General features: G+C 39.8%; 2 protein-coding genes, 1 non-coding gene and 1 pseudogene across 3 annotated transcripts; 2 read left to right on the forward strand and 2 right to left on the reverse strand.

Moving 5' to 3' along the window:
• Window positions 1–5,643: 5,643 nt before the first annotated feature.
• On the forward strand, window positions 5,644–20,511 carry ADH5 (alcohol dehydrogenase 5 (class III), chi polypeptide). The gene is made up of 9 exons (NM_001034249.2): window positions 5,644–5,720; window positions 8,490–8,591; window positions 10,158–10,299; window positions 10,795–10,882; window positions 16,654–16,873; window positions 17,024–17,284; window positions 17,850–17,985; window positions 19,932–20,070; window positions 20,211–20,511. Exons 1-9 carry the CDS (start codon window positions 5,709–5,711, stop codon window positions 20,233–20,235), a joined length of 1,125 nt encoding a protein of 374 aa, NP_001029421.1. The 5' UTR covers window positions 5,644–5,708; the 3' UTR covers window positions 20,236–20,511.
• Window positions 20,512–29,641: 9,130 nt separating this feature from the next.
• On the reverse strand, window positions 29,642–80,664 carry METAP1 (methionyl aminopeptidase 1). Its single transcript, NM_001102037.1, is given in 11 exon segments — window positions 29,642–31,316; window positions 33,997–34,062; window positions 39,110–39,253; window positions 42,043–42,174; window positions 43,679–43,817; window positions 47,221–47,304; window positions 48,039–48,130; window positions 53,840–53,900; window positions 54,844–54,956; window positions 60,490–60,541; window positions 80,537–80,664. Coding segments are annotated over 11 exon segments (1,161 nt in total). The 5' UTR covers window positions 80,651–80,664; the 3' UTR covers window positions 29,642–31,152.
• An 840-nt stretch (window positions 80,665–81,504) lies between these two features.
• TRNAC-ACA (transfer RNA cysteine (anticodon ACA)) lies at window positions 81,505–81,576 on the forward strand. The gene has a single exon. It is a non-coding gene; the product is annotated as a tRNA-Cys (tRNA).
• A 34,973-nt stretch (window positions 81,577–116,549) lies between these two features.
• Window positions 116,550–116,826, reverse strand: LOC100295881 (ribosomal protein S27-like pseudogene; annotated as a pseudogene).
• Window positions 116,827–143,757: the final 26,931 nt, after the last annotated feature.

Below are 143,757 nucleotides of genomic sequence, written 5' to 3' on the forward strand. Positions count from 1 at the left end.
TTTATCAAGTTGAGAATGTTCCCCTCTACTCCTAGAGTTGTCATCATGAATAGGTGTTGGATTTTGTCAAATGCTTTTCTGCATCTATTACTATGATCACAGGAGTTTTCTTCTTTAGCCTGTTAATGACTGTGGATCACAATAAACTGTGGAAAATTCTTCAAGAGATGGGAATACCAGACCACCTGACCTGCCTCTTGAGAAACCTGTATGCAGGTCAGGAAGCAACAGTTAGAACTGGACATGGAACAACAGACTGGTTCCAAATAGGAAAAGGAGTACGTCAAGGCTGTATATTGTCACCCTGCTCATTTAACTTATATGCAGAGTGCATCATGAGAAACGCTGGACTGGAAGAAGCACAAGCTGGAATTGAGATTGCCGGGAGAAATATCAATAACCTCAGATATGCAGATGATACCACCGTTATGGCAGAAAGTGAAGAACTAAAGAGCCTCTTGATGAAAGTGAAAGAGGAGAGTGAAAAAGTTGGCTTAAAGCTCAACATTCAGAAAACGAAGATCATGGCATCCAGTCCCATCACTTCATGGCAAACAGACGGGGAAACAGTGGCTGACTATTTTTTGGGGCTCCAAAATCACTGCAGATGGTGACTTGCAGCCATGATATTAAAAGACGCTTACTCCTTGGAAGGAAAGTTATGACCAACCTAGACAGCCTATTACGGAGAAGGCAATGGCACCCCACTCCAGGACTCTTGCCTGGAAAATCCATGGACGGAGGAGCCTGGTAGGCTGCAGTCCATGGGGTCGCTAGGAGTCGGACACGACTGAGTGACTTCACTTTCACTTTTCATTTTCATGCATTGGAGAAGGAAATGGCAACCCACTCCAGTGTTCTTGCCTGGAGAATCCCAGGGATGGGGAAGCCTGGTGGGCTGCCATCTATGCGGTCGCACAGAGTCGAACACAACTTAAGTGACTTAGCAGCAGACAGCCTATTAAAAAGCAGAGACATTACTTTGTCAACAAAGGTCCATCTAGTCAAGGCTACAGTTTTTCCAGTAGGCATGTATGAATGTGAGAGTTGGACTGTGAAGAAAGCTGAGTGCCAAAGAATTGATGCTTTTGAACTGTGGTGTTGGAGAAGACTCTTGAGAGTCCCTTGGACTGCAAGGAGATCCAGCCAGTCCATCCCAAAGGAAATCAGTCCTGGGTGTTCACTGGAAGGTCTGATGTTGAAGCTGAAACTCCAACACTTTGGCCACCTGATGCAAAGAGCTAACTCATTTGAAAAGACCCTGATGCTGGGAAAGATTGAGGGCAGGAGGAGAAGGGGATGACAGAGGATGAGATGGTTGGATGGCATTACCGACTCAATTGACATGAGTTTGGGTAAACTCCGGGAGTTGGTGATGGACAGGGAGGGCTGGTGTGCTGCAGTTCATGGGGTCGCAAAGAGTCGGACACGACTGAGTGACTGAACTAACTGTTAATGAAATGAATTACATTAGTTGATTCTCAAATGTTGAACAAAGCTGCATACCTGACATAAATCCCACTTGGTTGTGCCATTTAAGGTTTTTATTAATTACTGGATTCAATATGATAATATTTTGCTAAGGATTTTTACATGTAGGTTCATGAGTGATATTGGTGTCTAGTTTTCTTTTCTTGTAATGACTATGTCTGGTTTGGGTATTAAGGTAACGTCGGCTTCACAGAATGAATTAGTAAGTATCTATCTTCCTTTGTGTGTCCCTCTCTGGAAAAGACTATAGACAATTGGTATACTTTCTTTCTTAAATAGTTGGTAGAATTCACCAGTGAACCCCTCTGATCCTGGTGCTGTTTGGGAAGGTTATTAATTATTGATTTGATTTAAGATATAGGCCTATCCAAATGTTCTATTTCTTCTTGTGTGAGTTTTGGACAGATTGCCTTTCAAGGAATTGCACATTTAATCTAGGTTATAAAATTTGTGGGCGTAGAGTTATTCATAGTATTATTTATTATCTTTTGCATGTCCATAGAGATTTATCATGATGTCCCTTTTTCGTTTCCGAAATTGGTAATTTGTGTGCCTCCGTTTCATTCTTTTTATAAATTTAATGTTTTGACTGTGCCATGCAGCCTGCAGGATCTTAGTTCTTCAACCAGGGATTGAACCTGGAATCACGGCAGTGAAAAGTACTGAGTTGTAACCACTGGACTGCCAGGGAACTCCCCTCTACTCTAAATTTTACTATTTCTTTTCTTCTGCTTACTTTGGATTTAAAGTGATCTTTTTACTTTCCTAAGATAGAAGGTTAAATGATTAATTTTAGATCTTTTTTCTTTTCCAGTACCTGCATTCAATGTCATACATTTTTCCATAAGCACTGCTTTCATTACATTCCACAAATTTTAAGTTGTGTTTTCACTTTCATTAAGTTCAAAATATTTAATTCCTCTTAAGAGTTCTTTGACCCACGTGTTATTTAGAAATATATGGTTTAATCTCATGTATTTGTAGATTTTCTAGCTATCTTTAATTCCATTGCAGTCAGAGACAATACTTTGCAAGATTTTTACTCTTTTAAACTTAGTAAGATGTGTTTTATGGCCCAGAAGGTAGTTTATCTCAGTGAATGTCCCATGTGATAGTGAGAAGAAAATGTAGTCTGCTGTTGTTGAATGAAATAGTCTACTGATGTCAATTATGTCCAGGTGATTGATGGTGCTGTTGAGTTCAACCATGTCCTTACTGATTTTCTGCCTGCTGGGTCTATCCATTTCTGATAGAGGGGTGTTGAAGCTTCCAACTGTACAAGTGGATTTATGTATTTCTCCTTAAAGTTCTATCAGTTTTTGCCTCATGTATTATGAAGCTCTGTTGTTAGACACATACACATTAAGGATTGTTATGCCTTCTCGGATAACTGACTTCTTGATCATGCAACATTTCTCTTTATACCTCATACTTACTGCTTTGAATCTGCCATCTGAAATTAATATAGCTATTCTAAATTTATTTCGAGTAGTATTAGCTTATCTTTCTCCATTCTTTTACTTTTAATTTATATGTATCTCTCTATTTAAAGTGGGTTTTTTGGGGAATTCTCTGGCAGTCCAATGGTTAAGACTCCATGCTTTCACTGCTGAGGGCCTAGGTTCAATTCTTACTCAGGGAACTAAGATACCACACTTTGTGCAGCATGGCCAAAACAAATTTTTTTAATTTAAAAAACTAAAGCAGATTTTTAAAAATAAAACATATATTTGATACTTGTTTTTAGATTCACACTAACAATTTATTTTAATTGGTGCATTTAGACCATGGACATTTTAAATGATTATTGATACAGTCAGATTACTATCTATTGTATTTGTTACTGTTTTCCATTAACATTGGTTGCCCTTCTTTGTTACTATTTTAGTCTTCTCTTCCTTTTTGGTGTCAACCCAATACATGATTCCATTTTCCCTTCTTTCTAAGTATATCAATTGTACTTTTAAAAAAAAATTAGTGTTTGCCCTAGAATTTTCAATATATATTTATTACAACCAATCCAAGTTCACTTTCAAATAGCACTATACTGCTTCACTGGCAGTACTAACATCTTACAAAATCAATATAATCCTAATTCCTCTCTCTAATCCCTTGTGTCATTGCTGTCATCCATTTCAATTATGCATACTTCATAATCATGAAGTAGTTTTTCTATTATTTTTGAATAATACTGTTTTGAATATTTTTACTTTGAATAAAACTTTGTTATATGCTACGTTCTCTGCTAAATCAATAAAGAAAAATAAAAGTTTTTATTTTACTGTCACTTATTCATTCCCTATTGCGCTTCTTTTATTTGGATGAGTTTCTGACCTGACTCACTTTCCTTCTCTCTGAAGAATTTCTTTTAACATTTCTTCCAAGGCATGTCTTCTGGCAACAAATTTCATCAATATTTATGTAAGAAAGTCTTTATCTCTCATTCACTTCTAAAGGATAAAGTTACAGAACACAGAATTCTAGATTGGAAGGTTTTTTTCTCCTCAACACATATGTTTCATTCCACTATATTTTTGCTTAGATGATTTCTGAGGGGAAACTGGATGTAATTTTTACCTTTGCTCCTCTTTTCATAAGATGTTTTCTTTCCTTCTGGCTTCTTTCAAGATTTTTTTCCTTTGATCTTCTGTAGTTTGAATATATTATGTCTAAGTGTATTTTTGTTTGGTTGGTTTTGTTTTGTGTTTTGGCATTAGGCTCCCTGGTGTTCCCTGAGCTTCTTTAATCTGTGGTTCAGTATTTAATATTGACTTGAGGAACTTCTCAAGTCTTGAGTTTACCAGAAGCCATCCTGATTCACAATCTAGAAGTTGTCTCTATATAAATAAAAGTTAACGTCACGGTAAAGATAAGTGGGTGACGTGAAACATTTTGGATATACTTGTGAGAGCACCAACCCTTAAGGTATATACTGAGGAGCCATTAAAATGCCGTTTAAAAAAAAATGAGCAGCGAGAAGAGAGTGGTCTGTCCAATAAAGCCATTTTAATAAAATCCAGCATCCCTAACAGAGTTTAAGAGTAAACTAGCAAATAATCCATCCTCTCTCTCTCTACACTCTGCTCCACTCTAAAAACACATCAACTGCATCCATGTCCCAGGGATTTTTCACTGCCCCCTTCTCCTCCTTGCATAGTTCTCTCCCCATGTTCTATGAACCACCACCATAAATCCTACTCACCCTTCAGCAGCAGCTGGAATAGGAGCCTGGCTTAAACTGAAGAATGTTGCCCATCACCCAGTTCTACAAGGCCTGAGTTATTAGCCACAGCAATCACTGACCCGCAGTACACACTTAGAGGAATTCCGGGAAAAGATCAAGAAAGAGGCACTCTGTGCTCTGGCAAAATAGGCCGTTAGATAGTTAGAAATATTTCAAGAGAAACATTTTTAGAACCTAGATTCTCACATCCTCCCATATTTAGAAAAAACACAAAAATCATTTAGATATCTGTTCCTCAGGACTAGCAATAATCCTCCAGGAGATGAATGCTTGATTACAACCCTGCACCCCAAAATCACACGTATACTAGCCTTCCCCCACCTTTTCAGAATAGTTCTTCAGGGATATCTGAGAGGCTGTCTCCAGGCCACAGTCCTCAGTAAGACGCTGAAGAAACTCAACTCACAGGTCTTCCTTTGTGCTTTTTTTTTTTTTCCCAAGTTGACACTGGGACTTTCCCCAATAAGCCCTTTATCCTCCTTCTCAAAGCTCAGCTGATGGAGACTCTCCTGCGGAGCTGTCTTTCACTCATCTTGAGCCCTCAAGACGTGCCCACAAGCTGTATAGAAGGTGCGGTCCTCTTACGGTTTCTCACGTACTTCCAGTGAAAGTCCTGGTTCCTCGCCCTCCACATACCTCCTTTATAAGCTTTATCTACGCTGCCTGGGCTACAGTTACACGGGGAAACCCTCATCTATCTGACAGATACTTTACAGACTGTGTTGCGTTGCTCACTGAGCGGCCTCCGCCCCTGCTTTCCAGCCTACTGCCAACTCCAACTTCTCGCGAGACCACCTGGTATCAACTAGAGCTCCGGCCTTGCCAGGGCTCAAGCCCCACCCGCCAAGCTCCAGCCCCCGCACCCCCGCCTCCACGCTCGCCCCGGCGCAGGCGGACGCATGCCCCGCCTACATCCCCGACCCTGCACGGCTGTTTCCAGTTATCTGCTTCACGCTGACTGCGGTCTGAGGAAATGGCGAACCAGGTATAATCAGCTGTTACGCTGGCTGAGTCCAAGAAAGGGAGGGAGAGGGGGAAAGCATGGAGCGGAACCTGGCCGCTGGCTTGAGAGGAGTCGGGGGCGCGTGGGGCTTGGCCTGGAGCCTGACTCTGGCTGGTGGAGCTGAAACGCGGCCGTGGGGAGCTAGCAGCTCAGCAGGGAGGGAGTGAGGAAGCTTTGATTCGACTCCTTTCGTGGCTGGATTCTGCTGCTTCGCGGGCAGCCGAAGCGGGATGGGGGTGGGGAGAACCGTAGAGTGGGGGCGGGGTGGGATCGGTATCCTGGTATTTGGGAGGTGGTTTAAGAGTCCCCACGTTTTGCGTACATAAAGTTACATCACTTGCTGTGGATCATACTTTCAGGTAGCAAAGCTGCAGCTAGAGCCCGTGCTCCTAACCCCTAGGTTGTGTTTCACCATAGTAGTTCATAATTGAGCTATCTTTCTGCCTCCAAGGACTGTACTTTGGAAGGCTTCGTAAAGTTTTGGAGCACCTGGGCACCAGAGCTTTCTACACACCCTACTTGAATCCTTTTGTAACACCTATGCAAAATAGTACCCCATTTTAGATTAAAAAAACTTGAGAGTTACAGGTTAGTCGCGATTAGTGGTCACACTAAGGATGGTGAGCCGGGGTTGCACCCTGTGCAACATACTATTAAAAGTTCCTGAAATACACATTAGCCAGTAAAGGCAGAAATATGCGAGTAACAGGATTAATCTAACGTCGCTGTTTGTTTTAATGCTTTACAAAGTTAACAAATTTTCTTGAAAGATTTGAACTTGAATAGAAATGGTAAAGTCTAAACGACCTTTGAGATTTAACAAGTTGGCAGCTGTTTTTCCTGTGATAGTTCAGATGTTGAAGTAGGGCAGTTGCCTGCGGATTTAGTGAGGCTTTGTTTTGTTTAGAATTGTTATTGAAAGGAAAACGTTAAACTTTCAGATATGCTTTAAAAGGGGGGAGGAGGGATTTAAAGCTTAGATTGTGAATGAATTATTTATTCTTGTTGCTTTAGATCTTTAGAATATGTGATTTCATTGTTAGTATTTTGAATTTTACCTTTGGAGTTTGGGATTTATGGTACATTGAGGTGAAAAAAGTTTCTAATGCAGTGTATAAATTTTTTATCAGCACTTAATATCTACATTTTAATTTTAAAAGTGATTATTTCCAGCCTCATAAGTTTATGCAAGCCACTCATCCCTCTGCATAGGTCAGCTCTTCTTTTCCTCCACTCTTTTGTTCTCTTGCTACTAATGGCTACTAACTTACTTCTGCGAAGCTACAATGGCAACCCACTCCAGTACTCTTGCCTGGAAAAACCCATGGGCGGAGGAGCCTGGTAGGCTGTAGTCCAAGGGGTCGAGAAGAGTCAGACACCACTTGAGCGACTTCACTTTCACTTTTCACTTTCATGCATTGGAGAAGGAAATGGCAACCCACTCCAATGTTCTTGCCTGGAGAATCCCAGGGACAGGGGAGCCTGATGGGCTGCCCTCTATGGGGTCGCACAGAGTCAGACATGACTGAAGCGACTTAGCAGCAGCAGCAGCAGCAGCACCTTGTCAAGGACTGTATTAGGGGCTTCATTTTCATATCCACAGCTCACAATCATTCTATATGTAGATATTTTATCTCTATGTAACTGTTCCTCATCTTTCATCCTAGTTAAAAGTGACACTTCCCCAAACCCACCAACCAAAGTTACAGTTACACTCTTTCTCCACATTTTGCATTCTGTAGCACTTTGTGCCTCTCCCTTTAAATCACACGTTTTGTAATTATTGGCTTTTAAGTCTACTATAATCTCAGCAGGACCTTTATTCCATAAACATGTTTCATAATCATTCTGTGAACTAATCAAAACCTTCCTCATGCACTGTACTATAGAAATACAATATGAGTCATGTATATAATTTTAACTTTTCTAGTAGCCACATTAAAATGGCATTGTTGGATTAAAATTTAACCCAATATATTCAAAATACCATCTCAACATGTAATCAGCATTTTTTAAATAGTGAGTCTTCAAAACCTGGGATTATTTTACAGGTACAGCTTATCTCAGTTCAAACTGGCCATTTTTCAAGTGCTCAAAAGCTACATGTGGCAGGTGGCTACTGTATTGCATAGCACAATTGAAAGGGATAGGTACAGTTTGTTTGTTTTTTTTAGATCCCCCATTCTGCTTCTCTTCCTTATACCACTTCCCGCTGTGCAGTTTTACAGTAAACCAGTGTTACTTACACCAGCCTGAGCAAAAAAATTTCAAAGGACACATCTTAAGCATTCAGAGCCCTTGGGCCCTATGCCAGACTACTGAATCAGATTCTCTTGGAGCCTGTATTCTTAACCTTCTCCTGCTTATGCGTTGTAGAGGGTCATTAAATATTTGATGAATGAAGCTTTTTTTTGGTCATGTAGCTTGCAGGGATCTGAGTTTTCCCCTCCCTCACTCCCCCAACAGGGACCCAGGCCCCAGCAGTGAAAGTGCTGAGTCCTAACCACTGACTGCCAGGGAATTCCTGAATGAAACTTCCACATGTGATCATCTCAATGAAAATTTTTTAATGAGTACTATTTATATAAAGTATAAACACATGCCAGGAGATTCTCAATATCACTTGGAGTTGTGTCATTGTGAATCGGTGATGTACTGGCTAAGATTAGCATTCATCATCATCTAAATTAACTAAGTAGTTGTGATTAGTTCAGGAGGATAAGCATCTTGGTCTGTTTTCCCCCATTGCAGGTTATCAAGTGCAAGGCTGCAGTTGCCTGGGAGGCTGGGAAGCCTCTTTCTATAGAGGAGGTAGAGGTGGCACCCCCAAAGGCTCATGAAGTTCGAATTAAGGTAATGAAACATCTAAGGCACTGGAAGGGAAGGCCTACAATTAGGTCTCTAGATAGATGAGTCCTCTGAGGTCTACAGAGGAGAAATCCCCAAGGACAGTGTCAAGGAGAAGGGACCGAGAGTCATCCAGCCTTGGAATCCCGGCTCTCAGCCCATCGCTCTCACTTTTGCAGTGCTCCTCTCCTCTTTTTAGCTTTGGTGTTGCACTGAACAGCCTTCTCCATGGATCAGTGGATGAGTGCAGTTGATCTTCTGTAGCCTGGGTTTAGGGTGACTTTATAGGATGTTCCCCTTTCTGCTGATCCCATAACTTAAGATGTATTCTGAAGATTCTTTGGATTATCGGAAGAAACTTCAAATAAGATTTGGGAACAGGTTCCTAACTGACTGGATCAACAAGCAAGTGAAGCAGGCTTGCTTAGAGAACTTTAAAATGTACTGACCTTTGCAGACAAGTCCAAGGTTCAGGGGATTCATTATTCCAACACCTCTTAATCTCTGCTGTGGCAAAGAAAGTGAAGTTACCCCTGGAGAGAGGCATATCGCACAAGGCAGCCAGCTGGATACTCTGGCATTCTACTCTGTACTTGTGATGTAAAATCAGTGCTTTAAAGTAATGACCATTGAGTAAAATGAACCTTCTAGCAAAAAATAACCATTTTTTGCTGTGAATTGGAGTATACTTCCCCCATCCCACCTCCAGTTCTCATGCTTCCAGGGATCACATTTAACAAGTCGAGAAGCCAGGGCCAAATAATTTTTTCAGGTTCTTTTAACCCAGGCTCAGGAATCTGAAATCTTTACAGAAATCAACCTGATTGTGATTTTTCTGCTAAAGAAAAAGTTGATCCTGGATGTGCTAATATGAGCTGTACAGGGCTACCAGTCTTCCCTGGGAAACTGCTAACAAACAGCTAAGAATGTTACATTGTAATCAGGTTTAAATGTGAGAAGCAGAAAAACGGATACTCCCAAGACTTTTCCTTTCTGTGCTTTTGGCAGTGTGAAAAGAAAAGAGATACTTGAAAGCCAGAAAAATTGGGATAAAGGGCTTATTTAAGCAGAAATTCTGTGTGGCTGCTCAAGAGGGAGTTGGTTCCAATAAAAGCTCTTGAATTTTGCCACAGACCAAGTAAGCTGGCATATGTCTTTTTAGAAATCTCATTCCCCAACAGTCAGGAGGAGGCCAGCAGTGAGATGGGCTCTCCCTGCTTTTGCACACAGGTGGTGTTCCTCTCCACACCCGCAGAAAGCACCGTGCCCATAACATGCCCTGGTTTACCTTCTTCTGCTAACATGTATCAAAAAGGAAAATAGATACACTATGTTTCATTGCCTATAAAGGTACCATTAATTTTATGTACCACTAAGAAAATGCTGCCAATTCCAATTGTTAAGATGCCATCGGTGATGAGCACATGCTGATTTTAGAGAGGTTAAAATATGAAAGAAGTGTATCTTCTAACCAATAAAATATGCTGTTAAGTAAAAATGTCTCTCCTTTGACCTGTGTGTCACTCTGAATTGCATGTGCATACACTCAGACGCTATTTAATATCCTGTTAGATTATTGCCACTGCAGTTTGCCACACTGACGCCTATACACTGAGTGGGGCTGATCCTGAAGGGAATTATCCAGTGATCTTGGGACACGAAGGTGCTGGAATTGTGGAGAGTGTTGGTGAAGGAGTTACTAAGCTGAAGGCAGGTAAGGAGGATATTTGAACCACTTATTTTACAATTTTGGCTTATTTTTATACGAAATTATATTTCTGATACACTATTCATTGTTTATTTTTGAATAAGTTACCGCCTAAGTAAGTTGTCAAGATTGATTTTATTCCTCATCTGGAAAACACAAATATTTGAGAGCTGTTTCCTTTCTGATTATGAGACTGCTACTTATCTGACATGGTTTTTGCCCAATTAAGCAAGAATTTTTGAAGATGCATCAAGTCAGTATAGTAAAGCACATGACTTCCTTGTTCTCCACTTACTGTTTTGAAAGTTTCATTTAGATAAAAATTTGAAGCTTGTTTTTTTTTTTTTTTTTGCATAGTCAGGCAGTGTCTGATGTTATGTAGGTAAAGTTCTAGGCCTTAAAGTTGTTAACCTGCAAAGCTGTGTGAGTTGACAAGAATGGGAATTTGTTTAGAATCAGGTGCTACCAATTCAGGACAGTGTCCTTGCGTTCGTTTTCTAGGTGATACTGTCATCCCACTTTACATCCCCCAGTGTGGAGAATGCAAGTTTTGTCTGAATCCTAAAACAAACCTTTGCCAGAAGATAAGGTTAGTGTCTTTTTATTTTATTCTTAAAACAAGAGGTAATATTAATCATGATAAGTAATTATGTGGCAATTTATACAGAGCATTCTACGTGCATTATTTCATTCTGTCTTCTTGGCAACCTGTCATTATCACTGGTATTACTGTATTTTCATAGATGAGAAAATTTAGACTTGGAAATTAAGTGGTATGCTCAGCATCATCAGCTGTTGGGAGAGATAATGCAATTTTCTGAACCCATTCTCTTTCCATAATACTAGGGTAAATTTGCCAAAATAGGTAGTAAGGAGGGACATGGTTATGAAATTGAATGAAGGCATTTTTATGAGCCATTTTATTGTCCATGAAACCAAAGTAATAAAACTTAGCTCATACAGTTTTGGGAAGCCTCCAAGAGATAACATAACCCTTTGACAAAGAAAAGGTGGTTATTTTATTGTAGCAAGGTAACACACTTAACTTCTTTGAGGCATTTAAGATCTTGTGTCTGTTTTCCCCCTTTTGCCTCTTTTTTGTCACTGAAGTAGAACATACACATAATGAAGTAATTAAAGTGTACAAATACTAAGTGTACAGTTCAATGAATTTTTATGCTTATACACACCTAATAGTTATAACCTTCACTCAGATCAAGATAGAAAACCCTTCCAGCTGCCCACACAGTGCTTCATGTCCCTTACAGGTCAACACCTACCTCCCTCAAGGGTAACCACTATTGTTATTTTTCACTGTAAAATTTCATAGAAACAGAATTATGCAGAATGTGCTCTTTTGCCTGGTTTATTTCATTCATAATGTCTGTTGAAGTGGCCGTGCTGCTATATGCCTCTGATTCTCTTTTGTTTCATTCCAAATATCTCTGTTTACCCTTTCTCCCATGGACATTCACATTGCCCCCCACTTTGACCCTGCTATGGTTAGTGCCTCTCGGAGCGTCCATGTGTGTCTCTTGATGGATATCTTGATGGACATCTATGCAACTTTCTCTTGGGTATTTCCCTAGGATTGAAGTTGCTGAGTCATGGCATATACTCCCACCCAGCACTATTTGGGAGATCTGTTAGTTTTTGCATTGTTTTCTAACGCCATTGACAAAATTAGTTTCTTTTTTTGGAAGACGAAATTGTATTTATTTTATCACATGAACACAGTTACAAAACTAGAACCAAAAAAATATAACTATAGTCATTTTGAAAGGGAATTCCAAACACTATCTGAAAGACTTCTGACATACCAAGTAGGATAATGGTTGTAGGCTTTTTTGTGGCTGTCTGTAAGCTTTTAGAAGGACAAGTTCTTTCAAAGCTTAAAATATATCCCATATCACCTTTTGTTCATGAGCCTCTTCTGAAAGCAGAGCAGTTTCTGACATTGAGAGCTAAGCAAATTTAACTTGCTCTCATAAAGATATAAAGGTTATTGGGGTAGAGCTTTGTCATCTGTTTGTTTCTGGTCGTATTTATGTTTCTCTCAAAGGAAATGTTCTTGAATCCACAGGCAGTTGACTTTTTCTTCATCTGTATATATTTTATTCATATATATTCCAAAGGTTTATCCAAGAGTGTACATCAAGTTCTAGGGTTTATTTTTATTAAAAGTAACCTTTTTATTAAGCACTCTGTGCCAGGCACAGTGCTAATGCTTACATAACCTCTCATTTGATTTTTTAGTAATCTCTAAGAAAGATGGTTTCTCTGATTTTCTAATGACAGAATGAAGGCACAGGGGTTAATTCACTTGACAAGGGCCACCTGGGATTTGAACACAAGTGTGTGTGACCTTCTCGAACTAACACCAAAAAAAGATATCCTTTTCATTATAGGGGACTGGAATGCAAAAGTAGGGAGTCAATAAATACCTGGATTAACAGGCAAATTTGGCCTTGGAGTACAGAATGAAACAGTCAGCAAAAATAAGACCGGGAGCTGACTGTGGCACAGACCATGAATTCCTTATTGCCAAATTCAGGCTTAAATTGAAGAAAGTATGGAAAACCACTAGACCATTCAGATATGACCTAAATCAAATCCCTAACGATTATACAGGGGAAGTGAGAAATAGATTTAAGGGATTAGATCTGATAGGGTGCCTGAAGAACTATAGACGGAGGTTCCTGACGCTGTACAGGAGACAGGGATCAAGACCATCCCCAAGGAAAAGAAATGCAAAAAGGCAAAATGTTGTCTGAGGAGGCCTTACAAATAGCTATGAATAAAAGAGAAGTGAAAGGCAAAGAGAAAAGGACAGATATACCCATTCGAATGCAGAGTTCCAAGGAATAGCAAGGAGAGATAAGAAAGCCTTCCTTAGTGATTGGTGCAAAGAAATACAGGAAAACAATAGAATGGGAAAGACTACTGAGCGACTTCACTTTCACTTTTCACTTTCATGCATTGGAGAAGGAAATGGCAACCCACTCCAGTGTTCTTGCCGGGAGAATCCCAGGGACGGGGGAGCCTGGTGGGCTGCCATCTATGGGGTTGCACAGAGTCGGACACGACTGAAGCAACTTAGCAGCAGCAGCAGAGATTTCTTCAAGAAAATAGGAGATACCAAGGAAACATTTCATGCAAAGATGGGCTCAGTAAAGGACAGAAATGGTAAGGACCTAACAGAAGCAGAAGATATTAAAAAGAGGTGTCAAGAATACACAGAAGAACTATACAAAACAGATCTTCACGACTCAGATAATCATGATGGTGTGATCACTCACCTAGAGCCAGACATCCTAGAATGCAAAGTCAAGTGGGCCTTAGGAAGCATCACTACGAACAAAGCTAGTGGAGATGATGGAATTCCAGTTGAGCTGTTTCAAATCCTAAAAGATGATGGTGTGAAAGTGCTACGCTGAATATGCCAGCAAATTTTGGAAACTCAGCAGTGACCACAGGACTAGAAAAGGTGAGTTTTCATTCCAATCCCAAAGAAAGGCAATGCCAAAGAATGCTCAAATGACCGCACAATTGCACTCATCTTACGCGCTAGTAAAGTAATGCTTAAATCCTCCAAGCCAGGCTTCAGCAGTCTGTGAACCATGAACTTCCAGATGTTCAAGCTGGATTTAGAAAAGGCAGAGGAACCAGAGATCAAATTGCCAACATCCATTGAATCATTGATAAAGCAAGAGAGTTCCAGAAAAACATCTATTTCTGCTTTATTGACTATGCCAAAGCCTTTGACTGTGTGGACCACAACAAACTGTGGAAAATTCTGAAAGAGATGGGAATACCAGACCACCTGACCTGCCTCTTGAGAAACCTATATGCAGATGAGGAAGCAACAATTAGAACTGGACATGGAACAACAGACTGGTTCCAAATAGGAAAAGGAGTATGTCAAGGCTGTATATTGTGACCCTGCTTATTTAACTTATATGCAAGTACATCATGAGAAATGCTGGGCTGGAGGAAGCACAGCTGGAATCAAGATTGCCGGGAAAAATATCAATAACCTCAGATATGCAGATGATACCACCCTTATGGCAGAAAGTGAAGAGGAACTTAAAGAGCCTATTGATGAAAGTGAAAGAGGAGAGTGAAAAAGTTGGCTTAAAACTCAACGTTCAGAAAACGAAGATCATGGCATCTGGTCCCATCACTTCATGGGAAATAGATGGGGAAACAGAGACTATTTTGGGGGGTTCCAAAATCACTGCAGATGGTGACTGTAGCCATGAGATTAAAAGACGCTTGCTCCTTGGAAGAAAAGTTATGACCAACCTAGACAGCATATTAAGAAGCAGAGACATTACTTTGCCAATAAAGGTCCAACTAGTCAAGGCTATGGTTTTTCCAGTAATAATGTATGGGTGTGAGAGTTGGGCTATAAGGAAAGGTGAGCACCGAAGAATTGATGCTTTTGAACTGTGGTGTTGGAGAAGACTCTTGAGAGTCCCTTGGACTGCAAGGAGATCCAACCAGTCCATCCTAAAGGAGATCAGTCCTGAGTGTTCATTGGAAGTACGGATGTTGAAGCGGAAACTCCAATACTTTGGCCACCTGATGCAAAGAACTGACTCATTTGAAAAGACCCTGATGCTGGGAAAGATTGAAAGCAGAAGGAGAAGGGGACGACAGAGGATGAGATGGTTGGATGGCATCACCGACTCAGTGGACATGAGTTTGAGTAATCTCTGTGAGTTGTCGATGGCCAGGGAGGCCTGGCATGTTGCAGTCCGTGGAGTCTCAAAGAGTTGGACATGACTGAGCCACTGAACTGATTGACTGTGTCTGTCTTTAGGGCCCATATTCCTAAGCAAGATGTTACATCAACCATTTAGAATATCAAAAATAATTTTGAAACCATTGCAAGAGAGAAGATAACTTGAATCCATGGGGACTATTACACTTTTGAAATAGGCCTCCTAAGAAATCTGAATTAACCAGTTTGGACATCTGCTTTTATGTGCTGATCTGGATCAGTTCAGTTCAGTCAGTCAGTCAGTCCTGTCTGATTCTTTGCGACCCCATGATCCGCAGCATGCCAGGCCTCCCTGTCCTTCACCAACTCCCTGAGTTGACCCAAACCCATGTCCATTGTGTTGGTGATGTAATCCAACCATCTCATCCTCTATCATTCCGTTCTCCTCCTGCCCTCAATCTTTCCCAGCATCAGGGTCTTTTCCAATGAGTCAGCTCCTCACATCAGGTGATCAAAGTATTGGAGCTTCAGCGTCAACATCCGTCCTTCCAATGAACACCCAAGACTGATTTCCTTTAGGATGGACTGGTTGGATCTCCTTGCAGTCCAAGGGACTCTCAAGAGTCTTCTCCAACACCACAGTTCAAAAGCATCAATTCTTCTGTGCTCAGCTTTCTTTATAGTCCAACTCTCACATCCATACATGACCACTGGAAAAACCATAGCCTTGACTAGACGGACCTTTGTTGGCAAAGTAGCGTCTCTGCTTTTTAATATGCTGTCTAGGTTGGTCATAACTTTCCTTCCAAGGAGTAAGTGTCTTTTTAATTTCATAGCTGCAGTCACCATCTGCAGTGATTTTGGAGCCCAGAAAAATAAAGTCAGCCACTTTTTCTACTGTTTCCCCATCTTTTTAGTTGCTTGTAATCTCTGCTGTGTGGATGCTGTTTTGGCTTAATGCTTTTTGAAGTTATATTTGCTCACAGTTTCATGATGGAATTTTTTTTTTCTTTTTTAAAAAATTAATTAAAAAAATTAATGTATTTTAATTGGAGACTAATTACTTTACAGTACTGTAGTGGTTTTTGCCATACATCGACATGAATCAGCCTCGGGCGCACAAGTGTTCCCCATTCAGAACCTCTCTTCCACCTCCCTCCCCATCCCATCCCCCAGGGTCATCCCAGGGCACCAGCCCTGAGCACAATGTCTCATGCATAGAACCTGGACTAGCGATCCACTTCACATGTTATAATATACACGTTTCAGCACTACCCTCTCAAATCATCCCACCCTCACCTTCTCTCACAGAGTCCAAAAGACTGTTCTTTACATCTGTGTGTCTTTTGCTGTCTCGCATATAGGGTCACAGGATGGAATTTTAAAATCATTTTATGTGATCCATAAGTTGTACCTGTTAAAATTATTTCAGTACTCTTGACAGGTAATCTAGAGGGATATTGAATGTTGGAAAAGATTCGTAAGATTATAGTTCTTTTAAAAGTTTTCCTAATCAGGCATTGGTGAAAGGTGCTAAATTGATTAATGAATACATTAGAAATTAGAGTTTTGGTCTTAGCACAGTCTTCTAACTACTGGTCATCATTTTAAAAAATTGATTTCTTTTTCTTTAGAGTCACTCAAGGAAAAGGATTAATGCCAGATGGCACTAGCAGATTTACTTGTAAAGGAAAGACAATTTTACATTACATGGGAACCAGCACATTTTCTGAATACACAGTTGTGGCTGACATTTCTGTTGCTAAAATTGATCCTTTAGCACCTTTGGATAAAGTTTGCCTTCTGGGTTGTGGCATTTCAACTGGCTATGGTGCTGCTTTGAATGCTGCCAAGGTAAGTGTTGGCCTGGGTTTTAGATTCCACCTTCTAACTTCATACAGCAAAGCTTTGCTGAAGTAGTGAACTTGGCCCAACCTGTAAGAAAACTAATGATTTCGCTGACTCTTACAGAATGAGTACCTTATAGGCTGTCTTTAATGTTAGGTGGAGCCTGGCTCTACTTGTGCTGTCTTTGGCCTGGGAGGAGTTGGATTGGCAGTTATCATGGGCTGTAAGATGGCTGGTGCAGCCCGGATCATTGGTGTGGACATCAATAAGGATAAATTCGCAAGAGCCAAGGAGTTCGGGGCCTCTGAGTGTATTAACCCCCAGGACTTCAGTAAACCGATCCAGGAAGTGCTCATTGAGATGACTGACGGGGGAGTCGACTACTCCTTTGAGTGTATTGGTAATGTGAAAGTCATGGTGAGTATGCCTGGCTTCATTCCATGTGCTTGTGTGTGTGTGTAACTGCCTTTTTAAATGTAATTTCCTTTATTAAGATAAAATATTGTTTTGTTTTGCAAAGGAGAAATCTTAAATTCTCGGATAAGAATGGTTGCTGAAAGAAGGGAAAAATAACTATTGAACTAGACAAGGGAAAGATGAAGGAAAATGTTATTTTGCCTTTCAGTCTCTGCTGTATCTTAAAGTGCGTTTCATTAAATGAAAAGGCAAAACGATGCAGTTATAGAGAACATGGGCTATGGAATTAGATACATATCCACATAGTGACTCAGTAACCTTAGTAGACAACAAATAAAAGCTTTAAATCCTTTCAATTTGTGTTAATATTTAGCCAAATTAGCAAATTCTTTTAAAAGTACCTGTTAAAATTGTTCAATAAAATTAAACAACTTAATAAATACTTGGATCATTTTGTTGCCACTTTTCTAAAAAAGTTCTCTGTACCACTACCCTGTCCCCCAGAAGTTTCTGGAGAAGTAGATATTCTTAGCAAAATGCACTGACTTCTGTGGTTTGTCTGCAGAGAGCAGCGCTGGAGGCCTGCCACAAAGGCTGGGGCATCAGCGTGGTAGTGGGAGTAGCTGCCTCTGGTGAAGAAATCGCCACTCGTCCGTTCCAGCTAGTCACGGGCCGCACGTGGAAAGGCACTGCCTTTGGAGGTAATTTGATGGATGAGGACATTTTCTTCTGTTATTTCCTTCAGCAGAATTGTAATCCCAATGAGTACTAACCCTGGGGACTGGGGAGGTGCTCAGCTTCTTCTGAAACACAAGGCTACTTTTTATACCCTGAAAAAAAATACTAATATTCCATTAATGAAATAGCTGGGGCTAGGTCAGAAGCTGGATACAGGATAAACCAGGCCAGCCACCTTGTGTCATCTGGTAGACTTATATAGGTTATTGGCATTTTTTTACTCATTTTCCCAGAGAGTGCAGTGATCCCTGGATGTGATCATGCTTCTCTCTAAACAGTACTGATTTCAGCAGTAACCAGTCTGAGTAAAACTTTAAGTTAGACAGAGCCTTAAAACAAAATGGAAAAGCTGCCAGACTGATCGTTTTTCCCTTGAGTGTCCTAAAAGTATGTGGTTACCTGGGGTTGCCAACTACCAGGAGAATGCTAAGAAACAGTTTCTCTTTCTTAGGGTCGCTCAGCTAGGGAAGAGAAAAGACATCAAAACATGTTTATATATCCCAACTATTGTGAATGAAGGAAACCTTAAGTTTTTAATAGATTTTTAAAAAATACATCCTTACAATTCTCCTAAGGAAAAAGTATTACATAGCGTAAGTTTCAAATGAAATGACCTGCGTCTAACAAAGTGTCTCATTCCCTGCCTCACATCATGCCACATTTTTTTTTCCAAGGCCAGAAAATTGGGAAAGTATGAAAAATGAGGGATTTGGCCTAAGTTTTCCTTCTTTATACTACACAATTTGTCAAGGAAAATGTCAAGCTGACTAAACCCTCTTTTCCAAGCCTTAGACACTAGTATGCCCCACTTGAGTGTATTAGAACAGACTTGTAGAACCACACATGCAGCTCAGGGACATCAGCTGAGGTTCCAGAGCTATATTTGAGAATGTTCTAAAAATGTCTGGGAGACTGAGCCAGGGGGGTTGGAAGTCACTTCTAACTGAAGCCTCACGGAAACACATGTTTGTTGAGAAATAAGCTGCCTTGGGGCCCCATGGGTGCTGCTAACACATGACTCACAATGTAAATAGAAGTTTTGGTGTAGGGAATAGCAGTAGCTGTACTTGTCTGTTACCAGGAGATTTAAATGAGGGGGAAAGAAAAGGTACCAGTTTGGAATGAAAAGGTAATCTGTCGAGGATGTAAGGAGGGAGATTTGGAAAAGGGTCAGAAAGATCCCCTGGAGAAGGAAATGGCAACCCACTCCAGTATTCTTGCCTGGAGAACCCCATGAACAGAGAAGGCTGGTGGGCGGCAGTCCATGGGTTCACAGAGTTGGATACAACTGAAGCGACTTAGCACACACACAAAAGCTTGAAATATAGTCCAAAGAAACCCTAGTTTAAAAAGGGGGAAAGCTTATTTGTACATTTACTGCTTCTTTTAATAATACAAGTGAAAAATTGAAGGATCTGACTTTGTTTAAAATCTTAACATATAAGTAAAGGTCTTCTACTTTGCTTTTCAGTTCACAGTTTTTTATTCTGAGATGTTATCTTTATGTTGAAATTAAAAGCACAGAAATAAAGTCATGTATCACATCAATTTTGTTCTTCCTTGAATTTCATGATTATAGAAATTTTGCTGTTGTGGATTTAAATAATCTTGTTCTGAGACTTCTAGAGTTCTGTCCTGTATAGTTTTAAAATCTCCGTTAAGGTTTAATGAGATTTTAGTAAATCTTAACACAGAAAAAAGAAAAGTGCTCAAAAGGCATCTGTTTTTTTCTTAACTAAAGATGTATATTAAATTCATCCTCCTCTCTAGGCTGATTTTGAAGTTTTTCATTCCTCTTTAATTCATGAAAAAATTCATTCTCTTAGATGTCTTTGTCACCTACTAAATAATAAGCATACTATAGAGATTTGTTGGAAAAAGTAATGAATAGATGTATGATTTCCTTTAGGATGGAAGAGTGTAGAAAGTGTCCCAAAGTTGGTGTCTGAATATATGTCCAAAAAGATAAAAGTTGATGAGTTTGTGACTCACAGTCTGCCTTTTGACCAAATTAATGAAGCCTTTGATCTGATGCATGCCGGAAAGAGGTAAGCTTTCTCTTTAGCTGTGTAGTATAGACTGCGGTAATGATTTGGGGCTTACGGAGGAAGAAGTATTTTTTTTAAAAAAGTGTTTTAGTGGTATGAAAGGATTCTGAACCTTTGTTTATTGTTTTCTTCTCTTACAGCATCCGAACGGTTGTAAAGCTTTAAGTTCAAAAGAGGAGAATTCTTCCATCCTTGTAACTAAGTCTTAGGGTCTGGTTGGAGCAGCCACATAAGCAGAAAGGAGCTCTTTCAAGTTCACAGATTGTTAGATCTTCATTAACCTACGCTAAGCAATAATGTTTTGTGTGTAAATTCCTACATATGTCTAACCAAGGATAAGGCTAATACTGTCATAAATCTGTTTTCTGGTCTCTTCTTCACATAAATAATTGCTAGCTCATTAAAGAATATTTCTAACATAATAAAAGGAATGCCTGTGTATGTGTGGGAGTTGTCATCTGTTTTATGCTGAATTCATTCTCATGATTTCTCTCCCTGTCATCTTCATTCTTTAAAGGAAAGACGGAGAAGGCAAGGCAGTGGTGAGTGTATGCCGTTGTCTTCACTGTCATTGGTAACTTTCTTGTAACTTTTAAGGATCTCAGACCCATTATTAAAGAACAGATTTCTCCAGTCAACCGAAATCTGCTTCGGTGAGATTATCCTTTTTTTTTTTTGGCTGCACTGGGTCTTCGTTACTGCACCAGCTTTCTCTAGTTGAGGTGCATGGCCTTCTCATTGTGGTGGCTTCTCTTGTTGCAGAGCACAGGCTCTAGGGTGCTTGGGCTCAGGAGTTGCAACACGTGGGCTCTATATAGCGTGCGAGCTTAGTTGCCCCAAGGCATGTGGAATCTTCCCGGACCAGGGATAGAACCCATGTGCCCTGCATTGGCAGGTGGATCCTTAACCACGGGACCACCAGGGGCATTGAAGATTATCTTCTTGAGGGCAGGTACCGTGCATTGATCAAACTTAAGATTCACAGTTCCTGGTATGGCATCTGGCCCATATGGAGCACTAGAATTCGTCACTGAAACTACCTTTTAAGTAGGTAGTTTTGTGTTGTTGATCCCGCTGTGAACTTATTTCAAGTATATGGAAAACATTTACTTACTGAATATCCAAACTGAAGCACTTATTTTGTCAAATCCTAACATTTTACTCTTCCAGACCACATTACCTTTCCTCTCCTGTGGTATAGTCAGCACCCAGAATCATGTTTATCACTCTCACCCAGGTTGCCATACTTTTACTATACATATCTGTACACCCGCCAGTCTTCATGTTGTCATACATGTTAAACCGGATGCTATCTTATTCTGCAGCTTTTCCACTCATTACTGTGTGGTTAATCCCTGTTGTGTATGATGCTTCCGTTCACTGAGTACTGTGCAGTAGTAGTCACCTATATGAACTACCATCATTTACTGTCTCCAACTGTGGCATATAATTGTTTCCCAAATTGTTTCTCTGCTGCTGACAGCACTGGTGGAACATCCTTGCACATCATGCTCAGTGTCAGTCATGTAAGATGTGTGTCACAGGATAACATTTTAAACCTTACTAGAAATTGTCAAATTGCTCTTCAAGTTCAGTTCAGTTCAGTCACTCAGTCGTGTCCGACTCTTTGCAACCCCATGAATCACAGCATGCCAGGCCTCCCTGTCCATCACCAACTCCCAGAGTTCACTCAAACTCACGTCCATCGAGTCGGTGGTGCCATCCAGCCATCTCATCCTCTGTCGTCCCCTTGTCCTCTTGCCCCCAATCCTTCCCAGCATGAGAGTCTTTTCCAATGAGTCAACTCTTCACATGAGGTGGAGTATTGGAGTTTCAGCTTTAGCATCAGTCCTTCCAAAGAACACCCAGGATTGATCTCCTTTAGAATGGACTGGCTGGATCTCCTTGCAGTCCAAGGGACTCTCAAGAGTCTTCTCCAACACCGCAGTTCAAAAGCATCAATTCTTCAGCGCTCAGCTTTCTTCACAGTCCAACTCTCACATCCATACATGACCACTGAAAAACCATAGCCTTGACTAGATGGACCTTTGTTGGCAAAGTAATATCTCTGCTTTTGAATATGCTGTCTAGGTTGGTCATAACTTTCCTTCCAAGGAGTAAGCGTCTTTTAATTTCATGGCTGCAATCACCATCTACAGTGATTTTGGAGCCCCCAAAAATAAAGTCTGACACTGTTTCCACTGTTTCCCCATCTATTTGCCATGAAGTGATGGGACCAGATGCCATGATCTTCATTTTCTGAATGTTGAGCTTTAAGCCAACTTTTTCACTCTCCTCTTTCATCAAGAGGCTCTTTAGTTCCTCTTCAATGATGTACTCTGCATATAAGTTAAATGAGCAGGGTCACAATATACAACCTTGACGTACTCCTTTTCCTATTTGGAACCAGTCTGTTGTTCCATGTCCAGTTCTAACTGTTGCTTCCTGACCTGCATACAGGTTTCTTAAGAGGCAGGTCAGGTGGTCTGGTATTCCCATCTCTTTCAGAATTTTCCACAGTTAATTGTGATCCACACAGTCAAAGGCTTTGGCATAGTCAATAAAGCAGAAATAGATGTTTTTCTGGAACTCTCGCTTTTTCGATGTTGGCAATTTGATCTCTGGCTCCTCTGTCTTTTCTAAAACCTGCTTGAAATCTGGAAGTTCACGTTCATGTATTGTTGAAGCCTGGCTTGGAGAGTTTTGAGCTTTACTAGCATCTGAGATGAGTGTAATTGTGCTCTTCAAAGTGGTTGTCAGTTTTTGCAAATCACATGGGTATGAAATGACTAATTTGCATTTCCCTTAATTACCGAAGTCTTTCATTCTTTTGGTCATTTGTATTTTTTTTCTTCTGAGCTTCATTAGGTCCTGAAACCAGGTACCGTGGGTTTTTACTGGGTTTGAGTCCCAGCCAGGTAGGTTCAAGTCCCAAGTGAGGTTTTGGTGGGGTTCGAGTCCCAAGCAGGGTTTTGGTTGGGTTCGAGTCCCAGCACATGGGTTCAAGTCCCAATCTGAGGTAAATGGTTTCAGTACCTTTATTCATCAACTCTCAGAAAAGACAAGATTATGTGGTCAAAGTGAAAAAAGAAATCTAAGTGTACTGACAACATTCTTCTCCCCTCCCCTCTAACCAGAAGATTCTCTGCTCCTTGCCTGCCAGGCTTGGGCATACAGAGCGGAGGTGCCAGACTGAAGAAACCCAGGCAGAGGATGGATCCATTTCTGTAGAAGGCACACAGAGGAAAAGTCCAGGAGAGGAGGGGGCTGGAAGGAAGTAAAGGCGTCAAGCATGAGAAGATATTTGCCTTTCTCTGACTTAGATTACATTCCACTAAAAGTTATTACAAGACAATGGCTGTATTTCCCTGTGCTGTACAAAATATCTGAAATCGTGCAACTCTCACTGGGACTTGACTCCACAGTCATTTAGGTGAGATCACACACCCACCTGGTCTCAGGACTTAACGTAGCTCAGGTTCTTTTTAAGACTTCTTTATTCTAGATGCCAATCCTTTGCAAGTTTTATATTTTTAATATATTCTATATTTTAAAATTTTTATTTTAGTATGGTCAAACCTATCAGTGTTTTCCTGGTGCTGTTGTTAAGTAGCATTTAGGCTTCTTTACCCTGAGCAGAATAAAGCAGCAAACAAAAATGGTGCATAGTCTTAACATCCCAGTAATCCATTAACACAAAAATAAATGCATGAGGGCAATACATGCACGAGTTAGAACATTCAAATAGAGAAAATTACATGGGAAAGAAGAGTTAAACTTCCCCCTCTCCCCCAAAATTAGTAACCACTGATAAGTTTATGTATCTTCCCAGAAGTTTCTATGAATGAAATAACATGTATACATATAATTTATACAAATGAATACTAATTAACACTATTCTGTGCCTTTTTATTTTTTCCACATATATCTTAAGACTGTTTTCATATCAGGACATTGATATACATATCTTTGGTTGAATTGAAAGCATGTGCTTTTTGTTTTAATTATTCTTCTGATTGATGTGGCTTAATTGCTCCCAAAATGAAAATAGAAAATGGCAGTTATGTTCAGGACTTCTTTTTGGATCTTTGGTGCATTTGAAGGACAAAGCAGTATAGCTTCTCTCATTTTATCTAGAGGGCTAGAGACTCAGTAGGGGCCCAAAGGGCTCTAACCTATTGTCCTACATAAACTGGAAGAAGAGGAAATTGAAACTAGCGTCTACCCCAGCTCTAAGAAATGTACTTTCATCTGGTTTGTTTTAGCTCAGCCTTCCAGGAATAAAGTATATTTTACTGCCTTAAGCAATTGCCGTAACAAAGAACATATGAGGGTAATAATGGAGAAGAGCTAATAATTCTTTTAAAAGATTCTTCCACTCATTCATGTATAACTCATGAGTTATACATGAATGAGAATGGCAGACATTTTACGTTCACCAATATGAGAAAGTAAAGCAATTTTAAGATAGTAAAATAATGGAACCCCAATTCTTGTAGCTGGTCAATTAGGAAGTTTACTTTTCATTTCTGTCACAGTGAAGTGTACATAGTCTTGAGCCAGCTAATTCAGTTTAACAGGTATGAGCATTTCCTGGATGAAAGCACAGTTGCCTCTTTGAAGGAACCAGTATAACCATGAAGGCTCTTGGATCATGGGACTATAGGTTTAAAGTATTTCTTGTTAAGATCCTTTCAATACATCCTCTTGGATGGCATCTAGGCTGTTATGTATATTGTGGAACCAAATAGTTTTTGGAAGAACACAGACAACACAGGGCTGAAAAACATTCACTAACCCTGGCTGTTCAAAATCAGAACTCTGCCAGCTTAAAAGTATTCTTGGGAATTTTTTTTTTAAACTGCTTTATTGGATAAATGGTATATAAGTTTACCACAAATGGCTAATCTCTCCACTGTATATTTTATGAAAGCTAGTGAAAAACAATTTTTAAGGATCTAAAATTTTACAATACTACCAACTTTTAACAGCTTTTTGTTTCTCACTGAAAATGCTCATATACTTGGCATTTTTCAAATGTTACCAGCTTTTCCATTTTCAGCATGTTGGGCTATGTTGCTTTCTATTTAACCCACCTAGGGATGTTCACTGTGAAAAACAGGGTGTAAAATACATAGGCATGTCTGACTTGAACAAGGTCTTTATTACACGCACAGGGGACTAATATAAAGTAGAATGTGTGGAATGATGAGGTTTTTGAGGTGAGGGGACAAGTTGCATTATATCCAAACTTTGTTACATGGAGCTAGTTAATGTGTGTACAACTTAAAAACGGCTACACATAATGCTACTTCCATTTCTTTCATTTCAAAGCAAAAGTAAATGTAGCTGGTGATTCTCAAAGGTTTTGCTGACCTGGGGAAAAGAGAGCATATTTTACATGTGCAGAATGCTTTACAACATCTTCTGCTTGGCTGCCAGTCTCCCAAGTAGGCTGATGATCAAAGCCTTCGAGTAACTAACAGTTCTTTGGCCCTAGAGATACTGTGTGACCCAGGAAAAACGACCTACTCAACCAATTTTGTTTCAATTAATGTGCAAGATCAGACTCTTTGTCAGCAAATACCCTTTAGAAAAAATACACCACAAACCATATTTGGAAAACATTTAAGTATATTTAAACAGTTACTCAGATAATAAGTGCATAGAACTATAACAAGAAAATCATATCTTTAAAGAAACAATTTATGAAGTGAACTGGCACAGTGAACCAGTACATACAAAGTCCTCCATTATACAGATTTCTTTTGGTGGAACTTTATAAGAACAAAGCAGATGGGATGGGCTTTTTACTTGGGGGTGGGGAGATGGGCTTTTTACTGATTTTTACTGCACACAGATTTTTATCAAGCCAGACATCATAACAGAATTCACTGAGATGAGCTAATAGGCACATGCTCCCTTCAGGAAAGGAGTGCTGATTCACCACAGAACTACCCTGACTCTAGACAGGGGCTGAAATAGTCCTGATGACCAAGAATCAGATCTAGATGAAACAGTGGAAATTTGCTTTCAAATACCTGTTGCTTTTTTTTTTTTGCAAATCTACATCTTAATACTAACAGTTCTTATCCTTGTCTATTTTGTTTCCTCAGAACCACCCAGGGCTCAGATGTACTGGTAAAGTTTGAAAAAATTCTACTCTAAATTTTCTGTTGACCTCTGACCCAAGTACTAAAATAAAGTGAATTTGATTTAGTCACGTTATATATAGAATAAAACAGTTGCTAAGCTCTGTGTCATTGCACAAATAGGATACCTCCTTAAAGAGATGGAAATTTGTCCAAGCCATGCAACTAGTTTAAAAAATTAGAGATCTCAGCCCTGGTGTCCTGCTTGTTGATCTTGGGAGTTTGTGACACCACGATGCAAATGTGCCTACACGCGTGTGGGAGTAAACCCTGCCATGTGTCTGTTGTTGGAAGTGGGGTGAGGAGTCTGGAGTACTAGTAAAAGGAAGGGCCAAGCACCCAGGAGTCACAACAGTTATAAAAGCTCTGCAACAGTAAAAAGGCTGGACATGCACAAGAGAGATTATTTAAAATACTTTGAACTCTTAACATAAGTGGTAAGTGAAAATCTTTCCAGGAAGGCCTTCTGAGTGCTCCACATAAACTGGTTTTTAGCACATTTTTTTGGCAATATTGACACATATTTTAATATAATAGAATTACCATATACAGACAGCTCTGCTGTTGCTCACTTAAGTCCCCAGAATGAAAAGCAGCAGGTAACAGGTCGCCAAGGCCACCTTACCCCCGCCTTTCCTTTGTAAGATAACCAAATGCAAGACATTTTTTTTTTTAACACTTGGCACCAAAAGGAGTAAGAAGGCTGCCTACACTTCTGAGTTGAGACTAAGTGGGGCCACAGAATTTCAGTAAATGGAGCCTGTGCTGCTTCTCTTTAGATGTTCATTTTTCTAAATCAAGCAAAACATGTTAATAACTTCTAGAATATCAGCATAATGCAGCCTGTATTGTAAAACCATATCCTTAAACCATGTCCAGATGTTTTTTCCCAGTCTATTAGAAAATGGGCTAAATATCCACATTACAAGCGGTACAATTTGCTCCTCTGGTAGCTAGAGAACACACACCATCAGATGTAGACAAAATCGTAGATCACACTATCTCAATCAATTCCAGTGTTTCCAACTCTGAGACCACTAAAATATCTCCACCATCTCTATAGCATGTTGCCCTCAAGATTCACTGCATTTATTATTAAAAAATAGCTCATGGGTTTATGGGCTTCCCAGGTGACTCAGTGGTAAAGAATCTGTCTGCCAAGCAGGAGATGCAGGTTCGATCCCTGGATCAGGAAGATCCCTGGAGAAGGAAATGGCTACCCATTCCAGTATCTTGCCTGGGAAAGCCCATGGGCAGAGGAGCCTGAGGAGCCTGGCGAGCTGCAGTCCATGGGGTTGCAAAAGAGTTAGACACAACTTAGCAACAAGCAGCACACACATGATTTATGAAATTTAGAATACAGCAGAATCAAAACGAATGACTTCAATTAACTTTTAAACCAGTACCCTCCTAGTGAGATATGTTCCAAGAATAGGAGCAACCACAAATTTTGCACTTAGGTTGATTGTTGGTAGTGATTTTGGTGTTGTAATTCTGAAATTATTTTACATGTCATGTAGAATCAAGCAAATAAATATTAGTGTTGTTCAGAACCAAAATTCTCACTATGGGAGAAGGAAAATACAAATATGAAACAGGGAAGGGTGAGGAAGACTAGTGTTAAATTTGAAATCAAAGTATCAGAATGAATTCATGATTTATTTTTTAATTAATTTTTTAATTGGAGGATAATTACTTTACAATATTGTGATGGGTTTTGCCATACATCAACATGAATTTATAAAAAATGCAGTTCCTGGCTCTGTTCCCTGAAAGGGCCAAGGAGCAATTAACACCCCAGCAGTACCCAGACCTTGATTTCCAAATGCCATTCCTCATGAAGAGAAACCAGGGCTCCTTGGAGAAGCAGCCAGTTCCCAGTCTGGGGCAGGAAAAGTATAAGACAAACTGAGAACATATGGCGAAAAGCAAGGACATGCCCAAAGACTGATAGGCATAGAGCAAAATGACCCACAAATAAGCTTAAAGGTGCTTCCACTGGCCAAACATGGAACATTTAGAGTGACCAACACTTTTAGAAACAATCAGTAAGCTAATGCTGATACTCAAAAAGAAGTGGGCAGAGTTGGGGGGAGCCTACTTCTTCAAGTGTCAGTTTCATAAGAGATCAAAAAATGGTGGAAAAGGTTCTACAGTTTAAAAAAAAAAAAAACAACCTACAGATGACAACTGAATGCCATGGGTTTGGACTCTGCATTTAAAAAAAGAACACTCTGGAGAAAGCTGACTCAGGTGTGAATGTGTACTATACAGACAACTCTGAATATTCAGTTCCTTGGGTGTGACAATGATCGTGTAGGAAATGTCCTTACGTTTTAAAAGAGATGCTGCGACAGTAACAGATAAAGTACGATGCCATTCCTCTCCAAAGAAAAATGCTTCTTATATCAAGAGACGAGGCACAGCAACAACTGCTGAATGCACGAAAGGGTATATGGGTATTTCGCTGCACTATCAACTTTCTGTAAATTCGAAAAATCTTCAAAATTAAAAGCTGGAAGTTAGAAAAACGTGGGCTGGGGGAAGGGGGCAGAAATAGCTTACAGACACAATTTGGGGGCTTCAGCAAAGTGGAACATCCGTCTCAAATTTAATCAAACTCCGTGAAAAGCCAGAGCGAAGACAGGACAAACTGAGAAGTCAAGCTAAGATGGCAAATTCCTAAACATCTTCTTCCTATCAATTTAGACATGAGGGTGACAAGTAATATAAGACTGCTGGTGAATGGGTTCTAATTCACCTTTACACATTTTGTCACCAAAAGCCAGAAACTGAAGATGAAATGCAAACATGTTTCCCTTCTAAATTATAATTAAAAGGGGGCTGAACAAATGGTAGGGGAAAAAAAATATTTTAAAAGATAATACAGAAAAGAAAAAGTTAACACACTGACATTTTGAGAAGTTGGCAGAATGATAAAACTACCCTAGATGTTAATTCATCTAAATCTAGTAAACATTTGTAATTAGACATATACAATTAGACTACAGTCCCATGCTGTTTTTACATCTCCCAAACCGAGAAAGCATCATCACCAGTGTGGTGTTTTAACAACAACAAAAAACCATCCCACCAAGATTTTTTTCCTTGAGCTTGTTTTCTCAAAGTAGACACTGACTAAGCCCACACCACAAACTCCATGATCAGTACATAAAATGCTGCACTACCAGTGTGGCAATCTTTGTCTTAAACAACTCTCAGACACATGGTTACATGTCAAATACTACTGGTAGACTGCTGAACTAAACACAGGACTGGAATTTTTATACAGTCATTCAACATTAAAAAGTATTTTTACTAAAATCGTCATGAGTTTTTTAAATGGTGAAATCAGCCACTCCATTCCCACCACTTCTTTCTAAAATTCCAAACAAAATGCAGCAAAGTTAACGACCACGTGGCAGAATAATCAAACTTTTTAATCTCCCTTTACATATTATATTAACATTTATATTGCAAGGCATTCCATTCACAAATATTACAGTTTGATAAAAAACTTCACACACATACCCCCAAAAGTCTATACCAGATTCAGCCACATTACTAAATCATCAAAATAATAAAAAGTAATGAAAACATTATCGTGATTCCTTTAAAGCAAAAAAGGTCTGAGGCACTCTGGGAAAGATGTTCTCTTACAAGTGTGACATGTCAGTGTAATCCAATTATCTTCGCATACAGTTTCCAGATACCCGGTAATCAAGTATTCTCCAATGACAATGACTTTGATCTGTCTTCATGGATACTCTCCCATTTGGGACTGAACTACTGAAAGGAGCACAGATGCTGGGCAGCGGAGGTCATTTCTAACGAGGTTCCCAACTGTGTAAAGGAGAAGTGTGACTTCAGCACACCTAGGACAGCGCATCCCTACTCCAAGGGAACTGTCCAACCTCCAGAGACGTCCTTCCGCCCCACCACCAGCTTTACCAGACGTTAGCACTTCCAGACTCTGCTCCCTGCTGGAGAGGCTTCAGAACTGTCTCTTCCCCAACTTCCACAGGGCAGCCTCCAGCCTTCTCTGAGTATCTCTCCAAGGTTATGCCCTTGAAGTAGGACAGAGAGGGGAAGGGAGCATTTTTCCTCCCATCATGACCAAACAGAGGTCTGAAATAGCAATGTATTACAAAAACGTCATTCTCTGCAACAGCCAGCTTCTGTTTGGAACACAGCTGTTTCTGCCATAAACTCGACTTTTAAAAACCTGATAACCTTTGTCCAAAGTGGATTTTGCCCCATACATTCACTCACACAGAGCCCACACTGGAGGGTCTCACTGACCGAGTGCTTTCTTATGCACAATTATAAGCGTCAATAATTAGCAGGGCAAGGAGGGAAGCCAATTTCCAGCTGGGAATTAAATCACTGCAAACGATGGGTCCCTTTATCACAGCACAGAACTCCATCAGGGAAGAATCAGTACAAACTCCAGGTCACATAGTATTCAGTAATTACATACATGGAATTTAAAATGTATACGTATATACTTCCACACATACATAATAATAAAAAAAATCGGGAGCAACGTATGTCGCAGAAGTCTCAAGGATTCTCTTCTCCAGCACTCACCTGGAAAGCAGCTGGCGGTGCTGGCCCAGCGGTGGCAGTGACAGAAGCAACTAGAAGCAGGTTTAAGTAAAAGTGCTCAAAGGGCAAGGAAGAAAAACGGGTGCAGAGATCTGTGTGTGGGGCGGGGGGGAGGGGAGTTGAGAAATGCTTCCTTTATTCTTCTTGACCTTTTCAGACCCAAGACAAGTTCTTGAGGACACATGTCAGATGTTGTAGTCCTTCCTTATCGATAGTCAAAACAAAACAAGTAATAAAAAAATTTCCTCTTCCATTCTGTACTCTCAATAAAATGCGGAGTACAGCCAGAAAGTATAACTGAGATGTGCCGTCTTGGGGGAAATTAAAACTGGGACATGAAGTGAGGCTGCGCACTATCAAGCCGCCGGGTTAGGATCTCACAGCCAGTGTCCGTGACCAGCAGAGTGTGCTCGAACTGGGCAGACCGCTTCCCGTCTCTTGTCACCGCCGTCCAGCCATCCGGCCAGGTTTCATCCTGCCATCCGCCTTAAACGAACAAACACCATCTCTTAATTCTACCACTCAGTCCTTTTTCTAAGTACACTCTAGGGAAGTGTACTTGCCCGTGCCCCTCTATCCTTGGGTAGCTCAGAAAACTAATCTTACAATTCATTATTAAGATTCCTGTGTACACATCATCTGTTTAAGCTAAAGCCTTCCCAACTTCATTTTGGTCTTTAGTTCAATGAAGCAATAATATGTTTAAATTTTACAACTTCACGTTTTGTATACTTCTCAACTACTGAATGAAGATGCTGTTTCCAAAATAAAGGCACTCAGCTTCCTTTTTGTAAATGTACTGATTACCACTCATCCCAGGATTGCATTAAAGAATTTAGCTCTCTCCTGATATAACTTTGGCATCTGACTAAACCATAGCCAGTGTATATTGTGAAGGAAATAAGATAACTTTTTATACTTTTATGATAACATTTAATTCCTGTGTAACTTTTAAATGGCAGGAACATAAATGGTGAGAACAGATTATACTGTGAAATTTTTGTAGGCCACACCCCTGTAACCAGAAAGAGGGCAAAGAGAAAGAAACAGGAGTTTAACAAGAGAATTTAAAAATTATGATGAGGCAGAATGGGTTAGAAAGGAAATAACAGTGAAAGAAGCTGGGAGACGAAGGAAAATGAGAGGAGAAAATGGGCGTGAGATGTAAGGCAGGGAAGACAGCAGCAGAATTACAAGGTTCTACAATTCCAGACACTACTAAAAAAGCATACAGAGATGTTCCTGTCTCCAAATTAGATGTTAAAAAATAATAGTAATATTCTTTATTTTGAATACTCTTTACCAAACATTAGATCTTACTGCCTCAGACAAATCCCAGAGTATAAAGTAGTGAGATAACCTACTTCTGCAACATTAAATCCCGGTCTAAGAAGAAAATATGAGGCAGCATAAAGAAAGTTAACTCATGCTTTGTCAACCATCTAACGATGAGTGAATAGATAGTTTTCAATGTAATGAATGATCTTTTCACAAATGGATTTAAGACATTAATACTTCTTTAATTTTACTGTTATCTACTAAAACAGATTCTTTACTAAATGTCAAGTCAAATATATCTGACTACCGTTCTGAGAAAATTCCTCTTCGAATTAAGACACTTTCCACTATGGAGCTGAGACTTAGCCCAGCTTAGTTACACTGAAGTATATCTGGTATAATTTGATGATTACCTGAACCAGCTCAACACAATGTTATTTGCTTACTCCAGGAAACACCACTTGGAAGTGAAGAAGTGAAGTCGCTCAGTCATGTCTGACTGTTTGCAACCCCCATGGACTGTACCCTACCAGGTTCCTCCGTCCATGGGATTTTCCAGGCAAGAATACTGGAGTGGATTGCCATTTCCTTCTCCAGGAGACTTTCCTGACCCAGGAACTGAACCTGGGTCTCCCAAACTGTAGGCAGACGATTCCAAAATACACTTTCCTCTCCTTGTCCTTGCCTTTCTCTGCCATCATACTTACTTATCTTGCAACTGCTTATGCGGGGTCATCATTCTTCTGGGGAGTGACAAAAACAGTATCTTACACTTGTACAGCCCTTTAAAGGTACTCTGCGTTCATACAAACCATCTCACTTAATTCTTACCACAGCCCCGGGCATTCAGATAAAAGATAAAGGTTGTAACTTGCATCTTACAGAAAAGGGAACTAAGGATCAGGTTAAGAAGGCAGCCTCTAAAACAACCTCCAATGCTTCCCTTCAGTGTGGACTGGGTTTAGTGACTCACTTCTAAGGAAGAAAACCTGGTAGAAGTGATGGGGTATCTATCACTCTCAAGATTAGGTTATAAAAGACTGGAAGGATCCTGAGGGGACTCCATTAACACAGGGGACAGGACGCAAGAGCCCTACGACTGCCGCATCCCTCTGCATCCCCTAATCTCAACAGACAACTGGTGAAGGAGGCCCCGGTTATTACTCCGACAGCCTCAGTGAGAGCGCGAATCGTGACACAGATCACGGCTGTCATGCGCCTGTCACAGCGACCAACGACTGCAGGGACATAAAACTGCCAGTGCAAAGCATGTCTGGGCTGGGCTTTCTCCACAGCAGTTGTCTGATGGCAGCACCTGATGACCAAAGTGCAGACCCTGAAGAGGCAGGACAGCTCATGACTTCAGAGTCCCACAAGTTCTGCTACGTAACTAGCTAAGGGACTCTGGGCAAGTTACTGAACACTTAACCTCTTCAAAAATCAGTTTGTTCTCATGGATAATGGGGACAGCACCTCTACCTCATAGGTTGTGGAGAATTAAATAACTGTGTTTGCCTCAAAAAAAAAGGCTCTAATTTCCTTTTCTCCCCTCTTTCTCACCCACACCAAGACACGCAACAGTTTCCACACGGCCTTGATTGATGGAGGCAACTAATTATTACAATACACCCTTTGACAGAAGCTTTATGAAAAGGGACCAGGACTCAAGTACTTCAGCATCTACTCACAGCAGACGAATTACCATGGAGAAAGTACCGCTTTCTTGCCAACCATTACAATTTTCGGTTCTCTACATGATACTGAATCGAGTTCGAGAGGGGGGGAGTGGAAATGAAGCAAAATCGAGCAGACTACTAATCTGATCATGAGTAACCAAACGTAAATAAAAATTCAATTACAGAATGTTACGGCATCCCTTTTTCCTCACCTTCACAAATCATTGGCTCAATTGTAAATACATGACCAGCCTTCATCACTCCAACTGCTTTATTTTCTGAAATTAAAAAAAAAAAAAAAATCTCAGAACACAGCAAAAAACCTACAGCATATTGTTAAACACTTCCCTGGAAAAAGTACACAGCTTACATTCCCATGAGTGATTCTTATATTAATGAATTTCTCCTCTCCTGACTCCCCTTTCTTAAAGCAGATCATTCAGCAAACAGGGGGGCTCTGAAAACCTCCTACTCTGGGGCAGATATTGTCCTAGGCATACTTCATTTTGCTTGTTTTCTCTAGGAAAATACAGAGATGCCCTAGACTGGATTTCAGATGTAGTTAGCACTCTGTGAAAGCAAAAGTACCTCCATTTATGTTATAGCAGGGTTAGAATAGCAATTATATAACCAACGAAGTTCCATACTTATCCAAGTACCACACTATAAAGGAGAACAAGATATTTCAGACTATGCCAGAAGTTGCGCATCTCCTGGCTGGGACAGGAGTGGGTATGGATATGGGGGTGGAGGTAGGGCACAGCCCACGGAAACAACTGTACCATTTTTAGAAAGTTTTGTAAACTGTCTTATCTTGGAAAGGGAAAAAAAGCCCCTGCGCACTAACCTACTTTTTTTTTTTTTAATGCTGGCAGGATTATTCCTTTTTTTTACTGGAAACAAAATTTCCATTTCTCCCTCATATTTTGTCCAAATTTGCCAATATATATTTTTAAGGATCATCATGAGAAACTCAACTGTTAGTGTCCAGATTTGCCATCTCCCCAAAAAGGCCAAAAATTTGAAAGAGGTATAGGTCTTTTTAGACAATCTCAAAAATGGAGAACAGGTTAACTTTCAGAATAAAAATCAAGAGCTGGTAAGAGCATCAGTGAACGGATGGCTGCACTTTCTCTGCCTGACCACCAGGTGGCGAGAGCTCAGCTTTCAGGCTTTCTTGATAAGACCGCTGTGCTTCCAGATGGTGACCCATGTATCCACTGGATAGATTCAACAAGCTGATTCTATTTAACACCTCTGCCTAGGTTTGTTCTAACTTCACCCTCTTGTTTACATTCCTGCACATCTTTCCTCGTGAACAGCAATCATGCTGCTTTCCACTATCTTAGGTATTGCCAAAATAAACAACCTACAGATTCCAAATCAGGAGTTTCTAAAATATTATAAAAATCTGAGGGGCAAAAATAATTTTGACTTTTTATCTCTAATTTCATGAACTTTCCCTCCAAATGGCATGCAACTTATTACATATATAGACTTGGTCATATGCCCTTGGGGATATCAAAAGAGTCAGTGCAGTATCACAGAAATAAAAATGGCTAAAGGAATCGAGAACTGTACTGGCGGATACAGCAGCACCTGGGTGCATGAGGCTAAACACTTGGAAAGTGGCAAGTCAGAATGTACATGTAAAACATATGCCGATTTCAAAGATAAAAAAAGCATGGACTATATCTCAATGATAGTTTTACACTGATTAAATGTTGAAATGCTAATATTTTTAATGTAACAGATTAAATAAAATGTAAAATTAACTGTTTCTTACTTTTGAATATGACAACTAGAAGTTTTAGTATTACATGAAAGTGAAAAAGAAAATGAAGTCGCTCAGTTGTGTCCAACTCTCCGACCCCAGGGACTGTAGCCCACCAGGCTCCTCCGTCCGCACTGTAGGCAGACACTTTACCGTCTGGGCTACCACAGAAGTCCTTAGTATTACATATGTGCCTCACATAATTCCACTGGTCAGTGCTGATGAAGAGAATCCAAGTTCCACTCCTGTTCCTGCCACTGATTCACTGTTCAAGAAGTTACAATTCCCAGCTCACTTTGGCTCATGGTTTCAGTTTCTCATCACAGCTCATTCAACAAAAACACACCCTCCGAGTATCTACACCATAGCAGATAATACGGCTGAGTACTTCTACAAAAACATGCACCTACTCTACTGTCTGCCTCACAGCATTACCGTGATCTAAATTCTCAAGGTAGGGCAGTATCACCTTTACTTCCAAACCATGATGATAAGGAAGCACATAAGCGCTCATCTTAACAAAGACCTCTTTTATACAGGACGTGGAGGGAAGTTACACAATTTCCTGGTTTCACACTCAGTTGCTTAGGAATACAGAGTTATAAGTTAAAGAAGGGATCATTTACATTCAAAAGCCTCTGCTGTACAAAGACTCCAATAGCTTCCTTTAATGCTTCCCTAAAGAGACCACAACATATTTTATTTTAACCCATTTAACACTTGACTTTTCATAAATACAGCAAAGTGGATAAAATGAAGTATACATGGGTCCTTGTCTCTTTTTTCAGAATTGTTTATTTCTAATTAAGCAGCTTAACATGAAACTCAAGAGGCATATCTTGTATACCAGCGGGGCCGTACCGTGCTGACACTATCATCACCGTAGCGCCTTCTCCCATAAATTTTATTTCCTTCAAAAAATCTCTCTTCATGACACATACCCACTGCTACACCTAAAACAGACAACTAGTAAGAATCTACCACACAGCACAGGGAACTCTACTCAACACTCTGTAATGACCTGCATGGGAAAAGAATCTTAAAAATGAGTGGATATGTGTGTATGTATAACTGATTCACTTTACTGTTTTTTGGGGGGCTCAACAGTAAAGAATCTGCCTGCCAAGCAGGAGATGCCAGTTTGATCTCCTGGAGAAGGAGATGGCAACCCACCCCAGTATTCTTGCCTAGGAAATCCCATGGACAGAGGAGCCTGGCAGGCTACAGTCCATGGGGTTGCAAAAGAGTCAGACACAACTTAGCGACTAAGCAACATTAACTGAGTCACTTTGCTGTACACCTGGAACTAGCACAACACTATAAATCTACTATATTCCAATAAAAATTAATATAAATAAATAAAGCCTCTCTTTATACAATCCATACCTAAATGTGAGTGCTATCTCTGCAAGTAAGGGTGCTTTTCTCATTCTCTCCCTTGCCCACACTTTTTCCACACGCAAAACACATGCATGCACACGTGTGGCACACAGCAGTGTCATCAGAATAGCTACTTCCACTCTGTTAAAGGGAACGCACAATAGGTGACCAAGGGCTGAGCAGGAAGGAACAAAGTCGGCTACTTATTATCTATTGCTAGCTTTTACTTTGTGCACAATTCCAGCTGAAATAAAAAGGACCCTGTGGTCTGCTAATAAATGCTTATTGATTTATGTCAAATGCTGTGCTTAATTGACTTCTCTAGCTTCTCCTGTTGAGAGGTTTCTCACTCATTTCCCCTTCTTGTGGCAACTACTGATATCTTGGATTTTACCAGCTCACATCTGGATTTATGAAAACAACTGTGCATTAGGCTGACAAGCCCGCTGGCTCATACCTGCAATACATCCCAGACACCACTGGTAAATTTATCTTCTCAAAATAACAATTTCACCTTGCCATTCTCCTGCCAAAAAATCTTCTGCAATTCCTTAAAAATGAAGTCAGATATCTTCCATCTGGCACTGCCCACTTCTAGCTCACACATAACTCTCAGACTAAGCTTATCTTGTCTCTGTTCAGTCTGTCTCAACCTGAAGCATCTATTCATGTTTCCCCACCGTTGCCTGGAAAATCCCATGGACAGAGGAGCCTGGTGGGCTGCAGTCCATGGGGTTGCTAAGAGTCAGGCACGACTGAGAGACTTCTCTTTCACTTTTCACTTTCATGCATTGGAGAAGGAAATGGCAACCCACTCCAGTGTTCTTGCCTGGAGAATCCGAGGGACGGGGGAGCCTGGTGAGCTGCCGTCTATGGGGTCGCACAGAGTCGGACACGACTGAAGCAACTTAGCAGCAGCAGCACCATGTGGAATGCTCTTTCTCATCTTCCCCAGCAAACCAAAATCTCATTCTTTATTTCTCCCACAAGATTCAGCGCCAAACTGCTTACATCCTTACTAGGCAGCAAGGGAAAGGCTGACTCTAGAAAGGCAGACAGAACCCAGGTACCAATCCTACCCCTGACATTTATTCACTAGTTTGTGTGGACTTAAGTAAATCAGTTCCCTAAGCACAGACTCTGCTTGTTAAAAAGAGAGCTAAGAAATTATTCATAGAGTTGTGATGCACAAACGAGATAACATAAATCATCACCATCTTCATTCTAAGAGTTAACTTTAAGTGCTTTCCAAGCAAGATCTCATTTAATTCTAGTAACAGTTCTAGAGTAGGTACCATTCCCTGATATTGTATGTATGAGCAAACCTAAGCCCAAGAAGGTACATCAAAGTCTCTACATAGCAGTGACTCCTCTTTATTTATTAAATTCCTTATGTTACCTAATGTGGATAGCTTTCATTTCCAGCACTAAATAACAAACTTACTCCCGTGTGTCTTATCTCTTCAAGAGAAAAGGTTCTGTAAGACTAATTATCCAACACTTCCTTGTTAATCTATCAGACAGCACTCAATTTCAGGAAAGGATACTTTGTCTATTCTCCTCTATTTATACCAACAAAGAACACAGTATCTGACATATATTAAGAACTCAAATCAAACTCAGCAGAATCAGTTTCATCTAAGGAGTCAGAATATATGTGGCAGGCAGTGTTGGCCGTTCACCAAAATTACTCTTTTCCTTTTCTTCCAAAGTACTCAGCAGGATCACATTTCCCTACCTCCCTTGCAGTTAGTGTAGCCATATGACTGAATTCCTGCCAATGAAAAGTAAATGTAAGTGACTTGTGCCAAGTCCATGTTGGCCCACTAAAACCTCCCAAGCATACCCCTCCATGCTTCTCCCCTCCCCCCCAGTATCTTTAAGATCAGAAAGGGAACCCCCAAAGTGACCCTGAAAGCTATGTGTTGAAAGTGACAAGCGCCTGCATCAAAGAATAACTGTTCCACGCACCCCCAACAGTAACCACACACTCAGGATCTGCACTACTGTGAGCAAGGTATGTGCAGAGTATACACATTTTGGGGAGCTATTTATAACAGCTAATAGATTATTCTAATAGATACAAAACTGTGGGTCCTGTTAAATGTTTGGGGAAAAAATATCTGCTAAATAAACAGTTAGCCAATACAAACTCTTTGGACAGTACTTACTGGAGTAGTGGGGTACATTGGGGGCTGTATGAAAAAGCTTGTGAATTCCATGCCCACAGTAACTTCGAACAACTGAAAATCCATTTGCTTGTGCATGCTTCTGGATAATGTTTCCCAATTCTCTGTATCGAACACCAGGCTTTACTGAAAGGAAAAGAGAAGACTCGTGGCAAAGGGAAAGAGTAACTGATAATTACTAAGCAATCACTATCTATGCCAGGAACCATTCTGAAGGTTTTACACGCCTACACGTAAGACTTTCAAGATGAGGAAATCGAAGCTCAGAGAGGTTAGACTGCCAGGAAACGATGAAGCTGAGAGTCAAGCTAGCAGCACCTGGTTCCTCCTTTGCTGCAGAAGAGGAGGGGCTGTGCAGCAGTCAGGGGCTGGGAGCAGCACCACTTGCTCTCTGAACAAACAAAGAGACTGGAAAACACACTTCTCTTCCTCACCTTCTCTAAGGTCAGTGGGCTTTCCATTAAAGCGAGCAGGAGAGATAAGAGAATAAAGAGCATCAGGAGAAAAAGGAACATTCATAAGGAAACTGACTTGTCTTTGGTTTCAGTCTGGTCGACTTTTCAAAGAATTGCTTCCCCTGGGCATCTTTATCCCCATATAAGTGGTTCTCAAATTGTTCATTTGCCTCTCAAGAAAATCTTGGGAGTAGGATGTAGAAAGGTACTTCTCACTATATACTTCCTGCCCTGTTTATTTTTTATGACTTTTACCATTGTTTAAACAAAAACCAGAAGAAGTGGTTCTTATTGCTGCTACGGCTCTCCTAGCACTGGGACCCCAGGATTTGGGCTCTGCTGGATTCGTGGGGGGTCCAGCCACAGTACTGGGGGTCCCCCCCTCCCTACAGTCTCTTTCTCTGCCAGCTTATTTCCAACCTGAGGTTCAGACACACCACATCCTCTCCAGCCAATCACATTTCTGGGCAAATGGCTTAAGGAATCATTTTCATAACATTTACTTGCTCTTAACCGTATGGACCAGCTTGGCTGTTTTTTTATTGGGAGGTAGGGCAGGGGAGATTAATGATTTCTGAGGAACATGCTGACTTGCATAATGATTTTCTTGCATTCCCACCCAAGCCTTCTTACCAGCCCCAGTCAGCAGGGAGGAAAGCAAAATTTTAACCCATGCTGCACATACAATAAAGGAAATACCTGTTCAACAATAATGATGCAGTGTGAGAATGGAGACTTCTCCCTAATTCTCAAGCCAGAGGCAATTCTGGTCCCAGGGGTACACTTCATAGAATCTGGAGACATTTTTTTGGCTGTCACAACCTGGAGAGGTGGTGCAACCGGCCTCCAGTGAATAGAGACCAGGCATGCTACTAAGCATCCTGTGGTACACAGGACAGGCCCCCACGACACAGCATCATCAGACTCAAAATGCCGCAAATGTGCAGGCTGAGGAGCCCTATTCTGGAAAGCTAATTTCACAGTTGGTCCAACTCTCCACAGCTCTGAACCAGGATGGGCAGTCAAATTATCAGAAAACAACAGGCAGGAATGATCCATACATAGGAGTTAATAGCACTTTCCAGAGATTAGGCAACTTCTACTCTTGGTTGTCTACTGTTCTAAAGATTTTAGTTCCTTAGCAAGTTTCATTCCTATGACTTTGTAAAACAACATTCCAGCCATCTGGTTATTTTGATCAACTCATAGAGAAGCAAAAGAGATATAAATATTAAACTCTAAAAATTATTTAAACCTAAAGCTTCCAAAATAAGATACTAAATATTAAAGTTCTCATCTCACAATACCACCGTGAATATCAAAGTTTTCAAGTATAATCAACAGTGAATTAAAAGGAAAGGAAAATCTCACATACTGATATATAAAAATAATCGCATGCTTTCACTTTTCATTCCTCTGATTTTATTAAATTAGTAAAAATTATACCATCTCCTTTATTTGCCTAAGAACGCTGTCCTGTCCTATACAGTGTAGATGATACATCAGATCTATTTAATGGTGGGGCAGGGCTGGATAATACACTGACCAGTAATGCTCAAACGCTGTGAATTCCACCTCAAGAGTTGTTGGCCCTCAAACTGTCCTTCTAATAGTCTGTTTACATTTGCAACAAGCCTTTCTTTCTCTTTCCTCACAAGATATTGCATAAATTTTTAAAAACCATGGATAAACTGTTTGTACGAACAAAGACAGACACAGTCTGAGAAAAGTCCCACAGAAATACACCTCACCAAAGACATTATTCACTGTAATAGCAAGACACCTGGAAAATACCAAAATCCAGGAGGGGAAAAGTTGTAGACGTTTTTATACTGTGGAATAAAACATAAAGCGATGAAAAGGATAGGTAGATCTATGCATGCAGGCATGTACATGTTCTAATATGGAAAGATCTCTAAGCTATTATTAGTTGAAAAAGTACTAAATTACATAATACTACAATATTATGATTCCATTTAACCTAACTAAACACATACATGTGTAATAATGTACTATGGAGAAAAAAAAACCTAAATGTTAAAAATGGACACCTCTAGAAAAGAGACATTTAAAAAAAGGAAAGGCAAGTATAAAGGAAAATCACTCATGTTTTCCTCTCATAATCTGATGCAGTCTTATAGTTTTTTATAATAAGAGAACAGAACACTTATGAAAGAATTAAAAAGTAGGAGAAAAGTTACAGTCTGGAACTATCAATACATTCTTCCCCATTTATCAGTAAATGAAAAGGAAGATAAATCATAGAAGAGACAAAGGAATAAGCAATAATTCAGTCCATCTTCATCAAGGGATTCTCAAGTCATCTTGAGATGACCCAAAGCTAACTCAGGTCGGGCAGAAGCACAGCTGGAAGGGACCAGGCATGCATGGTGCAATGACAGGTCACTCGAGCCCCACACTACTCAGCAGCTTCAGCGGGTGCCCAGCCCTGAGGCTCACCTGCGTCAATGGCTTGCATCAGGCACTCATACGTGGTCTGAACCAGTTTCCGAGCTCCCTCATCCACGTCTCCAACAAAAAATGTTTCATTCAGGTCCCCATGATAACCATTCCGATAAAGAGTGATGTCCACTGCAAAAGAATGTGCAAACATAAAGACCACATTTGTTTTTATCTCAAAATTCAAATTCTGCTGACACGACAGAATCAAGCAGGTTAATGAAAAAAATAACTTCTAAGCAACACCAATGAATAAATAACTTAACACCCAATAGATATTTCTTGTCTATAATGCACCTAAACTCACTGTAGAGGACAGGTCTGTGGTCACATAGCACAAGCCAGATGGGCTTCAAAGCTCTTAGAACAGCGATTAAATCGTTTATGGCAAAAGAATAATGTATCCCCCCGGATACATTCCAGCAAGATCAATAACCCAAGTTAATAACATTAAACAAAGGACTCTGCCACACTGTGACATCAAACAGAAAATACTGCTTTCTCTCATTATCTTTAACAAGTTTTTCCTCATCCTAGTCAATCAATAAACAGAAACATTTACACTATTCTACAGTTATTTTTCAAAAACTCATTTGCCTTTCACTTATTTGTGACTATTCATACTTCTCTTTGTCTTCATGTTTAAAAATACAGATTACCACTACACAACTAAGCCACACTAAGCTAAATGTATCCTCGAGAGCACACTGAATTAGTATTTTTAAACCATAAATCTTCAATCAAGTTATAATATCACAGTATAGATGTACTGGCTCTAGCACAACACACACATTCCTGAAAAACCTCATAATATATGCATGCAAAAAAAAAAAAATAGAGCTTATATGTAAATTAGCATTGGGCAGACCTCTCAAAACCTAGGGAGTTTTATAAACTGATACTCCAAATGTAGCAAAAACAATTCATATAAAAACAGTGTCAGTCAAGTCTCCACTACCATTCACAGCCAGCATCACAGTTTGTCCATTCTCTGTAGCCTTTAACACTTGGGCTCATGCTTCCTTGTTTAATACATAGATTCTTAAAGGTATCTGATTATTAAAGAAACCAAGTTCATCACTATTAAAAATATCATCGAGGGGAGTCTAACTCATCAATTTATTTTTTAATTACAGAGGGAACCGTCTTGGCAGCTTCTTTCTCTGCACCCGCAGTTTCCCAAAATAGCTGAACACAGTGGTCCCTAAAGCCACTTTTGAAACTTAACATCAAGGACAGTACTTCTGCAGAATTTTGAGCCTTTTTTCTTAAGGTCTTCGCATATTACTATCCTCTTCACATATTACATATTCTCTTTATCTGTAATAGTGGACTAAAAGGAGTAAGAAAACAATCCCACTTGAATCAATTATTAGTTCCACATTTCACTGACACTCTTCATTTACCAGTCACATATTAAAGCTCTGCATTAAAGAACTTGTAACAAACACATTATACTAGAAGTGTCTTGAAAGCAGTTAACTGAAAACCACAAAAGAGGTTTCCAGAGATTTTAAATTTAAGTTTTAAATATGAAAAAAATAAGTTAAAGACAAGTGAAGAAGATGCAAGTCACTATCAGACTCCCAAAATCTTGTTTCTTAGTTCACAGCAACAAAAGCCACACATTTCTTACCATTAACAATATCACCTTCTTGCAAAGGCCGTCTGTCTGGAATTCCATGGCAAATCACTTCATTCACTGAAGTACAACAAGACTTCGGGAAATTATAATAATTCAGGGGTGAAGGATAGCAATTTCTTGCAATGCATGCCTATAATAAATTAAAAATAAAGTAATTTGGAATGTGCAAAAGAAAAAGCTAGTATGCATGCAATTAATCAGATTTTAAAATCTGAAAAATGTGGAAAAACCTATTGTACAGATGTTCCTAATGAAAAACCTATTTAATATTTTACTTTAGAAATAATAGTAGATACTACTTTTAGTATCAAACAGTAGGGTTTCTAACAGTCAGCAAACCAGTTTACCAATAATTGCAAAAGAAAAGCAAATTCACGCATTACAAATATTTACAAACATATACAAATGTCACTATATGAAGATTTATTTTAGAATTACCAACTCCTTATGAAAAATATATTAAATATTAATGTGCACAGTTAATTTTAATGCTTATATAAATGCCTCTATCCCTATGACCAAAAAAATAAATACTACTCCAGTACTCTTGCCTGGAAAATCCCATGGATGGAGGAGCCTGGTGGGCTGCAGTCCATGGGGTCGCTAAGAGTCGGACACTACTGAGCGACTTCCCTTTCACTTTTCACTTTCATGCATTGGAGAAGGAAATGGCAACCCACTCCAGTGTTCTTGCCTGGAGAATCCCAGGGACGGAGGGGCCAGGTGGCTGCTGTCTATGGGGTCGAACAGAGTCGGACACTGCTGAAGTGACTTAGCAGCAGCAGTAATAATTAAGAACCTGCCAATCTGCCTGCAACATGGGAGACCAGGGTTCAATTCCTGATTCAGGAAGATCCCATGGACAAGGGAATGGCTACCTACTCCAGGATTCTTGCCTGGAAAATTCCATGGATAGAGAATTCCATGTGTACTGGAATTCCTGGTGTACTACAGTCCATGGGGTCGCAAAGAGTCAGACATGACAGAGCAACAATACTTTCACTTTCAAAGTATTTCCAGAAACGTTCATATAGAACATTCATACGAACATTCATGTAGGAACAACAAAGCAATCACTAAGAAAATGATCTAGTTCTCCATAAACAAGTCTTATGTTACTTGGATGTTTTTATACAGTGGTAGTCACAGCGTACATGATTTCTCTTTCCATACTGCCAGTCTTCAGACTAGTAATTTTTAAACAGCTGCCTAAAATACAGTTTGTGAAATGTACTATGATTTTATTGGTAATTCTACTATTACTTAAAATTTAGTTTTCTCAACTACAAATATTATAACCAATAACTATTATGCCTATCATTTTTCCTTTAACAATCTGCTTCTGTAATTCTCACAGCAGTCCACATAGTAGTTAAGAACACACAGAAGCAGACTGCATTGACTAAAAATGCCAGCTCTGTTACTTTTCAGTTGAATAACCCTGGGCAACTTCACCTCTCTCTGCCTCAGTTTCCTAATCTATAAAATAGAGATGAGAGTAGTGCCTACTCTCCCAACAGAGTTGTTGGGAGATGAGATGAGTTGGTAAAATAAGCACATAAGAGTCCCTGGCCTACAGGAAGCATTCAAACTGCTACTGGTGCATAACCATATACAACCCTGGGCCATGGTGGGTGGGGGGGCGGGGGCAGTGAGTGGGCACAATGATCCCCTTCCTGCCTAGTCCAAAATCCACATAAAACTTGACTGCCCCCCCACCTATTTTACTAATACACTATGGCTGATCTTACCAAAAACAGAAATTAACACATACTTTGTATGTTACATGTATTATGTACTGTATTCTTACAATAAAGTAAGCTAGAGAAAATATTATTTTAAAAATCATAAGAGAAAATATATTTACAGTACATATATATATTTACTGAAAAAAATTCACATATAAGAAGACCCATGCAGCTCAAACCCATGTTGTTCAAGGGTCAACTATATTTTATAATATATTGAATAACCCCAAATTAGGATTTATAATGTCAAATTAAAAAAAATGTTATAGACATTTTTATAGCTCAAGACACATTGTCAAATATCTTTCCAAAAGGATAGTCCCAATTTAAATGCCATCACCATGAAAAAGAGTACCAGTTTCACCATCTTCAGAGAGGTAATGGACATAAATATCTTTAAAATACTTCCTAATTTAGAAGGTTTTATGACTTGCATTTGCTTGATTACGAGAGCAGGTTTAATTAGCCTTCCATGTGATTTAGTAACTAGTTACTGCTCTTCTGTTATGAACAACCTAACCATATCATGTGTGCACTCATCTACTACAGGGTTTTAAGGTCTCTCCTTGGTGGATAAGCAATCTTTTTTATAAAGTATACCTGGACTTCCCTGGTGGTTTAGCGGTTAGGAATCTACCTGCCGATGCAGGGGACATGAGTTCGATCACTGGTCCAGGAGGATCCCACATGCCATGAGACAACTGCACCCATGTGCCGCCACCACTGAGCCCACATGCCTAGAGTCTGAGCTCTACAACAAGAGAAGCCACCACAGCGCGAAGCCCGTGCACTGCAACAGAGTAGCCTCTTGCTTGCCAGAACTAGAGAAGGCCTGTGCTAAGCACCAAAGACCCAGCACAGTCAAAAAAACTAAATTAAAAAAAAATTTTTTTTTAATATCCCTATACTATATTTCCAGTGGTCATGTATGGATGTGAGAGTTGGACTGTGAAGAAAGCTGAGCACCAAAGAATTGATGCTTTTGAACTGTGGTGTTGGAGAAGACTCTTGAGAGTCCCTTGGACTGCAAGGAGGCCCAACCAGTCCATTGCAAAGGAGATCAGCCCTGGGTGTTCACTGGAAGGACTGATGCTAAAGCTGAAACTCCAATACTTTGGCCACCTCATGCAGAGTTGACTCATTGGAAAAGACCCTGATGCTGGGAGGGATTGGGGGCAGGAGGAGAAGGGGACAACAGAGGATGAGATGGCTGGATGGCATCACCGACTCGATGGACACGAATCTGAGTAGACTCTGGGAGTTGGTGATGGACAGGAAGGCCTGGCGTGCTGCAATTCATGGGGTCGCAAAGAGTCCGACACGCCTGAGAGATTGAAGTGAACTGATACTATATTTACTACAAACATGTATCTGGTCTCTTTGTAGCCTTGTTATTGTAAATAGATTAAAAAAGGAAACATTTTTTACCACTAGTTTCAGAAGTTATATTTTTTGACTTCAGAATATTTGACACACATGGTAGCATGATTTACCTAAAGCACTAATAAAATTAATCATCTTGTAAAAGCTAAACTAAAATGTTATGAAATGTGACATTTCAGAAACAAGGTACTTCGGGCTTACCTCAGACCCCAATATCAGATACTTACAGATGGGATAATGTCTGTTGAATACTTTTTATATTTGAAACAAAGTGAAAAATTTGCTTTCAAATTAGTTTTTAGCCAAGTGTAGATATTCAGAACTTAGGTTTACTTTATTTATAAGTCTAAGACAGCTAACAGTACAGAAAAATTTCTCAAAGCATAAAAGTACAATTCTTACTAAGTGTACAGCATGATCTATTTCTTCAGTAGTTACACCTGGTTTAATCAGCCCAGCGGCAATGTCCAATACTTCTCTAGCAAGCTGTAAAAGAGAAACACTTCATACATTAGAGAAGAAATGAAGTAGCATTAGAAATCTGTATCCTCTGTACTAACTTAGATTTTATGGGATACTGACAAAATGAATCTCACCTTGAATATAATAATCCTGAATTTTTATAACTATTTACATGTATTTGTAACATATTTTTAATACTCATTAATAAATGTGTATGTCTGTCTGTGTAAACATATAAATAAAATTGGGCTAGCTAGCAAATGGTTTAATTAGTACACTTGACTGATTTCTATGCAAAAATGTACATCTTAAGTACTCTAAACAATAATCAAGTGATGAAGTTTGAGGCTTCTCACAGTTCTACAATGGAGAAGGAAAGGGAGGGAAATAAAAGAATAGATAAATGATTTTCATCAAAGAACCATAGGAAATAACTATTACATAAAGAATGGACAGACAACAGGGTCCTACTGCATAGTACAGAAAACCATATTCAATATCCTGGAATAAACATAATGGTAAAGAATATAAAAAAGAATGTATACATAACTGAATCACTTAGATGTACAGCAGAAATTAATACAACATTGTAAATCAACTATACTTTAATGAAAATTTTTTTTCAAAAAAAAAAAAAAACGGCCAGTCACAGTCTTACTAGGTAACATTTGCCACCTTTGTACATGTGCAAATCATTGACTTCATTTGTTCTAACTACTTAAACAAGTCCTATCCTAGGAGGAGGGGAAAACTCTTACCCTACATACGAGCCGCATCCCTTCTATATCTTCAGATGAGAGTAACTTAATTTGAGAAGTACCTTTAAGAGCTTGCTCAGATTCAGACATTCCTGGAAAAGAAAATCACTAAGTAAAACCAAAATGAACAAAAAGATGTAGTATATAAAAGCATAATTACTCCCCAATGATAAAATAATAGTCAGTCTAATTCACACAATGGTATTTCATAATATGGGAGGGTCCAGGTCAGGGTTTCCGAAAAAATACTTTCAACATGAAATTTGCTAAACAAACTGAAGGAAGAATTCTAAAGAACAAATTTTCAGATTTATTAGAAATCAGTCAAGATGGCATATTTATTATTTGACAGGCAGTGTGTAATAAGGTCAATAAATGATTTTTTGAACAGCACCATATAATTAATTTATATCTGTTTTCATGATCATCTCCTGTGTAGCAAGCATATATCAACAACTGATGAATTAATTACACTCATTTATTTTCTAAAACTGGAACCTAAGTCAGTGTTTTTCAAACTACAACTTATGATCATTTAGTGGCTATTAGAGGGCTATGACTTAACATTTGTTTAAAGTAAATAAACTGAATAGAAAATAGACTATATACAGGCTGTTGTGAAATCTTTGGCTGTTAATTTATACACACACATATATACAGATTATGTTATAAAATACAGTTCTCACTCCAGTTCACAATCAAAAAAACTTTGAAAAATACTGCCCTAAGAATTTTCACTAATAAAATCAGCTTAATTTATTCATATACTGAGAAGCATTACAGCTAGTATAATAATAATTTCAAAATCTGACAAAAAGACTATAACCATAAACTACTCTTTATAAATGCTGATATAAAAATCCCAAATAAAATATTATCTAGCAAAATCCAAAAAACACATAGTACACTATGAATTGAGTGAAATTCATATTGGAAAGACAAGTATAATTCAATATTAACTATCAATATAACTCATCATAGTCATAGATTAAAGATTGGAAAATAAATGATCATCTAGAAAGATAGCTCTGATAACACAACCAGCTACCACCATTACATGATAAATACAAATCTCAAGCCAAGAACCAACATCGTGGAATGCCCACTATCAGCACTAGTATTGTTAGCACTGTTCTGACAATACCGCAGACATATTTAACTAGAGAAAGAAATAAGACATATAAACTTAGAAAAGGAACAAAATCTTTATTAATTTCAGATATGATTATATATCCCTAGAACAAGAGAATACGTGGAAAATAACTAGAAATAAGAATTCAGCAAGTTGGCAGATTATAATATATAAAAATCAATAACTCTGCCATACACAAAGTGAAAGTGAAAGTTGCTCGGTCGTGGACACTCTTTGCAACCCCATGGACTGGAGAGTCCCTGGAATTCTCCAGGCCACAATACTGGAGTGGGTAGCCATTCCCTTCTCCAGGGGATCTTCCCAACGCAGGGATCAAACCCAGGTATTCCCCACCGCAGGCAGATTCTTTACCAGCTGAGCCACAGGGAAGCCCAAGAATACTGGACTGGGTAGCCTATCCCTTCTCCAGGGGATCTTCCCAACCCAGGAATCGAACCAGGGTCTCCTGCATTGCAGGCGGATTCTTTACCAACTGAGCTATGAAAAAAACAAATCAAAAAATACAGAAGATACTATATTCACAAGAATAACTTAAAGAGATAAAGTATCCAGGAATAACTTAATGTTAAAAGACCTAATGAAGAAAATTTTAAAATACCACTGAAAGACATACAGGAGACTTAAATAAAATAGAAAAGCATACCCTGTTCTTGGATAGGAAGACTCAATATTGTAAAGGTGTCAATTCTTCCAAAGTTAGTCTATAAATTTAATACTATCCCTATAAAAAATGGTAATGGGACATTTTTAGAAACCAGACAAGCTGATCCTAAATTTCACATGGAAAAACAAACATGCAAGAAGAGTCAGGAAAATTCTGAAAAAGAGAGCAACAAGGCCTACCAAATATTAAAACACTCCATGCTGCTGCTGCTGCTGCTGCTAAGTCGCCTCAGTCGTGTCCGACTCTGTGCGACCCCATAGACGGCAGCCCACCAGGCTCCCCCGTCCCTGGGATTCTCCAGGCAAGAACACTGGAGCAGGTAAAACACTCAATAGCTATAATAATTAAGAGTTTGGTGATGGCATATGATTAGACAAATGGGTTAATGAAACAGAACAGAATCCAAAAATAGACCCAAAGATATATGAAAATATAATACAGTGATATAGGTTACATTTTAAATCAGTAAGAAAAAGACTGATTGTTAAAAACAACCAGTGACGTGACAATCAGATATTCTTCTGGGAAAAAATTAAGTTGCAGCCCTACTTCACTCCTAATAATAAGTAAGTTTCACATGGGCCCAAAATTTTATCACACACACAAAAAGAGTAAAATCACAGAAATAGTAGAAGAAATCATAGGAAAATATTCTTATTATCACTGAACCAAAAAGGTCCTCCTAGGTCATAAAGCCATAAACACCTTAAAAGAAAACACTGACAAATTTTGCTACAAAATAATGTTGAAAGTTTGTCATAAATGTAAAGTTATAAACAAAGACAAAAATGTAACTATCTGCTTAGGAGAAAACATTTTATAGTACATCAAGAGAGATTATTTTCCTCAATATAGAAAGAACGTTTATAAGTCAGAAGGAAAAAACTAAGTAATCTGAGAGGGAGAAAAAAGGCTAAGGATATCAATAGACAGTTCAAAAAGAAAAATACAAATGATTTTTAAAAGTAAAGAGATGGGGACTTCCCTGCTGGTCCAGTGGCTAAGACTTTGAATTCCCAATACAGGGGGCCCAGGTTCAATTCGTCAGGGAACTAGATCCCACATACTGCAACTAAGACCTGGCACGGCCCAATAAATAAATTAAATAAATAAATAATAATAAAAGTAAAGAGATGCTCAACCTTACTCATAACTTAAAAAATGCAAATTAAAATAAATGCAAAGTATCATTTTTCATCTTTCAGATCAGCAGAGATCATAAAACTTGATAACATACTAAGCTGAGGAAGACAGAAGAAAATAGACTCTCACATGTTTTTAACTGAAGAATCGCTGAGATTTGTAATTATCTCTCAAATTTTTTTAAATGCACGTATCCTGCGATCTAGCTGTTTTACTTTAGACAATTCGCTTATAGAAATGCTCTCGACATGTGCACAAAGATGCACGTGAACAGTGTGCACAAGAGCAGTTCCTGTGGTCAAACTGGAAGAAATAAAACCTGGAAATAATCTAGAAATAAACTGGGAAAAACCTAGAAATAAATTCATAGGAGTCTGGTTTAATAAATTATAACATGTACACACAGTGGAATACTTCACTCATTAAAAACATGGTGGTTAAATATTAAAAGCAAGCTTTTAAAGACAAGAAAACTTGATTGCCATCATTTCTACTTCCAAACATTTCACTTAAATATAAAGCCTATACAATGAAACACCAAAATTAATGGGGTTATATGAAAAATTTAATAAAATTCCATTAATTATAGTCATATGGATAATAGCATAACAATTCTCAGAGAACATATGAGGCAGTTAATTTTATGTGTCAACTTGGCTAGGCCACAGTAACTAGATACTTGGTCAAATAATATTCTAGATGTTTCTTTTTCATAAGGTTAAAAAAAAAAAAAAAACAAATGGTTTTATGTGACCTTATATGGAATATTTACAACATAAAATACAGTACCACAAGGTGAAAAGGCGTATATGCTTGTTCGTTTTTTGTATAACTGGATGGAGAGGGTGCTAACACGTGTATGCACAACAAAGACTGCTGAAAAGTTCTCCAAGAAATCATTAACAGTGATTACTTCTGGGGAAACGTACTCACTTTTCCCTTCATAACATTTTATGCTACCAGAATTTACCTTATCTATGTACTTTTTTCTGAATACCAGACCACCTGACCTGCCTGCCTCTTGGGAAACCTATATGCAGGTCAGGAAGCAATAGTTAGAACTGGACATGGAACAACAGACTGGTTCCAAATAGGAAAGGAGTATGTCAAGGCTGTATATTGTCACCCTGCTTATTTAACTTCTATGCAGAGTACATCATGAGAAACGCTGGGCTGGAAGAAGCACAAGCTGGAATCAAGATTGCCAGGAGAAATATCAATCACCTCAGATATGCAGATGACACCACCCTTATGGCAGAAAGTGAAGAGGAACTCAAAAGCCTCTTGATGAAAGTGAAAGTGGAGAGTGAAAAAGTTGGCTTAAAGCTCAACATTCAGAAAACGAAGATCATGGCATCCGGTCCCATCACTTCATAGGAAACAGATGGAGAAACAGTGGAAACAGTGTCAGACTTTATTTTTGGGGGCTCCAAAATCAGTGCAGATGGTGACTGCAGCCATGAAATTAAAAGACGCTTACTCCTTGGAAGGAAAGTTATGACCAACCTAGATAGCATATTCAAAAGCAGAGACATTACTTTGCCAACAAAGGTCCGGCTAGTCAAGGCTATGGTTTTTCCTGTGGTCGTGTGTGGATGTGAGAGTTGGACTGTGAAGAAGGCTGAGTGCCGAAGAATTGATGCTTTTGAACTGTGGTGTTGGAGAAGACTCTTGAGAGACCCTTGGACTCTGCAAGGAGATCCAACCAGTCCATTCTGAAGGAGATCAGCCCTGGGATTTCTTTGGAAGGAATGATGCTAAAGCTGAAGTCCAGTACTTTGGCCACCTCATGCGAAGAGTTGACTCATTGGAAAAGACTCTGATGCTGGGAGGGATTGGGGGCAGGAGGAGAAGGGGACGACAGAGGATGAGATGCCTGGATGGCATCAATGACTTGATGGACGTGAGTCTGGGTGAACTCCGGGAGTTGGTGATGGACAGGGAGGCCTGGTGTGCTGCGATTTATGGGGTCGCAAAGAGTCGGAGACAACTGAGTGACTGAACTGAACTGAACTGATGCTGCCAATTGGGCATCCCTGGTGGCTCAGTGTTAAGAATCTGCCTACAATGCAGGAGACTGATGTTCAATCCTTGGGGAGGGAAGATCCCCTGGAGTAGGAAATGGCAAACCATTCCAGTATTCTCACCTGGGGAAGTTTCATGGACAGAGGAGCCTGGTAGGCTACAGTCCATGGGGCTGCAAGAGATGGACACGACTTCTCAACTAAACCACCACCATGCTGCAAATTACCTATCTTCTCTGTGTCTCACTATAATTAATATAAAATGGAGAAGACAATAGAACCCACCACAGGAGTGCTCAAAGTATAAAATGGAGTAATACACGTAAAGAAGTTGACACAATGTTTGACACACAGTTATGAAAAAATAAGTATCAATTATAGAATCATCAGCATCACTATTACTATTATTATCATCCCATTACTACTATTTCTATTACTGCTACAATACAGAATCTTTAGTTAGGCATGCACGCAGGACCTCCACCATCTGCTTTTATGTAAACAGATATTATTTAATTAAGGCAGGAGAACATGTTAAAATAACTTTTTTTTAAAAGCTAGAATTTGATATAACAACACAAAATACAGTATTATGTTGGATGTAGCCTTTAACAGCTATATAAACAATGTCTTCAGAACTGATTAGATTTCTAGTGTGAGGAAAGAATTTTTAATTCAAATATTCTAGTTTATCTTGGAAAAAAAATATTAGAAATGCAGCAATGAAAATTTTCTACTAAAAAAGTACTCTTTTCCTTTGCAGTAGTCATCAAGCTCATAAACTGAAAATATGAAGAAACAGCAGAGCAGAATTTACCTAAAGGGTGATCAGCATAATCTGGTCTTTGAATATAACTTGGCACTGGCCTTGTTGGCATCTGAAAACAACAAAGAAGTTAGCTGGATCCGATTCAAATGTGAAAGTAACTTTCATTATTAAAATCTACTAACAATGCAAATAAAAGTGGGGGGATCAATACCAAATAAAAAAGTTCATTCATCTCATTTAAATAAAAAAAAAAAAGGTTTTACAGGACATCTTAAATATCACAACATGTCTATTTCGTGAGGACTGAGCTTTACTTTCCTGGTGCTACTGTCATGCCCCTTCCCAGAACATGTAAGTGACAGAGAGAGTGCCAGAGGGCACTGAAGATTTATGATTACACACAGACAGGGGAGGCGCCTGTGTTGTTCCAAACAAATCCGTGAACCAAAGCAATAACGAAATGTTGTCTCGAAGTAAATGTGCACCGTTATGTTCCTGGTCATTATCTCTGGAAACTACGATTAAAGAGACTTTCTTACATTTTTCCAAATTTTAAAAATTAAAGATGTACTTCTTTAATAAAAAGACAACAGTAAAAAGAATTTAAATATTTCAGAATGACAAATTTCAACTTAAATCAATTCCGAGGTTAAGACTCTGAAGTCAGTCCGCCAAAAACACAGGAAGGAGCAAGAGGGGCAGAAAAGTCTTATCTACATTAAAGTAGAACTATATCACAGTAAAAAAATTTTAGAATAGTAGTAATATATACTCCCATTATCCTGACCTAAAAATATCTATTCTACCTCATTTTTTTTTAATTAAAGAAGTCTTGATCCTTAATCTAAAATTTCTTCTGCTTCATGACTGGCAATTATCCCTACTAACTTGTAAACAACATACCATGAAAGCTAAAAAGCTAGAATGTAACCTTAATCCTAAGCACATGATTCAGAATCGGAATACAAATTATAAGAACCATTTTTAGAAAACTGAAAATTATGAAGACTGGTTTAAAAAAATATTAAATTTTTATTACCTTATTTACTCACCAGTGGATAATGGGGTCTGAGTTTTCCAGTATATCGATAACCTGCCCATGGATCAGTGTTGATATCACCTTCTACAGTCCAGGAAGACACTTCTCGCTTGGCCTTTTCATCTTCTGGGAGATGGACGGATGAATTAGAGAAAGAAATGCCTCAGCACTCAAGCCACTAAGCAGCAGCATATTTTTAACAATCACATACTTGAAAGCCAAGCCAAAGAGCCCAGGCACAAAATCAAGCAAACTTCCACCTTAACCTGAATCCCCAAAATACTATGTTCTTGCTCTATCCACAACCCTCTGCCTCCTGAAAGATCTAAGTGTCTTGGGAGAAAAAGCCCAAACTAAACATATTATCAGTTTTTACACAATGTTGAATAGGAACAGCACGTGGTCAAACTCCTTTTCTCAAATAAATGCTAAATGCATTCTCTCTACAGTGTCAATTTACAGGAAGCCTGTTTTTTGAAATATAAAACGTGAGCCTAGTCAAAACTTCCCAGCTGAGGGCAGACATTATGAAATGGGTTCCATGCTTTTACTAAAAGAACAGATTCTAAATAATCCCCAAGCAAATTTAAAGTTAAAAAAAAAAAAACAACTTCTCACTTAGCTGATGACAGACTGTCAAGTAAACATTTTTAGTTGCTTTGAAAATTTTATGAGTATCGTCTGCTTTTTTTCAGGAAGGAGGTAACAGAAGGAAGAACTATATTAAATTAAAGTAGAACTATATCACAGTAAAAAAATTTTAGAAAAGTAGTAATATGTAAGGGAGTAATAGAAGGGAGTAGGAAAAGGCAAAGATAAGGGGAGGGAATAATCAATCAAAAGTTACTGAAAATTCATTAGAAATATAAGAACCAAAGACCCCAGGTTAGTTAATAAACCCAGGTTAGTTAATAATATATAATGCTGCATTAACTGAAATGCACCTAAAATCTTTTTCACACAGAACATACCCTCAATGGTATCTGAGCACACTGCTCTATCTACATACTAAAATAGAACTACTAACCTGAGACTTTAAACAGCAGGAATTCAAATCCCTCCCACACCAAGTAACAGCCTATATACTTCTCAATGCATACCAATCTTTTCCTGATTACTGTTATGCTCTCACAGGTTTTAAAAGTCAGGCTTCAAATAATTTTAGGGAAAAAACTCCCCTTTAAGTGATCTATCTAAAATACAAAATGGGAGAATAGATATTTTAAGCCAAAGAGGAATGGTGAAATGAGTGAAGGTGGTCAAAAGGTACAAAAATCCAGTCATGTGGTCAGTCAGTCCTGGGAATATAATGTACAGCATGGTGACTAAAGTTATCAACAACAACAGAGAAAGATAATCTAGTCTCATTTTCTCATTTTACAGATGAAGGAACGGGGGAATTTTGGTTCACATGGGCAGAGAAATGTGGAAATGCTGCTTACTAGTAGAGTATTCTCTCCACAAAGCACGTGGTCAACTTAGGCGTGAAAGACCCTTGATGTGCAATTGACAAGAATGCAAAAATACAACCAATCCATTCACATTATTTTGGAAGAAAATATAATTATAATAGTACATATGAAGTAAAAGAATAGAAAAGAATAAGAAGAGAAAAGAGAAAGAAAAGCTCTACTACGCTACTGAATTTTAGGTATTTTTCTCCCCTATGAAGCTCAAGAAAGCCTCTGTGAATGCTAATGTCAATAGGAAAGCTGTTTTTCATTCCAGGACAAAAATGGACTCTATTCATTGCCACTGGGGTTAAACATTATAGTGACGTGCAAGTAAAGTCGTTCAGTTGTGTCCAACTCTTAGCGACCCCATGGACTGTAGCCCACTAGGCTCCTCCATCCATGGAATTTTCCAGACAAGAGTACTGCAGTGGGTTGCCATTTCTTTCTCCAGAGGATCTTCCTGACCCAGGGATCGAACCCGGGTCTCCTGCACTGCAGACAAACACTTTACCATCAGAGCCACCAGGGAAGCCCCCAAACATTATAGAAAATAGTTTTAAATGCAGGCCTGATAACCTGCTTTGGCTGTGATAGCACCAAGTGCTTCTGTCTGAATTATGAAACTCAAGAATAATTTTCACCAGAAATATAGCACAGAATAGCAATCAAGATGCAGGCTTTTTGCTTTAACATATTCCAAGGGAGAATGCAGGGAAAAGGAAGGATGTAAAACCTTTCAAAGCTTCCTACTGATCTGGATTCTGAACTGTCCACAATCAATTTTCAAGAGAATTCAAAGCAGACCTCAAACAAGCATTATAACCCAAAAGCTAGCTAGACAAGAATGACATATGGCAAGTTCTTTTCTAATCTCTAGGTGTAATTTACTTAGGGAAAGTCATTCTTCCAAAATAAATTAAACTATTTAAGGATAAATTTGATCTAAGCCCCTAAGTCCTAGACACGTAACAGAAATCCAATAAACAGAAATTGGACTGGGGGTTGGTAACAAAATTGCACATTAACTGCTCTTCTCACAAAGACTGTGAAAGCATAGGCCAGCAAAAAAAACACCTGTAAGTTGTCTCTCAAACATCACCATGCAACAACAGGGCCAGGTAAGCTGCAGGTGGTGTTGGAGAGAACCCGATTCGTACAAGGTCAGATCTCAAGTATTACACGTCACATTCTTCTTTCTCTAAAACACGTGGCCTCCTCCAGTCAGATTTCACAAAAAACTGCCCGTATCTAAGCTCTGCCTGGGACAGAATTTTCTGACCACAATCCTGACTCAGTTCTCCCGATAAATGGCTGCTGAGCACTTACTAATTACTGCCCATTTAACCCTCACAAGAAACCCATGATTTCGGTAGTTTGGAGGTGAGGCTTAGGGTAATCCATGCTCACAAAGCTTGCTGCAACCAGTTCTGAAATATTACCTAACCTCTTCCCTGTACAATCCAAAACTCAAGCACACTAGCTTGGAAGGGCAGAAGAGTAGAAGAAAAAGTATTATTTAGAGGTGGTTGGTTTGTTCTGGCTGTGCCAAGTGGCTTGTGGGGATCTTAGTTCCCCAGCCAGGGACTGAACATCAGCCACGGCAGCGAAAGCACTGTGTCCAGCTGGACCACCAGAGAATTCCCATAGAGATGCTCTTTTTTTAAGTGAGTTTTTATACCACATTTTTGGCTATTCAAAAGACACTTGTCAAACACATCCACCTTTTTACTTTAGGAAAATCGGCGACAAAGAAAGTGTGTTAGTGGTAAGTGTAAAAGTGTATACTAATACAGTATTGAGATGTGAAGTGCTACAACTTACACAGATCAGACCAAAGGCAAATGCTAATACTACGTAAACTCTGGCAGTAGGTATGCATAGGAAAAATGCACTCAAGCATCAGCATTAAAGCCATTGTAACATCAGGCTTTCCAAGATGTTATAGCCAAGTGGTCTTCTTCCCTAGGACACAAGAAAAATAAATGTTGCTCTTTAACTCACATTTGGAACTTCCTAAGGCCTCATTAACTTCTGCAACCAAGAAAACTCCTCCAAGTCCTAACTATTTCATTAGCGAACTCCAGCAAACATTTTCTGAAGAAATAATACCAATACTACACAACCTTTTCCAGAAAAAAGAAGGGGAGGAGACATTTCCCATTTTATGAGTCCAGGATTACTCTAATGCCAGATCCAGTCAAAGATATAAAAGCAAATTACAGACCAATATGCCACATGAACATAAATACGACTCAGTCATCTTTAATTAGAGATCAGTACACAGAACTATTTGCTATGTTATCTCACTATAATTTCTTGGACTAAGGAGCTATCTTTTAAGCCGCTCTGGTTGCTTCCCAGCCCAACCCTAGCTCTTATTTCTTTTTTCCCCTATTCCCTTTCTCAATACTCTCCTTAGCTCTGGAGATCATGTTTCCCCACACCATCCCCTCCTCTAAGACTGTCACCCACTATGGTTATTAGGGTGTGAAAAATACAGGACTGGCCACCTGAGGGCTGACTCTACCCAACACCACCCAAAGGGACCAAGAATATTAGGCTCACCCAGTGAACCTAATCCCGTCAGATCCAAGAGGGCACAATCTGAAACACGGCATCATACTAAACTCCAGAGATGTACGTAAAACACAAGTAGTTTCAGTCCAATACAGTAAAAATTACTTCGGGAACACCAGCTGTTTAACTGTCTTGTAGTATAAGTCATAATAAAATAGTCCTATCTTCAGAAACCCAATACTGAAGAAACAAGCACACTTCACTGAGCTGGTAAACACTTGGAGAAGAGACTCATGTCAAGTTCTTTTAGTAGCATACTCTTTCACCTCAATCCTTCAGTTCCCTATGCTTTACGTTCCTGGGTGCCTGCGAGCACGCTAGGTTCTCACTCATGTCCGACTCTTTGTGACCCCATGGACTGTAGCTCACCAGGCTTCTCTGTCCATGGGATTCTTAAGGCAAGAATACTGGAGTGGGTTGCCATGCCTTCCTCCAGAAGTTCCTGGGTAAAAAATGTTAATAATTGGCTCAAAGAGCTCTAAAATTACCTAACACATCTGATGCACAGTATTTAAAGTATGAGTAAATAAAATAAAGTGGCATATTTAAACCTATCTCTACCCTTTGAGGTAACAAATCCTGTCATTTATGTTTTTTTAAACTCATTTACTCACAATCACTTTTCCTCATCTCTAACCATATTTCCTCCCACAATAGCCTTAGCACTTCGACTAAATGCAGACTTCACTTTCTATAACCACAGAATGTCTTTTTAAATTTTTATTTCCTTTTCCTTCAAATGGTGGTTAAATTGATCTCAATGAGATTTTGAAGGTATATAAATATAAAACAATCTACCAAACTTTACCAAATCAGCAAATTCCTTAAAAATATAAAGTAGATGAACTAAAAATACCAAAATCAGTTAAGTTGAAAAAGAAACCTTATACCAAGAACCATGTACCATCTGCCAGTCCTTCATCCATGAGGATGGCGATGCTATAAGAACAAAAAGCCCTTGTCAATTTTCAAGTAATTGTGATGAGTTGTCTTGAGCTAGCCACCCTAAAGGCTTAAATTTATAGGATGAGTTGCCAAAGCAGGAAAGATGACTTGAATCAGTGATAGATCAGTGTGGCTGACAGCAATAGCTAAAAAAGTAGCCAATAGTTTCACTTTGTGGTGTTTCACAAAGGAACTTCAAAAAAGAAAATTAAACATCAGGCTACAGGTAATAACATTAAAACACCAAAAAAACAAAGTGATACAATTCTGAGTTAGACAAAGCAATTAAAATGGACACTACACAAAAACAAAAGCAATCTGATTAAATGGAGCTCCTGCGCCCCTGCCTGCAACACGCAAATGCTTGAAGTACAGGACAGAGTGGGCGCCAGATGCCAAGATCAGGACATTCTCTGGTACTGGTCAAGCCAATCCAACTATCGTAGCAACCATCTCGTGTTTTCATGGTACATATGCAATAAAACATTAACAAAGGTATTACTCAGTCACATTTTACTTACATGATTGAACACCACAAAGCACAAAATTGCCCTAATTCTAGCTTCTGGGATTATATACTGTCAGAACATTCAAATACACACTTACAGAGGTGTAAGAATTCTTGTCTACTGCAAGAAGTCACTTCTATGAAAAACAGTATAGAGATGTGTAACTTTACTTACTTGCTTTCTTATGCAGTAACTTGTGAGTTGCCCAACTTCCTTTAAAACATTCCTAAAAAGAACAAACATGAAAATCAGTGTCACCTTCCTTAACTGGAAACATTTTAGTCATTGTTATATTTCAATTTTATGTTACCAAATTATTTTGAAGTATTTGAAAAGAACCCTGAACCAATGGAGCAATCACACACTGCTGCTGCTGCTGCTGCTGCTGCTGCTGAAGTCGCTTCTGTCGTGTCCGACTCTGTGCGACCCAACCCCATAGACCGCAGCCCACCAGGCTCCCCCATCCCTGGGATTCTCCAGGCAAGAACACTGGAGTGGGTTGCCATTTCCTACTCCAAAGCATGAAAGTGAAAAGTGAAAGTGAAAACGCTCAGTCATATCCAACTCTTAGCAACCCCATGGACTACAGCCTACCAGGCTCCTCTGTCCATGGGATAGTCCAGACAAGAGTACTGGAGTGGGGTGCCATTGCCTTCTCTGAATCACACACTAGGAGGAAAAAAAAATGAGGAAAAATTTACAGATTCCTCCATGATTTATAGTAGTTTGATTCCCAGTTCATCATCTATCACTATTATGTTAGTATATCCCAACACAGATAACCATTTTTAAAATGAATTTTATGTTCTACAGACAATGCAGTAGTTTTAAATGCTTGTTCAGGGCTATATATAATATCTTATATGTCCAAATATTCAAATGCAGTTTGAGACTGGAAACTGAACATCTTTAATGTTTAATGATACCACCTAGGCTGAGTATTCATTTCACTGTATCAATTCCTATAGTGCAATACTTGACTTTTTCAGACCACTGAATCCTTTGAGAATCTTGGGAAAGTAACCATTCTTCTCCACAGGAAAAAATATATCTATGCACATATAATGTACAGAGTGCCCTGCAGGTATAACATGCACTGTATATTGATACTGGAGAAGGAAATGGATGAATGAATGGACGTGTATGCATATGTTTATATGTACACAGGTGCTGGGCATTCAGTAGTAAACAATATAGGTCCATTGGAGGCAAATATTACATGGCTAATTACACGATTAAATACATAGTTTAATCCTAAGGAAGCCTACGGGCTTCCTTGATGGCGCAGATGGTAAAAAATCTGTCTGTAACACAGGAAACCCAGGTTCGCTCCCTGGGTCCGGAAAATCTCCTGGAGGAGGAAATGGCGACCCACTCCAGTATTCTTGTCTGGACACTTCCGTGGACAGAGGAGCCTGGTGGGCTACCGTCCATGGGGTCACAGAGAGTCAGACACAACTGAGCGACTAACACTTTCACTTTCCTAAGTCCTAAGGGCTAAAAAGTAAAATACACAGAAGAGGTAGAACACAAGAACTAAATACAGAGGCAGGGGTCAGTTCACACTGAAGAGTCTGCTCTATTCTAATGATAACGGAAGCCATGAAAGGGTTTTAAACAAAATAACAACCTGATAACTTGGTTATGCATCCCTGATCTCCATCAACAAAACCAAAATTAAAACTCCTGTTAGTACACAGAATGGTTCTGAAGAATTCCAAAACACTGGCTTTTAATACAGGCAATCCTTGCTATGCATAGTAGTATAGAACCATTAAAAACCATTGTACAATCTGTAACCATAAAAAGCAACCTTCAAAATCAACCAGAAAATTGTTTCATGATCTTTAAAACTTTTTGCCAAAACATTAAAAACTCTCTTACTCTAGGTTATAATATACAGGAAACTTGAAAAATTTGTTTACTATACTGTAATTTAAAACATTAGATATGTTGAAAATTAGAGTATTTTACTTTTTTATTCAAAAACTTATCAGATGTACGGCAGAAACCAACACAATACTGTAAAACATTATCTTTCAATTAAAAATAAATAAGATGTTGAAAAAAAACTGATCAGGACTAATCTAAACCTGTGTGCCTTCTTCTCACTGAATAACTCAGCAGATGGAGTGAGCATCTTTTTCATGCTTGGTATACTTTCTAGGTTTGCAACAGCTTCCAAATTGTATTCTTTGTACTTTCAATACCTCTGAGAGTTCCTTTAATGTAAAGTTTTTATTGATGTTCCTTCCCTGAAGACATTATTGATTCCTTTCATCACAATCATTTTCCTCATTTATAATAACCAGCCTGTTTCTGAGTTCCTCTGACTGCATGCCTAGAGTCTCTAGAATGGTGGGCATTCATTCGGTCAACATCCCCACAGCCAGCTATTTCTTCTACAATTCCATTTATGTTCCACTTAGGTTTCACATCCAGCAGTAACACCTAGCGTTTCTTTGTTGCATTTTCTTCTTAGCCAATTCCTTCTTTCAAATGATTCATTTTTGTAAAGTGTCATATAAGTTTATCACTGGAGAACAAGAAAGCTAGGCAACTACAGGCTCTGCTGTCTACAAGAGAACCAAGTGACAGATGCCCAGGGACCAATCACTGACAGGCTTGATTAGTCGCTCACTAATCAAGATGCAGGGCTGTGATTTCCAAGGTCATCTGAGGAATGAATAGCTAGCGGTAAAGTCTCATGTACTTCACGTCATTACCTGTGTGGTTGGGAGACTGGTTTTAACTAATCTGTGGTAACTAAATTTATGCACATCAAAATTACAAAATAAGGTCTTCCTTTATATAATTGGCAACCTGATACAACCTATTTATAAAGCTTTTCTAAATAGGTTATGTGAACAAAATACTTTTGCCTCACCCAGCATCTTTTTTTACCCTCACAGAAGCTGACGCATATTTCCTTAAATAAAATAACATCTCTATCCCAACTGATTCAATTTAGAGAACACAGAAGTTTACATACCAATTTAAATCAAGAAAGGGAGGGGGAAAGAACATCAGAGAGGAGAGGTAAAAGAAGCATTTAAAATGTTACAAAAAATCCACCGCCTGCTTATTACTAAGGATAATACATACCTCATAAAGGGCTTATAAGTAGGAACAACTTAAAACTCACATGATTTTCTAAACTAAGTTTCAGGCAATGGCAAAAATCATGGACTTTGAGGTCAGACCTGTACCTTAGCTTGATCACTTATAAGTTGTACAACATAGAGGAAAAAATCTTAATATCTTTAAGTCCCACTTTCCTCAACTGTAACGTAGGGAAAACTGTGTAAAAATGTGTGGTCAATAACAAGTGCTCAATTCTAATTATTATCCATTTTATTATTTTTAAAAGCAATTTAAATTTGGAATTTGAAAAGACGGTACACCTATATACCTTCAATGTGTGCATCAACCCTGCCCTGAATTCTTAGCTGATGAAAACTTATGGCCATTAGGCAGCTAGTGATGACTGTGGGCTTTGTAGCTAATGAGCATCACCATTTCGGCTTCCCTCATGGCTCAGTCGGTAAAGAATCCGCCCACAGTACGGGAGACCTGGGTTTGACCCTGGATTGGGAAGATTCCCTGGAGGAGGGCATGGCAACCCACTCCAGTCTTCTTGCATGGAGAATCCCAGGAGGAGGCTGGCGGGCTACAGTCCATTGGGTCTCAGAGTCAGAAACAACTGAGCGACTAGGTACAGCCCAGCACCACTGTTCAGGGAACCTGCACATCACAGAAGGGGATCCAAGAGTGGGAACAACCTCAAGTTTGAACAGACTTTCCAGCCAAAGCAGCAAAGAACACCAAGAACAACAAACAGCGTGCCAGTTCAAGGGGTGTGAGCACAACCTGTGACTAACCTTGGGCAGAGTTATACGCTATGCAGATGCAAAAGCAAATAGGAAGGCAGGTTTGGGTTTGTTTTGCTTTGTTTTTTTTAAATTTAAAAAACACTGAGCTTGGGAACTCCCTGGTGGTCCAGTGGTTAGGACTCAGCGCTTTCACCGCCGTGGGTCAGGTTCCATTCCTGGCCAGGGATCTAAGATCCCACCAGCTAGGCGGCATGGCCACAGAATAGCACTGAGCAGAGACATCAGGAGCCACGCTGCAAAGGAGACAAAAGTCAGACTCATGGACTTCGTGGAGCTCGGAGGAACCACTGAGCTGGCGATGAGTTTACCATCCTCCCCCACCAAAATCACCAGGAGTAACATGGAGGTGAGCACCAGGGCACACAGAGTGGTCCAGAAGCCTTCCAATTCTGGCTCAAGGAACAGAAAAGGCAACCTCTAGTGCTCAGAGTACAGCCCACCTTCTCTTCTCGTCCCTGTCCTCTCACACCCCAAACCCCAAGTGAACCCAAAACATGAGCGTGTAGGAACCAAAGTGCTGAGCAGGAGGTATCTCTTTCATCAGTAAAGCTGCAGTCCAGACAGGATGGGGCCAAACCCCTTTACTTTCTTCTGTCTGTGTCCTCCTGTCATTTGGCCCAGACAAAGGCACAGTTGTGACATACAGCAAAGGTAGGTACCTACAACCCCAGCTTTCTGGCCAGAGGACCAAAAACGAGAATTCCCAAGGAAGGAGCTCCCTAAAATGACCCCATCACGTTGTTCATAATACGAACTACTGATGTGTGTGAGAACAGAACTAGCAGAGACCATCATTCAGGTCTCAGGGACAGATGTGAATGGCGCTGCAGAGGCTTTGAAAACTGCACGGACACTGGAACCAAAAAAGGCAGGTCAGGACTTGCAGGCTGAACCTAACCAGATGAGTTAGTGGCCAGCTAAAACTCAAAATATCAACATTCTCCACAAGATTTAAACAAGACTCGAGATTTCATAATATGCAAAACTTCCCACAGGATACAATCTAAAATTATCCAGCATATAAAGAACCAAGACAATCTCAATTTATAAGGGAAGTGAGTCAACAGACACCAGTGCTAAGCTGACACCAATGTTGGCATTAACTGACAGAATTTAAAGCAGCTATTATTAAAACGCTCCAACAATCAACCAAAAACACTCTTATACCAATGGGAAAAAAGAAAATATTCCCAAAGATATACAGAAAAACCAAATGAAAATTATAAAACCGAAAAATACAATAGCTAAGCTTCCCTGGTGGCTAAGCTGATGAAGAATCTGCCTGCAATGCAGGAGACCTGGGTTCCGTCCCTGGGTTGGGAAGATACCCTGGAGGAGGGAAAGGCTACCCACTCCAGTGTTCTTGCCTGAAGAATTCCATGGATAGAGGAGCCTGGCAGGCTACAGCCCAAGGGGTTACCAAGAAAGAGTCAGACCCAACTGACTAAACACAGCAGCAGCATCCAGTAGCATAATGGAGATGACAGGAAAAATTCAGTGAACTTAAAAGACCAAAGAAACTATCCCATTTGAACACAGAAAAGATTAAAAAAATAATAAAAATAAAAAACAGAGCCTCAGGACCAGTATGACAATAACAAAGAAAATTACTAAGGATAAAGAGGAAAATTACGTTAATGATTTTTTTAAAAGGTCAAATAACTAAGATGATATAACAGTTTAAATTGTATATATCCACAGAGCTTCAAAATACATAAAGCAGAAGGTAACATAAGTGCAAGATGAAACAAAAATCCACAATACGGTTGGAAACAAAAATCAACCACCACTCATAATAAAAACTCTCAGTAAAATAGAAGAGAATTTCCTCAGCTTGATAAAGATTATCTACAAAACGTTTACAGGTTACAGCAAGCCCCCTATATACAAACAAGTTCCGTTCCAAGAGCAGGTTTGTGAGTCCAATAGTTAGCGCAAGCACCCAATTAATACAATCAGCTATGCAGTACTGTACTGTAATAGGATTATAATACTTTTCACACAAATAATACATAAAAAAATCATTTCTAATCTTATAGCACAGTACCTTGAAAAGTACAGTAGTACAGAACAACAGCTGGCACACAGGGGCGGGCACTGAGTAAACGCGCAACAAGAGTTACTGACAAGGAGGCAGCGGCGGTGAGAGACGGCAGAGCGGAACGGTCGCCAGCAGCAGCACGGAGGGCAGCTGCAATTTCACTCATGCTTGACACGGATGGCACAGGTTCTGGCTCCTTGATGTTTTCAGTTCTATCTACTCTCTTAAAACTACAATCCAGCAATGTCTAGGCAGTCTCTCTTTTTTTTCCTATCACAGACAAGCCGGAACACTGGACGGCATTTTGCAACCTTCATGTACCGTTCTTCGTTTGGGTCCTATGCCTCAAAAACTAACAGCGCCTCCTCAAATAAAGAAAATCCCCTTGCCATTTCCCATGTTGTGAATCTCTTTGGTTCTTCAATTACTTCTTCCTCTTGTCTCTCTTGGTCCTTTCTCTGGGCCTCCGATTCCATCAGGTCTTCATTAGTAATCTCCTGATGTTGCATGGCAACAGTACTTTACAGTAAAGTAAACAAAAGCACAGCCTCGTGTGGAGGACACATGTGACAATGTACACCAGACACATGAATTTAAACACAAGTGGACGTGCAAACATACGTTCATATCTTTTAAAGTTTGCAACTCTCCAAGGTTCATATGTAGGGGGACTTACTACACAGAAAGCTAAGTGAATGGAGTTGTACAAGGAAGGAAAAGTAATTATACCGTAACAATAATACATAATACTTATGTAGAGCCTACTGTGTGCTAGTCACTATTTCAACTACTTTACATATGTTAAGTCCTAAGAATCCTATGAAGTAGATACTATATATACAGTACTCATTTTACTGATGAGAAAAGTTGAGCCGCGCTAAATGACCTACCTGCCCAAGGTCACACAACTATTAAGTGGCAAGTAGACTACATGACTCAAAACCACTTTACAAGTCAGAAGAGAGCCACATGGCATGTGAGGAGTATAACTGCCAAACTCTCTTCCTCCATCACAGGAAACCTAGTGACAAGGCCTAAACCAAATAATCAAGACAGAGAAATACACCATGTCTTTTAGAGATATGGAATTGAATGCCAAAATAATCAGTTTAAAGTGGTGGAAAGAAAACCAAATTCTGGGGATATAACGTACAACACGATGAGTATAGCTAACAATATTGTATATTTGAAAGTTGTTTAAAAAGTTCTCATCACAAGGGAAAAAAACTGAAACTGTGAGGTGATGAATAATAACTGAACTTATTGTGGTAACTGTTTCACAAAGTATACAATATCTAATTATTATGTTGTATACCTTAATGGGCTCCCCTAGTGGCTCAGTAGTAAAAAGAATCCGCCTGCCAATGCAGAGGACCTGGGTTCAATCCCTGGGTTGGGAAGATCCCCTGGAGAAGGATATGGCAACCCACTCCAGTAAGAATCCCATGGACAGAGGAGCCTGGCGGGTTACAGTCCATGGGGTCACAAAGAGTCGGACACGACTTAGTGACTGTACAACAATACCTTAAACTTATTCAATGTTCTGTCGATTTCTCAGTAACAATTGAAAAACTAACACCAGGTTAAGAGATACCTGGTATTAGAATATTTGTTTCTAAGCCATATGCATGTGTTTTCAAGAATCAAAGCCATATTGAATACATAACTGGCATAATCTCTAAAATGTCCAGTGCACATATATTTAAGTTCCTTTTCTACAGCCAGTATTTTAAGCTGAATGCCGTTTTCCAGCTGCAGGAAGATTCTCTCTAAAAGACAAACTGTTTTCTGAGTTAAGGCATCTTGTCACTTAAAGTAGATTTAAACCAATTAATACAGCATTAAGGCAATGTGTTTATACTTTCTGCTCACAGTGTGACCAACTGGACAGCCTACTCTTTGCTCCACAACTGGGTATCCCCCCAGTGGCCAAAATACACAGCTCATCTCTTTCAACCTCTTCCTGGGGGACGTCACCTTATGGTGAACAAGGCTTGTCAGGCAAGCATCAGCAAAGACAATCATGTTATTCTTTCTTTTCTCATCAATCTCACATCCTTCCTAATGTTGTCGTTCTTGTGACTCACCTCTTACAGTGGGCACATCTAAACATTCAGCATTATTTGTTGACTGTTCCAAGTTTCTCCATTCAGAAGGTAATGTTATTTACAACATGACAACATCCAAAAATTCAATCATCAAATCTTATTGAATTTTAAATAAACAAAGAATTTTTTATTCTAATTGCAAATGCATACCATCTGGAGTGTATCAGAGTAGGTGCCAAGTTTTTCTTTTTACCCCTACTGATCACAGAACTCTTGTAAAAAGAAATCTAGAACTCTTTAGTATTTAAACAGAAAAAGAGGGGCTCTGACTGGGACAGGAGCAGGAGGTGGTACCACTCTGACCTATGCCCACTTTCATACATATCTTATCTTTCAAAGCAATTAAGCTTCAATAATCAGATGCCTTCCTCCTCTCCATTCAAATCATACTTTCCTTCAAGAGTTCAGAAGATAACAACAAATGATTTTAAATACAACGTTTTCTGTAAAACTCCTCCTGTTCCCCAGTGAGAAATGACACATCCTCTAAACCCTTTAGCATGTACTGCCTCTACAATTCAATTAATCATCTATTTCATGGTGATCTCTCTTAATTTGATTCTCTAATAAACTGTGAACAAACTAAAAGCAATGTAAGTTTTTTAAAGGAACCCTATTTCAAAACGATTCTCCTTGATTGTCACTTCATACTGGGGAAAGTAAAAAGCCCAAGATGATGTGCAAAGACCAACAGTTAAGTTTTGGTTCCCACCTTAAGTATTCATGGTAAACTATTTTCTTTTCATATCTACTCTAAAAAGTCACAGCTATGGAAAAACTGCCAAGATTTAGAAATAACCCTCCTTGATTCTATTTCGGGGGGGGGGGGGAATTAACAAGATTATCAACTTACTCCTAAAAAAGCAGAACATGTTTTACATTTTTCAGACTACCTGGTGTTCTAAAGCTTACAGTGCACTGGATGAATGTCAAACCATGTCAATTTCTCTCCCAATTAAAATTTCAATGTAGCTATCATCAACCATTAATAAACATGCTGAAATTCATCACATTCACTGAAAAGCAGCTATTCAAATAAATAGCCCTGTATTTTCCTCAGAGGATTTCAGAGTGTTTTGTACTTGGTTTGTGAGACCTACATCAAATCCCACCTTTTCAATAAGAGGACTAATAGGATTATTCTCATTAAATAAACTGAGGAACTGTCTCACAAAACAGCTTACCTAGCTAAAGACTTGTATTTCAAAATATATGAATATTTGAGGAAATGAAGGAATCAAAGTATTCATAATAAATACTTCTCAGGACACCCGCCATCCTCTTACTTGCTGAGGCCATGAAGTAACAAGGGCACAGTCTTCAAGACCCCTGACAGCATCAAGTACATTCTGTGCCTCCTAGTAACTCTTGAAGACTGAACACTGTTCCTTCCTTATACCACAATCTCATTCTTCTCCCATTTCTTTACCTGACTAGGACCACTCAAAACCCGTGAGTGACTTATTCTCCACACCATGAAGAATCAACCTCTGACTCTTACCTGAGCAACCTTTCCTTCCTTATCTCTGAAAAATGTACCAACAACCTAACTAAACTAGGATGAGAGTTCCCCCAGAGAATACCACACTGTCCTTTCCCTTGCACGACCTCGTCTATCTGTTCCTGACACTCATATTCACATCTTGTCCTCACAAGTTTTAACCTATCCCTTCAGTCTGTTACAAATGCTACCTTCATAAAGTGTCCACACCATACCTCATCCCACCCCATGCCTAACAACAGGGCACATGTATTTATTTATTCAGCACTTCTTTGATAGCGCTTTGTCTCACTACCCTGCTTTCCACCTATTTCACTGCACCAAAGCACTGGCTACAGAGTACCTACTAAAGCTAGAATGGTTAAGTTTTTACCCCACTTTTTCTTAACACCAAGAGATATCTACCAAGTTGTAGGAGCTGATATGGGGTAATACGGTTCTCAGTCCTGAACAGGTCCTCGAATCACCTGGAAAATGTTTCTTTTAAAATACTCATGCTGTTCTCCACAAGTTAAGCAGAACAGTGGTTATCAGGGCTGCGTGGAGCAAGCAAAAGAGAGCTGTTTAATGAGCTGTTTCAGTTCCGCAAGATTAAAGAAGTTCTTTAGATATGTTCTACAACAATGCAAATATAATAAACACCACTGAAAAGTACCCATAAAAATGGTTAGGATAGTAACGTCTCTATGTGTTCTTTACCTGTAGAAAAAAGAAATTCATTTTTAAATAAGTTAAGTTACAAAGCTGTATGTTATACAAAACAATGATTCTGGTTTTGTTTCAAAAACATAAAAACAACAAGTAATACATGAATGCTGACCATATGCCAAGCACTGATTTAGGCAGTACTATATGCACCGTTAATCCTCACAACTCTACAGGGTAGATTCTATTATTTCCTATTTAACAGATGAGAAAACTGAAGCACAGAAAAATTAACACGTTAAAAAAAGCCCACACAGCTCATTAATGGCAAAGCCAGGTTTTAAATGCAGGCTCTCTTGAGACAGTTTCCATGCTCTTAACCTCTATGTAATAAATATATAAAAGTCTGAAAAAATAATAAACCAAACTGTAACACACTCTTAGGATACGATCATGACACAGCTTTTACTTTAAACACTTCTGTTTTAAATTTATGCAAAGATCATGCACTGCTTTTTATAACAAAAAAACAAATGGAGGTATTTACATTTAAAAAAAATATACTCAGTGGAATACAAAGTCTCTGGCCCTGCTAACAATCATTTTATTTCCTTGTATTTCTGTACTCAGACTCTTCACCACTGCAAGGCTGTGGTTACTTGCTGTAACACACATGCCTCAGCTTGCTCCTACTTCCATAAACATCCTTCCCCTGGAGAGAATGTCCTCTCCCCCTTGCTAACAGACACCTTTTTACTTACCTTTTTATTTATTTTTTTCAGTGTACCCAAATCCATTTCTTAACCTCTCCTGCAGAAGGCCTTCTAGGACCTTATCTATACCATTTTGCACCTTTTTATTACGCTGCTTTGAAAAACTGCCCATTAGCAGTTTTATTTGTGTCCTCCAGAGCCATCAGCACACTTTCTTGAAGATCTCAGTACCTTTCTTCTCGAGGCAGGGACTCCAGGCAGTGGCTCAGTATGGAGCATACTGAGCAGGCAGAACTAGATTTCTAAAGACATTCCTACCAGAAACAAGGGCTCATTGGAGACAGGCTGGATTCCAGATCTGGGACAGGGAAGCTGCAAGGTAAACCTTGTTTGTCTTGGGCCAGAGAGCTAGGGAACAATCAGAAACTACTGGAGGAAGGTCAAAAGGACACAGAATCCACTGTCCTTCAAAGGCACTATGGTAGGTAGTTAATTACAAAGTGAAAAACAGCGTACAGTGAGCAGGCAGCACCTCCTAACCAAGCGATCACATTTAGGAGCGCCTCCTGATGTGACAGAATATGAAGCACACAGCATCACTCACGAGTCCTGTCAAGTGAATCCTGACAGAACAGACAGGGGATAAAAGAACAACTTAGAGACACTACGAGGAAATAATCAGATAACCAAGAACGTGTGCACTCTGTTAGACAACTGACTAGTCTCTTCAAAAAGCCAGCATCATGAAAATAAAGATGAAAGGACTGTTCTATACTAAGAAATGTAACAATCACACGCTACTTGTGAGCTTTGAAAGGATCTTGGTTCCAAAATTAACCAAGAACACAACTACTGAATATGTTCAGGAGATAATTGATAAATTCAAATAGGATTGACTATTAGGAGATATTAGGGAATTCTTGGCAATATTCTTACAGGTAATCATGGTACTGTATTAATAAGTAAGAAAGAATATCCCTGTCATTAGAAGATACATGCTGAAGATGGTTACATGTAACCATGTAATGAATGGGTAAGGTGTCATGTTTTCTGTGACTCAAAAATTTTCAACTAATACATATACAAATGCAATACACATAAGAACTCATAAATAAAGCAATTAGAGCAAAATATGTAGGTGATGGTATACTGCAATTAGTTATAAGACTCTTCTTTAAACTTTTCTATGTTTGAAAATCATCACAATAAAAAGCTAGGGATACTCAATCAAGTTATAAAATAATTAAAAGAAAAAAAATCCTTGTCTATACTTTCACTTAGCACCTCCAGGTCATTTAACTTTTTTTTTTTTTTTAAGTACTTCCTGTCCATACAAGTAACTTCTTGGCCTCTTGAGGACAGTAAATTTTAGCAGGTTTGCAGATGCAAAAATAGCCCAACAAATGTTGTTATTCATAAGTAACACAACAGGCAAAACCCAAAAATGTCTATTAATGTCAAGTCCCAGATAGGATATGGAACAATATAAAGTTTCTCCTAATGGGAGAATAAGCACAATCACACTAGAAAAAATTCTGGCTCAGTCAAAACATAGCTGAATGCATACATAACCCATGACCCAAGAACTTTTCCCCTGGTTGTATACCCAAGAGAAACTCTTGCACATAGGCATCAGGAGCTAAGTACAAGAATGTTTAGAGTAGTACTGTTTATAATAGTAAAAACCTAGAACAACCCAAATTTCCATCAACAAAGGAATGAATAAACTGATACATTAATTCACAAATACTATACAGCAATGAAAATGAAAGAAGGAGAGCGACACACAACAAGGGTGAATCTCAAGAACAGAATATAAAGCAAGCAAGTTGCAGAAGAATACGTGCAATGATTTATAAAACTTTCAGAAACATCAAAACGAAACAATGTGTATCTAAGGAATCAAATACATGGAAAAGCAAATGAATGATAAAGGCAGCTCAGAACAGGGAGTACCTCTAGGGTGAGAGACACATAGGTGCTTTCTGGTTTTACTTGCTTCATTAATATATTCTTTTTAATAATTCAGGTGGTTAAATACAGATGCATTTACTGTACCATGTTTCTTTAGATACTGTGGTTGACTTACTGTTAAGTTTTTTATTCTATTCAACATCTAATAAAAACAAATGAGTTTTAAAAAAAAAGTACAGATCCTGATTTTAAGGTACTTAAGAACCTCAATTCAAAAGCAATATTAAATCACATAATACCTCCATTTATATTTTCCTCTACATTTTAGTAGTGAACTATGCAAGGTTATCAGTATTCAAATAGTTAAGCCCATCACTAGTACCCGTTAGTGAAATAATCAGTAAGAAAATAAATGCCCAGTCAGAGAGGGGGGGAAGAAGTCATGTTACATCTAAAACCTAATGGCATTTACAACTTACCTATTTTACTAAATGATCTGAGCTCATGGCTTGATTGATAAGGCAGGGCAACCTTCAGAATCTGATGCAAAGGGCTGCCCCTTTGCACCTTTTATCAAGGCAGGAACAATTAATACAAGTTCTCAACAGAGATGGAAACGTCTCTGTTGCCTGCCACTTTATGATAAGAAAATTGCTAAAGTCACAAAATCTCACTTATACCCTACCCACTCTTGAGAGGACTGAGCCTATGACCTAGACAAAGGCCACAGTAGCAGACCCCATGACAGGGATTTTAGGAATGCCTTCCAACAGACACCACAGAGCTCTGGTATATCAGGAAGAAGTCCCCACTGAACCTGGCTATAAAACAGACAGATTACTGGGGGGGGGGGGGGGGGGGGGGGGGGGAACAAAACAGAACTTTTAAAAAAGAATAGTCAGAACACCTTAACATGAGACCTATCCTCTTAATAATTTTAAGTGTTGATATAGGTACAATGGTAAAGAACAGATCTCTAGAGCTTATCCATCTGCAGGACTGAACTTAAATGCCTATTGATTACTAACTCCCTATTTCCCCCTTCACCCATTCCACTCTTTGAGCCTATGAATTTAAACAATTTCAGGTACCTCGTGTTAAGTGTAGTCACTTTTGATGATTGGCTAATTTCTCTTGGCACAAAGTCCTCCAGATTCATTCATGTTGTGGCACACTGCAAAATTCCCTTCTTTGTTAAAACTGCCTGGTATTCCATTATATGTTTATGCCACATTATATTTACCCATTTATATATCCATGTTGTTTCCACAACTTAGCTACTGTGAAGAGTGCACAAAAAGAAAAATCATTTGCAATGAACAGTTGAGAGGACGTTTCAGAGGTCCCTGTCCCACGTTCAACTATTGCAGCTAAATACACACACTGAGAAAGGCGGACCTAGCTTACTGGGTGTGTTAAACTGTTCTTTATTCAAAGTCAGACCCAAGGCTGATACCAATCAAAGGAAAAAAAAAAAAGATTTACAATTGTTGAGCTGACCAAGCATGAATAAGCACATGTTTCATGTTAAAACTGAGTCAAGAAAGGTTCAAGATCAAGCAGAGAGGATGGCTATACCTATATTTTGTTTCATTAGAACTTTAACATGGAGAGAGATCTCAACGGTTGCTCTATAGCACATTCCTGCCCATGTTACATCTACTAAATGGATTTCCTATTAATACCAGGGACAACTCCTCATTTATACAGGAGCCACCACGCTACTGCTTCTCCCTCCTATCTAGAGCTGGGTATGTGTTTAGCCACAGGCTTATGTGTTTGTCATCCCCACCAAATTAACTAAGACCAAACTAAATATTGTACAAGTATGCCAAACCTGAAAAAGACTCACCAAAAAAAAAAGGAAGAAAAAAATAAGTGACTAACACTTCTGTCACAAACTATATGAACAGTATAAGCTCATATCTACTTCCAATAGCCCTTCAATCTCTAAAACAGTAACTCGGAGTTAAAGATTGGTTAAACTTTTGATTATCTACCAACCAAATGATGTTTGCTTTTTACAAGTTCTACAATAAAAATATAATTCATGCCAAGACTCCAACATAAACATTTATAATACAAGCATGTCAGTTAAAGGAGATCTCCACCAGGAGGTTCTCAAACTATTAATAATCCATTAACTACACTGTGAGAACTACCAGCACCTCAAGGTGGGTTCAATCCTTGGTTTATATACCAGCCCCACCATTACTCTATACTCTCAAGTAATCAAAATGATTTAAAATTTCACAAGAACGTTTACTGCAAAACAGTTAAACAGCAGCTAAAAAATTAAAAAGAGAGTAAATTCAACCATACATGAGTAAATATACAGGACAGTACATCTATCACATAAAATATTATTCAGCCATTACAAAGGATAATGTAAATGGAGCCATTATACACATTCCAAATGTATTACTTAAGACATAAAAGAGAGAAAATTCCCTAAGATTATGTATATGATCAAGCCATTTTGATAAAAATGCATACAAGTATACGCACATGAGTGTATGTAGGAATACATAAATGTTTGTAAGACTACCCATCAAAAGACTTACAGAAATTATCACCAAGCAACCTTTCACTTGTATTTTCTAATTTTTCTACAATAAAAGTTATTTTTAAGGAAAAAAAATCACAACTAGATATTGCTATCTTACAACAATATCTAGAAATAGTGTGAGGTAATGTAAGGAATTTTAAGAAAATCCCTAGGAATGTCAGGAACTTTGTTATCAAAGGAGAAAGTGTTTTAGAGGACAGGGCTACATTTCAAAGACCTACATATTGGAAGTGCAAATCTTTCCTCACTTTTCCACTCCAACATACGAGATGCCCACCCACTCATTTTCTTACTGAAGATCCAGGCAGTCACTTTACATGGCCACTACTTCTGTGAAAGAACCTATTCCAAGAATTTGTGCAAAACGTTCATAACAAATAAGACTCCTCCTCAAACATTTTAAACCTTCCTTATGGCTAGCTACAATGGTAGTAGACATAAGGCATGTGCAACAACACTATTTACTGAACACAGTGTTGAGGCGCTTTGCACGCTCTTATTCACCTTCACCTCAACTATAAGGAGGGTGCATCATTAGCGCTCTCTTATAAAACAGGACACAACCTACTCAAAGACATGGTCGCAAAAAAAACCAAGGAAAGACTCCAAACCCAGGCTTCTTCCTTTTAAGTGCTTACGCATTATGAAGGGCTGCAAATCACTCAGGTGCTTCTCTGCAGATCCTTTAAACTACAGTCAAGATAGAATCTGCCCTGGGGTGTTCACTAAGGGCTTGACTGCTCTTTGCCTTTCCTTCTCAGGCCTAATGACCATTTTTCTTTCATTTAATGAACTGAGTGCTTACTGTGTACAAGGTACTTACGAGAAATACAAAAATGAGTACAGCACAGCCTCCATCCTCAAAAAACTCTTACAACTCTTTGGGACTATGAGTAAACTACTAAGCTACTATTAAACCTAGTCAACTACTACTGAATAAGACGGATACAGCTATAAAGAAATACCATGAAACATCACAAACTCCTGTAAAGCTCGATTTCAAGTGAAATAGGTTTTACTCATTAAAATACAAAAAACTGTCTTAAAATTAAGCATCTTAAGTAAAAACATTCCTATCTTCTTAAGCATAAATACAGTATTAACGATAAAAAGAGCTAACATTGATTAAATGTATTGCTACGCTAGGTGTTTCATTAATACATACAAACCCTGAGGTTGGTACTATTCAAAGCCCCATTTTAAAGGCTGTAATGGGACCTCCCTGGTGGTACAGTGGATGAGAATCCACCTGCGAATGCACAAGAAATGGGTTCGGTCCCTGGTCCAGGAAGATTCCAAAAGCCACAGAGCAGCTAAGCCCAGTGCACAACTACTGAGTCTGTGTTCTAGGGCCCAGGAGCCGCAACTACTAAAGCCTGGGTGCGCTAAACCCAGTGCTCTGCAACTAGAGAAGCCACTGCAATGAGATGCCCACTTGCCGTAACTACAGAAAGCTGCTGCGCAGCAACAAAGACCCAGCAAACAAAAATAATATAATTAATGTTAAAAAATGAAAGGTTATAACAAAAAACAAAGATTACCTGCCTAAAGCACACAGCTAGTAAGTAACAGAACTGTGATTCAGTTGTGGCAGTTTACTTCTTTATTCTGGCTTCCCTGGTGGCTCAGCGGTAAAGAATCTGCCTGCCAATACATGAGATGAGGGTTCCATCCCTGGGTTGGGAAGATCCCCTGGAGGAGGAAATGGCAACCTACTCCAGTATTCTTGCCTGGAAAATTCCATGGACAGAGGTGCCTGGGGGGTTACAGTCTATGGGGTCCCAGAGTCGGACACAACTGAGCATGCATGAATGCACCTCTTTATTCTGCCTTTTGACTCAAGCATTTATTGACCTCCTATTACACGCAGAGCATTGTGTTGAGAAATGAGGAGAGGGCAGTGAGAGTTTATTCATGATGCTCACCTTCTGACTGAAAGACAGATAAACAAAAATCAAATGATCAGACTGTATAAAATGTTATAAAGGAAATAAGGTGCTGTGACAGGATAACCAGAAAAGACTTACTTCTGTTCTTATAGTTTTGTTCACAGTTTATTCCCAAAGACGAGCTGGTCAGACAATCAGCCTGGGGACCACAGAAGCAAGGAGAAGAGAAAAGACTGACCACTGCTAGTGAAGATGATCAGAGAAGTGGCAAGGAGAAGCCCCAATTTCATCATAAATGTGGAAACTGGCTTAGTGATTGAACAAGGTCTCAAGCTGGGACTGAAAGAACATCTATGATTTCAGAAGACAGGTGATATTCCGTGTAAAGGAACAAGTATAAATACAGACTCTGGTTAAAGCAAGAGAATAAAGCTGGACTCAGAAAAGGTGCCCTAACTATGGGGCTAGAATCCTGCAAGTAATGGCAATTCTATTCATTATAGGTGGGGGAGAAGCACAGTCAGATCGCTATGCTAGGGGAAAAATAACTTTTGCATGAAAGGTTTTGTTCCTTTGATTTGTGTGTGTGTGTGAGTGTGTGTGTGAGTGTTTACTTGCAAGGTGGGAAACTACAATAGAGAAATGAACTAAGAGAAACTGGTGAGAAATTTTAAAAACTGACTAAAGGAGGAAGCAACAGGAATGAAGAGAGCGAGCTTCAAGCATCAGTCAGGATATATTCAACTACAGGCATAACAACGGAACAAGAAATATACCTGCAGAATCCAACATGAAATACCTACTGTACTAAATATACCCTGCGTGTTTTCACAAATGTGTTGGCATGTTCCCAAAAACCCCAATGAGCCAATGTCCTTTCTACTAAATAATACATGCCTAGGAGAATATCACCTATCCTTGATGAGTATAGTTTCACAGCATCTTTTCAGAATCTCAACAAGTGTCTGTACATATTATTTCATGTAACATTACAAAACGACAACTAAATTTAAGCAAAACATAAAACACCACATTATTCTACTCAGAGTACATGATTTTCAAAAACAAATTACTGGATTTTTTTTTTAAAGTCCAGGTCCCACACAGGCCTCAACAAATCACAGAATTTAAAAATTATTTTAAAGAAACAAAAGGACTCAGACCAGGTTCAGCATGTTGAGAAGTCCCAGTGCTATTTTTAGAAAGAGCAACACTTCTCCAAGTGTAACTTTTTCCAAATGATACTAACAAGGTCAAGGATCATATCCTATCTGAAAACAAGTCCTATACAACATTGCTAGGATCTTTTACAACAACTTATCTTACAAGTGCTGGATCTCCGGGATTTTATTTACATCTTCATTTCACATACAGCTTTATGTTTACACATTTATATTTGAAAGTTATATTTGTGCTTACTGTTCATGTATGTTTTCCTATTCATTTGTGTATATATACACATACATATGTGCTACGCTCTACTGCCAGCCTTAAAAAATACTGCCTTTGTTTTATTAAGATTTCACATTCGTTGGATACTTTGGGTCTCAGAACAACCTTGTGAAATACATTAGTAAAAACTTCATCTTCCCGTCTGGACAGTGGTGGGACTGGAGCTCAAAAAGATACTCCTGACTAGTTCAAGATCTCAGTCAATGGCAAGGACAGGGCCCTGTCGGTGCCTTTAGACTCTTTGTGCATGCTCTCCTCCCCGCAGGACACTACCAATTTCGTACTTGAATATTCCCGTGCCTCTCTTCAACAAAACTGGATTGTAACGAAAAGCCGTACAAATGCCGCCAGGCCAAAACTCTGAGCGTCTAAATGCAGCCGGAACACTAGGGCTCTTCAGTAAACAAACACCAGCACACGTTTCAGTCCGGACACCATTCAATGCTGGCTTTGCTCCACTGCACAAAACTTATTAAAATACGGCCTTACTTTTTCCATGACTGTATCTACTGCCTCATCTTGATTTACAAGCAAAGCCTAGAAAGCCTACAAAAATAAGTGTTTTGTAGTTTATCTAGGAATAATACAGAAAATATTGCTGTTATTTTTGGTGAAGAAAATCAATTTTGTATAGTTTATTTCAACCTAAATAAAATGTGAATTTTGTGTAAAAAAAAAAAAAAAAAATAAAATACGGCCTTAAAGCATAATCCTTAATGGAACTGTCTTTTTCGCTCAGTGGGAAGTTCAGTTAATCTGAGGTGACTCATATTGTTACCTTACGGTTTTGTAAATCAATAATTCTGAGTGCCAAAGGAAAAGAATGAATTACACAGCTCCCTCTCCATCCGCAACTCCAAAGTTGCTTAAGTGTCAATGTGCGGTAGTAAAACCTAGGGACAGAGGTAGGTGGGGCTGGAGCTAGCATTGCCCGTCTCGGCGCCCCCACCGTCCCAGGTATCCCTTCTCCAAGCCCAGCGGGTCTCTTCGATCCCCAATCCCGTAGGACCACAGTGACTACCCGGCCCCGCAGCCCCCACCGACCAAGACCAGAGCCCCGCCGGGAGCTGCAGCTGTGGCGACTCGCACAGCCAGGGCTGGCCCCTTCCCCGGCGATCCCACCTGTCCCGCGTAGCCCGCACACCTGGCAGCCCCCGCCTGGTCAGAAGATGCGCGTCGAGAACTGGCAACTAAACGCGGCGCCCTAGGGCGGTCGGGAGACCCGGGGTAACTCCGCTTCCGCCCCCAGCCTACAAGGCAGCACGCCCGCGCCCGCGCCCCCACCCCCGCGGGCGCCCCAAGCGGCCGGGGTCCGCAGGGGCCCCAGATCCCCGGGAGGCGAGAGGGGGCGGCGGCGCGGCAGACTAGGGCGGAGGAGGAAGAGCGGCCGGCGAGCCCGCCCGGGGAAGAGGAGGAGCGTGTCCCGACCGGCCGGGAGGGCAAAGAGGAGAGGGGAGGGAAGCGGCGGTGGGGCCGCGGGGGAAGCGGGAGTCTACCTGCGAGCAGAAGTACGAGCCCTGGATGCCCAGCTTGATGCAGGTGGGGCACTGGAGCTTGGCCTCGCTGCTGCAACCGTCCGTCTCGCACACACGCGTCTCCACCGCCGCCATGCTGCCTGGCTACTGGAGGAGCGCCTCACCGAGGAAGAAGGGGAGGAGGGAGGGAGGAACGGTTGGACAGAGGGAGGGCAGGGGAGGGGAGAGAGGCCGAGCCGGGGGAGGAGCTCGGACTGCCGGGCCTAGGTGCAGAAGGAGGAGGAGGAGCGCGGGGCCTGCCCAGAGTACGCTGCGCGCCCCGCCCCCGCCCCGCGCGCGCAGCTGGCCCCGCCCCATGGCCTTCGCCCCGCCCCTCAGCCGAGGGCCCCAGCCTCTCGGCCGCCTGTGCGCACGTGGGCCGCAAGGGTACCTGGCCTAGCCCTCGGCCTCTCCGCGTGGTAGCGCTTCTACCTGCCGCGAGCCGGCCCCCGGAGGAGAAGGCCATGCTCGGCCGACTAGGAAAGGCCTTCTCGGTGCCTAACGAGAAATCCCCGGTTGTCGCCTACTGACTGGATCCCAGGGTCCTGAACGTCTGCCGTACTCTCAGGCCGTTGGAAAGGACACTCCACTCTTCTGTGTTGGTCCACCCGGCAGCTCCTTGGAAAAGGAAAGTAACTCCATTTTTACGGATAGTGTCTGCTTTGAGGCCTAAGGACCGCCGCTCATTCACAAAGAAAGGAAGCCCGGGAACTGTTAATGAAGAAGTGTGCTGGGTTTTGTGTCAGCTTTCCCTCGTGCCCTCTTATTTTTCACACCACTCCCCCCTCCATTCGCAAAATACGTGCTAGTGATAGTAACACAACTCCTGAATATTCAATACAGTTTTTTGTATTATACCAGTTGATTGTTTAAGAGGTAAATAGGGGAAGATTGTGTTGATCATGAAATGTCAAAATTGAAAGAAGCTTTAGAGGTCATCTGTTAGGACTTCCCTGGTGGCTCAGACGGTAAAGCGTCTGTCTACAATTCAGGAGACCCGGGTTCGAGCCCTGGTTTGGGAAGATCGCCTGGAGAAGGAAATGGCAATCCAGTCCAGTACTGTTGCCGGGAAAATCCCATGGACAGAGGAATCTGGTAGGCTACAGTCTATGGGGTCGCAAAGAGTCGGACACGACTGAGCGACTTCACTTTCACTTAGAGGTCATCTAATGCAAACCTAAGTCTCTTCGGCTACATCCCAGGTCTGCCATTTTCTAATTGGTGCTTGAGTATGGTTCTGTCACGAAAGAGGAGAGAGGGACTAGTATTTACTGATCATCAACTTGGTAGTGCAAGTTCATGTGCCCACCTGCACAGTGAGAGCAAAGAAACCAAAGCATTGGAGTTTGGAGCAGAGAAAGGTTTATTGTAGGACTGTGTAAGGAGATGGATGACTCCTTGCTCTAAACCACAGCCCCCCCAAACCACCCCCATCCTCCACCCCCCGCCCCCAACCCTGGCTCCCTGAAGGGTTTTGGCAACACATTTTTTTAAAGCCTGGTGAAGGATGGAGGGAGTTGCAAGGTGTGCAATCAGCTGGTTTACAATTTTCTGATTGACTGAAAGTGAGGTATCTCGGGTAAACGGCCGCCCTAGGTGACAGAAGGCCTGGGGCTCTGTGCTCAGGGTTATAAAGTAACATCTTCCATTCTGTGAAGGGTTTTCACATCTGTAAAACAATTCAGGCAGTGTGCATTAAATACTATTATCTGGGTATTTCAGAGAGGAGCTAAAGCAGAGGATTTAGGGAAAGGCCACATGGAAGGCCCCATAGGATCCTGCTCCATTGCAAACTAAGTGCTGAGAACTTTGTGTTACCTAATAAATATTTTTTTAAATCTTTCCAAATTTGATAGATGAGAAAAGCACATATTTTTAATAATTTTGTTATATAAGTACATATAAATAATAAAATCAAATAATAAATTGTAAAATGTTATATATACATAAAAAGAAATCAAGCAACAAATATATGTATATACATAGATGTACATGTATATGCACATATAGGCTTTCTTGGTGGCTCAGAGGTAAAAAATCCACCTGCCAATATAGGAGATGTGGGTTCAATCCCTGGGTTGGAAAGATCCACTGCAGAAGGAAATGGCAGCCGACTCCAGTATTCTTGCCTGGGAAATCCTATGGACAGAGGAGCCTGGTGGGCTGTAGTCCATGGGGTTGAAAAGAGGCAGACACGACTTAGTGACTAAACAACAGTAAAAACAATATGCACATATGACACATGTATATAGAATATTTTTAAACAAAAACTGGATCATACTATGCAGAGTATTTAGTTACCTGTTTTGTTCAAGTTGTGAACTACATTGCCATCAAATATACTTTTTCCAGGAAATTCCTTTGTGGTCCAGTGGTTAGGACTCTGCACTTCTACTGCAGGGGGCAAAAGTTTGATCTCTACTTGGTGAGCTAAGATCCCATATGCTGTGTGGTGCAGTAAAAAATATATCATATATATAATGCATATTGAGCTGCCCTTGTGGCTCAGCTGGTAAAGAATCAGCCTGCAATGTGGGACACCTGGGTTGGATCCCTGGGTTGGGAAGATCCCCTGGAGAAGGGAAAGACTACCCACTCCAGTATTCTGGCCTGGAGAATTCCATGGACTGTATAGTCTGTAGGATCACAGAGAGTCAGACATGATTGAGCAACTTTCACATAATGCATATATATGTATATTTCATAAATATGTATATGTACCTTTCCCACATAATTTTGATGTCTGTATAATATTGTTATATAATTTACTGAGCCAAATTCACTAATAATAGACATTTAGATTATTTTTAATTGTTACAGATTATAAACAAAGCTGTGAGTATCTTTTTAGTTCTAACTTCACATAAATCCTTATTTATTTAGGATATACTCTTAAAAGTAGAATTGCTGCATCAAAGGATTGTCACTGCTGTTTGTTCTTTTTTATATAGTTTGCCAGTTTTTTCCTCAGAAAGTGTATAAAATTTACACTCTGGTCAGAACTGTATTAGAGATCTTATTTCCTGAGACCTTACTAGCGCTAGATATTATCTATATTTAATGTTTTTCATTGGGATAAATAGATAAATCTGTTATCAGAATATAGTAAGGCTGAACATTTTTCTCTGATTATACCTTTTTTATTTCTATTTTTATGTGTTTGCTTTTATTTGTTAAAATTTCTTTTTTCAAGAACAATGCTAAAAAAAGGTCAAGACACAAATTGGCCATAGTACCATTACCTAAACTCACCAGTGTTTCATCTATGCTAGTTACCTTCAATACCTTTTTCACATGTGTATTAAATGTTTACATATTTGCTGTTATTGATGGAATATTTTGTTCTGCGTTTTCACATAGCACTATGCCATGGATTATTCTTAGATTTATAGAAAACTGGAAGTCCCATTCCCTTTCTATATGATAACTCTTTGTGTATTTGTACTATCGTGTTTTATGGTTTGTAAGTTCTTACCGTATTCCCTTGTATTTTATTGTATGTTTATATCCATTGTCATCTTTGTCCCTGTACTCTGGAGGAATTCCAGTTTGCTGGCTTCTGATGGGTTGTGTGCAAGATTGAGCTAATCAGATAGAGGAACAGGAATTTCTGAAAATTCTAGTTAAAAAGACCCTCAGGGTTCCTCTCAGGCACAGGGAGACTGGAAACTCCTGTTGGCCATCTCCTCTGGAGGCTGCTATTTCCTTGATCTTTACTAAAGCCATACTGTAGGCCAATTAAGAGCACAGATGTTGCATTAAGATAGGCACTGTTCAGTTCAGTCGCTCAGTCATGTCCAACTCTTTGCAACCCCATGGGGTGCAGCATGCCAGGCTTTCCTGTCCGTCACCGATTCCCGGAGCTTACTCAAACTCATGTCCATAGAGTCTGTGATGCCATCCAACCATCTCATCCTCTGTCGTCCCCTTCTCCTCTCACCTTCAATCTTTCCCAACATCATGGTATTTTCAAATGAGCCGGTTCTTCACATCAGGTGGCCAAAGTATTGGAGTTTTAGCTTCAGCATCAGTCCTTCCAATGAATATTCAGGACTGATTTCCTTTTGCATCTCCTTGCAGTCCAAGGGACTCTCAAGAGTCTTCTTCAACACGACAGTTGAAAAGCATCAATTCTTCGGCGCTCAGCTTTCTTTATAGTCCAACTCGCACATCCATACATGATTACTGGAAAAACCATGGCTTTGAATAGATGGGCCATTGTCAGCAAAGTAACGTCTCTGCTTTTTAACATGCTGTCTAGGTTGGTCATAGCTTTTCATACAAGGACCAAGCGTCTTTTAATTTCATGGCTGCAGTCACCATCTGCAGTGATTTTGGAGCCCCCCAAATAAAGTCTCTCCCTGTTTCCATTGTTTCCCCATCTATTTGCCATGAAGTGATGGGACCAGATACCATGATCTTAGTTTTCCAAATGTTGAGTTTTAAGCCAACTTTTTCACTCTCTTCTTTCACTTTCATCAAGAGGCTCTTTAGTTCTTCACTTTCTGCCATAAGGGTGGTGTCATCTGCGTATCTGAAGTTATTAATATTTCTCCGAGCAATATTGATTCCAGCTTGTGCTTCATCCAGCCCAGCATTTCGCATGATGTACTCTGCATATAAGTTAAATAAGTAGGGTGACAATATACAGCCTTGACGTGCTCCTTTCCTGATTTGGAACCAGTCTGTTGTTCCAGTCTACTTCTAGCAGTTGCTTCTTGCCCTCCATACTGATTTCTCTGGAGGCAGGTAAAGTGGTCTGGTATTCCCATCTCTTTAAGAATTTTCCACAATTTGTTGTGATCCACACAGTCAAAGGCTTTGGCATAATCAACAAAGCAGAAGTAGATGTTTTTCTGGAATTCTCTTGCTTTTTCAGTGATCCAACGGATATTGGCTGTTTGATTGCTGGTTCCTCTGCCTTTTCTAAATCCAACTTGAGTTGAAACCTCTGCCTGCAAACCCCTTTCCTTAGTCATATTTCCATATCAGAAAAATACAAATTAGAGTACCTACTTTATAGAGTTCTGTCATAATTAATTTGGATCGACTTTTTAAAGTGCTTAAGAGACAGATAAGTAATAATTATCATCAATATTAGTTAGCCTGCTATAAGTTTCTCTTTGGTCCCCTTCACCCCCACAAGACAAGCTATTGAGTGACATAAACTTCCTTGACCACCATTCTGGCTGTTCTTAAGACAATCAATTTTATGCTTTTGTTTAATTGTGAAAAAGTAACAAAACAGATTTTTATGAAATTGTGCCAGACATAGTCCCTACTTTATTCTTTTCTTCCTTCTGATATTTTTAACTCAAAGTCCCTATTGGACATTAATTTCTGTTTTAATTCCTGGGGGCAAAGTTCAGGTAGCCCACTTAGAGCCAAAAGAATGGACTTCAGAGTCTCAGATAAGGATTTGGTGTTTCTGAGAGTCCTTTGGCCCTAGAGGCACTTGTTTCTCTGAACTTTTACACACAGAAGAGCATTTTTCAGGTAATGTCTAAGCACATGCCCAAAGCTATCTCCAACTAGCTACTCTGCTTCAAGAGTCCACAGACAGTTTATATTCAATATGGTCAAAAAGAAACAATTGTCCTCTATTAGACACTTTTGTCACCCCCTTTACATCTGCTTTTCTTCATGAATTCACTATTTTGTTTAGTGACAGCCTTTCTACTGTTATCTCCCAAGTTAAAAATTAGGCTCTCTCAGGACTTCCCTGCTGGTCCAATGGTTAAGATTCAGCACTTTGACTGCCATGGCCCGAGTTCAGTCCCTGGTCAGGAAACTGAGATGTTGCAAGCCATGCGGTGCAGCCAAAAACGAAATTGGGCTCTCTCTTCTTCCCCATGCTTCAGCATCAAATTAATTACTCAATCCTATAGCTTTTATCTTCTAAATATTTGTTTTCTGTATTCTCTCTGTTCTTTGCATTTTTAGTTTAGGCCATTTTAAGCCTAGCCTCTTAACGACTTCTAACTCCATTGAATCTAATCCCTGCCATCAAACTGATTGTTCTAAGAGACAAATCTGATCATGCCTTTCCCATGCTTAACATCCTTTGCTAATATAGGGCCTGTGGAGCTGGAGCCAAGATCCAAGAGGTAACCAAAGCTCGCAGAATTGGGGCCAGTGAAATAGTCAGAGCTAAGGGGATCTGTGGGAATACTGCTGCTGCTGCTGCTGCTAAGTCGCTTCAGTCGTGTCCGACTCTGTGCGACCCCATAGATCGAAGCCCACCAGGCTCTCCCATCCCTGGGATTCTCCAGGCAAGAACACTGGAGTGGGTTGCCATTTCCTTCTCCAGTGCATGAAAGTGAAAAGTGAAAGTGAGGTTGCTCAGTCGTGTCCGAGTCTTAGCGACCCCATGGACTGCAGCCCACCATGCTCCTCTGTCCATGGGATTTTCCAGGCAAGAGTATTGGAGTGGGATGCCATTGCCAACACTAGGCCAAAGCAAAGGAGATAATCAAGCATCAGGAGCTTGGTACATAAAAGGAAAATGAGAAAATAAGTAGCTAAGGATATTGAAAGCCAAATTTTCACTGTCTAAGCAGTAAGTTTAAAATATGGGAACACTGAAGGCTAGAATGAATCGTGTAGGATTATACTGGAAATAGAAGTATCAGTATGAACTCAAACTTTAGATAGATAATTCAGTTGTATGTGTATATGTTTGGGTAACACTTCGCTCACTAAGAGAACCTAGTAGCAATGAACACGTCTAGTTTCCAGATCTTGGTTTCTAAAAACCATTCCCCACTGAAAGGAATCAGAGCTTCTTGGAGAAGAGGTACTTTACAGGAGCAGGGGAAGTACAAGGTAAGTCTGTAAAGTCCCATTGTACCAAAACATAAGGTAAAGCACAAAGGTGATGGAGAGTATAAAAAGGACATTGGAGCCAATTTGAAGGAGCTCCCACTGACCAAACTGGAAATAATCCGAGCATTAGAATAAATAATGATAGTATCAGGTTATAAGCCATTTTAAAAAATGGTCATCCATGAACACATACTGATAAAAACATACAAATGAGAAACAAAAGTAAGCACTTCTTTATAACAGAATGTCAGATAATAAATGTGGAAGAAATGAAGTTACTAGAAAATTACCCAAAGTGGAGAGTGAAAAAGTTGGCTTAAAGCTCAACATTCAGAAAATGAAGATCACGGCATCCGGTCCCATCCCTTCATGGGAAATAGATGGGGAAACAGTGGAAACAGTGTCAGACTTTATTTTTCTGGGCTCCAAAATCACTACAGATGGTGACTGCAGCCATGAAATTAAAAGACGCTTACTCCTTGGAAGGAAAGTTATGACCAACCTAGATAGCATATTGAAAAGCAGAGACATTACTTTGCCAACAAAGGTCCGGCTAGTCAAGGCTATGGTTTTTCCTGTGGTCATGTATGGATGTGAGAGTTGGACTGTGAAGAAGGCTGAGCGTCGAAGAATTGATGCTTTTGAACTGTGGTATTGGAGAAGACTCTTGAGAGTCCCTTGGACTGCAAGGAGATGCAACCAGTCCATTCTGAAGGAGATCAGCCCTGGGATTTCTTTGGAAGGAATGATGCTAAAGCTGAAACTCCAGTACTTTGGCCACCTCATGCGAAGAGTTGACTCATTGGAAAAGACTCTGATGCTGGGAGGGATTGGGGGCAGGAGGAGAAGGGGACGACAGAGGAAGAGATGGCTGGATGGCATCACTGACTCGATGGATGTGAGTCTCAGTGAATTCCGGGAGTTGGTGATGGACAGGGAGGCCCGGCGTACTGCGATTCATGGGGTCGCAAAGAGTCGGACACAACTGAGTGACTGATCTGATCTGATCTGGTAGTAATACTTGGGCCTCCCTTGTGGCTCAGCTGGTGAAGAATCTGCCTGCAATGAGGGAGACCTGGATTTGACCCCTGGGTTGGGAAGATCCCCTGGAGAAGGAAAAGGCTCCCCACTCCGGTATTCTGGCCTGGAGAATTCCATGGACTGTATAGTCCGTGGGATCCAAAGACTCCAACACAACTGAGGACTTTCACTTTCATAGTAATACTTGGGCTGCCGACAAGCAGGAGACACTGGTTCGATCTCTGGGTCAGAAAGATCCCCTGGAGGAGGGCATGGCAACCCACTCCAGTATTCTTGCCTGGAGAATCCCATGGACAAAGAAGCCTGGTGGGCTCCAGTCCATAGCATCACAAAGAGTCAGACATGACTAAAGTGACTTAGCACAGGTGCATGCATCGGAATACTTTACTCAAGCCATGCTAAATTGATTTGGAGAATATTTGTTAAGCAACAGAATAGTTACATAACCTTAGTGTAACTCCCTACAAAATATATACCATTTAAAAAGGCAAAATAGGAACTTCACAGCTGAGAAACCTTGCAGATATTCCGAACTATGTTATCAAAGTTAAAATCACCAGTAATAGGACAAATCAACTTTGTGCATCTCCTAATATGAAACACCAAGAACACAGTGTATCTTTTGTGGTGTTCCTGCCAAAAATGCATAATCGACTCTAATCGTGAGGAAACATCAGACAAATCCAAACAGAAGACAGTCTATAATATAATTGACCTGTACTCTTCAAAATGCCAGTGTCCCAACAGGGAAAGATTTGAGGAACTGTTCCAGATCTGAAGAAACACAGCAATTAAATACAACACTTGACACTGGATTGAATCTTGGACCAAAAGAAAAAAAAAATATTTTTGCTATAATGGAAATTGTATTTGATCCCTATTTGATCTCTTGGTGAAATTACTGTTTCTTCAAGATCCATCTCAGGTATCACTTCACCCGTTAAATTTGTGTTGACCCATGCAACTCTGACTTCCCTGTGGCTCAGACAGTAAAGAACCTGCCTGCAATGCAGGAGACCCAGGTTAGATCCCTGGGTTGGTAAGGTCCCCTAGAGAAGGGAATGGCTACCCACTCCAGTATTCTTGCCTGGAGAATCCCAGGGACTGAGAAGCCTGGCAGGCTACAGTCCATGGAGTCGAAAGGAGTTGGACACGACTGAGCAAGTGACACTTTGAGTTTCACTTCATGCAACTCTGGGGCTTCCCAGGTGGCGCTAGTGGTAAAGAACCTGCCTGCCAATGCAGGTAGATGTAAGAGACACAGGTTCAATCCCTGGCTCTGGAAGATCCCCACGAGGAGAGCATGGCAACCCACTCCAGTATTCTCTGGGTTTTCCTAGTGGCTCAGATGGTACAGAATCTGCCTGCAAGGCAGGAGACCCAGGTTTGATTCCTGGGTCGGGAAGATCCCCTGGAAAAGTGAATGGCAGTCCCCTCTAGTATTCTTGCCTGGGGAATCCCATGGACAGAGGAACCTGGAGGGCTAGAGTCCATGGGGTAGCAAAGAGTAGGACACGGCTGAGCGACTAACACATGCAGCTGTCCTCCATCAGTACCTTCCATTGTGCTGCCTCCAAACCAGGTGCAAGGTGTTACTATCGCAATTGACAATAATTTTAAGTAACATTTATTAAGAACTTACTATATGATATGGTCATGTGTACAAGTAAGTACTACTACGTAAGGATAAGTAAGATGCTAATGCAGTTACTTTTAATCCTCACAAGGACTCTGTGAGGTAGGTCCTCGTTGTTGTTCAGTCCCTCAGTCATGCCCCACTCTGCCACGCCATGGACTGTAGCACACCAGGCTTCTCTGTCCTTCACTATCTCCCAGAGTTTGCTCAAACTCATGTCCATTGTGTTGGCGTGCCATCCAACCATTTATTCTCTGTTGCCCCTTCTCCTCTTGCCCTCAATCTTTCTCAGTATCAGGGTCTTTTCCAATGAGTTGGCTCTTCACATCAGGTGGCCAGAATATTGGAGCTTTAGCTTCAGCATCAGTCCTTCCAAAAATAGTCAGGGCTGATTTCCTTTAGGATTAACTGGTTTGATCTTGCAGTCCAAGGGACTCTGAAGAGTCTTCTCCAGCACCACAGTTCAAAAGCATCAATTCTTTGGCACTCGGCCTTCTTTATGGTCCAACTTTTACATGACTACTGGAAAAACCATAGCTTTGACTATACAGAGCTTTGTCAGCAAAGTGATGTCTCTCCTTTTTAATACGCTAAGTTTGTCATAGCTTTTCTTCCAAGGACCAAGTGTCTTTTAATTTCATGGCTGCAGTCACCATCTGCAGTAATTTTGGAGCCCAAGAAAATAAGTCTGTCACGGTTTCCATTTTTTCCCCATCTATATGGCATGAAGTGATGGGATTGGATGCCATGATATTAGTTTTTGGAATTTTGAGTTTTAAGCCAGCTTTTTCATTCTCCTCTTTCTCCTTTATTAAGAGGCTCTTTAGTTCCTCTTTACTTTCTGCCATTGGGGTGGTGTCATCTGCATATCCGGAGAAGGCAATGGCACCCCACTCCAGTACTCTTGCCTGGAAAATCCATGGACAGAGGAGCCTGGTAGGCTGCAGTCCATGGGGTCGCTAAGAGTCGGGAACGACTGAGCGACTTCACTTTCACTTTTAACTTTTGTGCATTGGAGAAGGAAATGGCAACCCGCTCCAGTGTTCTTGCCTGGAGAATCCCAGGGATGGGGAAGCCTGGTGGGCTGCTGTCTCTGGGGTCGCACAGAGTCAGACACTACTGAAGCGACTTAGCAGCAGCAGCAGCAACATCTGCATATCTGAAGTTATTAATGTTTCTCCCACCAATCTTGATTCTAGCTTGTGCTTCATCCAGCTTGGCATTTCGCATGATGTACTCTACATATAAGCTCAATCAGCAGGGTGACAATATACAGCCTTGACATACTCCTTTCCCAGTTTTCAACCAGTCTGTTGTTCAGTGTCTGGTTTTAACTGTTTCTTCTTGACCTGCATGCAGGTTTCTCAGGATGCAGGCCTGGTATTCCCACCTCTTTAAGAATTTCCCACAGTTTGTTGTGATCCACACAGTCAAAGGCTTTAGCTTAGTCAATGAAGCAGAAATAGATGTTTTTTTGGAATTCCCTTGCTTTTTCTATGATCCAATGAATGTTGGCAATTTGATCTCTGGTTCCTTTGCCTTTTCTAAATCCAGTTTGTACATCTGGAAATTCTTAGTTCATGTACTGTTGAAGCCTAGCTTGAAAGATTTTGAGCATTACCTTTCTAGCATGTGAAATGAGCTCAATTGTGTAGTAGTTTGAACATTTTTGGCATTGCCCTTCTTTGGGATTTGAAAGCCCAAGTCCTAGTACTAATCCCATTTTTTGCCCAAGTTCACATAAACAGTAGGTGGCTGAGCCTGGGCTTGTGTTCAAGTCTGTCTGACTACAAGTCCCATGCTCTTAACCACTGTATCCCTTACCTTTAATCTTTCACCTGTCTCTCCAACTAGTCTGTAACTTCCTTGTGACATGGGGGTTTATGTGTTATTTTTTTTCTATTCCCAGCCCTTAACCTTATCACAATTCTTGATGTATAATAAGTGCTCAGTCAACGTTTTTCCTCTTTAAGTTTTATGTAATGTAACTATGAATTATTTCAAATGTTCAAAAGAGAAAAAAGGTATGTGTGTGTGGTAATTGAAAGAGACTCAGGGGTGGAAGGGAGAACACTGGTTTTATTAGAACCCTAAAAGAAGCAGATAATACTCTCAAGCTGGGTTTTTTGAGAAAAGTAAAGAATTTGATAAAAGGAATAGGGACTTGCTGGTGGTACAGTGGTTAGGTCTCCATGCTTCCACTGCAGGGGGCACAGGTTCTATCCCTGTTCAGGGAAGTTCTACATGTCTCACACTGTGGCCAAAAAAAAAAAAAGGACTATATACTAAGGATTGGACAGGGCCTTGGAAAACCAAAAGAAATGGTACAATAACTGAGAGTTAACAATGGGAAAATATTTACATTTCTCAATCTGAAGGAGTAAGAGGACAGGGCAGTAAGTTGCAACTGTCCTAGAAAATCAAAGCCAGAAGGTTTGGTATTCAGATGCAGTGGAAAATGGATCAATTTAGTTTTCTCTTTCCAGAGTAGCATTTTTATTGATGGATGCTAAAGAATGTTTTGTGTCTGCCGAAGAAATATTTGTAGCCAAGAAGCTTATTAACATTCACCAAAATTTAGTTTTTTGTTTCTATCTGCTCCCCTTCATGGGCCCACAGTATGGACACTGATGTTGAGGATTCAGCAGATTCATGCGTAGTAACTTACTGGATATTTCCAGTGCTCGACGCAATAAATGCAAATGCCAAAATCCAGAGTGAGCTGGGAGGAGAAGGCCTCCTAGCAGGAGTTATGACTTTTGGTGAAGAGACATAGCCAGCCCAAATCCACCCCAAAGTCAGTAATCTAGGACCTCATTCTCTTCCTTCCCTTCAGTCCTCTAAAACTACAAGGATAAGGAGCCTGTCATCTACAGTGGACCATCCAAGTCCACCTCAAAGGGTAGAGGGCCAGATTGAGAAGGGATTGCAGAACAGTCAGATATGACTTAGCAACTAGACAACAGCAGCCACCAAGCCTCTTAAGAAATGAAATACTGGTCAATACAGTTGAGGTCCTCAGGGTACCCCTCCCCAGTCACATCCCTCCACTACCTCTCCTGCAGTGCTGCCACAAAGACTCTTATACTTCTGCATAATATATCTTTTCATTGAAATTGAATAACACAAGTTTATGACAAGGACTAACACTTGCCCTGCTCCGTCATGTTTTTATAGCTGAGAAGCACCATGGTGTAAACAATGGCTTGGGAGTCAGAAAACTGGTCCATGTGTCTAGTTCCAAACCCTTTGTCTTGTGCAACGCTCTTCAGATCTTTCAGCTTTTGTCTCCTCATCTGTAGAATGTTGTTAAGAAAATCAAATGAATTTGTACCTATGAAATCATTTTGTAAACCATAAAGTGCCATATGAATGTAAATGATCACTGCTTATGCTTGCCTCCCTTCTATATATGACATACCCTGTAAGAGCAGGAACTTGTCTCTCTTGTTTTTTTGCTGTTATGTCCCTAGTACCCAGAATAGGGGCTGGCACAGTATAGGCGTGGCATTAGCATTAGTCAGGGAAGGCTAACTGCTGTAATTGACAATCCCAAAACACTTAGTGACTTAAAAAAATCAAGAGTTTATATCTCCGTATGTCAGAGTCAGTTATAGATCAGTCGGGGAAGCCCTGCTTTCTCAGTCAATCTGATCTCAGATCCCAGATCAGTCTTTTATGTATACCACATCCTGGGTCCTTGGAATCCTTACCTGAGAATAGGCTGCCACGAGAACTCTCCTATGCATGAGATTTCACAGGTCACTGCTGGAATGGTGTAGTTCACTCTAGCGCATTCCTCTGTCCAGAAGTCAGTCCCCGGCCACATACAAGGGATGCTAGAAAACAGTTTATCTGTAGCCTCAACATAAGAGAAAATGAGTTTGATCAGCATTCTACCAATCATTATTATGACTTTCACAATATCCATAGAATAAGCACATGAAGAAATGGAAATATACACGTATGAATGCAGCCTAGGATGCACTTTTGTTTAGCAGCTTCTCAGTAATGACATTTTTTTTTTACTTGAAGTATAGTTGATTTGGGGGCTTCCCTGGTGGCTCAGTGGTAAAGAATTCACCTGCTGATGCAGGAGATGAGGGTTCAATCCCTGGGTTGGGAAGATCCCCTGGAGAAGGAAATGGCAACCCACTCCAATGTTCTTGCCTGGGAAATCCCATGGACAGAGGAGGCTAGTTTATGAGTCTCAGGAGTTGTAAAAGAGTTGGATATGGCTTAGTGACTAAACAACAACAAAAACAACAATAGGTTATTTACAATGTTGTATTCAGGCATGCAGCAAAGTGATTCAAATATACATATATTCTTTTTCATTATAAGTTATTACAAGGTATTGAATATAGTTCCATATGCTATACAGTAGGTCCTTTTTAAAAATCTATTTTACAGATAGTAGTGTATATCTGCAGAGAAGGCAATAGCACTCCACTCCAGTACTCTTGCCTGGAAAATCCCATGGATGGAGGAGCCTTGTGGGCTGCAGTCCATGGGGTCGCTAAGACTTGGACACGACTGAGCGACTTCACTTTCACTTTTCACTTTCCTGCATTGGAAAAGGAAATGGCAACCCACTCCAGTGTTCTTGCCTGGAGAATCCCAGGGATGGGGAGCCTGGTGTGCTGCCATCTATGGGGTCGCACAGAGTCGGACACAACTGAAGCAACTTAGCAGCAGCAGCAGCAGCAGCAGTGGATATCTGTTCATCCCAAGCTTCTAGTTTACCTCTCTCCCCACCACTTTCATAACCATAGGTTTGGTTTCTATGTCTATGAGTCTGTTTCTGTTTGGTAAATAAGTTCATTTATATCACTTTTTTAGATTCCACGTACAAGTGATATCATTTGTTTGTCTTTCTCTGACTGACTTCACTTAGTATGACAATCTCTAGGTCCATCCGTGTTGCAGCAAATGGTATTATTTCATTATTTTTATGGATGCATAGTATTCCAGTATGTGTGTGTGTGGGGGGGGGTGTTTGCCATATCTTCTTTATCCATTTATCTGTAGATGGACGTTTATAGGTTGCTTTCATGTCTTGGCAATTGTAAATAGTGCCACTATTGAACACTGGGGTGCATGTATCTTTTCAAATTAGAGTTTTCATCCTTTTTGGATCTATGCCAGGAATGGGATTGCCGGTTCATATGGTAACTCCGCTTATAGTTTTTAAAGAAACCTCCATACTGTTCTCCCTAGTGGCTGCACCAATTTACAATCCCATTAATTATATAGAAGGGTTCCCTTTTGTCCACACCCTCTCCAGCATGTTACCTGTAGACTTTTTCATGATGGATGGCCATTCTGACAGATGTGATGTGATATTGCATTGTGGGGTATTTTTAATTGTATTTATTTATTTATTTTCAACTGCATTGGGTCTTCATTGCTGCATGCAGGCTTTCTCTAGTTGTGGTGAATGGGGGCTACTCTTCATTATGATGCATGGGCTTCTTATTGTGGTGGATTCTCTTGTTGGGGAGCATGGGGTCTAGAGCTCAGAGCCTGTGATGCACAGGCTTAGTTGCTCTGCGGAATATGGAATCTTCCCAGGCTAGGGATCGGACCAGTGTTTCCTGCGTTGGCAGGCAAATTCTTAACCACTTAACCACCAGGGAAGCCCCTCATTGTGATTTTGACTTCCATTTCCCTAATGTTTAGAGATGTTGAACATCTTTTCATGTGATTGTTGGCCATCTGAATTTCCTCTTTGGAAAAATGTCTATTTAGGTATTCTGCCCATTTTTTGATTGGGTTATTTGTTTGTTTATTTATTTATTTATTTTTGAAACTGAGCTCTATGAGCTGTTTGTATATTTTGGAAATTACTCCCTTGTCAGTTTCGTTGTTTGCAAATAATTTCTCCCAGTACATAAGTTGTCTTTTGCTTTGTTTATGGTTTCTTTTGCTGTGTAAAAGCTTTTACATTTAATTAGCTCTCATTTGTGTCTTTTTGCTTTTATTTCCATTACTCTAGGAGACAGATCAAAGAAATATTGCTGCAGTTTATGTCAAAGAGTGTTCTGCCTATGTTTTTCTCTAGGAGTTTTCTAATATCCTGTCTTACATTTAGGTCTTTAATCCATTTTAACTTTATTTTTGTATTTGATGTTAGAGAATGTTCTAATCTCATTCTTTTCCATGTATCTGTCCAGTTTTCCCAGCACCACGTATTGAAGAAACTGGGTTTTTTCCATTGTATATTCTTACCCCCTTTGCTGTAGGTTAACCGTGAGTTTGTGGGGTTTCTGAGTGGGCTTTCTGTCCTGTTCTGTTGCTCTGTGTGTCTGTTTTTGTCCCTGTGCCACACTGTTTTGATTACTATAGCTTTGCTAGTTAACTAATGCATAGTTTTCTAATGCATAGTATGATAAACTTTTTTTTTTTTTTTATAGTCAGGGCCAGTGCTTGACCCACAGGTATTGGAAAAATTGCCTTACCTGTTTTGAGGAGTTAGCTTGACCTTAATTAAAATTCTTTAATTTTAACATGTACATATTTTAATTCTACTAGAAAGTGGTTTTTACAATTAATATTAACATTGTATACACTTTGTTTAGGTTTGTGTGTCTGTGTACATAGTTGCTGCTACTGCTAAGTCACTGTCAGTTGTGTCCGACTCTGTGCGACCCCATAGACGGCAGCCCACCAGGCTCCCCCATCCCTGGGATTCTCCAGGCAAGAACACTGGAATGGGTTGCCATTTCCTTCTCCAATGCATGAAAGTGAAAAGTGAAAGTGAAGTCGCTCAGTCACGTCCAACTCTTCACGACCCCATGGACTGTAGCCTACCAGGCTCCTCCATCCATGGGATTTTCCAGGCAAGAGTACTGGAGTGGGGTGCCATCGCCTTCTCCCTGTGTACATAGAGTAGCAAACTAATAGAACAGGATTACAGAAATGCACATTTCAGTCATGAATGACATAAAACATATACCTGTGTTCCTCTGTACAATATGTATGTGTTCATCAGACAATGGATACTGTAAATTATATCTCCAATAATGATTTTTATTCATGAAATGAAATAGAATTAGCATGTTTTGCTGAAAACCTCTCTAGAAGCCAGTATTTCCTTTACTGTGTTGCCATAGATAGCTTTTCTGCAATATTCTTTTTCAATTTTTAAATAACCAGATTTTAACAGGCTGTTTAAGATTCTAAGCAATGACATCTTTTCCTTCTTATTAAATTATAAGGTACTCAATGCATTTTAATAAATGCTTTGATAAATTGTTAGTATGAATAACAAAAGTTCTGTTGGTCTTAATTTGCCAACATATATGTGGAATCATGATGGGGGAGAAATTCCCACACTTAGTGTGTACATAAATACAGAGGCTCTTAAAATATTTTAAATAAGACACATACTTAAAGCTATATTTTAAATAAACACAGTAAATATTATTTGATAAATACTTGTAAATACTTCTAAGAGAATGATTTTCTCATTTGATACATAACATCTACTAGAGATAACAAACTAGAAAATATAACAAATTTCTTTTATAAAACCAGTTTACAAATGTTTTCTTGGCCTTTTGGATAGAAACGGGAATTTATTTGCCAGGAAGGATGATCCCATCATACTTCTGCTGGTATGGGGAGGGAGGAGGGAGGAGGGTTCAGGATGGGGAACACATGTATACCTGTGGCGGATTCATTTTGATATTTGGCAAAACTAATACAATTATGTAAAAAAAATAAAATAAAACCAGTTTAAAAAAATACCAACAAGTAGCTTATCATGAAATGTATTAATATCAAGAAGAAGAAATTTGGAAAACCTTATTGAAAGACTTAAATAAATATAAAGACCAGTATAGTTGACTTCTTACAATGTTGTGCTAGTTCCAGGTGTACAAACATTTTTTCTGATTCAGTTTATCCCAAGTTAACATATAGGTTAGTTATAATTAACAGTTAAAATCAGTGATATATGTTACTATTGTTTTGTTAATTGTTGAAATGATTTTATTTATTTTTAATAACAGTAAAAGATAGTCACAAATTTATGGAAGGGAAGTAATAATTAAAAGAGAAGTCTAATTTTACAATATATAAAACTATATATGGAACCAGTATAATATCAATAATATAGTCCCATAGGACAAAGTAGTCTAGAAAGCAGAATGATAGAGTCCAAAAAACAATAACATCTGAATTCAGATTCTGAATCTCCTTTATAGTTAGTTTCTCCTTGCCTCCCTTCTGTGGTAGTGGTTTAGTCGCTAAGTTGTGTCCTACCCCATTGACTATAGCCTGCCAGGCTCCTCTGACCATGGGATTCAGGCAAGAACACTGGAGTGGGTTGCCATTTCTTTCTCCAGGAAAAAGTGAAGTGAAAGTTGCTCAGTTGTGTCTGACTCTGCAACCCCATGGACTATACAGTCCCTCGAATTTTCCAGGCCACAATACTGGAGTGGGTAGCCTTTCCCTTCTTCAGGGGATCTTCCCAACACCAGGATCAAACCTAGGTCTCCCGCATTGCAGGCAGATTCTTTCCCAGTTGAGCCACAAGGGAAGCCCAAGAATAATGGAGTGGGTAGCCTATCCCTTCTCCAGGGAATCTTACCAACCCAGGAATCTAACCAGGGTCTCCCACATTGCAGGTGGATTCTTTACCAACTGAACTATGAGGGAAGCCCCTCCTATATAAGAGGATTTCCTCATATGTGATGTATGATGTATATGTGCTAAGTCACTTTAGTCATGTCCATCTCTTTGCAACACTGGGTACAAATCAATATAAAGGCGAGGAATGATTGAATAAATAATCTTAGGAAAATTAGGTAGAAATTTGGGAAAAAATAAATTGAAAAATGGTGAATTAAGAACAAATATAGGGCTTCACTGTTGACTCAGTGGTAAAGAATCCACTTGTCAAAGCAGAACATACAGGTTCAATCCCTGGTCTGGGAAGATCCCACATGCTGCAGAGCAACTAACCCCATTGCCACAACTACTGAGCCTGAGCGCTATAGCCCAGGAGCCACAAGTGCTGAGCCCATGCATCATAACTACTGAAGCCTGTGTGCCCTCGAGCCTGTACTCCGCAACAGCAGAAGCCACTGTAATGAGAAGCCCATGCACTGCAACAAAGAGAAGCCACTGCTCAGTGCAACTAGAGAAAAGCCCAAGCAGCAGTGAAGATCCAGCACAGCCAGAAATAAATAAATAAAATTATATTTTATTTATATAAAAAAAGAACAAAAGTAAAAAATTAAAAGTAATAAAATTAGCCAATGAATAATTGAAAGAAATAAAATTGGATATTTAGAAAACCTCTGAAAGATTTTCCAAAATTCTGTTTAGAATTATTTCAAACAGATGACTAAGTCCAAATTCAACTTTATCATGAATTTATTGAGCACCTACCATATCGTAAGCATTATTATAGAATCTCAGATTAGGTCAGTAAACAACCGACAACACAGAGTTTGTAACCCCGAAGGTTTCAGCAAGAATCAAATATCAAGGATAGATAACTGTTTTCAAGAAAAATAAAGAACTGTGTGGTAATGGTTTATAGACAGACATATAAATAAGTAAAACAGAATTGAGAGTCCAGAAATAAACCCATGCATTTATTTTCCAAAAAGTTGAAAACCACACAAATGTCCATCTACTGCTTAATGAATTTTTTAATGTATTGTATCTGTATAATGGAATAGTGTTCGACCATTTAAAGAATGAAGTACATGTTACAACATGGGTAAGCCTCCAAAGTATTATGCTAAGTGAAAGAAGTCAAACACAAAAAGCCACATATTGCATAATTTCATTTATATGAAATGTCCAAAATAGGCAAAACCATAGAAATAGAAATTAAATTAGCAGTTTCTTGAGGACAAGGAGAATGGGGAATGACTGAGGGTTTCTTTTTAGCTGATGAAAATGCCCTGGAACTAGTGGGGATAGTCTTATTGTTGTTCTTTGGAAAGTGATACTTTCCCCCTATAAATGCTTTTAAGATTTCCCCCTTTGTCTTCGGTTTTCATTAGTTTTGCTATAATATCCCAGAGATGATTTTCTTTTTATTTATCCTGTTAAGTCTAGAGTTTATTGGCTCAATGGCTTGATATCTCTTGTTGGATTTTGGTTATTCTTAGTCAATATCTCTCATTTCACATATGTTAAAAGTAAATTTCAGTTACATGTATATTGTTTCTTATCAGTGTCCCATATGATTCTTAATATTTTCATTAAGAATTTTTAATATTTAAAAAAATATTTTCTATTCATTCTCTTCTCCAACTTTCTGTCTGAATGCTGGGAACTCCAAATGTAATTATTTGGTGGTTTTTTCCTCCTGATCTTAAATCATTCAAGAAAATAGTTCTCCTGTCTCCTGCCAAAGAGGTGTGTTTATCTGACTGCCTCAACCCCAGGAATGAGTGTGCATATTTTCACTTTATTCTCCCAGTCAGCTCCTGGACTCACAACTTCCTTTTGTCCAAATCTCATGTTTGCATTCCCATTTTCTTTGACCTTGTGGGTTTTAATATATATTTTATTCTTTTACTGCCCCTTTAAGGAAGCCTTGAGTAGAAGGAAAAATAAATGATTATTCTGCCATGCTTAACAGGAAGTCATATGTATAGTACTATTCAGTGTTGGTAAAAGTGTCATGAAACAGCATTCTCATAGATTTCTGATGGTGGTGGCCTTTTTATAAAAGATCTTTAAATCTGATTTCTCTTCTGAGAAGAAAGCCTAAATAAATAATCTAAAATTCAAAATTTAGAATATTTTCTAGGGACTTCCCTGGTAGTCCAGTGCCTAAGACTCCACACTCCAAATGCAGGGGGCCTGGGATTCAGTCCCTGGTCGGGGAACTAGATCCCACATGCTGCAACTAAAGAGCACATATACCTGGTTCAGCCAAATAAATAATTTTTTTTTTAAAAGAATGGTTTCTATTCAGAAGGATATTCACAGTAGCATACTTAATGATAAAGTTCACATTAACCTAAATACCTAATGATTTGATAATAGATAAATAAATTTTAGAGCCTACATCTAATAGAAAATTGTACAGCCCTTTAAAATTGTTTGTCAAGATATGTATTAACATAGATAAATGCTATTACATTATGTTAACTGAAAAGGACACAATTTTTAAAAATTTTTAAGAAACAAACACAACTCAAAACAGAAGCATATAAAAGTATGTTTCTGTATGGAAGTAACTTATCCAAATATGAACAATACTTACCTTAGGATGGTAGAACAGTGACAAATGGGTTTTTTTTTAATATATATATACTTTTCTATATTTTCCATTATGCCTAATGAATGTGTACTTTCTTAAAATTGTGAAGATAGGGGAAACACCATTTTAAAAAGAAGAAACATTATTTCTTTAATTTACACACTATGCTATTTATAATATTAATAATATGAAGCCCACATTATTTGTTCAAAATATCATATTTCTTTCTAATTCATTACAAGTCCTGGTTTTTAGTCCAGTTATAAAGATGGAGAGTTTTCAACATGCATTTCTTAAAAATAGCGTTTGAGAAAGAATTCTGGACTCACAAACCTAACAAACCCCTAGATCATATTCTCTACATTTCATAGAAAACACGTTTCATTTACACAGCCTCAAAATTAATTGATTCAATTTCTGTGCTACTACAACTCTAAAATGCAGTGCCTTAGATAAATATCAACCAAGCACTACAGAGTTTAATTTGAAATACGTATTTCACGTTACAGTCTGATCTCCCTCAATACTGTTTAACAAATTAAAATGGCAAATGGCATCATCTGCTAACCCTTTGAGGCAGCAAGAGATACTGAAGAGTTGCTTGAGTTTATCTCTGCTGACATATTCTACGTGTTGCAAGACTGTTCTAAGATTGATTTATACAAGTTGAACCAGAAGTGATTTTTTTAAGTGGATTTAGAAATGTGTAAAATAAGCATTATTCTGGTTTTCTGTTTTGAGTGCTTGAGATAAATTTAAAAGAAGTGAAATCTTTGAGTAATTAGAATTAGACAACTATCCCAGTGTTAATTAGCTATACCCCAATACAAAATAAAAAGTGTTTAAGAAAATAGAATTAGACAACTATCCATAAGTTCTGGAACATTTGAAATATACATTAACACTAATGCCACGTTGCAGATTCTGAACTTAATTTCTCATATGAACTGCGAAAATAATGCAACAGGCTAGCAGGATCTAAAAGATGGAAACTTTATTACCAAGGAACATAATATTTATAGGCAAGAAAAGAGCCTTTTGTATTCTGTTTATGTTCACAGCAACCCTCTTAGCAAAGAGAGAAGCCCAGAAAAGAAGCAAAGTATAATTCTTAATATCTTTCCATTTGGGCTCAAATTACACAGAATGGTTTATTCTGCCTTCCAGTAGATGGCTGGAAAGACAACTACTACACCAAGCCAGTTTGGAAATGAAAGACAAGCATCTATTTGTTTTACAGATTTATATCAGCTTCTTCTCTGATAGCTCACCCAAGCTTTTTGGGGGGCCCTCTACAGCTGCAATTTTGCAGTGCTCAGTGGGACACTCATTCACATGATATGAGTTTACAGATTTCTGTTGCTTCCATTCTTAGCAAAAAGGTCCTTTCCTAGCAGTGCTTTCCAAGTTACTCTGTTTGCATAGCTTTATGACTCTCTAAGGAACACACACCATGTAGCATATAAATTAGGAAATTTACAGTATCCATTCATGGAGCTTGATTTATGGCAGGACTCCCATTTCAGCTCTGTTCTAGGCATGTCTGAAAGCAGCGAAAGAGATGAGATTCCACAGGGGCTAGCAGAGAAACCTCAAAGGAGAGGTCAGATGGGCTACCAAGGTCAGAATGTCTTTGGGAGAAAGTTACTTCATCTAGCTGTGAGTACAGCAGCTCTTATGAGAATAACCAGTGTAACTGTGTGATACTGTAATACTTGTCTCCTGATAATTCAAGAAGTGTCAATATGCAACCTGGATTGCATAGTCTGTCTACTTTGCTTTTCCCGGTGTCATCAGCATCGAAATGAATAAAGCAACTGAATAATGCAGTTCACTCATTCCTTATTTTACAGTTAAGCCATATGTCTTCTCAAATACTTGGTATATTTAGGCAAGTTTTTTTTTCAATAATAGTTTTTACAGCAAGAATATTAGTTCTCTAAGGTATCTCAAGTAATTTTGTAATCATAAATGTTTTATCTATGTATTCTGATATATTTTACAGAGATGAAGAGGATATGTTTTCAATGTCTCATGTCATCTCTTCTTATTTAAAGCATTGATATGATATGTAAGTACTTGATTCTATAATGTATAAAAACTGAATTAAGATATGACCATAAGATGCAAAAAACTGACTCATTAGAAAAGACCCTTATGCTAAGAAAGACTGAAGGCAGGAGGAGAAGGGGCTGACAGAGGATGAGATGGTTGGATGGCATCACGACTCAATGAATATGAGTTTCAGTAAGCTCTCTGGAAGTTGGTGATGGACAGGGAAGCCTGGTGTGCTGCAGTCCGTGGGGTCACAAAGAGTTGGACACGAATGAGTGGCGGAACTGAATTGTAAGTGCTTTTGCAGGGTTCTCTGAAAAGTCTGATATTCGTGAACCTACACTTTTAAGGCTTGTAAAAATAGAGATCGCCTACAAAATCATGTTATATTCCTGAGAGTCTCAAATATTGAAAGAAACTATTTGCCATTAAGATCTCTCTGTTCTGTTTCACTTAGGATGAAAGCCTTTGATGAACTCATGAGATTGTGGAAAGAATGTTTCTAACACTTTTAGTTATATTCAAAGATTGAAATGCAATCAACAGCTTAGTGGGGATATTCCTACTTATTTGACGAGTTGGATTGTTTGTCTCATCTCAGAAAATAAAAGATCAGCTTCTAATATACAAGGGTTCCATAGGATGCAAGAAGAGAACTCTTGCCTATGGAATTAGTAAAGTAAAAATGTTTGTTGTACAAATTTAGAGATTGGCTCATGTATAAAGAATCCTTCGCACACTGTAAAAGATTACACTTGCCATGACTTAGGAGATTTGAAGAAGCAGAATGCTGATTCTGAGGTCATAGGGCCTTTGGGGATGTATTTATTTGCTTGGACTGAGATAAAATACCATGAACTCGGTGGCTTAAACAACAGTTTATTTTCTCACGGTTTTGAAGACTAGAAGCCCACGATCAAGTTGTTGACATATTTGGTTTCTTCTGAGTCCACTCTGCTTGTTGTAGATGTCCAAATTCTTGCTGTATCCACACATGATCATCCTGTGGCCTGTGTTGTCTGTGTCCTAATCTCTTATAAAGATACCATGTCATATTGGATTAGGGCCCATCCACATGGTCTCATTTTATTGCTGCTAAGTCGCTTCATTCATGCCTGACTCTTTGCGACCCTGTGGACTGTAGCCCACCAGAGTCCTCTGTCCATGGGATTCTCCAGGCAAGGATACTGGAGTGGTTTGCCAGGCCCTCGCCCAGGGGATCTTCCAGACCCAGGGATTGATCCTGGGTGTCTTATGGCTCCCGCATTGGCAGGCAGGTTCTTTACCACTAGCACCACCTGGGAAGCCCATTCTATCTTAATTACCTCTTTAAAGGCCCTGTCTCCAAATACAGTCACATTCTGAGGTGCTGGGGGTTCGAATTTCAATAAATGAATTTGAGGGGGACCCAGTGCAGTCCATAATATTGGGAAATATGCTATCCTGGATCTCTCAGAATATAGATCCAAGAAATGTGGAAGTAGTTCACAGTATTTCCCAATGTAGGATCTTGATTATTCACATGGTAATGCTAGAAGATCCAGGAGAAGATGCCTGAGCTTACAACAATATTTGCACATATTGTCACACATTCAGAATAGAAGTCAGTTACTGCTGTTATTGGTTTATATATATATATAATTGATTTATTTATTTTGGGCCTTCATTGCTGCATGGACTTCTCTCCATTTGTGGTAAGTGGGGGCTACTGTGTAGCTGGGCTACAGTTACATCTCTTGTGGAGCATGGGCTCTAGGGCACTCGGGCTTCAGTAGTTGCAGTGTATGGGCTCAGTAGGTTGCACTTCCTGGGCTCTAGAGCACAGGCTCAATAACCGTGATGCAGGGGCTTATTTGCTCTGATGCATGTGGGATCCCCCAGGACCAGGGATAGGACCCACAGCTCCCATGGTGGCAGGTGGATTCTCCACCACTGAGACACCAGAGAAGTCCTTGTTATGGATTTTTAAAGTAATTTTTTAGAAAGTTTTTGTTTTATATTGGAGTATGGCTGATTAGGGCTTCCCACATGACTCAATGGTAAAGAATCCACCTGCTAGTGAAGGAGATGTGGGTCAATCCCTGGGTCAGGAAAATTCCTTAGAGAAGGAAATGGCAACCCACTCCAGTATTCTTACCTGGGAAATCTCACAGAGAGAGGAGCCTGGCAGGCTACAGTTCACGGAGTTGCAGAAAAGTCAGACACACACACACACACACACACACACACACACAAAAAGTCAGACACAACTAAACGACTAAATGACAATAGCTGATTGATGATGTTTTGATAGTTTCCAGTGCCAGTAAGGGGATTCAGCCATACATATACATGTATCCATTCTCCCCGAAACTACTCTCCCATCAAGGCTACCACATAACATTGAGCAGAGTTCCTTGTGCTCCTGTTAGGGGTTTTTAAGTTAACCTTTATTGGAGTATAGTTTTTAAAATATTTATTTATTTATTTGTCTGTGCCAGGTCTTAGCTGCAGCATGTGAACTAACTGAAGTAAGTGAAGCAAAATGAATCAGTTATACCTATACATATATCCACTCTTTTTTAGATTCTATTCCTATATAGGTCATTACAGGGTACTGAGTAGAATTCCCTGTGCTATACAGTAAGTGCTTATTAGTTACCTATTTTATATATAGTAGTATGTATATATCAATCCCAATCTCCTGATTTATCCCTACCCCTTTCCCCTTGGTAGCCATAAGTTTGTTTTCTACATCTGTGGCTCTTTTTGTGTCTTGTAAATAGATTCATTTGTACCATTTTTTTAGATTCCACATATAAGCGATATCATATTTGTCTTACTCTGTCTGACTTTAATTTTTCGTAAAGATCCGTAAAGAGTTAACAACATTTTCTTCCCAGTAGTAGTAATAGTAGTGAAAGTCGCTCAGTTGTGTCTGACTCTTTGTGACCCCATGGACTATGGAGTCCATGGAATTCTCTAGGCCAAAATACTGGAGTGGGTAGCCTTTTCCTTCTCCACAGGATCTTCCCAATCCAGGGATCGAACCCAGATCTCCTGCATTGCGGGTGGAGTCTTTACCAGCTGAGCCACAATGGAAGCCCAAGAATACTGGAATAGGTAGCCTATCCCTTCTCCAGGGGATCGTCCTGACCCAGGAATCGAATTGGGGTCTCCTGCATTGGGGGTGGATTCTTTACCAACTGAGCTATCAGGGAAGCCCTTTCTTCCCAGAGCCTTTGTCAAAATTGTTTACATCATCTCACTTAATATCAGTTTCCAAGACATTTGTTTGGTTAGAATGTCTCAACCACATATGTATCAACAAATTTGCAAGTTTTATTCAAGAAGTGGGCATTTACATGCATTTGTCAGAGCAGGCTCAGTGCTGTAATAAATAAATGCCAAATCTCAGCACTTTAAAGTTTATTTCTACTTTCTATAAAGTCTAGTCAATATTCCCGATCATGTAGCTCTCCTAGGCAATTTTTCTCCAAGTGGTTGCTCAGAGAACTAGGCTCTTTCCATCTTATAGCACTACCATCTTACATAGGTAGGTTCCAAGGTTTTCTGGAAGGGAAACAGAACATGTAGAAGGCAATGGCACCCCACTCCAGTACTCTTGCCTGGAAAATCCCATGGACAGAGAAGCCTGCTAGGCTGCAGTCCATGGGGTCGCTAAGAGTCAGGCATGACTAAGCGACTTCACTTTCACTTTTCACTTTCATGCATTGGAGAAGGAAATGGCAACCCACTCCGTATTCTTGCCTGGAGAATCCCAGGGACAGAGGAGCCTAGTGGGCTGCCGTCTATGGGGTCGCACAGAGTCGGACACGACTGAAGTCTTAGCAGCAGCATCAGCAGCAGAAGTCACTCCAGATGTTTACCTCCTTGACCCAAATGCAAAAGAATGTCACTTCTGTTCATGTTGGCTAGAACCAGTCCTTAGATTCAGAGAGACTAGAAAACATAGTCCTTGGCTAGACAGCTGCTTTCCAGTAATAGCTATCCACTGTGAACACAGAACTTGAATCTTTGGTAGTCAGCTGGCCCCCTCTGCTATGTACAGCAACTCCAGCATTCAGTTCAGTTCAGTCGCTCAGTTGTGTCCGACTCTTTGTGACCCCAAGAATCGCAGCACGCCAGGCCTCCCTGTCCATCACCAACTCCTGGAGTTCACTCAAACTCACATTCATCAAGTCGGTGATGTCATCCAGCCATCTCATCCTCTGCTGTCCCCTTCTCCTCCTGCCCTCAATCCCTCCCAGCATCAGAGTCTTTTTCAATGAGTCAACTCTTCGCATGAGGTGGCCAAAGTACTGGAGTTTCAGCTTTAGCATCATTCCTTCCAAAGAACACCCAAGGCTGATCTCCTTTAGAATGGACTGGTTGGATCTCCTTGCAGTCCAAGGGACTCTCAAGAGTCTTCTCCAACACCACAGTTCAAAAGCATCAATTCTTCGGCGCTCAATTTTCTTCACAGTCCAACTTTCACATCCATACATGACCACTGGAAAACTCCAGCATAGGTTTCTTTAAATACAGTTGCATTGGAAATTTAGTGACCAAAAGCCAAACTGCCCAGCTAGAACCTCGGCTCTGCTGTTTATTGGCTGTGTGACCTTGGAAATACTGCTCACCTCTAACCACCTCAGCTTTCTCATCTATAAAGTAGGAATTTTATTCAGAGGTTTGAACAGACTACTGTAAAGCACTTGAAATATTGCCTAGCCCACAATCAACAGTCAGTAAATGTTAGCTATTATCATTATTCTCATGAGTATGTCCCCACCACACTCCTTGTAAAGTAGGCTGTAAAAGTTTCAAGAACCCATAGCCCTCAGTGCAGTAGAGATGACCCAAGTGGGAGAACTTTGCCCAACAATAGTAGCCATGACGGAATGAATGGACCAGTATTCTGTCTTGTAACAGCTGAGTGTTTAACACACAGAGTAAGTCAGCAGTTTATTACAGGGGTAGAATTCAAAAAATGAAAAGAACAAAACCAAACAAACACCCAGAGAAAAGACAATGATCAGAAGCCATGAGACAATAAATGCCAAGAGTTGTCAGACACCGTGAATGGGAAAAGCTAAGAAAGACAATGGAGAGAATGGAATAGCAGGAATAGGGGGCTGCAAAAAGTAGCTGAGTCGCCAGAATGGTATAGGACTGCAATAGGGACCCATGGCATCATGAGAACACAATGAAACAAACGGCTAACATCCCAAATAACCTTCCTGCTTCATTCCAGTGGGAGGAGAGTCTGACTGTAAAACAGATACTTGTCTTCCTTACTTTAAAGCCCCATCACTTAAGATTCCCTACCTTGTCATTTTGGCTTGTGATTTGAAAGAGCCTGTCATCATAGCCACTGTGATTAACTTGAAACTTATAAGTGATCTGGGTACTTTTTTCTGATAATATGAATATAGTGGCTGTGAATTTCAGTTCACAGATAACAGGTGTAGAAGAAATGTTCTTCAACAAGGGACTTCCTGATTCTGAGCACCACCAGCACCCTTCCTCTGATGTGTTGAAATTTAACCTTGTTCATTCTTGGAGCTTGACCCCAACATACCCAGGATGGTTCACAGTTCTGGAATCTTACATAGTGCCACAGCATCCAGCAGGTGGAATTCAGCCCATGGGTTGTTGGTCATCTCTTCACAGCCCTGATCATGCTCTGTCCACATCATCCCCTGAAGTCCAGCAGCTCGGAGCTGCTTCTGCACCAGGTTCACTGCATGATTACCAAGGCCGTGAACTCCGTGCACCCTGGGGTCTCAAGAACCCTGCGATTGTGGCTTTCTAGGGTCTATCTTGTTCTCTCCCTTGCAATACTACCAAAAGTATGGTCCAGGTACCCATGTCCAAACCCATGCCTCTGGCCCTCATTGAACCTAAAGTGTTTTTAACATTATTATTAACCGAGAAGCTCTTTTACTTCAACTTTCTCCAAGTCATTTTGTCCCTACTTGTACTTTCTCTCTTCTGCTGAGGTTTAAACTTTTGAAATAGACACCAGAGTTTTCCAGCTGACTTCCATGCCCATCCTTACTACACACACTTCACCTTGATGAAAAAAGCAAAGACCTTCCCACCTACATTTATGAGAGAAAAGGAAAGGGAAAAATAAAGAGAAAAAAATTAGATATTTTTGGGAATTCACTGGCAATCAAGTGGTTAGGACTCTGTGCTAACTCCGTGCTTCCACTTTAGGGAACTAAGTGGGAGCTAAGATCCTTCACACCACTCAGCACAGCCAAAAAAAAAAAAAAAATGTTAAACATTCCAAAATACTTTTTGTTCTTTTTTTTCCTTTTTGCTGTAGATACCTGGAAGCTCAGATTCAAATTTTATGCCCAGTACAATTACAGACCCTTGGAATGAGGATATTTACTAGGTTTTTTTTTTTTTTTTTTTTTCTTAAATTCTGATTTCAAGTTGTCATTCTCATTTTATTAACTTTATTTGGTATACCTTGTAAACAAATACATTTTCCTACCTATTCAAATCCATATTGATGTTTTTAAACAAATTATTATAGCAGTGTGGAGGGTAGCTGGGGTTTACCAATAGAGACATACTCTCAGGACTCAGAACTGGAAGGTCTGTCCTGATATCCAGCAGTTCTAGTGACTCTAAGCTTTCACTGACCTCTGTTGTATGCTCGACCATAGCAGAGACTCAGTTACTGTCTGTTTCTGATTGCTCTAGTTCCCACCAGTAAACTGACCATCTTCTTTCTTTCAACATAATGGCATCTGTTTATTTTAGCTTCTCCTTATTCTTGACTTCTCCTACTTATAGGCTTCTACTAGTTACCTTTTGTCGATCTTTGTCTTTCAGTTTTTGCTTTTGCTACCATTTGAACACCTCCCAAAGAAAGATGATATTCATCAGACTAATTAATTGCAATTATTCCCAATTGAGTTTTCCTGATAGATCAACTTATAGGTTCATTTTTTTCTCACTAGACTACTGATTTGTTTTAAAATGATATTAAAGGATATAGATCAACAGCCAGATGAAGAGATATATAGGGCAAGGTCCCGAACAAAAGAGCATCTGTCCTTGAGGAGCTTGGGGCCCAGCATGGTGGCCTGAGGAACCCGTGTAGAAACCACTTCTCCCACATGGAAACTCCAAAAAAGGGCCTCAACTCATAGGTTATTGACTTTTCTTGGATCTGATACCTGCCTTTGTTTGTGACAATGAATAAGGTGTCAGGGTCCTTTCATACAAGAGAATTGTATGCAGAAGTAAAACTCTAGAAAAGGATAACAGGGAAGAACTTAGAAGGCGCTGTGGGCAAACAGGTATCCTAAAGCTTAGCTTGTTCAATATTACCACTAATTAAAGATAGGGTAAATAAACCAAATATTGCTCTCAGAATATAAATGTATCCTTTCCCTTTGAGGCTTCCATGGTGGCTCAGATGGTAAAGTGTCTGCCTGCAATGTGGGAGACCCAGGTTCAATCCCTGAGTCAGGAAGATCCCCTGGAGAAGGAAATGGCAACCCACTCCAGTACCCTTGCCTGGAAATCCCATGGACAGAGGAGCCTGGTAGGCTACAGTCCATGGGGTCGCAAAGAGTTGGACACAACTGAGCGACTTCACTTTCCTTTCACTTTTGAGGATAAAACCCCATCCTGACCCATTCAGACATTGTTTGGTTCCATGACCTTTTTGATACAATGACCAGAGTCCAGATTTGTACATTTGCCATAGTCTGGGTTATCAGGTCTTAAGTAAGACCTTAAGCAACATGGTAGCCTGTGACTACAAAATGAGATTATACTTTCTAGTGGAAGTGAAAGTCGCTCAGTTGTGTCTGACTCTTTGCGACCCCATGGACTATACAGTCCATGAAATTCTCCAGAATACTGGAGTGGGTAGCCGTTCCCTTCTCCAGGGGATCTTCCCAACCCAGGGATCAAACCCAGGTCTCCCGCACTGAAGGTGGATTCTTTACCAGCTGAGCCATCAGGGAAGCCCTTACACTTTCTCTTTATCTCTAAATATTATTATGACACAAGCTTCCAAGTGGCCCTCTGAAAAGATCCCCAACAGTTCTGATGATGACTTGTTATCTCAGCACTATTTTATATGTATTCATTTGTCCAGATTCCACTAGCTTGTAGATGCAAATAAAGTCATGTTAAGAGAAATAACCAACTAGTAATCAACTGACATCATCACCTACATGATGCAGGACTTCAGTCTCCTTTTGAAACCTCACTTTCTTGAAGTGTTTTAGGCATCTTCACTAGGTGTCTCACATATGCTCACAAACCCACCCCACCAGGTACCACATTCACTTGCTGGAACCTGGAGCTCTTCGACCAAAAACATGTTTCCCTGGCAGGATTTGGCCCTGCTCTGCTGGCGTGGTAATTCCTGCCGGGTTTCACTGGTGTTCAGGAATGCCTCTGAATCACATGATGAGCACTATAGGTACCAAGTTCCCTGCAGACACTGCGATGGTTCCACAGGCATCTCAGCTTCTGCTTTACTCCAGCATGCATGGCAGTTCTTGCTCTGCCTGGCAGTGTCTCTGACCAAGCACCACCCAAAGGCACTAAAGAAAAATGCTTCTCCCCTGTCTCTTCTCATTGGGGGAATCCAAACCAGCAGTATCCGGGTCTTAACAGATTTCGGTGAAACAGCACTTTCAATTTTTACTTGGGACCTCTTCTCCCGAGGTCCCAGACGCCCACTCAGGAGACTTGTAAATGAGAATGGGCTTAATGATAGCCACCAGGCTGCCAAGATCACTATTCTCTTAAAACTCAAGTCCATTGTTTCTGACTTGACTTTCTTCAAGATGATTTCTCCCAAGAGGCAACTTTGTCCTCATCCAAATGGTTCCATGTGGGCCCACCTTACCAGTTTGCCAGACACTCCTGCTCTTGCCTGAAATTCACCTAATTACAACTTTCTCCCCCAATTCTATCTGCCAGATTAAAATGAAATCTTCAAGTAACTGTGCATAAATAAGTATTCTCTTCCCACCTCTAAAAGAAAACCAAAGCAGCTCTATAGACATTAGCAAGTGCTAACACAGTGACAGAAAATACTGTAGAGATGAGAAAAACAAACCCACTTCATGTCAGAGCCAACTGCTTAGGCTGATACATGTAATTAATTATAGACTTGCCAGCTTTCAGCAACTTTGCAGAAATTATTGCCTAAATAATAAATCATTGAAATCCAGAATTTCAGAATCATTAAGAAAGCTGTCAGTAATTCATGGGACTGAAGAACAAAGAAAATAAAGACTTGAATCTATCTGCTAACCTATTTTAGCTTTGCTTACAGCAAATTTTTATGTAAATTAAACAGAATTAAATAAAGAAAATAAAATGTAATTTTGAGCTAGTTTTGTTGAGAAATGTCAAAAGCATTCATTACAGATTCAAGAACAATTTACCATAAACTCAAAAGTTAATTACAAATCTAATTATAATAAATCACTAATACAATTGATTAAACTATTTCATCTTGAGTTTAAACATTTTTCTATTTTGATAGCACTTGTTGGGTTTGTTTATTTGGGGTTTCTTTTGGCTGTGCTGGGTTTTAGTTGCAGCATGCAGGATCTAGTTCCTTGATCAGGAATTAAACCTGGGCCCCCTGCACTGGGAATGTGGAGTCTTAACCTCTAAACCACCAGGGAAGTTCCACTGGTTGATTATTTGTTTGGTTTTTAATGTCTATACCATTCCCAGAAGACCATTTTCCTTTTTTCCATAGTATGCACTCCAAATAGTACGATAAATGAAGGAGCAAATGAATGATTGTTATGTATAAAAGAAGGACTATTTCCCTCAAATATTCTGGGTTGCCTTCTTGCAGCATCATGTCAAAGCGACTAGGACCCACACCAGAGCCAAACAGTCTGGATTCTGGTTCTGACTCTGCATCTGTTACCAGGGTGAACCTGGAAATGCACTTAACATCTCTGTGCCTCAGTTTCCTCATTTGAAAATGGGAATAATAATAGTGCTCATCTCATAGAATGTGAGGAGAAGGGAATGGCAACCCACTCCAGTACTCTTGCCTGGAAAATCCCATGGACAGAGGAGCCTGGTAGGCTGCAGTCCATGGGGTCTCGAAGAGTTGGACACGACTTCGCTTTCACTTTCACTTTTCACTTTCATGCGTTGGAGAAGGAAATGGCAACCCACTCCAGTATTCTTGCCTGGAGAATCCCAGGGATGGCGGACCCTGGTGGGCTGCTGTCTCTGGGGTCGCACAGAGTCGGACACGACTGAAGTGACTTTAGCAGCAGCAGCATAGAATGTGATGAGGATTAGATGCAATTTCATGTGTAAAGTCCTTGGAACAATGTGTGACACATGATAAAGCATAATTCATTTCCATCATTATTCCTCTAACTTACATATCAATACTCCATTTTAAGTAAAAAAGAAACTAAAGAAATTTGAAATTTGAAAAACTATAACTAATTTTAGATAAAGTGACAACTAAACCCTAAGAACTTTGCAGGGACTTCCACCGTGGTCCAGTGGTTAAGACTCCATGCTTCAGTGTAACAGGCGCAGGTTCAATCCCTGGTCAGGAAACTAAGATCCCACATGCCACATTGCATGACCAAAAAAAATAAAATAGTTTTTCAGGTTATAAAATGTCATGCTTGCTGAAGAGGAAAAAGATACCCAGGAGATGTGCCCATGAAGTAAGAGAATTCAGAGGTTTAGAGGGAAATCCTGGTGCAAGAGATAATATTTACGGCAAACCAAAAGCAGAGGTGAGAGGTCCCAAATCACAAGGGGCCTAAAGAAAACCAAAACAAATATTGCCAGTAGACATACCACAGGTCTGGTCACCATGTGCATATGACCTTAAAAGATTTCAGCTCAATCTTTGAGGAATTTCTTACCTAAGGAATGATTTCTTCTATTTCATATATGACCAGTGTTTACAGATACCTATAATCAGTCACATCCTTGAGACCCACCTCTGATTTGTTCCACAGATGGGTTTCACCATGATATGCAAATTAAAACTCAGACTAACACAGTCCCATCTCCAGCTCATCTTATGTACGTGTTTTTCTGCTCCTCCCTGAGCATCGTGCCTGAAAAAGCAGGCACTTGCTCAGCTGGCAACTACCCACATAGTTGGGTCAATGCAGGAGACACAGATTCAATCGATGGGTCAGGAAGATCCCCTGGAGTAAGAAATGGCAACCCACTCCGATATTCTTGCCTGGAAAATCGCATCAATAGAGGAACCTAGCAGGCCGCAGTCCATGGGGTCATAAAGAGACATGACTGAGCACATACTCATGCACACAGTACTTTGCCCATCTTCTTAAGTTCTTCTGTTGTTGCTATTGTGTTTAGCTATGGCTCTTCTTAGCTAAATTCTTTGATTTTTTTGGCAATAAATTGTATATAACATGTTCATGTAATTTTTAAAAAAATCTTTTCCAGATTTTTGGTTACATTCCCTTTCTCATTTCTAATATAGGTATTTGTTGTTTCTCTCTTTTGTTATAATTTAAGGTCATCGGCTGAGAGTGCTTGAGATACCCATCTACCCAACAGAATGGTCTTGTCAATAAAGCCTCTCCACTGGCCATGATTCTCCCTCTCTTGTACAGAGCTTGCATGGGTACTGCCTGAATTTGTGTCTCTGATTCTTCTCATTCAGCACTTCAATAACTGATCAGACCCCTGCTCTCTGACACATTTTTTCTTTAGATATGTTAAAGACTTCCCTAGTGGTTCAGTGGTAAAGAATCTGCCTGCAATGCAAGAGACCTGGGTTCAATTCCTGAGTTGGGAAGATCCCCTGGAGAAGGGAATGGCAACCCATTCCAGTATTCCTGCCTGGATCATCCCATGGACAGAGGAGCCTGGTGAGCTACAGTCTGTGCAGTCGCAAAGAGTTGGACACAACTGAGTAACTAACAAACACATTGTCCACTTGGGTTGATCTGGAAGCCACTCTATTTAAGGTGACTTTACCTATTATTGGTTTTTGCTTTTGGTATGAAAAATAACGTTTATTTTCTGATTTTAAAAATAATACAAGCAGGTTACAAAGCTTTGTAACAATTAAATACTCCAGAACAGCTTAAAGAATGTAAAATTGACCAGAGGAACCAGTAACCAGTTAAAGCCATTGTTGACATTTTGGTAAACATCCTTCCAGATCACCCTCAATTAAAATGAAAAAAGTATATTATACATGCCTTTTTATAACCTACTTTTTTACTCTACAATATACTGCTGCTGCTGCTAAGTCACTTCAGTCGTGTCCGACTCTGTGCGACCCCATAGACGGCAGCCCATCAGGCTCCACCATCCCTGGGATTCTCCAGGCAAGAACACTGGATCGGGTTGCCATTTCCTTCTCTAATGCATGAAAGTGAAAAGTCAAAGTGAGGTCGCTTAGTCGTTCCCGACTCTTAGCAACCCCATGGACTGGAGCCTACCAGGCTCCTCCATCCATGGGATTTTCCAGGCAAGAGGACTGGAGTGGGGTGCCATTGCCTTCTCCTACAATATACTATAGACATTTTTCCTTGTCAGTAATTATAAATGTTTGTCATCATTTTCAGTTCAGTTCCGTCACTCAGTTATGTCTGACTCTTTGTGACCCCATGGACTGCAACACACCAGGCTTCTCTGTCCATCACCAACTCCCAGAGCCAGTGGTCATCATTTTAGCAGATGTATATTGTTACCTTGTATGAATGTCCCACAATTTATTGTGTTTAATTTTACCCCCTTTGGTCACGCTGCATATCTTGCAGGATCTTAGTTCCTCTTCTAGGGATCGAATCTGGGCCACATCAAAGAAAGTACCAAGTCCTACCACTGGTTTGCCAGGGAATTCCCTATTTGTTTAAAATTTTAAGGTTAAAATATCAGAGGAACATCTTACTTTGAAATTTCTTGAAAGTTACTTCACCACCACTTCCCTAGAGCAAATGCTCACTTTTCTTTGTTTACCATGGGCTGGTTCTCTGCTAAGACCTATATGCATGAACTTAATTCATTCTTCTTAGAAAAGCAGAGACTTGAGGGAAAACCCAGTTCATCAACTGTTTTCCAGCTGACAAGGTACCATAGACTTTCCACAAAAAGGTAGTTTTTTTCCCACTTGTTTTTTTCTTTGTTTTTGTATCCAAAATGTGTTTATTGGGATGGTTTCCCATTCATCCTGATACAGGGTACTTTTAGTGCTGCTTCCATCTGAGGGAGCATCCATCTGTAAGCCTTGCTTTTCCTCCTGTAGGCTGACAGAGGACGGTAGAGCAGCCAACACACAAAACTACTGTTTGTGCGTGGCTAAAGACAGTGGTGATTTTATAGCATCCTGGGCATTTTACATCCATGAAATCGGAATTGGGGCTCTGCACCAGGCGCTTCTTCTTGTGTTTCCTCTTTTCCTCTTCTGGAGAGGGATGAAGAAGATCCTTTGCGAGAGGCATGTTCTCATGAGGAGGTCATCACCGCTGGAAAGGCACTTGTTTTGAAAGTGCTCTTGAAGGCATCATTGCTTTTTTGGCTGAATCTTCACTTTCACTTCAACTAGCTTTTATTGTGCTCTTTCCAACACTGATTTGAGATCCAGTTTCTTCACTGATAAAATAAAGTAGATGGATGAGTTGTTTCTAGGACTTTTTTTTCCTAGCTCTGACATATTTGATTCTGACGGAGAAGGCAATGGCACCCCACTCCAGTACTCTTGCCTGGAAAATCCCATGGACGGAGGAGCCTGGTAGGCTTCAGTCCATGGGGTTGCTGAGGGTCAGACCCGACTGAACGACTTCCCTTTCACTTTTCACTTTCATGCATTGGGGAAGGAAATGGCAACCCACTCCAGTGTTCTTGCCTGGAGAATCCCAGGGACGGGGGAGCCTGGTGGGCTGCCGTCTCTGGGGTCGCACAGAGTAGGATACGACTGAAGCAACTTAGCAGCAGCAGCAGCAGCAGCAGAAGACAGTGTGATGGGTGGGCTTGTGCATTTTCAGTGGAAGGCATAAGACAAAATGATTGAAAACTTTCCCTTACCATCAAAATGTTTATATCAGAGAGGATAAATATATAGACCATGCTTAAGGTATAAAAATTAAATCTTTTAAAGGGAATTTTATGAGCACATATAGGAAAACAAATTGACTAAAGAAGGCAAAGAAGGCTTCATGGAAAAGAAAATTAATCTGGACTTGAAGACTAGATGACAGCTAAATGTGCAAATATATAGATGTGTGGAGATATAATCTGTGATTTAAGAGTTAAAGTAGATGGGATGGAGGGTGTATCAGATAACTTGTATTTGCTCCTTTGGGTCCCTTCTTCACTGTGCTCCATTTTAAATATTCACGCTGTTGAGAAGAGTCCTTATTCCTGGGGAAGTTTAACTGCACTGGTAGACTTGCTTTTCCTCTGGCTTCCAGATGGGTTCAGCTAATTTGAAAATAAGAGAGTGAGGGAAGACTGAAGTAGGAATATCTGTTCCCTGACCCCCTCCCTGCTATGTCTCCATGGCTTGCTTCCTCTACTGAAGGCACAGCTCTTATTTAGAATCCAGTTCAATATTGGGCCCTCTATCCTATTCCACTGATTTGTTTATCTGTTTTTGTGCTTTGATTACTGCTTTGATTACCGTAGCTTTGTAGTATAGTCTGACATCAAGGTGCATGATTCTTCAAGCTCTGTTCTTAAGATTGTTTTGGCCATCTGAGGCCTTTTGTGTTTCCATCCAAATTTTAAAATTATTTTTTCTAGTTCTGTGAAAAATATCATTGGTATTTTGATAGGGATTAAATTGAATCTGTAGATTGACTTGGGTAGTATGCTTATTTTAGCACTATTGATTCTTCCCACCCAGAAATGTGGTATATCTTTCCATCTGTTTGTGTCTTCAGTTGCTTTCATCAGTATCTTATGGTTTTCTGAGTACAGGTCTTTTCCCTACTTAGGTAGATTTATTTCTAGGTATTTTATTCTTTTTGATGTAATGGTAAAGGGAACTATTTCATTAATTTCTTTTTCTGGTAGTTTGTTATTAGTATATAGAAATGCAACAAATTTCTGTATATTAATTTTGTGTCCTACCACTTTACTGAATTCATTGATGAACTCTAGTAGTTCTCTGGTAACATCTTTAGAATTTTCTATTGTGTAGTATCATGTCATCTGTAAACAGCAACAGTTTTAATTTTTCTTTTCCAATTTAGATTCATTTCAGTTCTTTTTCTTCTGTGAGTAATATGTCTGGGACTTTCAAAACTATGTTGAATAAAAGTGTATGCCATCCAGTTTTTGCTGTTACCCTGATATGGTATCTGTGATAATTGTGAAATCATTATATCTTATCAATGGTGTGTAGGGGCCACCTTGCCACTTGGACTCATACCCCAAAGCTGTATTACATCAATGATGTGTCATAATCAGTGGTATCTTAGGGTGGAAGAACTATAGTATATTGTTCTGTAGTATAGTGTATTGTATGTATTGTTCTATAGTATAGTGTACTGCCTGACATATTCTTCAGTTTAGTTCAGTCGCTCAGTTGTGTCCGACTCTTTGTGACCCCATGAATCGCAGCAGGCCAGCCCTCCCTGTCCATCACCATCTCCCGGAGTTCACTCAAACTCGTGTCCATCGAGTCGGTGATGCCATCCAGCCATCTCATCCTCTGTCGTCCCCTTCTCCTCCCGCCCTCAATCCCTCCCAGCATCAGAGTCTTTTCCAATGAGTCAACTCTTCACATGAGGTGGCCAAAGTATTGGAGTTTCAGCCTCAGCATCAGTCCTTCCAATGAACACCCAGGGCTGATCTCCTTCAGAATGGATTGGTTGCATCTACTTGCAGTCCAAGGGACTCTCAAGAGTCTTCTCCAACACCACAGTTCAAAAGCATCAATTCTTCGGCACTCAGCTTTCTTCACAGTCCAACTCTCGCATCCATACATGACCACTGGAGAAACCATAGCCTTTACTAGATGGACCTTTGTTGGCAAATTAATGTCTCTGCTTTTGAATATGCTATCTAGGTTGGTCATAACTTTTCTTCCAAGGAGTAAGCATCTTTTAATTTCATGGCTGCAATCACCATCTGCAGTGATTTTGGAGCCCAAAAAAATAAAGTCTGACACTGTTTCCACTGTTTCCCCATCTATTTCCCATGAAGTGATGGGACCAGATGCCATGATCTTCATTTTCTGAATGTTGAGCTTTAAGCCAACTTTTTCATTCTCCTCTTTCACTTTCATCAAGAGGCTTTTTAGTTCCTCTTCACTTTCTGCCATAAGGGTGGTGTCATCTGCATATCTGAGGTTATTGATATTTCTCCCGGCAATCTTATTTCCAGCTTGTGCTTCTTCCAGCCCAGTGTTTCTCATGATGTACTGTGCATATAAGTTAAATAAGCAGGGTGACAATATACAGCCTTGATGTACTCCTTTTCCTGTTTGCGACCAGTCTGTTGTTCCATGTCCAGTTCTAACTGTTGCTTCCTGACCTGCATATAGGTTTCTCAAGAGGCAGGTCAGGTGGTCTGGTATTCCCATCTCTTTCAGAATTTTCCACAGTTTATTGTGATCCACACAGTCAAAGGCTTTGGCATAGTCAATAAAGCAGAAATAGATGTTTTTCTGAAACTCTCTTGCTTTTTCGCTGATCCAGCAGATGTTGGCAATTTGATCTCTGGTTCCTCTGCCTTTTCAAAAACCAGCTTGAACATCTGGAAGTTCACAGTTCACATATTGCTGAAGCCTGGCTTGGAGAATTTTGAGCATTACTTTACAAACGTGTGAGATGAGTGCAATTGTGCAGTAGTTTGAGCATTCTTTAGCATTGCCTTTCTTTGGGATTGGAATGAAAACTGACCTTTTCCAGTCCTGCGGCCACTGCTGAGTTTTCCAAATTTAGGAAAGGCTAAAAAGGTCCAATCCAGATTCTTGTGGGAAAAAAGACAGTTTGAATTTTATTCTGTAGGCAAATGAGGGCAATTCTTGGGCTTCTAAACAGACTGTCATAATTAGGCTTATGATATAAAAATGATCTTTGAACAATATGAAGGGTGGACTGAAAATAGATGTTTGAATACGGGAAGACCAATTGGGCTGCCATTGCAATGATTTAGGGGAAAAAAGTTATGATGGGCCAAAGTAGGGTAATTAGAGTGAAAACAAAAAAAATGGGACAGATGTGACAGCCTGATAAGGCTGTTATTGTTGCGGAAAAAGCAGTTAAATCAGAATAGCACAAGTTTTGGGTTTAAGACTTTCAGAAAATCTAAAAAGATAGGTACGGACCCATGGATCCTCCCTTTCCTAGTAGTTTTCTCCCTTGCTAGAACAATATTCTCATTTGTGTGGAAACCAGGGAAAGGTTCATACCAAGAATTTTGAAAGCCATAAATTGATAACAGTTGAAGTTGGGTTATAGCAAATGAGACTTGTTATTCTTACTACTTTTGTGTATGTTTGGAATTTTCCACATTAAAAAATTAAAACACACACACACAAATTAAAGTAGTCATCCCTCAATATCCACAGGGAGTTGGTTCCAGGACCCCTCACAGATACCAAAATCTAAGTATGTTCAAGTTCTTTATATATAAGGTATAGAATTTGCATATTCTATATCTGTGCCTATCCTCTTTTATATAATTTTATTTATTTTTTGCTGTGTCAGGTCTTCATTGCTCCTAAGGCTTTTTCTCTAGTTTCCATGAGTGGGGGCTACTCTCTAGCCTCACTGAGCAGGCTTCTCATTGAAGTGGCTTCTCTTGTTGCAGAGCACAGGCTCGAGGCACTCAGTCTTTGCCAGTTGCAGCACATGGGCTTAGTATCTGGCGCTCACAGACTCTAGAGTACAGGCTCAGTTGTTCCACGGCATGTGGGATCTTCCCCAACCAGGGATGAAACCCATGTCTCCTGCATGGGCAGATGGATTCTCTACCTCTGAGCCACCAGGGGAGCCCTCCTCTTGTATACTTTAAATCATCTCTAGATTGCTTGAAGTATTTAATACAATGTAAATGCTATGTAAATAGTTACAGGCATTCAGGCATGGGGCAAACTCAAGTTTTGTCTTCTGGAACTTTCTGTAATCTATCCCATATGCATACTCACATGTGAAATGACTTATGTGTGAGGAAGTTTATTGAACCATTCTTTACATTAGAAAAATGTTTTTCAAAAAAAAGCAAGCAAAAGCCTCTAGGATACTGATTAAATAAGTTTTATTTTATCTATAAGATGAAATAATTTTCAGTCAATGGAAAGAATGAAACTGTTCTATATACAGTATATTTATATGGAGGCATCTCCTACAAATAGTATGTGAACAAATACACAAACCCAAGTGAGAGTAAATTGGTGTATTATATATATACTGCTGTTTATTAGATATATTCAAAATATATACATATACCTAAATATACTCAAAAATAACTGGCAGCCCAGAGATAAGATTGCAGTAGGTGGAATTGAAAGAGACACATGTACCCCAGTGTTCATTGCAGCACTGTTTACAATAGCTGGCACATGGATGCAAAGTAGGTGTCCATCAGCAAATGAATGGATAAGGAAGTCATGGTACGTATACACAATGGAATATTACTCAGCTCTAAAAAGGGATACATTTGAGTCAATTCTAATGTGGTGGGTGAAACTGGACCCTATTATACACACTGAAGTAAGTTAGAAAGAGAAACACAAGTACTGTATATTAATGCATATATATGGAATTCTGAAACACGGTAGTGAAAATCCTACATGCAGGGCAGCAAAAGAGACACAGATGTAAAGAACATACTTTTGGACTCTGGCGAGGGTGAAGATGGTGAGATGATTTGAGAGAATAACGTTTAAACATGTATATTACCATATGTAAAATAGATGACCAGAGCAAATTCGATGCATGAGGCAGGGTACCCAAAGCCAGTACTCTGGGACAACTTGGAGGGATAGGGTAGGGAGGGAAGTGGAAGAGGGGTTCGGGAAGAGGGGGACACACGTATACCCATGGCTGATTCATGTTGATGTGTGGCAAAAACCATCACAATATTGTAATTATCCTCCAAATAAAATAAATAAAATATTTTTTTTTTTTAATGGCTGTAGGTGCATGCAGGGAAATCATCCACTCAATACTAAAGGGTGCACATTTCTTGCAGTTCTCTACATTCCTACATTTCTCCCTCCAAATTGGCTTTATCCTAAAACTTGTTCCCTTGTGGTCACAAGATGGCTGCAACCATTTAAGTATTTACATGAAGACACAACTGCCAGCAAGAATGTCTCTTTTTGGGTTCACTTTCCTGTGCTGTGTTGTGCTTAGTTGCTCAGTTGTGTCCAACTCTTTGCAACCCCATGAACTGTAGCCCACCAGGCTCCTTTGTCCATGGGATTCTCCAGGCAAGAATAGTGGAGTAGTTTGCTATGCCCTCCTCCAGGGGATCTGTCCAACCCAGGGATCAAACCCAGGTCTCCTGCATTGCAGGCGGAGCCTTTACCATCTGAGCCACCATTTTTCTTCTGCTGCTGAGTCGCTTCAGTCATGTCTGACTCTGTGCGACCCCATCCCTGGCAGCCCACCAGGCTCCCCCATCCCTGGGATTCTGCAGGCAAGAACACTGGAGTGGGTTGCCATTTCCTTCTCCAATGCATGAAAGTGAAAAGTGAAAGGGAAGTCGCTCAGTAGTGTCCGACTCTTAGAGACCCCATGGACTGCAGCCCACCAGGCTCCTCCTTCCATGAGATTTTCCAGGCAAGAGTACTGGAGTGGGTTGCCATTGCTGTCTCCACTTTCCTAGGAGTAAGGAAATCTTCCTAGAAGCCCTCTAGTGGACAAGCCTTAATGTTACATTGACCAGGTTTGGAAAACCTTCCCAATCTGAAACCTAACACTGGAAAATGAATAGCTTAGACCAGTGGTTCTCAGGCTTCCCAGGTGGCTCAGCGGTGAAGAATCCACCTGCCAGTGTAGGAGACGCAGGAGACAAGGATTTGATCTCTGGGTTGGAAAGATCCCCAGGGGTTGGAAATGGCAACCCATTCCAGTATTCTTGCTTGAAACGTTCTGTGGACAGAGGAGCCTGGCAAGCTACAGTCCATGGGGTCACACAGAGTCAGACATGACTGAGCACACATGCACCACCCCTGTTTCTCAACCCAGGATAATTTTGCTTTCCAGGGGGCATTCAGCAATATCTGGAGACATTCTAGTCACACCTGGGGAAAGGGTGCTACTCACATCTTTAGGGTAGAAGCAAACGACAGTGCCAAACATCCTAGAACACACTTGAACAGTCCACCACGACCAAAAATGACCTGACCCCAATCCTTGTGCACTGTTGGTGGGAATGTAGATTGATGCAGTCACTGTGGAAAACAGTATGAAGTCACCTCAAAAAATTAAAAATAGGTCCAGCAATTCCAGTTTTGAATATATGTCCAAAGGAAAAGAAACCACCATGTCTTTTGGAAGATATCTGTACCCCCTTATCTCTGTATATATCTTCCAACAGAGATAGACCCATATATGTGGTCGTAAATGGCAGGATTTCCTTCTTTTTCTTCTTTTGTGACTAAATAGTATTCCACTATATATAGAAGAGGACAGAAGAGCCTGGTGCACTTCAGTCCGTGGGGTCACAAAGAGTTGGACACAACTTTGTGACAGAAAAACAACATATATATATATATATATGGAGGATATACTGTCTGAAGATATCTGCACCCCCGCACCTCTATTTGTGTGTGTGTATATGGAAGTGAAAGTGGAGAGTGAAAAAGTTGGCTTAAAGCTCAACATTCAGAAAACGAAGATCATGGCATCTGGTCCCACCACTTCTTGGGAAATAGATGGGGAAACAGTGTCAGACTTTATTTTTCTGGGCTCCAAAATCACTGCAGATGGTGACTGCAGCCATGAAATTAAAAGACGCTTACTCCTTGGAAGGAAAGTTATGACCAACCTAAATAGCATATTCAAAAGCAGAGACATTACTTTGCCAACAAAGGTTCGTCTAGTCAAGGCTATGGTTTTTCCTGTGGTCATGTATGGATGTGAGAGTTGGACTGTGAAGAAGGCTGAGCATCGAAGAATTGATGCTTTTGAACTGTGGTGTTGGAGAAGACTCTTGAGAGTCCCTTGGACTGCAAGTAGATGCAACCAGTCCATTCTGAAGGAGATCAGCCCTGGGATTTCTTTGGAAGGAATGATACTAAAGCTGGAACTCCAGTACTTTGGCCACCTCATGCAAAGAGTTGACTCATTGGAAAAGACTCTGATGCTGGGAGGGATTGGGGGCAAGAGGAGAAGGGGACGCCAGAGGATGAGATGGCTGGATGGCATCACTGACTCGATGGATGTGAGTCTGAGTGAACTCCGGGAGTTGGTGATGGACAGGGAGGCCTGGCATGCTGCGACTCATGGGGTCACAAAGAGTTGGACACGACTGAGAGACTGATCTGATCTGATGTGTGTGTGTATCCTTATGTGTGTGCATATATGTATATTTCTCGCATCTAACTTTAGATACACACACAGGAGTGCAGATATCTTCCGACAGTGTATCTTCTATGTATATAAACACATATATGGGTGTATGTCTGTGTCTGCTCCACAGCAAGAGAAAGAGAAGCCATTACAATGAGAAGCCCACGCTCTGCAACTAGAGAGTAGCTCCTGCTCACCACAATTGAAGAAAAGTCAGAGCAGCAATGAAGACCCAATGTAGCCAAAAATAAATAAAGAAATAAATTTTTTTTAAAGGAATTGGGAATACCTGATGGTTTTCTAGATATAGAAAATGGGAGAGAGACTGTCATTGGAGGGATGTTAAGATTTATAGAAAAGACTAACTGGAAAGTGATTTTACTGTTAACCAGAATAGAAAATTCAGGAAAGGAAACGTGTGGTGAGGTACAAGGGAGATTAAGTGCTGTTTTAGGCTCCGCTTGCCTTTGTCAGCATTCCTCTGGAAGCAATTATCAGGATTAATTTTATAGGGCTGTTTTTGAGTGTTATATACTATTCAATACTATGTGTCAACAGTTTTGTAAGCCTGATACTGGGTGGTTCTTGGCTGGCAAGTCAGCTACCCTATTGTGTTCCTGGGCCCTGAATTTGCAAACAATACGCAGTCAAATTTATCTTTCTGGACTTTGCTTTTAATGATGACTGAGAGGCCACTACCAACTCCCACTCCTTTGTTGAATCACACAGTTGTTGTTCTGGCAGGATCTACTGCAACGACTTGGTTCTAAGTTTCTTGGTCAAAATCACAATCCAGTTGTGCCTCTCTAATTATACCTAAGCCATCTTGATTGATTTTGGTAATTTCTACTCAGTATTGGGGAAATAGGCTTTGTTTGGGCATTTTTCTCTGACTTATTGAAAAAATACTTTGAGACTTACTGAGTCCAAGGAGACCTGTTCTTTTATTTTTTTCAGAATTTTTCTATTTATTTTTCTACTGATGTATAGTTGATTTACAATGTTGTCTTGGTTTCAGGTATACATCACAGTGATTCAATTTCATATATGTATCGTTTTTCAGATTCTTTTCCCTTGTAGTTTATTACAAAGCATTGAGTATAGTTCCCTGTGCTGTACAGTAGGTCCTTGCTGGTTATCTGTTCTATATTTCAGTCGTGTCCAAATCTTTGTGACCGCATACACTGTGGCCCACCAGGCTTCTCTGTCCATGGGATTTTTCAGGCAAGAAAAACTGGAATGGGTTGTGTTTCCTTCACCAAGGGATCTTCCCAACCCAGGAATCAAACCCACGTCTCCTGTGTCTCCTGCATGGCAGTCAGATCCCTTACCCACTGAACCCTCTAGGTGTAGGTTAATCCCAAACTCGCCAAGGGGGCATGTCCTAATTCCAAACTGTTTAGCTACTGAAGAAGAATTAGAGAAGTGGCCCAGTTCACTAACAGTTGTAGTTCAGGGGTATTATTTTGTCTACTAACATAGCAATGATAATCTTGCTGGTTCAAATGGACACCAAATACCTTCGGTGTAGGCCCCAAAGCTATAGCATTTTAACTTATGTTTGGGAACACATCCTCCAAACCAAGTGAAAGGTAAAGCGGTGAGGGGGAGAGATTCCTGGGGAGCCACACGCTATGCCAGGTAGGGCTCGGTTCCTATCCCCAGATGCCCCTTTTCTTCATGGCTGATTTCTGGTGTCCTTCACTGCCAGGGCATGAGTTGAGACAGGCTCAGTCCATTAAATAGATGGTAATAAATTGGAATAGCAAAACAGGAGAGGTCAAGGTCTTGGTTCCTTTCTACCCAGGAGACTCCTTTTGCTTTCCATGAAAATTTGCATATGAAGAGGCATTAGGAAGGGCAGGCTTTATCAAGCCACAAAATAAAGGGTAAAGAGTGCCTATATTCTTACATTTACATAACTGAGAGCAGTCACTCCAGCAGTTCCTCTCGGAAAAGATACGCTCTCAAGGGAAATTCTGTGTTCACACAGAGTAACAGCTGGCCAATTTTTAAATTTGTTTTTTTATATTTTTTTGAAAAAAAAAAAAATCAAGTTCTACCTAATCAGGCAACATGCTATTCTCCCTCATTCCGTTCTCTCTGGGGTCCTCATTCCATTCTCTCTGGGGAAACAAACTCATCATTTTGTAACATTCCTTGCTTTTAGATCGTTGAACCACCTACAGGTACCCCCTACCCCATTTTGTTATGTTTTAAATTATTGGTTACAGTTCTATCTCAACAATCTAGGTCTTAGAAATATTTGAACTAGTCCTTACCGACTTTCTCTTGCCTCAGATTCCTCTAATTATTTATTTTTCTTTCTTACCTATCTAGAATCCAGATCACTTAGTGACCTTCTATCAGTATCTTGCTCTTCCCAGGTGGTGAAGAACCCACCTGCCAATGCAGGACGTAAGAGAGGTGTGTTTGATCCCTGAGTCAGGAAGATCCCCTGGAGGAGGGCATGGCAACCCACTCCAGTATCCTTGCCTGGAGGATCTCATGGACAGAGGCGCCTGGCGGGCTACAGTCCATAAGCTAGCAGAGAGTTGGACACGACTGAACAACTTAGGCCATCAGTATCTTATCAATTGCGTCAGTTTGGATTTCATTTCTCTTGCAGATGTTCTTCTCCTAGAGAGTAAATAGCTATTATTTCTTCATTTCAAATCTATGGAATCAGTTTCTCTTACAGTCTATAGATTCTAGGTTTTTGTTTTTGTTTTTTTTTTATCACACATGGCACCTCTTTTAGTTTCTGAGTATTTATCATTCCCCTATTTCTGTTGCTTAAAGGACTTTTAAGAAATCTTAGGTCTTCTCTCTTTTCTCTATATTCAAAAGTTTTGGTACACTACAAATGTAGTCACATTTATAAAAAATTTCAAACACCATAGAAGTTAGAAAGTACCCCCGCAACCTTGATCCCTTCCCCTTGCACATTCTCCAGAAATAACCACTGTTAATATAGCAATATATATCCCTCTAGATATTTTCAAATTATCTTTCTTTCAAAATATGCTTTAGTTTTTACTCTTTTATTAGAGATTATACATTTTATAATGCCTATGTTGGTCAACCTGGATAATTATTCATCTTTGTATGATATTAAGCTCTTGTCTTGATTTCTCCTATGTTAAACACTCTCTTCTTGGTAGCACATCACTCCTTCCCCTTTTCTGTAACCTACTCTTCCCACTCCTCCCACTCTCTGGTTCACACAGTCATCATATTATTATACATGCTACGCCTTCCTCTAGGCAGAGTTGACTGGCCCAAGAGTGACTTTATAACCCAAGTTAGAATACCCCAGCACTGCTGAACTTTGTTGATTGGTCAGGTGTGGGCACCTGACTTAAAACTTACAAGCTTTCACACAGCAAAGGATACCATTTTAAAAACTGAAAGACAACCTATGGAATGGGAGAAAATATTCACAGATTATGTGACTGACAAGGGCTTAGTCTCCAAAATATAAAAACAGCTCATATAACTCAACAAAAAAACAACTAACCCAAACAAAAAAATGAGCTGAAGACCTTAAAAGACATTTCTCCAAAGAACACCTGCAGATGGCCAGTAGACACATGAAAAGATGCTCAACATCACTGATTATTAAAGAAATGCAAATTAAAACTATAATGAGGTACCACCTCATACCAGTCAGAATGGCCGTGATCAAAAGGTATATAAATAACAAATGCTGCAGAGGGTGTGGAGAAGTGGGAACTCTCCTATATTGTTGGTGGGGATGTAAATTTGTGCAGCCACTATAGAAAACAGTATGGAGGTTCCTTAGGAAACTAAAAATAGAGAATTCCTGGTGGGCCAGGAGTTAAGATTCCAGGCTTTCACTGCCAAGAGCATGGGTTAGATCCTGATTGGGGAACTAAGATCCTGCAAGCCAAAGACTGTGGCAAGAAGTAAAAGAAGGAAGGAAGGAAGAAAACTAAAATAGAATTACCATATGATCCAGCAATCCCACTCTGAGGCATATACTTGAACAAAACTCTAATTCAAAGAGACGCATGCACCCATATGTTCATAGCAGCACTGTTCACAACAGCCAAAACATGAAGACAACCTAAACGTCCATTGATAGATTAATGGATAAAGAAGATGTGGTACATATATACAATGGAATACTACTCAGCCATAAAAAAGAATGAAATAATGCCATTTGCAGCAACATGGATGCGACTAAAGGTTATCATACTCTGTGAAGTCATAAGTGTTAGTTGCTCCGTTGTGTCCTACTCTTTGCAACCCCATGTAGCCCATCAGGCTCCACTGTCTACGGGATTCTCCAGACAAGAATACTGGAGTCAGATGCCATGCCCTTCTCTAGGGGATCTTCCTGACTCAGGGATGAAACCTGGGTCTCCTGCATTGCAGGTAGATTCTTTACTGTCTGAGCCACAGGGAGGTCATAAAGAGAAAGGCAAATACCATGTGGTATCACTTACATACAGAATCTAAAGTATGGCACAAATGACCCATTTAGTAGATAGACATATACTCACAGACATAGAGATCAGACTTGCGATTGCCAGAATGATGGGGGGTAGGGAGGACGATGGACTGGGAGTTTGGAGTTGGTATAGATGCAAACTGTTACATTTAGAATGGATAAATGTAACAACAAATTCTACTGTACTGTAAATATAGGGGAACTATATTCAATCTCCTAGGATAAACCATAATGGAAAAGAATATTTTTTTAAATGTATATATGTGTATAACTGAGTCACTTTGCTGTACAACAGAGATTGGCACAACATTATAAATCAACTATACTTCAAATAAAAAAAAAATTCATGTGCCCCGTGACTAGGCTAAAGAATACCTAGATAGCTGGTAAAACATTATTTCTGGAAATGTCTGTGAGGGTGTTTCTGGAAGAGATTAGTGTTTGAATGGTATATCCATCTATGTGGGTGGGCATCATCCAATCTGCTCAGGGGCTGAATAGAACAAAAAAGTGGAGGAAGGGTGAATTTGCTCTTTATTTGGTTTGAGACATCCATCTTCTCCAGCCTTTGCACTAGGACCCAGACTTCACATCAACTTCTCAATTCTTGGACCTTTGGACGTGGACTGGAATACATAACATTTGCTGCTCTGGTTCTTAGGCCTTCAGAGTAAGAGTGAATTACACCAGTGGCTTTCCTAATTTTTAGCTTTCAGACCACAGATTGTGGATCTTCTTGGCCTACATAATTGTGTGAGCTGATTCCTATAATATATATATATTATATATATATAAATATATTATATATATATAAATATATATATATATATTTTTATAATATATATATATAAATCCCACTCCAATATTCTTGCCCAGAGAATTCCCATGGACAGAGGAGCCTGGCCGGCTATAGTCCATAGAACTGCAGAGTCAGACATGACTGAAGCGACTGAATATGTATATATATTCCTGTTCGTATCTCCTATTGATTCTATTTCTCTGGAGAACCCTGACTAATAATCACATAATGTCACTTAGTGGGAAGGTCTTGCCTTCGAGGGTCTAGAATTTGGTGTTGGGGATTGGAGACTATAAGATCAGTTTGTTTAAATGCTGAATTTTTACCAAGCAAAAATAGCAGGGACATTAGAAATAACATTTCAGGATTTTAGCATTTCTAAATATAGATGTGAGTAAGGTATCTATCTAAGTATAATAACATTGAACCACATTCTCAAACTGTATTATCCTAAATGGCAATAGTAATCCTTCAGATCATGACATGGATTATTTACAGGCAATTTCTAAAAAATATGTAAATCACAACTTAAGTTGCCAGATGTGTCACTTTGCAAGTTAATACTTTTCATCTTTGATTTACATATTCAGCTTAATATATGTACTCAGAGTGTTATGACAAATTATGCCATTATATATTTTCTAATTCATTCATAAATTATAACTTAAATTATAAACTTCTCCAAGTCAATTCAAATGCTAGTACATGTTCTTTTAAGTTTTTTAAAAATACGCTAAATATAGGTGTTCTTTTACTGTGTTTCAAACTATAATTATTCAAAATTTTAAACTGTCATCTATGTATATTGATTGTTACTGGTTGGGTTCCCTGGGAAGCAAACTCTGACACAGAGCTTGCAGCAACAAGCCATTCATTAAGTTAAACCTTGGTGGCTCACCATTATGTTGACAGCAGTTTAACCCTTGTGCTGCTTAGATCCACTTCTTCACATACATTCTGGAACACCTCCTCCCAGATCCAGTAGACCTATTTTTTAGGGGAAATTTAGAAGTGGAAGTTGAGTGGAAAGAATTACAGCCCTGATGTCAGGGCTGTGGCTGAGTTCATCTTGCCTCTCCTCCACTATCTGCTGAAGAGTCTTATCATTCTCTGAGAATACCTTTGCTGGTCTTGGCAGTTTGCCTCATGGTTTGGCTCAGGTCCTTATCCTATAGGTCTGGTTCCCAGGGAACCACATCGTCTTTGGTACATAATAATTTGTATACTTGTCCATTTGCCGTCACAATTGGGCAGGAAGTATCAAGAGGTACCCAAGTGGATTTTCTGGGCACCAAGCATATCCTCCCTTCCTGGTTGGTCATCAGGGTCAGTTATTTCTGACGGAATGATGATTCCTTTCTTTGTCTACTAAGTTGGATTTTGCCGATGATAGTAGATGGATCAGCCTTGGTAAGTGAAATTCATCTTTTTGGGTCCCTGTGCAGTCACCATGGATATTCTGTTCAAGCACCCACTGGTCAAGCACTGAAGTGGCTGATGACAGAGGCTGACTACCATCAAGTGGCCAAGTCATTTTGTTTCTTAGTTGCTTACGTTTCTTCCATGATGGATGCTGTCTGGTGGAGATTAACATAGGATACAAAGATCCTCATATTTTGTGTACACTCTCATCTGTTTATGCATTCTACCCTAGACCTACTCTATTCTAATTTTGTAATCTTCCTTCAGATTCCTGCCCAGTTGGCCAAGCCATTCACCATTGACATGAGTTTATATATATTCTAACCGTGGGCCACTTATCTTTCCACACAAAGTAAAGGAGCCAGGACATAATGTACCCTTTGGGAGGAAATTCACTCACCACCTTTTTTTTTTATTGAGGCCACACTTATGTGGGGCTGTAGTGACTCTTCTCTTTTCAGCTTGCATCCACATATTGAGTTAACCCAGCCTTGGTTCAAGCTTGAATCTTTCTCCTCCATAAGCTCTTCCTGAGAAATTTCCCATATAGCCATAGTAATGGAAGGAAAGATGCTGGGGCAACCTGCTTGTGCCCATTAGTCCTATTTATGCTGAATCCTAGATGTACCACTTTCATCTTGTAATGAATCATTGCTAGCCTGCCTAAGCTTTGACTTGGTGAAGTAGGTCTCACAGAACCCACCTCACCAGGATAGTTATAACTATATAGTAACTTGGTGTCCAGTAACCATGAGTAAGCCCCTTTTGGGACTCCCCTGGTTGTCCACTGCACTCTGCATTCTCAATGCAGGGGCACAGGTTTGATCCCTGGTTGAGAAACTAAGATCCCTCATACCAGACGGTGCAGCCTGAGAAAACAAAAACAAACAAAATAGACCCCTTTCTTCTACCAGGGTCTAATAACAGGCCAGAATTTTTTTTTTCAAGAGTAAAATTTTCTGCTGCAAATGTTGTGGCCTTTCTCTAGAACCCTAGAGGCCTGCATTGTGATTATCCCACTGGGGTTTGAAAAAAGTCCACATACTTTCACCACCATTGACACATCTAACATCATATGTCTTCCAGGCAGTATAGCCCAAGGCCTGTCTGATACTACTTCAAAGTCTTTTCTCCTCTCCCTACTCAAAGCTAGCAGCCTTTCTTATCACTTGAACCCACATGTAGAATATGCTGCCTTTAAAGCCTGAAGAGACATATTTGATGTTGGGCTTCCTTTTTCACTGTGGGGGAATGTGAGATACCATAATTGATCCTTTAGTTTGGAAGGCATATCCTGACATGCCCTTGACTAATGGATTCTTAAAAATTGTATTTTCATGTTTGATAGAAAACAACAAAATTCTATAAAGCAATTATCCTTCAATTAAAAAATAAATAAGTTTTTTAAAAGTTGTATTTTCAGGGACTTCCCTGGTGGTCCAGTGGCTGAGACTCTGTGCTCCCAATGTGGGGAGAGGGTGGGGGTGGAGCCTGGATTTGACCCCTGGTCAGGGAACTAGATCCCATGTGCCACAAACTAAGACCTGGCACAACCTAAATAAATATATATATTTTTTAAAAACTGTATTTTCATGGCAGGCTCCTGAATCTTAGTACATTTTATTCTCCACTCTTTGATTGCACATATGTCCTGCCAAGGTCTCCAATGTTGTAGCCCTTTTGTGCTTAACCAGTTTGATTAGAATGGTGTCATTGATATAGTGGGTCAATATGATGTTTGCAGGATTTTCAGACATTCAAAACCTTATTGGGGGAATTCCCTGGTTGTCTAGTGGTTAGGACTCTGTGCTTTCACTGCAGGGCCCAGGTTCGTTCCCTGATCCGGGAAGATCCCACAAGCTGTACAGTGTGGCCAAAGAACAAACAAAGCACCTCATGGGATTATACTAATGCTGTTTGTTGTTACTGTTGTACAGTCACTAAATTGTGTCCCACTCTTTGCAACTTCATGGACTGCAGAAGGCCAAGTTTTCCTGTCCTTCACTATCTCCTGGAGTTTGCTGAAACTCATGTCCATTGAGTCGGTGGTACCATCCACTCGTCTCATCCTCTGTCACCCCATTGTCCTCCTGCCCTCAGTCTTTCCCAGCATCAGAGTCTTTTCCAATGAGTCGGCTCATTACATCAGGTGGCCAAAGTACTGGAGCTTTACCTTCAGCATCAGTCCTTCGAGTGAATACTCAGGGTTGATTTCCTTTAGGATTGACTGGTTTGATCTCCTTGCCATCCAAGGGACTCTCGAGAGTCTTTTCCAGCACCACAATTCAAGAGCACCAATTCTATGATGTGTGTTATATTGTATTTAAAATGAAACCATTATAAGATTAAATGCATTTTAAAAAGTTACCAAGGGGTAAAAAAGAAAAAAATAATCACCAAGCTAAAGAACAATATAAAATAAAACAATAAAAATAATTGTTTAAAGAGTTTTTTTAGTGTGGACCATTTTTAAAGTCCTTATTGAATTTGTTATAATATTGCTTCTGTTTTATGTTTTGGCCCAGAGACAACTGGGATCTTAGCTACCCTGCCCAGGGATGGAACCCACACCCTCCTGCATTGGAACGGGAAGGCTTAACCACTGGACTGCCAAGGAAGTAATAAAATAACTTTTTAAATTCCAGTTTTACTCCAAGATTCCTTAATTTTTTTTTCCCTTGGCTGTGTGTCTTCAGGGCCCTTAGTTCCTTGACCAGGAATCAAACCTGGGCCTTTGGCAGTGGAAGCAGGAGTCCTAACCACTGGAAAGCCAGGGAATTCCTTCCTTAAACATTCTGAGGGGCAAAAGTTTAATATATAGATTCAAGCCAATTTAAGCTGTTGTCCCATCCCAGCTTCAAATTAAAAAGCAAATAGACACATTCCCCTCTGGAAGTAGGTGTGATTTTTTTTTTTCCATGAAGCTAAGCACCAGATGTAGACCTACAAGACCTTCTAGAACTAACACCAAAAAAAAGATGTCATGTTCATTATAGGGACTGAAATGCCAAAGTAGAAAGTCAAGAGGTATCTCGTGTAATAGGCAAGCTTGGCCTTGGAGTACAAAATGAAGCAGGGCAAAGGCTACCAGAGTTTTGCCAAGAGAAGGCACTGGTCATAGCAAACACCATCCAATAACACAAGAGATGACTCTACACATGGACAACACCAGATGGTCAATACTGAAATCATATCAATTATATTCTTTGCAGCCGAAAATGGAGACACTATATACAGTCAGCAAAAACAAGATCAGGAGCTGACTGTGGCTCAAATCATGAACTCCTTATACAAAATTCAGACTTAAATTGAAGAAAGTTGGAAAATCCCCTAGGCCATTCAGGTATGACCTAAATCAAATCCCTTACGATTATGCGGTGGAGGTGCCAAATAGATTCAAGGGATTCAATCTGATAGAGTGCCTGAAGAACTATGAATGGAGGTTCATAACATTGTACAGGAGATGGTGATCAAAAGCATTCCCAAGAAAAAGAAATGCAAAAAGGCAAAATGGTTGTCTGAGGAGGCCTTACAAATAGCTGAGAAAAGAAGAGATGCTAAAGGCAAAGGAGAAAAGGAAAGATATACCCATTTGAATGCAGAGTTCCAAAGAATAGCAAGGAAAGATAAGAAAGACTTCCTAAGTGAACAATGCAAAGAAATAGAAGAAAACAATAGAATGGGAAAGACTAGAGAACTTTTCACAGAGAAGAAAATGGCAACCCATTCCAGTGTTCTTGCCTGGAGAAACCCAGGGACTGGGGAGCCTGGTGGGCTGACATCTATGGAGTTGCACAGAGTCGGACACAACTGATGTGACTTAGCAGCAGCAGCAGAGAACTTTTCAAGAAAATTAGAGATACCAACAGAATATTTCATGCAAAGATGGGGACAATAAAGGACAGAAATGGTATGAACCTAACAGAAGCAGAAAATACTAAGAAAAGATGGCAAGAATACACAGAAGAACTATTTAGAAAGAAGTCTTAATGACCCGGATAACCATGATGGTGTGATCACTCACCTAGAGCAGACATCCTGGAATGCGAGGTCAAGTGGGCCTTAGGAAGCATCACTAGGAACAAAGCTAGTGGAGATGGTGGAATTCCAGCTGAGCTATTTCAGATCCTAAAAGATGGTGCTTTTGAAGTGTCGAGCTCAAAATGCCAGCAATTTGAAAAACTCAGCAGTTACCACAGGACTGAAAAAGGTCAGTTTTCATTCCAATCCCAAAGAAGGGCAGTGCCAAAGAATGTTCAAACTACTGCACAATTGCACTCATTTCACACGCTAGCAAGGTAATGCTCAAAATCCTTCAAGCTAGACTTCAACAATATATGAACAAAGAACTTCCAGATGTGCAATTTGGATTTAGAAAAGGCAGAGGAGCCAGAGATCAAATTGCCATCATTTGTTGGATCATAGAAAAAGCAAGGGAATTTCAGAATAATATCTACTTCTGTTTCATTGACTATGCTAAAGCCTTTGACTGTGTGGATCACAACAAACTATGGGAAATTCTTAAAGAGATGGGAATACCAGACCACCTGACCTGCCTCCTGAGAAATCTGTATGGAGGTCAAGAAGCAGCAGTTAGAACTGAACATGGAACAACGGACTGGTTCCAAACTGGGAAAGGAGTACATCAAAGCTATATATTGCCACCCTGCTTATTTAACTTATATGCAGAGTACCTCATGCAAAATGCTGGGCTGGATGAAGCTCAAGCTGGAATCAAGATTGCTGTGAGAAATATCAATAACCTCAGATATGCAGATGACACCACCCTAATGGCCGAAAGTGAAGAAGAACTAAAGGGCCTCTTGATGAAGGTAAAAGAGGAGAGTGAAAAAGCTGACTTTAAATTCACCATTCAAAAAACTAAGATCATGGCATCAAGTCCTATCACTTCATGACAAATCAATGGGGAAATGATGGAAACCGTGATAGACTTTATTTTATTGGGCTCCACAATCACTGCAGATGGAGACTGCAGCCCTGACATTAAAAGACGCTTGCTCCTTGAAGGAAAAGCTATGAAAAACCTAGACAGCATATTAAAAAGCAGAGACATCCCTTTGCCCACAAAGATCTTCGTAAGTCAAAGCTGTGGTTTTTCCAAGAGTCATGTGTGAATGTGAGAATTGGACTGTAAAGAAGGCGGAGCGCCGAAGAATTAATGCTTTTGAACTGTGGTGTTGGAGAAGACTCTTGAGAGTCCTTTGGATGGCAAGGAGATCAAATCAGTCAATATTACAGGAAATCAACCCTGAATATTCACTGGAAGGACTGAAGCTGAAGCTCCAATACTTTGCCCACCTGATGTAAAGAGCCAACTCATTTGAAAAGACCCTGATGCTGGGAAAAATAGAAGGCAGGAGGAGAAAGGGAGGGCATAGGATGAGATGGTTGGATGGCATCACCGACTCAATGGACATGAGTTTGAGCAAACTCTAGGAGACAGTGAAGGACAGGGAAGCCTAGCAGTCCATGGGCTCATTGCAAAGAGTCGGACATGATTTAACAACTGAGCAACAAAACAATGTCTTCTATCAGGTGATTTAATCTCCCAAAATAATGGTATAGTTAAGTTGTAGTGTGGTACAGTTGACATATAATGTAACATTTCAAGACAAAAAAATGTTATTGAGTTACAGTTATATGTTTTCACTCAAATATTTTCAGTCAAGTTCTACTGATTGATTTGCTCTTCAAGTATTAATTACATTTAGCTAATCTTTTATTTTGTTCCCTGGAGAAGGAAATGGCACCCTACTCCAGTAGTCTTGCCTGGAGAATCCCATGGAGGGAGGAGCCTGGTAGGCTACAGTCCATGGGGTCGCAACGAGTTGAACAGGACTGAGCGACTTTCTTTCTTTCACTTTCTTTTTTTTTGTTACCTAACAAAACAGTAATTCCCCTTTAGTTTTTCAGTTTCAACAATGACTGCTGACATTTTCCTATATATTTCCAAAATATCTTTCAGAATGTAAAAATTAAGCTCTAAGAAAGGAATAAGATCATGTTTACTTGCCATCTTATTTTATGGCAAAATGAAATAGATATCCCATTTGACTATTAATATCATATGAACCTATTTTCTTACCTTTCAGGAGGGAAAAACATATAGACATACATGGAAAAATTTTTAAGCAAGGTCAGATTTTTTTTAAGCTTCCATCTCCATAAATTGCCTCACAATTAAACTAACAGGTTTCATAAATCTGCCTAGCATGGTATTTTTTTTTTTTTTTTTTCCATTTCCCAGAAGTCACTTTTTATAAAGTGACTTCTAAGTACATCCAGTGGAAAAGACCCTGATCCTGGGAAAGACTGAAGGGAAAAGGAGAAGACAGCGGCAGAGGATGATTGGATAGCATTACCGACGCAATGGACATGAACTTGGGCAAACTCCAGGAGATAGGGACAGGGAGTCCTGGTATGCCGCAGTCCATGGAGTCAAAAAGAGTCGCATACGTCTTAGTGACTGAACAGCAACAACAGCAACATCCAGTCTGCTAATATGTATATCAGGGTCAAAGCCTTTTCCCTTTCTTAAAACCTGATAATCTCAGGCATTGATGTGAGGAAGTACAGGCCTTTGTTTCCCAACTTTGCATTTCAGAGCTGTGAATGCTGTCACATTTGTACTAAATGCATCCACAGACCTGACAAATGCTCTCCCCAAATACCAAATCTTTAATAGTGATTTCTCATTTTTTTAAAAAAGATATAAATGGCTTTCTGGGAGTATAATTATGATTATTTTATTTTTACAGAACAGTAATCACGGTTTTCTATTAGCTACTTGAAACATATAGGGTAATATCTGAGAATTCTTAGTACATCCCCTGTTTTTAAGAATTTAGAGGCAGATGAATTAAAAAATTTATAATTCACAAGTCTCCAAAGATGCTGTTGGAGAAGAACACTTGACAGGCCCTAGGGAGGGTAGCCATCCAGACAGTTCCTGTAGATTGGCACTTAACAAAGAATCATCACAGTCTGAGGACACATAGAAAATCCAGTCCACAGGGGCAGTCTTGTTTTAGCCAAGCTACTAGAGCATAAGTAAAACAAGCTGAAAACTTAATGCCATTTTAAAAATGGACTCTGAGCAATGTAACTATTGTGGCCTAGACATTCATGTATCCATATCAACCCTACGTATATACAAATCAATACCAGAAGACATGTTCATCATATGGTTGCTTGGTAAACCTGGAATCAAAACAAGGCAATTGTATAGTTGTGGTGTCCCCAAGAAACCATTCTCATTGGGGGCCAATGGACCCGAGTTCATATTTTTGTGCCAGGGTACTCTGTCCCCTCAACCCTGAATATTCATTGGAAGGACTGATGCTGAAGCTGAAGCTCCAATACTTTGGCCACTTGATGCAAAAAACTGACTCATTGGAAAAGACCCCGATGCTGGGAAAAATTAAGGGCAAGAGAAGGGGGCAACAGAGGGTGAGATGGTTGGATGGCATCACTGACTCAATGGACATGAGTTTGAGGAAACTCAGGAAGATAGTGATGGACTGAGAAGCCTGGCATGCTGAGTTCACAGGGTAACAAAGAGTTGGACAGGATTTAGCGACTAAACAACAACTATTCTGTCCCCAGAACAATGCTAGATCATCAAATTTTGTTATCCTGGATTCCTCTGTTACACATGGCAAGCAGATCAACTTCCACCCATTAATACATTTCTTTCTTTAGACAAGTTCAGTGTAACACTTAACTCAGGTATGTAGCAATGAAAATGCAGTCATGGATTTTCAGAAAATCCTCTCTGAAGTTCCACCCAAATTTCTGAGTTTTGGGTGTTTACAATCATGTGGGTTATTTCTATAGACTACTGATTGCATCCCATACATTTAAATTTTTTTCTAATTTCAATTTTAAAAGGTACATTAAGTGTATTTATAGTAATTGTTGGTACTAAACATGAATTTTTCACATACTCTTTGCAGGTTATTTCTCATTGTTTCCGATGACTGACTTTCTTATTAGGCAGTCCAATTACAATCTAGTCAATATCATATATTGTTAAGAGCCCTGAAGGCAGAACTGTGTTTCTGGGAAAGTTATTTAACCTCAGTTGCCTTATCTCAGAAAGTTCTTTTGAAGATAAAATGAGGTATCATCAACACATGTAAACTGCTTAACATGATGCCTGGACATAGAAATTTTTTCTATTCCATTATTAGTCCCGAGGCCAGACTTTGGTAAAGTTTTAAAAATTAGACTTGGGTTTTTCCCAAATATTGGTTAGCAATCTACCTACAAATCATCAAGGAGCTAATACTTTACTAGTGGAGACAACCAACAATTAAATAATATTTAATATAATATTGGGTTTAAAGCAAGGGTTACAAAGTCGTCTGATAAAGCAGTGCAAGGGGATAAATAGTAATGACCACGGTAATTTAGATAGGGTGGTCAAGGAGCGCTTCCTTCAGGGGATAGCACTGGAACAGGGATCTGAATGCAACGAGGGAAGAGACTAAGTGACTGTCTCTATCATTAGGTGAATGAGTGTTTATTATGCTGCTTGTTAGCTGCACCCTTTCGGTTCTTAGTCACACTTCTTTATATGGGTAGTGAACTATTTATATACCCATGACTTAGGATGGCAAACAGATTTTACAGGCCAGAAAGGAAGTGCCTGAGCGTCCCATGTCCTTTCAATATCCTTCAAATATTACACATTTCTCATTACTAACATAGTACTTGAATTGTCAAGTTTCGTAATTGAACTTAGTATTAAAAGTTCTTCAAAAAGACCTAGGCATTTTGGAAGACCCTGTTGGAGGAAAGCAGCTCTGATATAGAGGAAGGAATATCTTAGAGTCGAGAGAACTGGGTTTGGATTCCGGCTCACCATTGGCTGGGTGGACTTGCCTCTGTCCCCTAACTTTACTGAGTCTGTCTATAAGATGGAGGTGATAATGTTTAATTATGCTTAAAGACAGTGAGTGGGGGTTGGTTCTCTGCATAAAAGAATTTTTTAGCATACTATACTATACAAAAAGTAGAAATAAGAAATTTATGTTCATGTGATATTTTATCATGGTAATTATAGTTAACATAGAGTGCTTACTATGTTCTAAGAACTATTCTAAGCATGTTAATGGATTAATTTATTTCTCACACTGATCATGCAAGGTAAGTACTATTATTGCCCCATCTAACTCATGACAAAAAATGAGGCAGAAAGAGACAGATATCTCCATATGGTCACACAGTAAATGGTAGAATGAGGATTATGAACCAAGAAAATTTGACATTGGAGCTCATGCTCACAAATACTAAACTAATTGTAATTTAAAAGATTATTCATCATGTTAGAAGCCATCATTTTCAGTCCTTCCTAAAGTAACATCATTGTAGAAAGTGACAATAGTAATTTAAAAAATAGACTGTAAAGTATAACCAAGTTTGAGAATGAAAAAAGTGGAAAAAAAAAAGTAAAATAGTTTTAAAAAAAGTGTTAACTAGAGGTTGATTTAGGTTTATCTAAAATTAATACCCAACATGAAAATATTAAGAATCATTTACTTTATTATAGAATTTCGTATCTTCAGTTTCAAAACCTACTCATTTTAAGACAAATGATTGCTTTGTACTAATCAGAGTCTAAGAAAGGGATCTAATTTAAATAGACTGTCTAAAATTCCAAGGCCTGTTTAAAAAAATTTCTAGGCAGTGTAGCAGTAATATTTTTGAGGGATTGATCATGGCAGATGTGATTAGTTTGAACCATAGTTAAACAGTGCCCAGTAAAACAATGACATTGGTTATCTAGGAAATCTAAATAAAATTTGAATGACAAAATACATGATAAAAATGATGTGATGTTTTTATTATATGTATTTTATTAAATTATTTAAAGTCTTTTTACCATGAGTTAAATCTATAAAGACAAATAATGTATCAGCGTCAGGAATATACTATGCAAAGAAAAGATCATGACTAATTACAGATGTTAAATGATAGCCAATTATTCCAGGCTTTTAAATAATAGTTTCACTTCACTTCACCATGATACTGTGCTGGGTCATTAGTTATGTATTAATTATATAACTCCAGTAAGTATAAAAGTATTTTAATACCATATCCCATAATAAATATCCTGTTATTACTCTTTAAGTACAAGCACAAAAATATACTTTTATGTGGATTAAAAGATAAAGTATAAAATTTCTGCTCTGTGTATTTCAGGTTGGTAAAACAAAACCACCATGTAGATACATAGATTAAAAACCTAATCACCAAGTCTTTGACATGGCAGAATCTGATGGTGATATTAGGCAAAGACATATGAATGTGCCATAAAACACATGCAACAAAGCTCATACAAAATAGAAATTAGCTGCAAAGAATAGGAGTATATACACATATATTGTAGAAGCACTAGGATGATTGACCAAAGTGAGGTGTGTTTTATCAAGAGAAAAGCTAATAAAATGGAAGCTATCATTACAACAAGTTTTTAAAACATCACTGGTTATCAATCCCACATGGGGACTAAAATCTCTTTAAATTTTAAATCTCTTTTGTTCTGTTATCTAGACAACTGGGAAAAGAATACATCTATACTATATAGTCAGAGCAGGTAACAGGATACTAATTTTAAACAACAGAAAGTAAGACTGAGATCGACTGTAATTACTTTGGATAGGCTAAAAGTAGATAGTCTCTGCAAATAGAAATCCATATTATCCATTTATTTTTTCAGAATTCTATTTTAAACCTACTAAAGCTAAACTGACTGGTCAGAAGCTTTCATTAATTGTCTCTGACATCCAGGTAAACCAAAGCATATGAACAGGCCATGGTTTTTGAGTTCTTATTACAGCCTCAATTATGTGTTAGTCAACTCAAGCAACCATTATGTACTCAATAATAGGTATGACACAGTTAAGAACATCAGCAACACTATAAGCAGGCAGGCACAGGCAACCTGCTTATACTTATTTTTCTGGTGTTAACATTCTTAAAAAGCATGGAAAGTAGAAACTTATGTCTTCCTCATTAAACCTTAGAGTAGCACTCTACTAGATATCTTTACCTCTGTTCATAACCGTGCAGAGTAACACTGTCTTGAGAAATGACAGCACAGTATCTTACATGGAAAGGAAATGTAGAATGCCATAGTGGGAATGAATTTCTAATTGCCAGTGATTATTGTGAATATAACAATATTTTCCTGAACATTAAAGTCTCTGTGGAGGGTAGCTACAGTTAAAAAAAGGGGGGGGGGGGGCGGAGCTTGTCTTGAAACTTTAAAATTGCATTGGTGTATATGATAATGTAACAAAGTACACAAAAGAAAAAAAATTTTAATTGTTTAAAAAAAAAACAAACATTAAGGGAAGCCGCTGATCCTTAGGAAGACACGAGGTTGCCTATAGTGAAGCATTTATAGAGTCCGATGCATCTACAAAACTGGTTACAATCACTAGCACAGCAAACCCTTGTGAGGTAAGTGTATTATTATCTGTGGTTCATAAATGAAAAAGCTGAGGCACTGACTAAGTCACTTGCCTAACGAGAATGAGTCAACGTCAAGAGTCATAGTTGACCTGGCCTAACGACTCCTGACGGTCAGTCCAGGGCTTAGTCAGCGGGGGCCGGAGTGGCTTCCCTGGCTGGCACCTGGACTTGGGCGGTTTCCGTTCACGTTAAAGCAGAACAGTGGAAGCGAGAGGACACAACTTGCAAATCATTTTTACTTCCACGCAAGATTTAACCCTGAAGTCTTAATTTCAGGAGTTGGAACAGGAAAAGCTGTCGGGTGCACTCCCCCTCCCCCAACCTGTGGCAAGTGGGTACTGTGGGCGGTTCCGCCACCCCCTTTCGCAGTGATGGCAATGAGTGACCACCAGTGTTAGCGGAGCCAAGGGACCGAGGAGGGCTGACTGCTCAAACAACTATTCTCCAACGCCAACTCTTTTTAAAACTAAGAGAAAATGGTGAGAAGTCAAAAGAAAATTAAATAAACACACAGGCAACTCGTCCTAGGACCTCAATTAAGCAAATGAAGCCTTATTGAGCGTGCTGAGCCTTCGGTTCCCAACCTTCCGGGGAAGATGGGAGGACAGGGCGACAAACGGCACAGTAGGCATGCCTGGCAGTAAGTGCGACAGCATCTATCCAGGCGGAAGAGCAGAGGACTGAAAACCACCCTGCAGAACGCAAGTGTCCCCCGCGCCGAGAAG

Source organism: Bos taurus, chromosome 6 (genome assembly GCF_002263795.3).
Source record: "Bos taurus isolate L1 Dominette 01449 registration number 42190680 breed Hereford chromosome 6, ARS-UCD2.0, whole genome shotgun sequence".
Classification (NCBI taxonomy): Eukaryota; Metazoa; Chordata; class Mammalia; order Artiodactyla; family Bovidae; genus Bos; species Bos taurus.

Excerpts from the sequence above, each read along its gene's own strand:
- ADH5 (NM_001034249.2), top strand. Across the intron at positions 8,592-10,157 it reads CTCATGAAGTTCGAATTAAG|ATTATTGCCACTGCAGTTTG; the intron begins GTAATGAAACAT and ends ATATCCTGTTAG. Across the intron at positions 17,986-19,931 it reads GAAAGGCACTGCCTTTGGAG|GATGGAAGAGTGTAGAAAGT; the intron begins GTAATTTGATGG and ends GATTTCCTTTAG.